The sequence below is a fragment of the Scyliorhinus canicula genome, chromosome 13 (assembly GCF_902713615.1).
Source record: "Scyliorhinus canicula chromosome 13, sScyCan1.1, whole genome shotgun sequence".
NCBI lineage: Eukaryota > Metazoa > Chordata > Chondrichthyes > Carcharhiniformes > Scyliorhinidae > Scyliorhinus > Scyliorhinus canicula.
The window spans coordinates 64,725,221-64,869,399 of NC_052158.1; the positions used below are offsets into that span (position 1 = coordinate 64,725,221).

Sequence of the window (144,179 nt, forward strand, 5' to 3'; positions counted from 1 at the left end):
CAGTGCCCAGGACCGGACCTTCATTAGGTCGGACGTCCAGCGGTTACTGAAAGAGATATCAAGGCTAGCAACAGCCCCTGGAGAGCTCAAGTAGTGGTTGTAAAGACCGGGGAGAAGCACACGATGGTCATCGATTATAGTCGGACCATCAACAGCTCGACATGTACCCTCTCCCCCGCATATCTGATTTGGTCAATCAAATTGCACAATACAAAGTCTTTTCCAAGGTGGACCTCAAATCCGCCTACCACCAGCTCCCCATCCGCCCGGACGACTGCAAGTACACTGCATTCGAAGCAGATGGGCAGCTCTACCACTTCCTGAGGGTTCCCTTCGGTGTCACAAATAGAGTCTTGGTCTTCCAACGGGAGATGGACCGAATGGTTGACCGGTACGGTTTGCAGGCCACATTTCCGCACCATCTGCGGCCACGACCAGCAGGACCATGACACCAACCTCCGAAAATTCGTCCATACCACAGAAATCCTTAATCTCACCTACAAAAAGGACAAATGCGTGTTCAGCAACGACTGTCTAGCCATCCTCGGCTATGTAGTGCATGATGGAGTTATAGGCCCAGATCCTGAACGCATGCGCCCCCTCATGGAGTTTCCCCTCCCCCACTGCTCCAGGGCCCTGAAACGCTGCCTGGGACTTTTTTCATATTACGCCCAGTGGGTCCCCAATTATGCGGACAAGGCCCGCCCATTAATCCAATCCACGGTTTTTCCCCTGTTGGCAGTGGCCCGCCAGGCCTTCAGTCGCATAAAAGCAGGCATTGCAAAGGCCACGATGCACGCAATCGACAAATCCCTTCCATTCCAAGTCGAGAGCGACGCGTCCGATGCAGCTGTGGCGGCCACCCTCAACCAAGCGGGCAGGCCCGTAGCCTTCTTCTCACGCACCCTCCATGCTTCAGAAATCCGTCATTCCTCCGTTGAAAAGGAGGCCCAGGCCATAGTAGAAGCTGTGCGGCACTGGAGGCATTACCTGGCCAGCAGGAGATTCACGCTCCACACTGACCAACGTCGGTTGCTTTCATGTTCGATAATGCACAGCGGGGCAAGATAAAGAACGATAAGATCTTACGGTGGAGGATCAAGTTCTCCATCTACAACAATAAGATCTTGTATCATCCTGGGAAGCTAAACGAGCCTCCTGATGCCCTATCCCGCGGCACATGTGCCAACGCACAAGTGGACCGACTCCGGGCCCTCCATGAGGACCTCTGCCACCTGGGGGTCACTCGATTCTTCCATTTTATCAAGACCCGCAACCTGCCCTCCATCGAGGAGGTCAGGACCACCACTAGGAACTGCCAAATCTGCGCGGAGTGCAAGCCGCACTTCTACAGGCCAGAGAAACTGCACCTGGTAAAGGCTTCCCGTCCCTTTGAATGCCTCAGCATGGACTTCAAAGGGCCCCTCCCATCCACCGACTGCAACACGTACTTCTTGAACGTGATTGACGAGTACTCCCGGTTCCCATTCGCCATCCCCTGCCCCGACATGACCGTAGCCACCATCATAAAAGCCCGCCACAGTATCTTTACACTGTTAGGTTTCCCCGCCTACGTACACAGCAATAGGGGTCCTCCTTCATGAGCGTCGAACTGCATCAATTCCTGCTCAGCAAGGGCATTGCCTCGAGCAGGACGACCAGTTATAACCCCCGGGGAAACGGGCAGGTAGAGAGGGAGAACGGAACGGTCTGGAAGACCGTCCCACTGGCCCTGCAGTCCAGAAATCTCCCAGTGTCCCGCTGGTAGGAGGTCCTCCCCGATGCACTCCGCTCCATCCAATCACTGCTGTGTACCACAACAAACGAAACACCTCATGAACGTCTCCTTGTCTTCCCCAGGAAGTCCTCCTCCGGGACCTCGCTCCCAACCTGGCTGGCAGCTCCTGGACCCATCCTGCTCCACAAACATGTGCGGGCGCATAAGTCGGACCCATTGGTCGAGAGAGTCCACCTCCTTCACGCTAACCCTCGGTAAGCCTACGTGGCATACCCCGATGGCCGACAGGATATGGTCTCCCTACGGGATCTGGTGCCCGCTGGATCCCCACTCCCACCCTCCCTCCCACGGGGCACCCTACGGCCGCCCCCTTCCCAGGTGGATCAGTTCTCCCACTGGTCCCATCTAGGGGTGATGAAGCTACCGAAGAAGCCAAAGCCACGCTCCCGGAGTCACAGATGCCCAAGCCGGCGCCTGCATCACTGCAGAAACTGCGACCTTCACAAAGGACGACCAGGGCCCCCGATCGACTAATTGCTTCATTTTGATATGTACATGTAAATAAATACTATAAATAGTTGTGACATGTAACAAGGCAAAACACTGTACCACCGACGGGTACCACTATAATCCCAACCTCTACCACTGTGTAACGCAAGATCACCACCCCCGCCGGACTCTTTTTTTTTAACAGGAGGTGAATGTGGTAGTCGGTATTAGGGGTATTACGGTACCCAGGTTGAGGCTGTAAGACCATTGGTGGGAGGTACCTGAGACAGTAAGATCATTGGTGAAGCCTGCCTGCTGGTTCCGCCCAGTAAGGCGGAGTATAAGAGTCTGTGTCTCCCCAGCTGCTGCATTCTGTACCTGCGCTGCTGGGGGAAACATCTAGTCCAATAAAGCCTTCAATTGAACACCAATCTCGCTTCGAGAGTTATTGATCGTGCATCACCCCCTACGCCAGGTGGGAGAATCGCCGGGGCACCGCGCAAATTGCACCACGCCATCCAGTCCCCCCCACACCCCCCCCCCAGAAAGCAGCGCCGCGCGAATCGCGCCGGGCCGCTCTGAGAATCGCCACAAACGGCGAGCAACGATTCTCCAGACCGGATGGGCCGAGCGGCCGCACCGACACGGCAGGTTCCCGCCGGCGCCGTCCATCCCTGGTCCATCCGGTCTGGGGGGGGCAGCCTGTGGGGGGGGGGGCCCGTTCACCGGGGGGGCCTCCAATGGGGTCTGGCCCGCGGTCGGGGCCCACCGATCGGTGGGCCGGCCTCTCCCCCTCCCCGGGCCTACGTCCTTCCGCGGTCGGCCCCAGAACACCGGCGCCATGTTGGTGAGGGTCCGGCGCGCGTAAGAAGTTTCCCGCGCATGCGCAGGATGGCACGGCCCAACTGCACATGCGCAGGAATGAGCTGCCCCAACTGTGCATGCGCGGGTTGGTGTGGCGCCCATTTGGCGCCGCGTAGGGACGCTGGAGTGGCGTGAACCATTCCAGCACCGTGTTGGCCCCCTGTGGGGGCCAGAATAGGTCATGCCCGGGACCTGTTCACGCCGTCGTGAAACGCGATGGCGTTCTCGATGGCGCGGGCGCTTAGTCGCGGGAGCGGAGGATACTGCCCCATGTATGTGAAGTTGGGGATGGGACTGGACAATGTCCCACATGGGGGCTGGACACAGCCCACCCTGTCGACAACGCATTTTGCAAAAGAAATCACAAGCCATGGACGGATATGTAACCTGTAACTAAAATGGAAAGGTCTCACCCTCCACATTCTGAGAGGCACTGAAGGCCGTGATAAGGGGATAAATAATAGCATACAGAGTTCTCACAGACAGGAAGGAAAGGGCTGCCAGGTAATGGCTGATAGACTTCATATTGGAAGTGGATCAACGGCAGTCCACAGCCCCGGTGCTGCTGGCAGAGAGGGAAAAACTACAAATGGAATTTGATATTCTCTCCACGGGGAAAGTGGTGAACCAGCTCCGCCAGACACAGGGGCCCTTTGATGTACATTGATACAAGACTAGCCGCCTACCAGCACACCAGCTGAGAAAGTCTGCAGCAACAAAGGGGGATAGCACAGGTAAAGGGTGGGAATGGCATGCTAGTCACATCGCCAAATAAAATCAACGAGGCCTTTTTTTATTTTTTTATATTTAGAGTACCCAATTCATTTTTTCCAATTTTAGGGGCAATGCTAACCACTGTGCCACCGTGCTGCCCAACGAGGCCTTTATGACCGTCTACCAGGAAGTATAGACCTCCGAGCCCCGAGAGGGGGACTTAAAAATGAAACAGTCTTTCGATGGGCTGGACAGACCATCAGTGGGGGAGGAAATGAAACAGGGACTGGAAGCACCGCTGGGACTGGGAGAAGTCATGGAGAGCATCAATTCCTTGCATTCGGGGAAGACTCCGGGACCGATTAGGTTCCCAGTGGGCTTCTATAAGGCGTTTGCGGCACCACTGGTCCCGCACCTGTGGGGGACGTTCAATAAGTCGCTGTTGAGAGGGGCTCTGCCATCCATCCTGGAAGAGGCCTCGATATTGCTGAGCCATAAAAAAGACAAGGACCCAATGGAATGCGGGTCCTACAGGTCCATCTCACTCCCGAACACTGACGCCAAAGTCCTAGCAAAGGCCCTGGCGAGGCGACTGGAGAGTTGTTTGCCAGAAGTAATCTTGGAAGATCATGGTTGGGCAGCACTGTGGCACAGTGGTTAGCACTGCTGCTTCATGGTGCCGAGGTCCCAGGTTCCATCCCGGCTCTGGGTCACTGTCTGTCTGGAGTTTGCACATTCTCCCCGTGTCGGTGTGGGTTTCAACCCGCACAACGTGCAGGGTAGGTGGATTGACCATGCAAAATTGACCCTTAATTGGATAAAAGGAATTGGGTACACTAAATTTAAAAAACAATGGAAGATCAGATGGGGTTCATCAAGGACAGACAGTTGCTGGCGACCATCAGATTCCTGCTGAACATGATTGTGACCCCATCCAGGGAGGAGACACCAAAAATGATCAAATCCCTGGATGCAGAGAAGGCTTTTGACAGAGTTGAATGGAGATACCTCATGGAGGTACTGGAAGGGTTTGAATTTGGGCCAGGGTTCATCTCATGGGTGAAACGTCTGTACCGTGCTCCCATGGCGAGCGTATGGACAAACGCCACCAGCTCTGAATATTTCTGGCTGCAGAGAGGCACAAGGCAGGGATGCCCATTGTCCCCTGCTGTTATTTTCCCTGGCAATCGAGCTACTAGCTATCACCCTCAGGTCGTTGACGAGGAGGAAAGGCATCCAAAGGGGAAACAGAGAGCACAGAGTCTCACTCTATGCGGGTGATCTGCTCCTCTGTGTCTCAAACCCCCGAGCCTGCAATCCACGCTGACTTGATATCTCTGCTCTCTAAAAAAAGACAAGGACCCAATGGAGTGCCATTGGGAAGTATAATGGAACTCCAAAGGGAGTTCCGAGCTTTCTCAGGTCACAAACTGAACCTGAGCAAGAGCAAAATCTTCCCCGCCGGGGAGAATCAGAGCTGGAAGTGCGGCCATTCAAACTGGCTGAAATCAAGTTCTGATACCTGGGGATCCAGATAGCCCACGGTTGGGCACGGCTCCAGAAGTGGAACCTGTCGAATCTATTGGAGGAGGGAAAGAGAGGCCTATGGAGGTAGGACTCGCTCCCACTTTCCCTGGCAGGAAAAGTGCAGGCAATAAAAATGAATGTGCTGATCTTCATCCTTCAGCCTTCTTCACCAAAGTAGATAAATTAATCATGGTGTTTGTGTGGGCGGGAAAAAACCCAGAATCTGTAAAAGCATTTTACAAAGAAGGAGGACGAATAAAGGAATATAGGAATTAGGAGCAGAATAAGCAATTCAGCCCTTTGAACCTGCTCTGCCATTCAGTCTGATCATGGTTGATCTCTTCCTGATCGCAAATCCACCTCCAAACTTATTCCCCATATCTCTTTATCCCATTTTTGTACCAGAAATATATCTATCACCCTTTTGAAACCATTTAATGACTCAGATTCCACCGCACTATAGGACAGCGAGTTCCACAAATTCACCATCTACTGAGAGAAGTAGTTCCTCCTCATCTCAGTTCGAAATCTATCACCTCTCAACCTATATCTATGGCCTCTCATTCTAGATTGCCCCACAAAGGGGAATATTTGGTCTACATTTACTTTATCAATCCCTTTCAGTATTTTATACACCTCGATCAGATCCCTTCTCATCCTTCTAAACTCCAGCGAGTACAAGCCCAATTCAAACTCTCCTCCTATGTCAACCCTTTCACCCCCAAAATCAATCTGGTGAACCTCCTCTGAACTGTCCCCAATGCCACCATATTCTTCCTCAAATAAGGAGACCAAAACTATACACAAAATTCCAGATGTGGTTTCACCAACACCCCGTACAATTGCAACAAAACTTCTCTACTTTTATACTCCAGTCCTTTTGCAATAAACACTTACATTCCATTTTCCTTTTTAATTACATGTTATACCTGCATACTGACTTTCTGCAATTCATGAACAAAGACACCCAGATCCCTCTGCCCAGACACATTTTGAATCTGTTTTCCATTTAGATAACAATTTGCCTTTCTATTTTTTCTGTCAAAATGGATAACCTCACACTTATCTACATTAAACTCCATCTGCCAAATTGTGGCCCAATCCTCTTGCCTAACTATATCCATCTGTAAAATATTTATCTCCTCTTCACTGCCTGCTTTCCCACCTATTTTAGTATCATCTGCAAATTTTGCTATGTTACATTCTGTCCCTGCTTGCAGATCATTTATATAGATTGTAAACAGTTGAGGTCTGAGAACTGACCCCTGCGGCACCCCGCCAGTTACAGTTCCCCAGCCAGAGAAGGGCCTATTTATCCCAACCCTCTGCTTTCTGTCATCAGCCAACCCTCAATCCAATCTAGTACTCAACCCCAATCCCCTGCGATCTCACCTTCTGGATCATTGTTGTATGCGGCACCTTGTCAAATGCCTTCTGGAAGTCTAGATATACTACATCCACAGGTTCCCCGTTATCCACCTTGCTGGTTATGTCCTCAAAGCGCTCAAGCAAGTTTGTCAAGCATGACTTACCCTTCATAAAACCATATTGATGATGGTGGATTGAGCTTTGTTTAGTCATCTCCTCCTTAATGATTTATTCCAGCAGCTTCTCCACCACAGAGGTCAATCTAACCAGTCTATAGTTTCCTATTTTTTACCACTCTCCCAATGCATCCACTATCTCTGCAACCACCTCCCTTAATGCCCAAGGGTGCAGGTCTCAGGTCGCCTGGACTTATCTGCCTTTAATCCCATCAGTTTATTCAAAACAGTCTCCCTAGTGATAGTTATTGCACCAGATTCTTCTGCATTAACTGTAGTTTTTTGAAATGTTTTATTATCTTCTGCTGTGAAGACAGAGGCAAAATATTGGTCATCTCTGTGTTTCCCATTATTCCCTCACCAGTATCTTCCTCTAAAGGGCCAACATTTACTTTAGCTATTCGCTTCCTCTTTATATACTTATGGAAGCTTTTGGTATCAGAGTTTATGTTTTTTGCTAGTTTCCTTTCGTAGTTCATCTTATCTCTTTTGATTTGATTTTTGGTAGCCTTTTACTGAACCTTAAAGTTCTCCCAGTCCTCCAGCTTACCAATAGCTATTGCAATATGGCATTGCCTTTATGATTTCCTTGACTTCCTTGTTTTTTTTTTTTTTTTTTTAAATAATTTTTATTGAAAGAGTTTTTCCATACAGACATTTACCCCTACTAATTTTAAATTCTTACAACACAATCCCTCTAGACAAATGTCCCTCCCTCGCCCGCCCTCTCGCGCGCACCAGTCCTCCCCCCCCCCCCCCCCCCCCCCCCAGGCACCCTTAACAAACAAGGCAGCCTACAGTTTCAGACATGAGCAGCGAGCAGACTTGCCCGCGTTACAGTCGTGCATGTCCCCCCACGACCCTTGCTGCCCCCCCCCCCCCCGGGTTGCTGCTGCCACGACCCCGAACGTCTATCTCTGATCTAAAAAGTCAAGGAAAGGTTGCCACCGCCTGGCGAATCCCTGTACCGACCCTCTCAGGGCAAATTTGATCCTTTCTAGCTGAATATAGCTAGCCATATCGTTAATCCAAGTTTCGACGCTTGGAGGCCTCGCGTCCTTCCATTGAATTAATATCCTTCGTCGAGCCACTAGGGACGCAAAGGCCAGTATTCCGGCCTCCCTAGCCTCCTGTACCCCCGGTTCTACCCCGACCCCAAAGATCGCAAGCCCCCATCCTGGTTTGACCCTGGACCCCACCACCTTCGACACCGTCCTTGCCACCCCCTTCCAGAACCCTTCCAGCACCGGACATGCCCAGAACATATGCACATGGTTCGCTGGGCTTCCCAGACATCTGACACACCTGTCCTCACCCCCAAAGAACCGGCTCATCCTTGTCCCCGTCATGTGAGCTCTATGCAGCACCTTAAATTGAATGAGGCTCAGTCTCGCACACGAGGAGGAAGAGTTGACCTTCTCCAGTGCATCCGCCCACGTCCCGTCTTCTATCTGCTCTCCCAGCTCCCCTTCCCACTTGGCTTTCAGCTCCTCCCCTGATGCTGCTTCCGCCTCCTGCATTATCTTGTAGATGTCTGATATCTTCCCCCCTCCGACCCAGACCCCCGAGAGCACCCTATCACTCGCCCCCTTACTGGGGAGCAGGGGAAACCCCTCCACCTGCCGCCTAGCAAATGCCTTCACTTGTAAATATCTGAACATGTTTCCCGGGGGGAGCTCAAACTTCTCCTCCAGCCCTCCCAGGCTCGCAAACCTCCCCTCTATAAACAGGTCCTTCAGCTGCCGTATGCCCACCCTGTACCAGCTCTGAAATCCCCCGTCGATGTTCCCCGGGATGAATCTATGGTTCCCTCTTATTGGCGCCGCCAACAGACCTCCCATTTCCCCCCTATGTCGCCTCCACTGCCCCCATATCTTGAGGGTGGCCGCCACCACCGGGCTCGTGGTGTACCTCGTGGGGGGGAGCGGCCATGGTGCCGTTACTAGGGCCCCCAGGCTTGTGTTGCCACAGGACGCCCTCTCCATTCGTTTCCAAGCTGCCCCCTCCCCTTCCATCATCCACTTGCGCACCATTGACACATTTGCCGCCCAGTAGTACCCCGAGAGATTGGGCAGTGCCAGCCCTCCACTGTCCCTACTCCGCTCCAAAAAGACCCTCCTGACCCTTGGGGTGCCATGCGCCCACACGTAGCTCATGATGCTACTCGTCACCTTTTTGAAGAAGGCCCTAGGGAGGAAGATGGGCAAGCACTGAAATAAAAACAAGAACCTTGGGAGGACCGTCATTTTGATTGACTGCACCCTCCCCGCCAGCGACAACGGTACCATGTCCCACCTCTTAAATTCCTCCTCCATCTGTTCCACCAGCCTGGAAAAGTTCAACTTGTGGAGGGTCCCCCAGTTCCTTGCCACCTGCACCCCTAAGTACCTAAAGCTCTTTCCTGCTCGCTTGAAGGGGAGTCTCCCAATACCCTCTCCCTGGTCCCCCGGGTGTATCACAAAAACCTCGCTTTTGCCCAAATTTAGTTTGTACCCCGAAAAGTCCCCAAACTCTGCTAATAGTTCCATTATCTCCGGCATTCCCCCTTCTGGGTCTGCCACGTACAGCAGTAGATCATCCGCATACAGCGATACTCGATGTTCCTCCCCTCCCCTAGTCAGTCCTCTCCACCCCCCTGAACCCCTCAGTGCCATCGCCAACGGTTCAATCGCCAGTGCGAAAAGTAGGGGGGATAGGGGACATCCCTGCCTGGTCCCTCGGTGGAGCCCGAAATACTCCGACCTCCTCCCGTTTGTCACTACACTCGCCGTCGGGGCCGAGTAGAGCAACTTCACCCACTTAATAAACCCTTCCCCAAACCCAAACCGTTCCAACGTCTCCCACAGGTACTCCCACTCCACCCTATCGAATGCCTTCTCCGCGTCCAGCGCTACCACTATCTCAGCCTCCCCCTCCACTGCCGGCATCATAATTACATTCAGCAATCTCCGCACGTTCGTGTTGAGCTGCCGCCCCTTCACGAACCCCGTCTGGTCCTCATGGATTACCCCTGGCACACAATCCTCTATTCTAGCTGCCAGGATCTTTGCCAGCAACTTGGCATCCACGTTCAGAAGCGAGATAGGCCTGTAGGACCCGCACTGCACGGGGTCTTTATCCCGCTTCAATATCAGGGAGATCAGAGCCTGCGACATTGTCGGGGGCAGAACCCCCCCCTCTCGCGCCTCATTAAAGGCTCGTACCAGTACCGGTCCCACCAAGTCCACATTTTTCTTATAGAATTCCACCGGGAACCCATCTGGCCCCGGCGCCTTCCCCGCTTGCATCTGACCTATTCCCTTGACTAGCTCCTCTAGCCCTATTGGCGCCCCCAGCCCTTCTACCAGCCCCTCCTGGACCCTTGGGAACCTCAATTTGTTTAGGAAGTCCTCCATTCCCCCTCTCCTCGTCGGCGGCTCAGACCGATACAACTCCTTGTAAAAATCCCTGAAGACCCCGTTCACTTCTTGCCCCTTCTGCACTACCTTCCCGCCCCTCTCCTTCACTCCCCCAATCTCCCTAGCCGCATCTCGTTTGCGAAGCTGGTGTGCCAGCATCCTGCTCGCCTTTTCCCCATACTCATAGACCGCGCCCTGTGCCCTTCTCCACTGCGTCTCTGCCTTCCTGGTGGTCAGCAGGTCGAACTTGACCTGCAGGCTGCGCCGTTCTCCCAGCAGCCCCTCCTCTGGTGCCTCCGCATATCTCCTATCCACTTCCAATAGCTCCCCCACCAGCCTCTCCCTCTCCTGCCTCTCCTTTCTTTCTCTGTGCGCCCTTATGGAGATCAGCTCTCCCCTGATCACTGCCTTCAGGGCCTCCCAGACCATCCCCACCTGCACCTCACCCGTGTCATTCAAGTCCAGATAGCTCTCAATGCTCTTCCGGACCCTTTTACACACCTCGTCGTCCGCTAACAGCCCCACATCCAGCCGCCACAGCGGGCGCTGGTCCCGCGCCTCCCCCATTTCCACATCCACCCAATGCGGTGCATGATCAGAGATCGCAATGGCCGAGTACTCAGCTTCCCGTACCCTCGGGATCAGCCCCCTGCTCAACACGAAGAAATCGATTCTGGAGTACACTCTATGGACGTGGGAGAAAAAGGAATACTCCCTCGCCCTCGGCCTACCAAACCTCCATGGGTCTACTCCTCCCATCTGCTCCATGTACCCCCTCAGCACTTCTGCCGCTGCCGGCCTCCTATTGGTCCTTGAGCTCGATCTGTCTAGCCCGGGGTCCAGCACTGTGTTAAAGTCCCCCCCCATGATCAAGCCCCCTGCCTCCAGTCCCGGAATGAGGCCCAATAGGCGCCTCATAAAACCCGCGTCATCCCAGTTCGGGGCATATACGTTGACCATCACCACTTTCTCCCCCTGCAGCTTACCCTTCACCATCACATACCTACCCTCCTTATCCGCCACCACCTCCTCCGCCACGAACGACACCCTCTTTCCCACCAGAATCGCCACCCCCCGGTTCTTTGCGTCCAATCCAGAGTGGAACACCTGTCCCACCCACCCCCTTCTCAGGCGAACCTGGTCCACTACCTTCAAATGGGTCTCCTGTAACATTGCTACATCAGCCTTCAGTCCCTTCAGGTGTGAGAATACCCTTGATCTCTTGACCGGCCCATTCAACCCCCTCACGTTCCAAGTGATCAGCCGGGTCGCGGGACGACCCGCCCCCTTCCCCTGCCGATTAGCCATGTCCTGTTCCCTGCTCGCCCCGGGTCGACCCTCCCCTTCTAACCCGCTCCCCATGGCGATGTCCCCCTCCCCCCACCTCTCCAGTCCTCCACTTCCCGTTTCTGGTCTTTTCAGCAGCAACCCGGTGTCCCTCCCTAACCCCCCTCCCCCCCCCCCCCCCCCCCCCCAGGCTAGGACCCCTCCTAGCCGCGATGTACCCTCCATCGTACTCCCGTAAGTCAGCTGGTTCACGCTGACCCGGCTGCTCCTGCCACACTCCGACTCCCCCCGGCTCGGGGGGGGGGCCTCCCCCCCCTTGCCACTCCTCCCTGGCCCCGCTCCAGCGCGGGAAAGGTCGCCATTGCTAGCCACGCCCCGCACTCCTCCCCTCCCCCCTCCTCTGCCCCGCGCGCGGGAAAACAGAGGAAAGCCCGCGCTTTCGCCCTGCCACACCCCACCCCGCCATCTTCAGTTCCACCCCCGTCCCCGTCCATGCCTGTAAAAGAACCCCCCCTAGGGGCCCATATCCCCGATCTGCTCTCCCCCCCGTCCCACCTCCCCAACTTAACATTATAAATAACAGATAAATAACAAATAACAATGTACTTAACAGTCGCCCTCTACCAAACAGCATAAATAACCATAAATAACCATGAATAACCACAATAACAATAACTAAGGGAAGTTGGCAAAGGGGGAAAAAACATCAGAAGAAAAACCACAGCAAGAGTTCAAAATCCAAACAAAGAATTCAGCTGAGAGTACCCGAGCGGCTACGACCGCCAAGTATCCCCTGGGTCTAATTCGAGTCCAGTTTCTCTTCCTGTACAAAGGCCCACGCCTCCTCTGGGGACTCAAAATAGTGGTGTTGGTTCCTGTAGGTGACCCACAAGCGCGCTGGCTGCAGCATTCCGAACCTGATCCGTTTTGCATGTAGCACCGCCTTCGTCCGGTTGTACCGGGCCCGCCGCTTTGCCACCTCCGCACTCCAGTCCTGGTAGACCCTCACCGTCGAATTCTCCCACTTGCTGCTCCTTTCCCTCTTGGCCCACTCCAGCACTCTCTCACGGTCGCTGAGTCGCTGGAACCGCACCAGCACCGCCCTCGGGGGCTCATTTGCTCTTGGCCTCCTAGCCATGACCCTGTAGGCCTCTTCCAGCTCCAGGGGCGAAGGGACGGCCCCTGCCCCCATCAGGGAGCTCAGCATTTCTGCTACATATCCCGGGAGGTCTGACCCCTCCAGGCCTTCTGCCAGGCCCAAGATCCTCAGGTTCTTCCGCCTCATTCGGGTATCCAGCTCCTCAAAACGGCTCTGCCATTTCAGGTGGAGTGCCTCGTGCACCTCTACCTTTCCCACGAGGACCGTGGCCTCCTCCTCCCTCACAGTCATCTCCTGTTGCAGCTCCCGAATCGACGCCTCTTGGGTCGCCTGGGCTCCCATCAGCCTGGTGGTCGTCGCATTCATTGACTCCAAGAGCTCCACTTTCAGCTCCGTAAAGAAGCGCAGGAGAGCGGCCTGCTGCTCCTCCGCCCATTTCCTCCATTCCTCGGGTGCGCCACCGGCCGCCATTTTGGTCTTCTTCCCCCGCTTTTTTTTGGGAGCTGCTGTTGCTTTCTTTACCACCCCACTCCGGGTACCGACCATAAAGTTGGTCTGGTTCTCTTCAGGGAGCCTTCCCCCACCGGGATTTGTCCTTACAGCGCCGTTGGGGCCCTCCAATCGGCCCGAAAACACCTTTGTAGCAGGAGCAGCCAAACGTGCGACTTAGCTGGTCATAGCCGCAACCGGAAGCCAAAACGACTTCCTTGTTTAACCATGGAATGTTTTTCTCCCTTTAACAATTCCTTGTCCTCTCAGGAATGTACTTTAATTATAGAACATTACAGCGCAGTACAGGCCCTTCGGCCCACGATGTTGCACCGTCCTGTGAAACCCTTCTAAAGCCCATCTACACTATTCCCCTATCGTCCATATGCCTATCCAATGACCATTTGAATGCGTTTAGTGTTGGCGAGTCCACTACTGTTGCAGGCAGGCCATTCCACGCCCTTACTACTCTCGGAGTAAAGAACCTGTGAAGTATTTAATGTCTCCCTGAACACCCGCCATTGTTCCTCAACTGGCCCACCCTCAATTACCTGTGCCCAGTCTGCTTGGGCCAACTCTTTCCTCAAACCTGTATAATTACCTCTGTATTGGCTGAAACTCTGGTATGGCTCTCTGTCTTCTCTCGCTCAATCTGAATTTGAAATTTTAGCATGCTGTGATCACTCCTTCCAAGAGGATCCTTAACAGCAAGATCATTTATCAACCCTTCTTCGGTACATAATACTAAATCTAAAATAGCCTGCTCTCTGGTTGGCTCCATAGTGTATTGCTCTAAGAACCAATCCCTCTTAACTCTGTGAAATATTCCCCTTGTCTATCCTTGCCAATTTGATTAATCCAGTCAATATGCATATTTAAAATCAGCCATGATTACCGTTGTGCCCTTCTCACAAGCCCTCCTTATTTCTTAGTTCTTATGCCCCAGTTTGGAAGTATTGCTCAGGGGCCTGTAAATTACTCCTACCAAGGAGTTTTTCCCCTTGTTTTTTTATTTCCACCCAGATCGATCCAACATTTTGGCCTTTAATGCCAACATCATTTCTTAATACAGCCTTAGAACATAGAACATAGAACAGTACAGCACAGACAGGCCCTTCGGCCCTCAATGTTGTGCCGAGCCATGATCACCCTACTCAAACCCACGTATCCACCCTATACCCGTAACCCAACAACCCCCCCTTAACCTTACTTTTATTAGGACACTACGGGCAATTTAGCTTGGCCAGTCCACCTAACCCGCACATCTTTGGACTGTGGGAGGAAACCGGAGCACCCGGAGGAAACCCACGCACACAGGGGGAGGACGTGCAGACTCCACACAGACAGTGACCCAGCCGGGAATCGAACCTGGGACCCTGGAGCTGTGAAGCATTTATGCTAACCATTGATGTCATTGTTAACCAATAAAGCAACTCCATCTTCTGTACCATCCTGTCTACCCTTTTGGATAGATCAGCGGTGCCCACAAAGGCTGCGGACTGGCTGTCCGACTTAACGGAAACTTTGAAATTGGAGAAAATAGAATTTGCCATCAGAGGATAGGAAGAAGACTTCCACAATACATGGAGGCAATTCAGCAGCCTCTTTGATGACCTGTTTGTGACCAGCAACCAAGGAAGGGAATAAACCAGGGGTTGGGAAAGAGGCAACACTTAGAATATAGGGGAAACAAAGACAGTGGTTAAACGAGGCCATGAGAAGGGGAAACCCCATTTATGCTGCCATGGCGACTAATGTGTTTCAGCTCTGTTGCCTCGATCACACCCCTAATATGTTTTAATACAATGAGGTAGCGTGTGTCTAGTTTACAGGATGGTTGCTGTAACCGGCCATTTGGATTCTACAGTTAATATGCCTCATGTTGCTGTATATGTTTCCTGTGTTTTCTCATCTTTTCTCTTTGTTGTACAAATGAAAATCAATAAAAACATTTTTTTAAAGAGTTCTGCGGGAACTGTTATGGGTGTTAATAGGATGAAATTGTTTGGGATTTTTTTGTACACTGTATATAATTTGCTGTTATTCTGAGGCTGCATATATTTTATGGGGGGGGGGGGTGGAGGGTTAGTGTGGGTAGGGGGTAATGGTTCAAGTAATAGCAATGGAAATACATTGCCCTTAGTAGGAATTTGAGAATTGCATGGGTGTTGGATTTTGTTATGTTATAGATGTAATGGGGACAGGCTAGCGGCCTTCTTTTTGTTTTGTTCCTTAATATTTACCCTGGAGCGGAGCTACCTCGTTTGCAACAAGGTTTTAGCTAGCAAACGGGAGTGTGGTGGGGGGAGGGGCTGCGGCCTGTTGGACGTGTTTAGACGTGGTTGAATGAGCCTAGCTTGTTTGTTTGGTGAGGGGGGGATGAGGTTGGTGAGGAGGAACAATGGGGGGGGGGGGGTTGGGTAGTTCTCTGACGGTGACTAGGGGTGTTTCTTTGTCTCACCTTTTGGGTGGGGTTGGCAACCATTTTGGGCCTAGGTATTTGGTGTGGATACATAGTGTGTGAATGGCTGACTCCGTGTCAAGAGGTGGGGTGAGAGACCCCTGATCAGGTTGGTCACATGGAACGTGCGGGGGTTGGGGTTGGTCCAGTGACGAGATCGAGAATTTACTCTCACCTGAAGAGTTTAGAGGGCCCATGTGGTGCTTCTGCAGGATACCCACCCGCGGGTGAGGGACCAGGTATTCCAATAGGGGTGGCTGAGCCAGGTTTTTCACTCGGGCTTTGATAGTAGGGCCTGGGGACTGGCAATTTTAATCAACAAGCGAACACGATTTTTAGCGGATAACATAGTGACAGATTTGGGTGGAATGTGATTGTTACTGGGGCATTGATGGGTAAGTTGTGTAGTGTTGGTGAATGTATATGCCCCAAATTGGGACGATGTGGTATTTATAAGGAAGCTGTTGGCTTCCATCCCGGATTGCCGGATTGGGATATACATCAACCGATCCTGGGGGGGGAGATTTAAACTGTGTGCTGGAGCCAAAGATAGTCCATTCTAGGCCAAAATCATTGGGTCGGGATTAGCGAAGGCACTATTAGCATTTATGGCAGAGTTAGTGGAGGGGGGTGGGGCGGACCTGTGGTGGTTAATGTATCCGTTGGGGGGGTAAATGAGTCTCGTTATTTTCCCCAGTTCATAAGGTATACTCCAGCATAGACTTTTTTTGATGGTTAAATTCTCTTCTTCCCGGGGTGAGGAAAGTAGAACATTCAACTATAGTCATTTCAGACCATGCTCCGCATTTGGTGGACTTGGTTTTAGAGGTGGGCTCTGTTCAACGTCCGACATGTAGGCTGGACATGAGGCTACTGGCGGATACGGGTTTCGTGGGCACATTTCTAAGGCTATCGATGAATATGTAGGGTTCAATGGGAATGAGCCTGTCTCTCCTTCCACACTGTGGGAGGCCTTGAAAGTGGTTATCAGAGGGTAGATTATAGCACACAAGGAGCACAGGGATAGGGAGGCAAGAGAAGAGTGGCAGAGGCAGAGGGGTTCGGAGTGTCGGCATTTGTGAAGGTCTGGAATTTCCTGTGGTGGGGGAGGAGAAGCGCGAAGAGTTCCAGGTGCCACTAGGACCCAGGGAAGTCTTGGCAGCTGTCGAGCGGATGGAAACAGGTAAGGCCTCAGGGCTGGATGAGTTTCCAGTGGAGATTTAGAAGAGGTTTGCAGGCAGTACGGTGGCGCGGTGGGTTAGCCCTGCTGCCTCAAGGCACCGAGGTCCCAGGTTCGATCCCGGCCCTGGGTCACTGTCCATGTGGAGTTTGCACATTCTCCCCGTGTCTGCGTGGGTTTCACCCCCACAACCCAAAGATGTGCAGGGTAGGTGGATTGGCCATGCTAAATTGCCCCTTAATTGGAAAAAATGAATTGGGGATTCAAAATTTTTTAAAAAGAGGTTTGCCAGGCAGTTGATCCCATTGATGGTGGACATATTTAAGGATTCTTTGGATCGGGTGCTCTCCCAGTGGCTCGGGTGCTCTCCCAGTGGCTCGGGTGCTCTCCCAGTGGCTCGGGTGCTCTCCCAGTGGCTCGGGTGCTCTCCCAGTGGCTCGGGTGCTCTCCCAGTGGCTCGGGTGCTCTCCCAGTGGCTCGGGTGCTCTCCCAGTGGCTCGGGTGCTCTCCCAGTAGCACTGTTGCAGTTGACCCTCTGGAATGTTGGTCTTGCCGTCCTATTTCATTGTTAAATATAGATGCCAAGGTATTGGCTAAGGTGCTAGTGGTAGGGTTGGAGCCTTGCCTTCCTGAGGTGATAGGTGAAGATCAGACAGAATTTATTAAGGGCCAGCTGCTGTTGCCTAACGTTCGGCGACTGTTAAATGTAGTTCTCTCTCCACCAGCGGGACCTGGTCCTGAGGTGGTGGTGTCTTTGGATGCCGAGAAAGCATTTGACAGGGTGGAATGGAAGTACCTGTTTACAGTTTTAGTGACGTTTGGGCTTGGACCAAAGTTTGATTCATGTATAAGGCCCCATCGGCAAGCCCCATCGGCTGGTGTACATACTAACATTTTGATCTTGGGGTACTTCCAATTGGGTTGGGGAATGTGACAGGGGTGTCCGAATGTCTCCCCTCCTATTTGTACTGGCGACCGAGCCCTTGGCTATGGCTTTGAGGGCTTCAAGAAAATGGAAGGGGATAATTGATAATTAGATGGAGGGTGGAGCATAGGGGGCGAAATTCTCCGCACCCGCGGAAAGTCGGCAAACGGTCGTAAAAATCGGGACCGTTTTACGACGGTCGCGAAGGCTTCATTTCCCGACCGATTCACTTCCTGGAAATGGGCTAGCAGCGCGGCCGCGTCAATTACGTGCGTGATGACGACGGAACGCGACGACGACACGAACCCGCCCATGTGACGCCGCCCGACGCCGTAAAAAGGCGCGGGCGACCACAGAATCTGTCGGGCAGGATGTCGGAGCCTAGGCGAGCTGCACCTCGCTTTATTGATGCAGACGTCGAGGCGCTGCTCGATGCCGTGGAGCAGAGGAGGGGCATCATCCGCCCGCGGAGAGGGCATCGCCAACCTGCCAGCACGGTACGCCAGGCCTGGCGTGACGTGGCTGCTGCCGTCAGTGCTGTGGGGCAGACCCCTCGCTCAGCAGAGCAGTGCCGAAAGAAGCTACATGACCTCACCAGGTCTGCCAGGGTAAGTGCCATGAGGGTGCCCCCTAGTCACAACCATCCCTCCCCCTTAACTGCCCGGGGGGCGGGGGGGGAGAGGGATTGGGGCAGAGTTATTTGAGGGTGGTTCACAAAGTTGTCACAGACCCAGCGCTCTGGCCCCGAGGAGAGATGCAATCATCTGATGACAACTTGCCCCCCCCCCAAACTGTGCCAGTATCAGAACGGACTTCTGAGACCTACCGTTTTGTAATGATCTACCTATGTTTCCTCCCCCAACAGGCCAAGGCCGGTCATAACCACCGTGAGCGGCACAAGACTGGAGGGGGTTCGCCCAACATGCACCCCCTCAGCACCTTTGAACAGAGGGCACTGGACCTTGTTGGGGGGTCTGCCACCCGCGATATCGCGCAATGCGAGGTTGGCGGAACTGCAGCAAGTGAGACAACCCTCCCTGACAAACACCCTCCCCCCCCCCCCCCCATCCTCTGTCCCTTCACACACCCTGCCCACTGGGACACCTCCCCATCCTCTGTCCCTTCACACACCCTGCCCACTGGGACCGTCCAGCGGCCTGCCGAGCAAATCGAAATAACCCGTCTCATTCTCTTCCCTAGGACGTGATGCCGAACGACCAGGGCCGTCTGGCTGCAGACGGAGACACGAATCTGCCGCCACCTCACCCGGGGCCTCACAACAGAGGGTGCCCGATCAGCGGGCAGCCCTATCTGCCCCAACCCAATCTGCGGACCAGGACGCACAGAGGGTTCGAGGTCCACCACCACCACCAGAAATGGCCAGGGACAACCCTCCTGTCGCTGAGCGGCCCCACACCCTGGACGAGGACCTAACCATTGAGAGCGTCGGGCTTGCGGCACTGCTTTCTCCCACCACTTCCATCATCCCAGAGATACACACCCCGGCGGGCCTATTTAGTGATGAGTCTCCTGGGGCACAGTCTGGTTGGCACATCACAGATGAGCAGGTACAGCAGGTGGAGGTCGGAGCAACAGAGGGCCCGGACTCGCGGAGGCCAGACCAGGCCCAGGATGCAGCTGGCTCCCAGACGTTTTCGGAGTTCCTGGAGTTTCTCAACCCACCCGCACAGCCGATGCCTCAGGAAACCCAGGGAAACAATGACGGGATGAGGGCTTCCTTCCAGACTCTGCAGACGCTGTTAGAGGAGTCGATCCGCGTCCAAGAGCAGGGAGTGGTGCCGCTCATGGCAGAGACCCAGTCCGACACCGCACGGGTGGCATCCGCGGTGGAGGCAATGGGTCAGGTTATGCAAGACGTTGGGATTAATGTGCACGCGTCATCCTCGGCCCTGGACAGGGTTGCCCTCTCACAGGCAGCAATGTGCCAGAGCCAAACCGACATTGCCGGCGCCCTGCGGGCCATGGCCGAGTCTCAGCAGGTCATTGGCCAGTCGCAGCAGTCAGTCGCCGAGAGCATCAACCGCCTGACACATGTGCTGGATGGCGTCGTGCACAATCAGGTTGAGATCGCACAGTCCCTGGCGGGAATGTCTAACTCCCTGGACTCCGTCTCTGCAAACCTTCGGATCCTGGTGGATACCGTTGCAGGCCTCCAGGACTGGCAGCGCCAGGTGTCGGTGGTGCGACGGGGAACCTCCCCGCTCGCACCTCTGTCCCAAAGTGAGGCCCGGGGGCCACCGGGCTCCCCGAGGGAGGAGGAGGTTTCGGGGCCCGTCCCATTAACTCCATCACGGGACGTCCCGGAATTCTCGGCCTCCCCCCGTCCCATCCCTGGTGCATCGGGTGGGCAGCAGGCAGAGCAGGGTGGCACAATGTCACCCGAGACGCCCGCAGAGCAGCCTGGCCCATCAAGGCCGGGTCGCCCCAGGAAACGCTTGGCCAAGGAGAAACGAGTCGAGGGGGGCGATTCGCAGCAATCCTCCTCCACTCCTGCTGTATCATCTGGGGATTCACTTAGACGTAGTGGTAGGGCCCGTAAGGCAACTAAGATAGACACTGAGTAAGTTGGCACGGGTGAAGGGCCCAGTTTAGTTGTAGGGGTAGGGCACCTGTAAATAATTGTTAATATTAAACACACTGTTCCACCTTACTTGTAATACCGTGTGATTGTTCCACAGCCACAGGAATCGTGATGGTGACCGAGTGTCGCTGGGGGTGGCGGGTGGTGAAACCTCGGTGCCGGGTGTGCAGTCCCTGCCCCTACCCCCCTCCCACAGCTAGCCCACGCGGGCACGTGATGGAGTGTCAGTGACGAACTCAGCGGCCACCAAGGTGGATGGTTCAGCTATTGCCATGGGTCAGACTCTCTCTAACGATTCTGAGCTCACAGCTCTTCGCAGAGCGGGCTGTCATCATTCCACATGGCACTGATCACACCCGCTGACACAGCCATCAATGTTGTGCCATTCCGTCTGGACCCAGTGATAAGCGTCATGTCGAAGTGGAGCAGTGTACACTGAGGGGGTGGGGGGGTTTGGTGGTGGCAGTTGTGTGGTGACCCTCTGCATGACTAGCGATGCAGGTGGTGGTTTGGTGTTCATCGGGGACGTCACATGCGATGTGTGAACCGTGCTGCCACCATGGCATCGCGTGCCCGCCGTCCTTGCCGGGTCCGTCGTGCCGCCTCCTGGACATCACCAGCACCTGGGTCGTGTCTGCGTGCTGCGCCCGCCACTCCGCCAGCGTCCTCCTCCTCCTCCTCCTCCTCCTCCTCCTCCTCCTCCTCCTCCTCTGTGCTGGCACCACTGCCACTAGCTTCTCCCTCCGCCTCCTGCAACAGGTCATCTCCCCTCTGCATCGCGATGTTGTGCAGCGCACAGCAGACCACTACAATGCGAGCGACCCTGTCGGCCTGGTACTGCAGGGCCCCTCCGGAGCGGTCCAGGCACCTGAATCTCATCTTCAGGAGGCCAAGGCAGCGCTCCACCACACCCCTGGTTGCTGCATGGGCCTCGTTGTATCGTGTTTCCGCATTGGTCTGAGGCCTCCGTATCGGCGTCATCAGCCAAGACCTCAGCGGATAACCCCTGTCACCTAGCAACCAGCCCCTCAGCCGGGGGGGACGTCCCTCAAACATCGCAGGGATGAACGACTGCGCTAGTATGTAGGAGTCATGCACACTCCCTGGGAACCTTGCACAGACGTTCATGAACCTCATGTGGGGGTCGCATACCACCTGGACATTAATGGAGTATGTCCCCCTCCTGTTTGTGAACACGTCCCTGTCCACAGCAGGCGGGCGCATGGGGACGTGAACACAGTCGATTGACCCCTGAACCCTCGGTATCCCGGCCACACTGGCAAATCCACGGGCTCGTGAGTCTTGACTTGCTCGGTCCTCGGGAAAGGTGATGTAGCGATCGGCGATGGCATAGAGGGCGTCGGTCACATCCCGGATGCACCTGTGCACCGATGACTGGGAGATCCCAGAGACGTCCCCGCTCGGAGACTGGAAGGAGCCGGTAGCATAGAAGTTCAGAGCGACCGTCACCTTGATGGCTACCGGGATCGCGTGTCCTCCCCCCGTTCCACGTGGGGCGAGGTGCGACAGGAGTTCGCAGATATGTATCACCGTCTGCCTACTCAGCCGGAGTCTTCTCCTGCAGGTGATGTCCGGCATTGTTAGGAAAGAGACCCGGACACGGTACACCCTCGGCTTTGGTCGTCGCCTCTGACGCCGTGGCTGCACCCTCACTCTCTCCTCTTCCTCTTCCTCCTCCTCCTCCTCCTCCTCCCCCCCCCCATGCTGCTCGACGACTGGCAACTCCTCGGCCCTTCCCTCTGCTGCTGCAGCTGGCCCTGCAGCCACTGCGGGTTGTGGGTGTGGATGCTGCTGCATCTCCAAATCCAGTAGAGCGGCCCCAACCACTGCGCAGAACATAGCCGTTCTGTTCCCATGCATCGTGCTAACCTACAGAAGGGTGGTGGGGGGCGGAGAAACGGGACATGTTAGACGGACGTTAGTCGACACCTCGGCAGCCTCCTGCCACGGGATACCTGTGTGTCCCGGTGGCCTGGTCGCGCTGCTGACACGCGGTCAGCCTAACCCCTGGTCACTTCCTGCATCCAACGGCCAGTAAACTATGTCCTCCTCACGGGTGCGTCAGTGGCCTGTGGCCGGAAGCCACAGGGGAACCAGCGGCCGTGTCCTCATCACCTGCACACCATGGCATGGTGGCAGACATTTTGTTACGGGGTTGGACGGCTCACTCTCTACCTAAACCCCCCCCCCCCTCCGTCGCCCCCCACTGCCTCCCCCGTCTCCCCCACTGCCCCCTCCGTCTCCCCCACTGCCTCCTCCGTCTCCCCCACTGCCCCCTCCATCTCCCCCACTGCATCCTCCGTCTCCCCCACTGCCCCCTCCGTCTCCCCCCCTGCCCCCTCCGTCTCCCCCACTGCCCCCTCCGTCTCCCCCACTGCCCCCTCCGTCTCCCCCACTGCCCCCTCCGTCTCCCCCACTGCCCCCTCCGTCCCCCCCACCGCCCCCGTTCTGGACCCCCTCCCGTTCCCAGGGATGCCTTCCCCGTTGTGGCCAGACTCGAGCGGTGCGCTGAGCGATGCGCTGAGCGGTGCGCAGAGTGGTGCCCTGACCTCCTCCAAGCAGTCGTCAGCCAGGCCGACTGGTTGACGAATTTAAAAAGCAGGTGTGTTTCACGACGTCCAAACAGGGCGCCATGACGTCGGGACTTCGGCCCATCCGGGCCGGTGAATAGCGGGGGGGCTCACAGTGGCGATTCTGGTCGTGTCAGGGGCGGGAAGGAGGCGTTTGTCGGGAAACGCGACTCCGACAATTTGCGGGGTTCGGAGAATAGCGGGAGGGCGTCGGAACAGCGTCGCCGTAAAAATTTCCGACGCCCGCTATTCTCCGACCCGTCGTGAGTCCGGAGAATCTCGCCCAGGGTGTTCCTCTATGCCGACGACTACTGCTTTGTAATGGGTCATATAATGGAGCTTCTGAAGAGCTTTGGCTCTTTTTCAGGATTCAACTTGACAGAAGAGTATTCTCTGCTGGACCCCGTGGGGAGGGGGAACGCTTCCCTTTCGCCTTGCCAGATCAAACTTCAGGTATCTGCATGGCCCGGGACTGGACACAGCTCCATAAATTGAACTGCACCAGTCTGGTGAGTAAGGTCAAGTCGGATCTGCAAAGGTGGGATAACCTTTGTCCTTGGCAGGCAGGGTCCAGTCTATCAAAATGAATATTCTTCCACGGTTCTTCCTCCCTAAATCCTTTTTTGGGAGGCTAGGAAGGCTGATAATATCTTTTATTTGGGCGGCAAGACTCCAAGAATTCGTCGGACAGTTTTAAAGAGGGACAGACAGTCCGGGGGACTCGCGCTGTCCAATTTGCTTTTTTATTTTGGGAAGCCAACATAGAAAAGGTGTTGGGGTGATGTAGTGACCCAGTGACCGCTTGGGTACATAGTGGAGAGGTCATGTAAGGGGACTGGGTTGGGAGAACCGGCCACAGCTTCGCTCACGTTTTCACTAACAAGATATTCTGCGAGTCTGGTGGTCGTGTCCCCTCTAAGGATAGGGAGGCAGTCCAGACAGCGTCTTAAGCTGAGGCTTTGTTGACGTTGGCCCCTATTGTGCTAACCACCTGTTTGAGTCTTCAGAACTGGACGCCATGTTTGAGGTGTTGGGCAAGAAGGGATTAGACAGAATAGAAGACTTGTTTTTGGAGGGGCAATCACCAACTTAGAGGAACTAACGGGGTGGTACGGGCTCTCGAGGTCAACCCTCCCCCCCAGTCCTTGTTTAGGTATCTCCAGGTTCGGAATTTAATGCAGAAGACTTTCCCGACTTTCCCACAGGCACCCCCGACATCTCTAACGGAAAGGATCCTATTACTTGCAGGGTTGGAGGAGGGTAATACGTCAGGAATCTACGGGCAGATCCTATCAGAAGAAATAAGCTCAGTGGGTAGAGTGAAAGAGTAGCGGGAGGGAGAGCTGAGGGCCATAATAGATGATGGGGTGTGGAGTGAGGCCCTTCGTAGGGTGAACTCCACGTCCTCGTGTGGGAGGCTGGGCCTGATCCAGCTTAAGGTAGTGTTTAGGGCACACTGAACCAAGGAGAGGATGAGTAGTTTTTTGCTGGAGGTGGACAATAGGTGTGGCGGTGCGCCGGGGAACCAGCCAACCAGACGTACGCGTTCTGATGCTGTCCCAAAATTGTGAGCTTTTGGGTCTCCTAATTTAGCACCATGACGCGATTCTCAATATTGAACTGGAGCCCTGTCCTTTGGTTGCCATATTTGGGGTGTTGGACTCACTGAGGACAGGGCCATCGCCTCGTTGATTTCCCGGAAGCGAGTCCTGCTGGGGTGGAGGTCTCCAACCCCACCAAGTGCCCGGCATGGTTAGGCGATCTAATGGAATTTTTATACCTAGAAAAGGTTACGTACGCCATGAGGGGAAATCGGTCGGAGGGTTCTCTGAGGGGTTTTTATTACTTACTTCAAGGAAATAATCACCATCTGTTGCTGAGGGAGAGGGGGGATTGGGGCAGGGGTGCGTTTGTGGTATGTGGGTTTGTGTTCTCTTTTGTATTTTGTTTTCTTAATTGATGTTTCAAATTGTCTATGTTTTGTACGATTTTGTACAATTGAAAACTTTGATAAAAATATTTTAAACATTTTTTTTAAGTTCAAAGCAAGCTCCAGACGAGGCAGCTCAAAGTACCTCAGATGAGCTACGTGAGTCAGCGGGACCAGGTGAAGCATCAGGACCAGACAAGGCAGGGAACCCCTGGTGAAGCAGTAGGGCCCAGGCGAGGCAGCGAGGCCCAGAAGAGACAGCGGACGCCAGCCGAGACAGCAGAATCCCAGCGAGATATTGAACCCTGGGCCAGGAGACGGGGCCCAGAACAGGCAGCAAGCCCCAGGCAAAGCAGCGGAGCCCAGAGAAAGCAGCACAATGAGCCCCAGGACAGAAAGCAAGGAGCAGCGAACTCCAGGCAAGGTGAGTGAATGTGAGAGCAAAGTAGGGGGGGGGGGGGGAAGAGAGAATTTGAGAGGGATGGGCATGGTGAGACAGAATGTTATAGGAAATTCATGATCTGAATTGTAGCTTTGTTGAAAGATAAATCCTCGTTTTTCAGAACCTGATAAAAATGCAGGATTGACTGATGCGCTCCTGCTCTGTCAGATTGTTTTAACCTGTCTAAATTTGAGGCCAGTTTTTTTTAGCAATAATGAAGTAACACACTTGGCAGTGTCTTGTTATGCTCTTGGCGTAGCATAAGCGGCTTCCTTGATGGGTACTCTGACAAAGGAAAGTTCAGAAGTGGAGATAACTTCAACACGTTTATTGAACTATTTACAATTCTCCGACTCGGGTTCGCTACTACTGATAATCCTTCTATAGCTACTCAGACTGACAAACCAGTCTGCTACAATCCACGTGGTGGGTGTGATGTTGAATCAACCCTGTGTCTGTACTCACTGAGTGTCTCTACTGGAAAGAGGAAGATCATGTGTGTGTGTCCTTTATATATGGGTTGGTGTAAAGCCCCCCTGTGGTAGTGTCACCTCTGTGTGTATCGTGAATGCCCATTGGTCGTGTCCTATCTTACTGACCTATTGGTTGAGTGTCTGTGTGTCATGTCTCTGGTGCTCCCTCTAGTGTCTAGCTAGTCTACGTGTACTTACATTAACCCCTTGTGTATCTACAGTGATGCATATCACCACAGGCAGGATTTTCCATGGAAAACGCCTGCACGTTCCGCATCAGAGGAAGTGGCCCAACATTGGCCGGCAGTGGGATCTGCTGGTCCCGCCATTGTCTTTTTTTTTTACAATAATTTTTATTGGAATTTTTTACAGAAAATATAAAATATAACAACAAACAATGAAATGCAACAAAATAACCCATAACAACTGTAACACCCCCCAGACCGCCTCAACGCATGTATCATATCCCCCCCCCACCCCCAAACCCCAACAAAAGAACTTAAAAATAAATTAAAATTAAATAAACAAACATAGTCATCGTCCCCCCCCTTTTCCCTCCCTCTTCCCCCCCCCCCTCCCCCCTGGGTTGCTGCTGCTACTGTCCCAGTACCCTATCGTTGAGCCAGAAAGTCGAGGAAAGGTTGCCACCGCCTAAAGAACCCTTGTACCGATCCTCTCAGGGCGAATTTGACCTTCTCTAGCTTAATGAAACCCGCCATGTCATTGATCCAGGTCTCCACGCTTGGGGGCCTCGCATCCTTCCATTGTAGCAAAATCCTTCGCCGGGCTACTAGGGACGCAAAGGCCAGAACACTGGCCTCTTTCGCCACCTGCACTCCCGGCTCCACCCCAACCCCAAAAATCGCGAGTCCCCAGCCTGGCTTGACCCTGGATCCTACCACCCTCGACACCGTCCTCGCCACCCCCTTCCAGAACTTCTCCAGTGCCGGGCATGCCCAGAACATATGGGCATGGTTCGCTGGACTCCCCGAGCACCTGACACACCTGTCTTCACCCCCAAAGAACCTACTCATCCTCGCCCCAGTCATGTGGGCCCGGTGCAGAACCTTGAATTGGATGAGGCTAAGCCGCGCACACGAGGAGGAAGAATTAACCCTCTCCAGGGCATCAGCCCATGTCCCGTCTTCGATCTGTTCCCCCAGTTCCCCCTCCCACTTCATTTTCAGCTCCTCTACTGACGCCTCCTCCACCTCCTGCATAACCTTGTAGATATCAGATATCTTCCCCTCTCCGACCCAGACCCCCGAAAGCACCCTGTCACTCACCCCCCTCGCGGGAAGCGAAGGGAATCCCTCCACCTGCCGTCTAGCAAATGCCTTTACCTGCAGATACCTCAACATGTTTCCCGGGGGGAGCCCAAATTTCTCCTCCAACTCCCCCAGGCTCGCAAACCACCCATCAATAAACAGGTCCCTCAGCTGTCTAATGCCCGCTCTGTGCCAACCCTGAAATCCCCCATCAATGTTCCCCGGGACGAACCTATGGTTCCCCCTTAACGGAGCCTCCATCGAGCCCCCCCACTTCTCCCCTATGTCGCCTCCACTGCCCCCAAATCTTGAGGGTAGCCGCCACCACCGGACTCGTGGTATACCTCGTAGGAGGGAGCGGCCACGGCGCCGTTACCAGGGCCCCCAGGCTTGTATCTCCCGAACGCTGCCAGGACTGATAGGCGCGAGCTTCCATGAAGCGGGACTGACCACATACCCAATGCAAATGGGATGATTCCCCTGAACCAGAATACCAAGATAAAGGCTGCAGGCCGTGGACTTGGATGCTGCGAGCAGGGCATGGATGCCGGACAGGCCAATGAAGGCATCATTTACCGCCAATTTCCTAGGCATTACCTCCCCCTAGAAGCCAAGCATACTATGTTGAAGACCAGGGGGAAGAGTACCAGCAGTTGCACTGCATTACAGCCCGCAGAGGAGCACCCATCCGGATTGCATGAAAGGTGAATGTACACCCCATTGAAATGGAGCTCGATGTCGGAGCAGCAGTCTCAGTGATCAGCCATCGGACATTTGCCATGATCAAGTCCGGTCTCTAGAACCTGGACCTTGGGGACACGGAGGCCCGATTGCTGACGTACACTGGAGACCCTTTGGCCATTGAGGGCATCACCCACGTGACAGTGGCATATGGGGACCAGTCGGCATGTTTGCCCTTGGTGTTCGTCCGCGGAGGAGGCCCCAGCTTCTGGACCACCATTGGTTGCCATAGTTAAAATTGAACTAGCAATGCGTCTGCTGCATTTACCCCCACGGCCCAGAAGGAGCGCTGGAGAAGTTTCTAGGAGTTTCCGTTGAAGTTCTTGGGATGATAAAAGGCGCAAGGGCCAAAATCAATGTGGACGATGACGCGCAACCCTGTTATTTCCGCGCCCGCCCAGTGCCATACATGCTGCGACCCAAGGTCAATGCAGAGCTGGATCGTTTGGGTATTATCCACCCATCTACTTCGCCGATTGGGGTGCGCCAGTGGTCCCGGTGCAAAATTCCGGGGTCCATACGCCTGTGCGGGAACTACAGATGATGGTGAACTGGCTTTCTCACGTTGACCATTACCCAGCCTTACACATTGAGGATTTATATGCCAAACTCAGCAGCGGAATGTAGTTCGTGAAGCTCGACCTGAGCCATGCGCATCTACAGCTGGTCCCAGATTCTGACACTCGGTGGTACGTTACAGTCAACACCCACCGAGGGTTATACGAATACACCCAACTGCTTTTCGAGGTTTCATCAGACTGTGCAACGCGTGATGGAAAACATCCTGTGGGGCTTACCCTGGAGGACCATATACCTGGATGCCGTACTCATCATCAGGGCCTCGGACAAAGAATATTTGGAGAACCTGGCCAAAGTCCTCAGGCATTTTGAACAGGCCACCGTCCGCCTCCACAAGGAGAAGTGCATTTTTAATGCCTCCAAAGTCAACTATTTAGGGTGCGGGCTCGACAGGAGGGGGCTTCACCCAGTGGAAGACAAGGTGCAGCCATCCGACAGGCTTCCATCCCTCAAGGCCCAACCAAACTCCGCTTCTTTTTGGGACTCCTCAGCTGCTAGCGGAAATTCATCCTCAACTTGGCCACACTGCTTAGCCCACTCCACCAATTGTTAAAGAAAGGACACCAGTGGAAATGGAACCTCCCACAGCAGAAGGCATTCCAAGAGGTCAAGCGCAGTTATCATCCAAGAAGCTGCTGACGCACTTCAACGCAGAAAAATCACTTCTCCCGACTTGTGGCGCCCCCTTATGGCGTAGGAGCCATTCTCACACACCGGATGCCCGATGGGTGTGGGTGGCCGATAGCTTTCGCGTTGTGCACACTATCCGATGCTGAGCGGAATTATTCCCAAATTGAGGAGGGCCTTGCTGTTGTATTTGGCGCGAGGAAGTTCCACCAGTATGTCCACAGCTATATATTTACAGTCCATACCGGCCACAAATCTTTACTTGGGCTATTCAAAGTGGATTGAGTGATTTCCCCGATCGCATCTGCCAGGGTCCAGCGATGGGCGTTACTCTTAGCAGCATCGGAATGTATTGATACACTGCCTGGGCACATGGATCCCACATGCCAATGCATTGAGCCGCTTGCCCCTCTCCACAAGACTGCCGGCTCCTGCCTCAGCCGCAAAAGTAGTAGCGGCCCTCCACCTCATGGATTCCTTCCCTTTCACGGTGGCTTACTTAAAAGGGTGGACCCAGATGGACCCACAGCTATCTCGGGTCCGACAGATGGTCCAATACAGGGGCCAACACAGATCTTTGCCTGACGATCTGCGGGCTTATACAATGAAGCTTCTAGAGCTGAGCGTGGAGGTCTGCGTCTTATTGTGGGGGACATGGGTGGTCATCCCAGAACGCAGTCATGCGCTCTTGTTACAAGACCTCCACAGTGGACACCAAGGAGTATCCAAGATGGAGATGCTTGCCCGCAGCTATGTTTGATGGCCCAGGATAGACTCAGACATTGAAAGGTTGGCTCAGCACAGCGGTCCTTGCCAGGAGAACCAGAAGATCCCATCAGCTGTGCCAATTAATCCTTGGGAATGGCCAGGAAAACCTTGGTCCCGCATACACATAGACTTCAACGGCCTATTTCAGGGGGTGACATTCTTTGTTATGGTGGACACCCACTCAAAGTGGCTCAAGATCCACAAGATACAAACTGTGACCACAAAGTCAACCATGGATAGGCTGCAGCACACATTCAGCATCCATGGAATACCCAAAGTGTAAACTCAGTCCTAAATCTACTTCCCCTTATTTTGAGGCTATGCCCTCTAGTTCTGCTTTCACCCGCCAGTGGAAACAACCTGCCCGCATTTATCCTATCTACTCCCTTCATAATTTTATATGTTTCTATAAGATCCCCCCTTATCCTTCTAAATTCCAACAAATACAGTCGCAGTCTACTCAACCTCTCCTCATAATCCAACTCAATACATGTAGATTCAATAGTTAGTTTTTTTCCTTAACTCTGCTGGATTCTTACTTGGTGAGTGAATCTTCACAGAAGGTGCACAATGAGTTCAGTCACACTTCATTCAAAAAGTTCAATGCATGTTCCTTAAAAGCAGATACCATGAAGATTGTGGTTTGTGGAAGGTGTCTAATTTGTAGCTTGGTTTATAACATTTCCTGGGGAATGGGGATAGTTTGGACCTGAATTGTTATCTGATAAGGCTCCTTGTGATAAGGTGCTGTGTGATTGATTGCTGGTTGCTGTTGTTGCTGAGCTCAGTGTCCTGGGAGGGGGCGTGGCCCCATAGGGTGATTGACAGGAAGACGTATCAGAGACTGTGCGGAGTGACGCCCGCATGCTCAGGCCGGAAGCTGGCGCGCGTGACGCGAGGGAGGCCGGGAGGTGAAGTGCTCCCCGCCCGGAGTCAGCCGGCTGCGCGGGGCGGCCGGGGCGGGCTGCAGGACTCTAGGTACCGGCATGCGTCACGGCATGGGGGGAGGGGAAGGAGGAGGAGGAAGCCGGCGCGCCTGCGCGGTAAGAGGGCAGCAGGCGAGCTGGAGACCCAAACAGTGAGGGGCTGATCGGCGTTTGCGGAGGCTCCAGGCGGCCTTTGGTGGCGGTGATGTCCCCCTGGGCCCGCTCCTAGAGGTTGTGCTGTGACCTCCACCCTCGGAGACCATCAGCACTGCCTGACTGCCCCCTCCCATGGAAATGGCTCACATTCGAGACTTCAGTATACAGGTAGGAGCAGGGGCTGCTGCTGCTGCTGGTATTTTATTGGACGTGGCTGGCTCTGGGTTTTTTATTCTCATCTATCTCTATCCTTCCCACCCTCTTCAAAAAAAAATACAGGTGGTCTTCCCTTCCTCCCCACCCCCCTTCCTTTTCAGTCATGTTGATGAGATGGCCATCGTCAGGAGGTCACTGCCACATGTTCACGCTCTGGGTGGCAGGTGGTTGTGTTGCCACCCTCTGATTGGCATGCAAGTTGGTATTGAACGAGCGTGGCATCAACGAGCCCTCTTAAAAATTGAAACTGGTGGGAATTTGTGTCGAAAACGAACGTCTCGGCTGGTCGGAATTGCACCTGGCAGGGGAGGATGGTTGCGGTTGTCGGAGGTCAATCATCCCAGCCCTAGGCCATTACTAGTGTCCTTGGCCCAGCCATCTTCAGTTGTTTCATCAATGACCTTGACTTCATCATAGGGCCAGATGTGGGGATGTTTGACGATTGCAAAGGGTTCAGTACTATTCGCAACTCCTCAAATACTGAAACAATCTGTGTCCATGTGCAGTAAGACCAGGACAACATTCCGGCTTGGGCTGGTAAGTGGCATTTATGCTGCACATGTGACTGGCAATGACAATCTCCAATGAGAGAGAGCCTAAACCACCTTCTCTTGCCATTTTTGAATCCCCACCATCAATGTTCTGGGGATTACCATCACCGACAAATGGACTGGACCAGCTATATAAATATTGTGGCTACAAAAGCAGGTCAGAAACTGGCAATTCTGAGGTGAGTAACTCACCTCCCCAAATCCTGTCCACCATCTACACGACAAAAGTCAGTAGCTTGATGGAATACTCCCAACTTACCTGAATTAGTGCGACTCCAACAACACTCCAGAAGCTCAGCGCCATGCAGGACAAGGTAGCCTGCTAGATTGGCGCCAGCCATCATTTTAAACATTCACTTTCTCCAACATTAGCTCAGTGTGGCAGCAGTCTGTACCATCCACAAGACTTGCTTCGTCGACAGCACCTTCCAAACTCATGAGATCTTGTCACTTAAAGGACAAAGGTAGCAGGCGCATAGGAATGCCACCACCTAGAAGATCCCTTCCAAGCCACACTCCATCCTGACTTGGAACTATATTGCCGTTCCTTCACTGTTGCTCGGTCAAATTGCTGATCTCCCTAACAGCATCTACACCACATGGACGGCAGGGTTCAAGAAGACAGCTCATCACTACCTTCTCAACGACAAGGATTGCTGGTCTTGCCACTTGCCACTTCCCATTAATTAATAAAAATAAAGTGACCTCTCTCGTACCCACACCAAAAATTGCCCCCCCCCCCCCCCCCCAATATCTTGTTACTCAATGGAAGTTTGCAATAGGATATTAGGCATGGGTTGAAAGTGACAATGTTAGAAAGGCAGGTCATTTTTAAGAGTAAACTCCAAGGTCATGCTTCGGAGTAAATTGAGAGCCGGTGATGCTCATTGACTCATGTACTGTTCTATGTTCTATCACCAGAATGACGGGGAGTGGGATAGCTTGATCTTGGTTTCGGACAATGCTCAGCACAACATCGAGGGCCGAAGGGCCTGTTCTGTGCTGTACTGTTCTATGTTCTATGAAGCCTGTTATAAGAGCTGGGTTTTCCCCCGGTTGGGGATGCTTCTGGACAAAAAGGATCCAGGAATGAAGAGTGGAAGCCAGTGTTTATTATGAACTATAGTATCACAGTAAAGCTGTGGATCGTTGTGGATCATCAGAATGTCTTCTGCCTGATTTGGTAAATGGATATTCACCTGTTTAACAGAAAATAGTTTTGATTGAAATGGCCAATATTTGCTAACTGACGTGTTCGCACTAATCCTGTGGTAAGAACTGAGGTGTTTTTAATTAGCACTGCATAAGGCTGACTCGATTAAAAGGTAATAAATTTGTTCCAGCGCTTTAAAATCAAGGGATCTGTGGATATTTTCTTTTGGGCAAATATAAATGTATCAGCAGTTTGTAACAAAATGTTTCTTGTGCACGAGTGTGAATATTGAATCATCTTGCTATAGTTATGGTGGAGGCTTCTTCGACATTGTCTGTGCTGACTGTGATCAGCTCTGCTTCTCTGCTGCTATCTACATTTTTTTCATCATTAAGTCAGGAGCCAAGGCACATGGTTCAAGTCAGCTTATTGCAGGCAGTCAGGGGCAAGATTGAGAAGGCAGGGCCTTCATGAATCATCTCGGGCTATACAGGAATTGAACCCATGCTGTTGGCCCCGCCCTGCATCACGAATCTGAGATAACTGTGTACGGTATATGCAATCAGACTGCCTTTTAACGTATGCTTGAAGTGGCTTTTCCGGGCATTTAAAAGAAGGTAAGCACAGCAGGGATGCTTCTGAGATATTCTGGATGGCAGCATTGAGAGTTGCCGTGGTCACATCTTCCTTTTCAACTATGTACCAGCGGGACTTAGAACATAGAACGATACAGCGCAGTACAGGCCCTTCGGCCCTCAATGTTGCACCGACATGGAAAAAAAAACTAAAGGCCATCTAACCTACACTATGCCCTTATCATCCATATGCTTATCCAATAAACTTTTAAATGCCCTCAATGTTGGCGAGTTCACTACTGTTGCAGGTAGGGCATTCCACGGCCTCACCACTCTTTGCGTAAAAAACCCACCTCTGACCTCTGTCCTATATCTATTACCCCTCAATTTAAGGCTATGTCCCCTCGTGATAGCCACCTCCATCCGCGGGAGAAGGCTCTCGCTGTCCACCCTATCTAACCCTCTGATCATTTTGTATGCCTCTATTAGGTCACCTCTTAACCTTCTTCTCTCTAACGAAAACAACCTCAAGTCCATCAGCCTTTCCTCATAAGATTTTCCCTCCATACCAGGCAACATCCTGGTAAATCTCCTCTGCACCCGTTCCAAAGCTTCCACGTCCTTCCTATAATGAGGCGACCAGAACTGTACGCAATACTCCAAATGCGGCCGTACTAGAGTTTTGTACAGCTGCAACATGACCTCATGGCTCCGGAACTCAATCCCTCTACCAATAAAGGCCAACACACCATAGGCCTTCTTCACAACCCTATCAACCTGGGTGGCAACTTTCAGGGATCTATGTACATGGACACCGAGATCCCTCTGCTCATCCCTCTGCATCCCTTAAGAGGTAACATGACCAACTGGGAAACAGAGAAAAATGAGTACATGTGGACCTGCATGCCTTTCATGCTTTGGATTTGCAGATCCTCTCCAAGTCCATGCGTGCTGCCAGTGCCGCATCTAGCATAGCTGAATACTCCAGCCTGCAATGCTGGCGATGAGATAGATGTCAGCACTGTAGTGCAACACACCAAGGTTAAAGAGAGAAGTCAAGAAATAGTGATTAGGTGTTTTGTATTTAAAATCTAATTTTTTGCATACCTAAATAAACACCTGGGTTTCTTTTTCAGGGTAAGATACATAAAAGAACATTGATTTTTGAATGTTTCCCTTTTGATCATTCTTTGCTTCCTTTTCGTTGTCCATTAAATATCGATGCAGGTGTGGTTCCGGCAATGCTGTTTAGTCACGTTTAATAGTCGCTATATTAGAAAATGCCTTGCCTACCATATAGATCGATGTGGTTGTGCCTATTTCTTTAGCAAACACCTGCCATCATTGAATGCCAAACTTTGCAGTTTCATTCTTTCTCCAGAGCTTGGAATCCTGGTATGAATTTCAGACAACCCTCAGTGCAGCTTCTGAGTTTCCATCCAGCAGTTGTAAGCCAACATTTTAACTTGGTCAGAATCAGTGTTCAGACTTTTTGTCTTGCCTTTTGCTATTACATACACTATCGTAGCTGCTCTTTATTGACCAGGTTTAATACCGCTGGCTTGGAAAATTTAACCTGGTCACTGTGACAGTTCCTCGTTCTACACAATGTTGTTGTTTCCATGATGCTGAAGTCTTGATATCTTAGTCCATCCAAAGATGTGCAGGTTCGGTGGATTGACCATGTTAAATTGCCGCTTTGTGTCCAAAGGTTTGGTGGGTTTACAGGGATAGGGCCGGGGAGTGGGCCTAGGTTAGGGTGCTCTTTCGGGGGGGGGGGGGGGGGGGGGGTCAGTGCAGACTCGATGGGCCGAATGGCCTTCTGCACTGTTGGATTCTATCTGACACCATTTTAGGTGATGGCCAATAAGCAGTAATCGAAGAATTAGAAGCACGCAACAATCAAAGCAGTTTTTGCATATTCTGCCTTTAGCCGTGACATTTTACCAACAAACTCTGGAAAAGACTAACCTGCACATGTTTATGAGCCATTCAAATATTAATGTTGAAATCAGAAATCATGCGTTCATGCGTGTTTCTACTCATTTTCTATTTTCTAACCTAAAATGCATTTAAATATATCTTGCTAGTTAATAGGCCATTTATGGCTAGGGGCTAACATATTGGACAGTGCTGCTTTAAAATCCAAATAGGATTAAAGATGTATTTCTCTTTATTGTTAACTCGTCTAACAGTACCTTCAATTTTAAATCCTGAAAGACGTGCTTGTTTGGTGAATTGGACATTCTGAATTCTCCCTCAGTGTACCCGAACAGGTGCCGGAATGTGGCGACTAGGGGCTTTTCACAGTAACTTCATTGCAGTGTTAATGCAAGCCTACTTGTGACATTAATAAAGATTATCATTATTAAATCAGCTTTTAATTGTAGCATTGCTCCCTTTTAACCCAAGTCGCTCCTCTGAAAAGTTTGTTTCTAATCTCCTGAAATTCTTACTTTTCCTTTATAACAATGTTTCACTGAACAATGTGAGAAGAAATAATATAGTAGAGAAAGGTAAAATGCTGGATAAACTCAGGATATCCAGCATTTTCTGTTTTCTGTTTAGATTTCCAACATCCGCAGGCTTTTGACTTGAATATGTGAGAATGACATTATCTCAATTTTTCAGTTCTGTATTTACTTAACGGTAGCTGGCAACATCCGTCCTCAATCATACGATAATCTTAATATTGCCAACGATGGATCAACAACTGTCATATCATGTCATAATGTCAGGCACCAAGGTTGAAAGGGACTGGAATCTCCCAGTTACCTACCCTTTGATTTATTTTTGAATTTAACCTGTAGGATTATGCCGTGATTAGTTGTAAACTGTGAGTAACATTGTCATCAAGAAGAGCAGTCAGTATCACCACAAATGTCACAAAATATGTAGTTAGATTAAATTCCTGTAAGTAAAAGATTTTGAAATGAGAGTTTTGCACTAGTAGATGTTGCCCTGCTACATTTCAGTGCCAGCCTTTTTTTTTGTTTAAATTCCGCCATTATCTTCTGGTTCCCTGACCTCGAATTGATCTCCCAGACCTGCTCAGGAGCAGTTGGCCTCCACTTGACCTCAAGAAGCCACAGCATTTTGAACTTGTCTTAAAAGGGAAATATTTATCTATGCCTAAGCAGATGGAAAAACTTGCACTTATGGCGATATTCATGTCCACATACAAAACACACATCCTTTGAGTTACCGTCAGCAGCATGAGGTGATATCTCTCAGTATAGATTATAAGTAATAACAGATGCCGGGGAGGAATTTCAAGGCTGTAATCTTAAATGGTAACCGGGCTACTGCTGCAAAGGTCCTGAACTTGCCTCCCTTAGTTGTTAAGTCATCCTGAAATGCCTTTCTGCATGTGATGTCCACCCTTTTCGATGAGCAAAATGACGGAGAACAGTGAATACTAATCAATCTCCCCTGGCATTGCAGGCGGAGTTAAAATCGAGGTGTAGTTTTTAGGTGAAGTGGGGTTAGAGCAGGGGTGGGCAAACTACGGCCCGCGGGCCGCATGCGTCTTTATGCGGCCGCAAAGGTCTTTATGCGGCCCACCAAGATCAAGACATTAAAAAAAAGGTTAATGTGGGGGGCTGTTGGGTTACTGGTATAGGGTGGATACATTGACTTGAGTAGGGTGATCATTGCTCGGTACAACATCGAGGGCCGAAGGGCCTGTTCTGTGCTGTACTGTTCTATGTTCTATATGAGGCGCCCAGAATCATAACCGGGTGAAGCGCCATTTTTGAAAAGTAGAGATAAAGAGGGCAGGATGCCGCCGGGGGAAGCGCTGAGGTATATGCCGCACGCTAATTGGTTACAACCGGGACTATTAATACTATGCGGCCCTTTAAAATGGCGATATTCATGTCCACATACAAAACACACATCCTTTGAGTTACCGTCAGGTATTTCCGTCAGCAGCATGAGGTGATATCTCATCCTCATGCAGCATGAGGTGATATCAGGGCAGCACGGTAGCATTGTGGATAGCACAATCGCTTCACAGCTCCAGGGTCCCAGGTTCAATTCTGGCTTGGGTTACTGTCTGTGCGGAGTCTGCACATCCTCCCCGTGTGTGCGCGGGTTTTCTCCGGGTGCTCCGGTTTCCTCCCACAGTCCAAAGATGTGCAGGTTAGGTGGATTGGCCATGATAAATTACCCTTAGTGTCCAAAATTGCCCTTAGTGTTGGGTGGGGTTACTGGGTTATGGGGATGGGGTGGAGGTGTTGACCTTGGGTAGGGTGCTCTTTCCAAGTGCCAGTGCAGACTCGATGGGCTGAATGGCCTCCTTCTGCACTGCAAATTCTATGAAAATTGTGAATTTCTGAATGTGGCCCTTGCACAGAAAAGTTTGCCCACCCCTGGGTTAGAGGATGGAGGATAAGTGAACCAATGACAAACATATATAGGTCTGTTCTCATTTAAAGTTTTAATTTCTGTCCCATATTTGTATATAATAACCTTGGTTTAAAAAAAAAATAATACTTCCATTTACATGGCAACATTTGAGGAACTGGGAGGGCAGCATTGGTTGCAGTTATAGACGTTTCTCTGCAGCATAGGTGAGGAACTGCGGATGCAAAATCAAGGGTCTCCAAACACCACCACAGGCAGAGTGGTATATGACAGCATGAGAAGTTTACTTCTGTAAACTTCCATAATTTGTGAATAGGATACAGGAATTTATAATGAGTGAATGCTAACACACGATGTGAAAATAAGCAGCACGTTTTTGAAATCGCAACTGTGCAGTTGTCAGATTTTCCATTTGTTAAAAGCAATTCCATCTTGTGGGCGAAGTGTACTGGAAATACTCAGCAGATCAGGCGGTATCTGTGGATAGAGAAACAGTTTCTCCGTCTGCGTATACTGCCTGACCTACTGAATATTTCCAATTCGTGTTATATTTCAGATTTTCAATGTTGTGTCTTCATATAATGGAGCTCCATACTTCTCTTTCTATCCTCCGATAGGGAGGGCAGGCAGGGATACAGAAATATGTTGTTCCTGGATTGATTAGGCCCATCTGCTTTACTAGTTCTACACGTTAACCATCAGATCCTGGTATAAAACTGTTGAAAGGCCTTGGTGCAACATCAGCTCGAGATACTTTTCTCTCCACTGTGGGACTAGGCAAGGATGTCTTATGTTCCCCCCTGCTGTTTGCACTCGCGTTTGAGCCGTTGGCCATCGCATTAAGAAGTTCGGGGTGGACCATGGAGTAAGTGGTCACGCACACGGCAGCTCCTGCCCAAGGTTACAGAAAAGAGCTCTTTTTAATCAATATTGGGTGGAATTTTGATGAAAAGATGTAGGTGAATGTTGGAGGAGTAGTTTCCCCCAGGAATGGTATGTCTCTTGGTTACCAGACCCAGCAAAAACAGTGAGGAATTTGGCTGGTGCTGCAGCAAAGACAAAAGCCTCTTCCAGCATGCAGGCTGGGGAAGGGCAAGCTTAAAGTCTTCAAACTGACTTGAGGGCCTTTACATAGAACAGTACAGCACAGAACAGGCCCTTCGGCCCTCGATGTTGTGCCGAGCAATGATCACCCTACTCAAACCCACGTATCCACCCTATACCCGTAACCCAACAACCCCCCCCTTAACCTTACTTTTTAGGACACTACGGGCAATTTAGCATAGCCAATCCACCTAACCCGCACATCTTTGGACTGTGGGAGGGAACCGGAGCACCCGGAGGAAACCCACGCACACACGGGGAGGACGTGCAGACTCCGCACAGACAGTGACCCAGCCGGGAATCGAACCTGGGACCCTGGAGCTGTGAAGCATTTATGCTAACTACCATGCTACCGTGCTGCCCTTTTATTGAAGCTGAATTCCAGCAGCAGAGGGAACAACTGTGAAAAGATCTCGCAAAGGCCATTGAAGTAGCGGTGACGAGACTTCCAGTGGCGGCCATGGAGGAGTAGGTCGTACATTCGGCAGCTCCTGTCTGGAACGGACTCTTGGACCTTTTTTCAGGTGTTTTCACGGACGTTTGGGGCAGATTGGTGAAGCGAATACTGCCAAAAGGATTATCTCTCTGTTGTATCGATAACTGGACCAGGAGTGGCCGGGTGAAGTGTTTAAGTCCCAGCAGACAGAAGCGTGTGGAGTGGTGGTCGAGGCACGGCAAGGCGGCCGGTATAGACCAGGGTGCATGGGCGCAATGGGTACAGGAGCAGCAGGGAGTTCCTATGGGGCTGCTTTACTGATCTTAAAAACAACATGCTGGCCCAGATGAAAGCATCAATAGACAAATGATCGCAACTCGGGCAACACAAGGGAAAGCGATTAAGGAGATGGAGAAAAAGCTATCCGATCATGAGGACGAGTTGGTGGTATTGGCCCTTAAGGTGGAGGTGCAGGATGACCTCCAGAAGAAGTGGCAGGAGAGGCTGGAGGACCTAGAAAACAGGTCCAGGAGACAGAACCTGAGAATTGTGGGCCTCCCTGAAGGTGTGGCGGGGTTAGATGCGGGAGCATTTGTGTCCCAAGATGCTGGAGACGCTGATAGGGGTGGGGGTATTCCCTTGACAGCTGGACGGGGCGCACAGAGCACTCGCAAGGAAGCCCAAGGCGAATGAACTGCTGAGGGCCATGGTGGTGAGATTTCATCGCTTCTCGGACAAGGAACTTGCGGTGGGCAAAAAAAGAACGGAGCTGCAGGTGGGAGAACAGTGTGATACACATCTACCAGGACCTGGGTGTGGAGCTGGCCAAGAGGCGTGCTGGATTCAACTGGTTGAAGGCGATCCTCTTCAGCAAGGGGGTGAAATTTGGGATGCTACACCCAGAGAGGCTATGGGTCACGTACAAGGAACGGCATCACTATTTTGAGACGCCGGACGAGGCGTGGTCATTCATCATACAAGAAAAGCTGGACTCGAATTAAAGGACAGTTAAGCTTTGGTGGAATGTGGCGGTGGGGCTGGGTAACGCGGTACCATTCCTAATATAAGATTGTATACAATGTTGGGTGCGTGTAAGGGCAGTGGTGATGGCTGGAGGGTGCAGTATTTTCGGCAAAGTTGAGATATGGAGGGGGGGGACCCTGTACTTAGTGCAATTTTTCGGGAAGTTGGTGACTTGGTTCAATAAGTGTCTCCTCACAGGCAATGTTAGTGTCTTCTCTTTATTTTTCGTTTCGTATTACTATTTACTCACTGGGGCTAGAGAGGTAGTTGAATTGGTTTATTCATGTGGGGAGATTGGTCCGGGCAATGAGGCGACAGTCTGATCGGCGCCAGGGTCGGGAGCTGCCGAGGTCAGCTGACTCTCGGGAGCGTAGTGGGGAGTGAGCAAGTGCTTGGCGGGGGGGGGGGAGTTTTGGGTCGTGGGGCTATTGGGAGGGGGTGCTGCTTTGCTGACAGAGGAAGTATCAATTTCGAGGTACCAATTGAGGGTCGGGGACAGTGGCTCCCTCTGGAGGCGCTCGAGGAAGCGAAGGGCGCGGGCTCGTGGCTAGTCGGGGGGGGGGGGGGGGGGGGGGGGGTGTGGAATGTGAGGGGTTTGAATGGGCCGGTCAAAAGAGCGTGCGTGTTTGCGCATCTAAAGGGGTTAAAGGCAGACGTAGCAATGCTTCAGGAGACATCTTTAAAGCTCGCAGATCACACAACATTGAGAAAGGGATGGGTAGGCCAGGTGTTCCACTCAGGGCTGGATTCGAAGACCAGGGGGGTAGCAATTCTGATCAGTAAGGGTGGGGCATTCGAGGCTGGAAGAATTGTGGCAGATAAGGGGGGCAGGTATATAATGGTGAGTGGAAAGTTGGAGGGGGTCCGGGTGGTGTTTGTGAACGTCTACGCTCCGAATTGGGATGATGTGGAATTTATGAGATGCAAATTCCCGGACTTAGAGTCACACAAACTGATCATGGGGGGGGAGACTTTAACACAGTCGTTGACCCCGAGCTGGACCGGTTGAAGTCCAGGACATGGAAGTGACCGGCAATGGCTAAGGAACTGAAGGGTTTTATGGAGCAGATGGGGGTGGTGGGGGGAGCTTTATGCAGATCCCTGGAGGTTCGCACGGCCGAAAGCGAAGGAGTTATCTTTTTCTCTCCCACGTTCATAAGGTTTATTCCCGCATAGACTTCTTTGACTTGAGCAGAGCGTTAATCCCAAAGGGGACAGAATACTCAGCAATCACAGTCTCAGATCATGCCCCGCACTGGGTGGACCTGCGGCTTAGTGGGAGAGAGGGTCGCACCACTCTGGAGACTGGATGTGGGGCTGCTGGCGGACCAAGAGGATTGTGGGAAGATGAGCAGGAACATCCAGGATTACCTGGAAACAAACAATACAGGTGAGGTAGCAGCGGCAACGGTCTGGGAGGCTCTGAAGGCAGTTGTCAGAGGGGAACCCATCTCAATTCGATCCCATAGAGAAAAGAGAGAAAGAGCGGAGAGGGAGAGACTCGTGGAGGAGATACTCCTAGTGGACAGGAGGCTACTGAGGGAGCGGCGGAGTCTGCAGGCGGAGTTTGAACTGCTGACCACAGGGAAAGCGTTAGCACAGCTGAGGAAGGCAAGGGGGGCAGTCTGTGAGTACGGGGAGAAAGCGAGTAGAATGCTGGCACACCAACTGCGAAAGAGGGAGGCGGCCAGGGAAATCGGGAGAGTAAAGAATAAGGCGGGTAACACGGTCTTGGATCCAGGGGGGGTGAATGGAGTCTTTAAGGAGTTCTATACGAGTCAGTATCCCCAACGAAAGCGGAAGGGATGAGGCAATGTTTGGACCAGTTGAGGTTTCCAAGGGTGGAAGAGGACCTGGTGGAGGGGCTGGGGGCCCCGATTGAATTGGAGGAGATTGTCAAGGGTATAGAGGGCATGCAATCGGGTAAAGCCCCGGGGCCGGATGGTTACCAGGTAGAATTCTATAAGGAATTTTCGGAAATATTGAGCCCACTTCTGATGAGGACATTCAATGAAGCTAGAGAGAAAGGAACCCTCCCCCCAACAATGTCAGGCTTTGATCTCACTCATTCTTAAACTAGGGAAGGACCCGGAACATTGTGGGTCATACAGTCCGATTTTGCTTTTAAATGTGGATGCCAAATTGCTAGCTAAGATTCTGGCCACAAGAATTGAGGATTGCATCCCAGGGTTGATAGAGGAAGACCAGACTGGGTTTGTTAAAGGCAGACAACTCAATACCAATGTCTGGAGACTTTTGAATATTATTATGATCCCCTTGGAGAGAGGAGGAGGTGGTAACAGCTATGGACGCAGAGAAAACCTTTGACCGGGTGGAGTGGGAGTACCTGTGGGAAACACCGGGGAGGTTTGGGTTTGGTGAGGGCTTTATTGGCTGGGTGAAATTGCTGTAGCAGACACCTGGAGCAAGTGTATGTACAAACCGGCTGAGGTCTGGGTACTTCGAGCTTCACCGGGGAACAAGGCAGGGGTGTGTCCTCTCCCCGTTACTATTTGCCCTAATTATAGAACCACTAACTATGGCGCTGAGAGCCTCGAAGAACTGGCGGGGACTGGTTCGGGATGGGGTGGAACATCGGATCTCGCTATACGCGGATGATTTGCTCCTGTGCATTTCGGACCCTGTAGAGGGGATGGGGGAGGTTCTGCGGATCCTGGGGGATTTTGGTAGTTTTTCAGGGTACAAACTGAACATGGGAAAGAGCGAGTTGTTTGTGATCCAGGCCAAGGGACAGGAGGAGAGACTGAAAGAGCTGCCGCTCAGGATGGTAGAGAAAAGTTTTCGCTACCTGGGTATACAGGTGACCAGGAAATGGGATGCCCTGCACAGGCTCAACCTGACCCGGTTGGTGGAGCAAATGGAAGGGGACTTTAAAAGGAGGGAAATGCTCCTGCTGTCGCTGGCAGGGAGCGTGCAGACCGTGAAAATGACTGTCCTCCCCAGATTTTTATTTGTCTTTCAGTGCCTCCCCATCTTCATCCCTAAGGCCGTTTTTAAGCGGGTGAGTAGGATCATTATGGGCTTTGTGTGGGCGAATAAGACCCCGCGAGTCAGGAGATCGTTGTTGGAGCGCAGTCGGCGGGGGAGGGGGGTTTGGCAATGCCGAACTTTCGCAACAACTACTGGGTGGCCAGTATAGCTATGATTAGGAAGTGGGGGAGAGGGTGGCGTGGGAGTAGCTGGAGGCGGCGTCATGTAACGGTACTAGTCTGGGAACTTTGATAACGTCTCCTTTGCTGTTCTCGCCAACCTGTTACTCCACAAGTCCGGTGGTGGTGGCGACACTGCGGATCTGGGGACAGTGGAGGAGATACAAGAATGTGGAGGGAGCGTCGGTCTGGACCCCGATATGCAACAACCACAGGTTTGTCCCGGGTAGGATGGATGGTGGGTTCAAGAGCTGGCAGAGGGCAGGCATCAGAAGGATGGGAGATCTGTTCATAGTTGGAAGCTTTCCCAGTTTGAAGGCGCTAGAGGACAAATTTTATCTGCCGCCAGGAAATGCCTTTAAATATCTGCAAGTACGAGCTTTCCTGAAAAAACAGGTATTGGCCTTTCCGACGCTGCCGCCACTGAGGATACAGGACAGGGTGGTCTCCGGCACCTGGGTGGGGGAGGGGAAGGTGTCAGATATCTACCAGGAACTACAGGAGGGGGAGCAAACCCTGTTGGAGGAGCTCAAGGGGGAGGAGGAGCTAGGTGAGGAGTTGAAAGCGGGTCTGTGGGCAGACGTCCTGGGCAGGGTTAATTCCTCCTCATCATGTGCCAGGCTCAGTCTTATTCAATTTAAGGTGGTTCGCCGGGCACACATGACGGCAGCGAGATTGAGCGGGTTTTTTGGGGTAGAAGAGGTATAAGGTGCAAGGGCAGCCCTGCAAACCATGTCCGTATGTTTTGGGCATGCCCGGAGCTTGGAGAGTTCTGGCAAGGGTTCGTGAGGGCAATGTCCAAGATGCTTAACACCCGGGTGGTGCCGAGTCCAGAGATAGCGATCTTTGGAGTGTCAGAAGACCCGGGAGCTCAGGGGGCGAAAGAGGCCGACGTCTTGGCCTTTGCCTCCCTAGTAGCCCGGAGATGGATTTTATTAATGTGGAGGACTCGAAGCCCCTGAGTGTAGAGACTTGGGTTAACGACATGGCTGGGTTTCTCAGCCTCGAGAAAATAAAGTTTGCCTTAAGAGGATCTACGCTAGGGTTCTCTCGGAGGTGGCAGCTGTTTGTCGACTTTCTCGTGGTAAATTAAAATGTCAGCAGCAATCCGTAGGTGGGGGGTGTGAGTGCTTCATTGGGATGGTGTGGAAAGACTGGGTTGCGTGGGGTAATGTCTATTTAATTGTTATTGTGTATTCTCTTTTTACACTATGTTAATGTTCACTCTAGTTTGTTTTGTTATTATTGTTACTATTTTATTATGAAAAATTCTGCAAAACCTTAATAAAAATACTTTAAAAAAGAAGTTCAGGGGTATGGAAAGGAATAGTGCGGGGGGTTGGGGGGTGGGGGGGGGGGGGGGGGGGGCGGTGGATAGAGCATAGGGTGTTCTTGTATGCCGATGATTTGTTGTTGTACGTGTTGGAACCGAGTGTGTTGATAGGGGGAATATTGGAGCTGCTTCGAGTGTTTGTGTCTTTCTCTGGGTACAAACTAAATCTAGACAAGAGTGAGTATTTTGTGGTGTCTCGGCAGGGGTGGAGGTGCTGCCATCCCATAGGGCAGGGACTCACTTTAGAGTTGCTCGGGAGTGGGGGGTCTCCGTAGGTACAACATTTCTAGTTTGGTGGGGAGAGTGAAAGCTGATCTGGCAAGGTGGGATGGTCTCCCTCTGGCGGGTCGGGTACAGGCGGTTAAAATGAACGTGTTGCTGCGATTTCTGTTTATTTTTCAATGCCTGCCGATTTTCCTGCCAAAGGCTTTTTTCAGAGAGATTGGGGGAAGGATTACTTCGTTCATATGGGGAGGGAAGGTGGCCAGAGTTAGAAAGGTGCTGCTACAGAGGGGAAGGCAGGCAGGGGGTTTGGGTCTTCCGAACCTGATGTAGTACTACTGGGCAGCATATGTGGAGAAGCTGGGTCCGAGGGGTTGATTCCCAGTGGGTCAGAATGGAGGAGAGTTGGTGCAGGGGGTCGGGATTGAAAGCACTAGCAACAGTGCTGCTCCCGATAGCTCCAGGGAAATACTCGGGGAGTCCGGTAATATTAGCTTCATTGAGAATTTGGAGGCAGTTTCGCCAACACTTCGGGTTGGGGGCAGGGTCAAGGGAAATGCCGATTCGGGGGAACCACAGATTTGAGCCAGGGAGGTGGGATGGAAATTTTTGGAAATGGGAGGAGAAGGGGGTTAAGACTCTAAAAGATTTGTTTCTTTGGGGTAGGTTTGCAGGGCTGAAGGAGCTGGAAGCGAAGTATAGGCTGGAGCAGGGGGAAATGTTTAGATACATACAGGTTCAAGATTTTGCCAGAAAGGAGATACAGAGTTTTCCAGTGGAGCCGGCCTCCACATTGCTGGAGGAGGTGCTGACGACAGGGGGACTGGATAAGGGGGTATTGTCAGCGGTGTACGGAGCAATTTTGGAAGAGGAGAAGGCACCACTGGAAGGGATCAAAGCAATGTGGGAGGAAGAGTTGGGAGAGGATATGGAGGAGGGGTTCTGGTGTGAGGTGCTCCGGAGAATGAATGCCTCCACCTCGTGCGCGAGGTTAGGGCTGATACAGCTGGAGGTGGTACACAGAGTACCTCACGAGGGCGAAGATGAGCCGATTCTTTTGAAGTAGTAGAAGATGTGTGTGATCGTTGCGGGGGGGCGGGGTACCCGCTAATCACTTTGATATGTTTTGGTCCTGTCTGAAGCCAGAGGATTACTGGAAGGAGGTTTTTAGGGTAATTTCTAAAGTGGTGCATGTGAAACTGGACCCAGGCCCCCGGGTGGCCATATTCAGGGTGTCGGACCAGCCAGGGTTGGAAACGGGTGTGGAGGCAGATGTTGTAGCCTTCGCCTCGTTGATCACCCAAAGGTGGATCCTGCTGGGATGGAGATCAGCCTCTCCACCCTGTGCCCTGGCGTGGCGAGGGGACCTGTTGGAATACTTGACTCTCGAGAAGATTAAGTTTGAACTGAGGGGAAGGATGGAGGGGTTCTACAATTCATGGACAATATTCATCATGTACTTTCAAGAACTAGATAACATTGAACATTAGTTGGGGGGTGAGTGAGAGGGTTGGGGCGAGGGGGCCGGTGTGTGTTGATGGTGACTATGTGTGATTCCCGATTCCTTTTTGTCATTTGTTTATGTGAACATGCGAGCTAATTTTTGGGGTTTGGTGGGAGGATGGGATCGTTGTTATTGATATGGGGATTGACATATTTGTGACTGATTGTTTGTTGGTGGGTGTAAATTTGGAAGAAAATGTGAAAAAGGGGGAGAATAAAAAATATTTTTTTTTAAAAGAAAGGTCTTGGTGTAATAGCTTTCCTCTTGATATTTTGTGGAACATGGTCAAATTTATATATTACGGTCAAAATGCTACGTGTGTCGATACTGGATTAACCCGTTTGGGGGGGGGGGGTGGGAGAGGGGGGGAGAAAAACGTGTATTTATATATTTCTTTCCATGACCATCAGATGTCCCAAACTGCTTCCACGCCAATGAAGTACTTTTGAAGCCTAGTGTGTTGAATGTAGAAATTACTGATATATGTATTTAGTGCAGTAAAGATTAAAAGCCTGGGATAGTATGTGATGGCTGCAGTCACCTTTTCAAAAAATCCTGGTTTGGAAGACAGCTAGGCATTTTAGAGTCAGAGGTGCAATTAAAGCACCATAAAAGCTTGGGCTAATGAACTTTTATTTATATTCAGAGAGATAATTTGAGACATTGTGTTCAGCGTCGTGAGATGATGCAGTTAATGGGAGGAACCAGGGTCTGAAGCAGTCGGGTGTTGAGGTTCAGAGTTAGCTTTTGGCTGGAAGCTGAGCTGAGAAGTTTCCTGAAGAGTATAGTCAGTGATTCTGCATTATTTTGACAGACTGTCAGGTCTCTTTCTTTCAAGCAGTCTCAGAAGAGCTCTCCGTCTCAAAGTGGAGTGTCCAAGACATCTCTTTGCAGCAACTCTTTACAGCAACACTTTCTGGTTAGTCGGCTAACTGTATTTAAAAGCCGATTGTGACTTGAGATAGTTTTGTTGTTTGAATGAGAATAAAGATAGCAGTTGTTTGAGTGGTAATAAAGATGGCAGTTAAGGGTTATTGTGTCACTGTATTCATTAACATTGTTTAAGGGGGTAAGCTATTTTTTACAATTTTATGACAATTTTTATTTTTATTTCCAATTAAGGGGCATGTCCAATCCACCTACCCTGCTCATCTTTGGGTTGTGGGGGTGAGACCCACGCAGACATGGGGAGAATGGAAACACGTGAACCTGGGGCCCGGGATCGAATCCTGGCCCTTGGCACCGTGAGGCAGCAATGCTAACCATTGCGCTGCCATGCCACCCCACAATTTTATATAAATGACTAGGATGAAGGGACTGAAGGTATGTTTGCTAAATTTACTGACTACACAAGTAGTAGGAAAGTAAATTCGGAAGAGGATGTAAGGCTAGAAATGGACATAAGTAGGTTAAGCGAGTGGGCAAAGATTTGGCAAATGGAATATAATGTGGGAAAATGTGTAATTGACCATTTTGGCAGGAAAGAGGCCTATTATTTAAAAAGTGAGAGATTAAGGAGGGATCTGGATGTCTTAGTGCATGAATCACAAAAGGCAGGTACAGCAAGTAATTAGGAAAGCTAATAAAAGTTGTTGTTTACCGCAAGGAGAATTGATTACAGAGGGAGGGAAGTTATGCTTCAGATGTACAGGGTGCTGGTAAGACCACATCTGGAATATTATTTATAGTATTGGTCTCCTTAAGTAAAGATGAAAATGTGTTAGAAGCAGTTCAAACAAGGTTTACTGGCTAATACCAGGACTATGTGGGTTGTTTTATGAGGAATGATTTGGAGAGTTAGGATTGTATCCACTAAGGGTGGGGCGTGGGGGTGTTGTTTATTTGTTATAAGATTTCCTGTTTGTTCTCTTTTTGGTTTTGGTTGTGTTTGATGTGTGTGTGTATATATATTTCCACTAAGAGTTTAGAAGAGTAAGAGGTGACTTGATTGAAGTACAGTGTTGACAGGGTCGATGTGGAGAGCATGTTTCTCTTGTGGGAGAATCTAGAACGAGGGAACACGCACTAACAGATTCAAAAACAACTTCTTCCCCGCTGTTACCAGATTCCTAAACGACTTTATAATCGACTGATCTGACTGATCACTTCACACACCTTCTCTACCGAGTAGTACTACACTCCTGTGTGCTTCACCCAGTGCCTGTGTCTATGTATTGTATATTTTATGTTTGCCCTATTATGTATTTTCTTTCATGTATGGAATGATCTGTCTGTCTGAGCTTCACGCAGAACAATACTTTTCACTGTACACCGTACACATGACAATAAACAAATCCAATCAGGGTCACTTTAAAAATGAGTCCCTCAACTAAAGCAGATGAGGAATCGTTGTTCTGAGGTATGAGAACCTCTGGAACTTTATTCCTCAAAAGGCATTGGAAGGCATAGTCTTTGAATATTTTAAGGCAGAACTAGATAGATTTCTCATTAACAAGTGGGATGAAAGTTTGTTATTGTGGGTAGACAGGAATGTGGGGCTGAGGTGCCCTATCTGAGGCTCTAGGGGCTGAGTGGCCTACTCCTAATTCATATGTTCACATGTATTTTCATGCAATTAGCATGCCCCAAAGCCATTAGTGACCTTGTCCTGTCAAGAAACAAAGCTTGGGCTAATGGAATTTTGTTTTGATTAAGGGTATTCCCTCTGGAGTTAATTAGATTTCAGCTTGGTAAGGTGATGGCGTTGCTGGGAGGACCGAAGGCATCAGGCATTTTGAGAAACCAGTTCAGTCTGAGCTGAATGAAGATGTGACCAGAGATGAAGCAGTTTTTTGCTCTCTGCAATTAATTTAAAAGAAAATAACAGTCTTTAAAGCAGTGCAGACTTTTCTGAGATCAAGGGTGGGCTAAAGCAAGCTACGAAACATCTTCTGAAGACAGCCAGAGTTTCTGCATGGGTCTGACAGGGGTCAGAACTTGTCTTTAAAGCAGTTCAAGAGATCGTTCTTTCTCAAAGACCATCTCTGTAAAGCAAGTATTCCTGAGTGCCAGTGGTATTTAATAGTGGATTGAGAGCTGAGATGGTTTTTCTTGTTTGATTGGGAACAAAGATAGCAATTTAGGCTATTGAATTCACTGTGTGAGTAGTATTGTCTGAGGGGTAATTGTAAGCTAACTCCTGGTGTGATGTTAACGATTTTAATACTGTGTAGGTAATAAAGTTTGTTTTCAAATACATATCCCTATTTTGTGTGAAATCACTGCTGGAGTGAAGAATTCTTCACTCTCAGTCATACCAAATTAAAATATAGTATTGGGGTTCCTGTCCAGTATCTTAGCCACTGTTGGGGTCATCTGGGATTGTACTAGTTTCCCTCTCTCTTGCTCTCTCTCCAATAACTGCCTTATTCTAAAATCGGTTGGTGCCTGGCACATCTTTTTTAAAAATAAATTTTGAGCACCCAATTATTTTTTTTCCCCCCAATTAAGGGGCAATTTAGCAGGGCCAATCCGACTACCCTAGGTTGTGGGGGTGAGACCAGGGAGAATGTGCAAACTCCACACTGGCGTGACCTGGGGCCGGGATCGAACTCCAGTCCTCACTGCTGTGAGGCAGCAGTGTGAACCACTGCACCAGGTGCCGCCCCTCCTGGCACATCTTTACTATATATTTGAAATGATCTTCAATCTACAGAGAAAGTAGACAGCTTTGCCATCTCCGGCCTGGAAGGAAGAAGTATTGAAACGTGAGTTTGAACTTGGCAATTCAGCATGGCCAATTCACCTACCGAAATGAAATGAAAATGAAAATTGCTTATTGTCACGAGTAGGCTTCAATGAAGTTACTGTGAAAAGTCCCTAGTCGCCACATTCCGGCGCCTGTCCGGGGAGGCTGGTACGGGAATCGAACCATGCTGCTGGCCTGCTTGGTCTGCTTTAAAAGCCAGCGATTTAGCCTTGTGAGCTAAACCAGCACATCCTTTTAGGTTGTGGGGGTGAGATCCATGCAGACACTGGGAGAATGGGCAAACTCCACACGGTCAGTGACTCGGGGCTGGGATCAGATTTACAAACCTGGGGCGGGATTCTCCCCTACCCAGCGGGGTACTCCGCACCTTTGGGGGGCTAGGCCCGCGCCTGAGTGGTTGGCACCACGCCGACTGCCGCCAAAACCGGCACCAGCGGCTTTTCAGGCCCGGCGCCGGGGCTGGCCGAAAAGCGTTCGCCGGTTCGTGCATGCGCCGGTGGTGACGTCAGGGGCAGCTGCCGCTGACGTCACCACCGGCGCATGCGCGCTGGGGGATTCTCTTCTGCCTCCGCCATGGCGGAGGCCGTGGCGGCGGCGGAAGTGAAAGAGTGCCCCCACGGCACTGGCCCGCCCACTGATCGGTGGGCACCGATCGCAGGCCTGGCCACCGTGGGGGCACCCCCCCCGGAGTCCGATTTCCCCAGGGGCCCGCTCGCGCCGCCGATCCCGCCGCCAAGAGAGGTGGTTCAAACCTCGGCGGCGGGAGAGGCCTCAGCGGCGGGACTTCGGACCATCGTGGGCCGGAGAATCGCCGCAGGGGCCTCGCCGATCGGTGCGGACGTCACGCCGATCGGAGGGGCGTGATTCCCGTCCCCGCCAATTCCCGGGTGGCGGTGAATCTCTGCCACGGCGGGGACGGGATTTTCGGCGGCCCCAGGCGATTCTCCAACCCTGCTGGGGGTCAGAGAATTTCGCCCCTGATGTCTGCAGTTTATTGGGCTCAGCCGAGATCCTAGAGTATTTTAAAGTAACATCTAATTTCGCTTGTGTTGAGACTCCAGGTCAATTGGGGCTGGAATTGATAGCGCCAGCCTCGGAGGTCATGACATCACATTGAAGGATTCTTGATATTCTGACAAATTTCTAACCAATAGTTATTGCCACCCCTCCCAACGGTCTTTGAGTGGCTCTTAGTGCATTCTGAATATTTTCGCTTGGATCTTGTAAACGATGAGAGCAGGTCACTTGGCTTTAATGACAGGATCAGAGTGTTGGTAGCCTCGAACTATTCAACAATTTTCCGCTGTTGTTTCCCATTTTGTTGAGGGTGCAGTTTTATAGATGGTGTCATTTTACCGGAGGATGCCGTATTCTTAATGAATGAAATGAAAATGAAAATCGCTTATTGTCACGAGTAGGCTTCAATGAAGTTACTGTGAAAAGCCCCTAGTCTCCACATTCCGCCGCCTGTTCGGGGGGGGCTGGTACGGGAATTGAACCGTGCTGCTGGCCTGCTTGGTCTGCTGTAAAAGCCAGTGATTTAGCCCAGGGTGCTAAACCAGCCCCTAATTGAGTTGAGAAACTTTTATTTTGTCTGTTTAGGCAGTATGACTGAAGTTGATATGGGGCCGGCAATTTTGCTTTAAATAAATAAGCTCATTCTAAACCTGGGGCACACCAGGGAATGATCTGTACCACAGTGCTGTGTTACAAGTGTCGGTATTGAGAATGCTGTTGAGAAGCTGAAACTTCTCAAATAGTGATAGGCATTCAAAGATACACAGATGTCTGTATGTCAAGATTGGACAAAAGTAGAAGAAAATGAGAACAAGCTGAAAGGAGACTGGTTCAGTGGAACAGGAGCAGACTGAACCACATGTTAGATATAATCACTCACCAGGCAGCTAAATTCATTTGGCAGTCTGTTGAGTTTCCTCTAATGTTCTATGTGGGGTATATTTTTCTAATGCAGCCAGATGTAGTTCATCAACTTAATGGGGAAATTACTCCTGAACTGAAAGTAATGAAATGAAATGAAAATCGCTTATTGTCACAAGTAGGCTTCAAATGAAGTTACTGTGAAAAGCCCCTAGTCGCCACATTCAGGCGCCTGTTTGGGGAGACTGGTACGGGAATTGAAGCCGCGCTGCTGGCCTTAGTCTGCTTCACAAATCGGCTATTTAGCCCACTGTGCTAAACCATCCCCTCTGGTTTAGGGGCATCAAATTGCCAGGGTCTCCTGATGTCTGTCAGGGTCTCCTGCAGTGGGTACTCAAAACTTGCCAGATTTGATAAAAGGCAAAGAGTACCTTTTGGCTTTAAACTCCACTTCACCTGCATTTTGCTAAACCTAATATAACTACCTTAATTGCAGCTGCCAGAATAGTCTTTATAACGTCAAAGTAAACAGCTGTGAAGGTTGATAGTCATGAAATGCAATTGAATGTTGGATTTTTTTTGAAAATATTTTTATTGGTATTTCAAATAACAATACAGAATAAACAAGAAAAGAAGAGAAAAAAATCTGGGTTTCATAAGTAAAGTATTGGACGCTAACATAGGTTTGAACGGCTAGCCTCGGGGCCCTTCCTTGTCACCGGGACTCTAACACTGGATAGTATTTACATTTGTACAACAATGTTCGATTTCCAGAAGAGTTTGGGTCCCCGGGATTAACGGTAGGAGTTGTTTCTAGTTTCCCCCTTCTGTATCCTGGGTGTGTTTGGGGTTTCCCCCCTCGTTTGTAGGCGGGGCGGGTTGCAAATAGGTATGTGAGTACATTTGTGAATTTGTTCTACGTGGTGTGGCACTTTTGTTCGGCGCTTGATACCCCGAAGACCGCCACAGACGGGCACGGCTCCATCTCGACCCCTACCAGCTTGGACATAGCTTTGAAGAAGGCCGTTCAGAATTCCCTTAGTTTGGATCATGATCAGAACATGTGGGTGTGGTTGGTCGGACCCATTCTCGCTCTCGCTCTCGCTCTCGCTCTCGCTCTCGCTCTCGCTCTCGCTCTCGCTCTCTTACCCCCCCCCCCCCCCCCCCCCCCCCCCCCCCCCCCCCCCCCCCCCCAAACCCTTTGCACTTGTCCTCCACCTCCAGGAAGAACCCTCTCAGGTGTGTCTTGGTAAGCTGAACTCTGTGCACCACTATGAGCTGCATCAGGCTTAGCAGGAGGAGGTGGTATTGAATCTGTGCAATGGCTCAATCCAGAGTCCTTCCTCTATCTCCGTGCCCAGTTCTCTTTCCCCCCCCCCCCCCAAATTTGTCTGGTCTCGTTCAGTGTGTCCTAATCTTTTCCATGAGCCTCCCATATATGTCACCGCACTTGTCATCCTCTAGCCAGACCAGCCCTACCATTGTGTCCAGGAGTGTGTTTGTGGGTCTTTGGGAGAACTCTTTTTTTTTTGTCTCCTTCCGGAGGATGTTACGTAGCTGCAGATGTTTGAGCTTGTTCCCATTCGGGAATTGGGCCTTGTTTGAGAGTTCCCCCAGGGTCGCAAGTCTGGCGTCCATGTACATGTCCTGTACCATCAGCATTCCTCTGTTCCATCCCCACGTCCCAAAGATAGAGCCCATCCCTGCCGGTGCAAATTGTGGTTATTGCAGATAGGGGGCCCCCCGTGGAAATCTCGTTCATTTTAAAATGGTGTCTAAATTAGTTCCACATTCTAAGAGTGGCTACTACCTCTGGGCTCCTGGAGTGTGTGCGTGGGGTGCCAGGAGTGATGCGGTGGCCAGCGCTCGGGAGAGAGGTCCCCTTGCAGGAGGCCTCCTCCATTCGGATCCAATCCGGCTCCCTTAGCTCCCCTCCCCCTTCCCCCACCCTCTCATCATTGGCCGTCCAGTGGTAGAACAGAATATTTGGTAGAGCCAGGCCCCCCACATGCCACTCATGTTGTAAAATGGACTTCTGTATTGCAGTTACTCCCCCCTCCCCAACAAAGGCCACGATTTTTGTCAACCTTGGTGAAGAAGGATTGGGGATGAAGATTGGGAATGATCTCAATACGAAGAGGAACCTGGGTAGCACGTTCATTTTGATTGTCTGTACCCTCCCAGCTAGCGAAAGAAGGAGTGAGTCCAATCTTTGCAGGTCCCTCTTCACTACCCCACCTGGCTGGCTAGATTCCAATTGTGGAGCCTCCTCCGGCTGTGGGCCACTTGGATCCCTCGGTACCTGAGCTTGGTCTGGGTTACCTTAAACCAGGGGTGGGCAAACTAAGGCCCGTGGGCCGCATGCGGCCCGCCAAAGGTTTTTATGCGGCCCACCAAGTCATTAAAAAAAAAATTTAAACAAAAATTTTTTTAAAAAAATTTTTTAAATTATTATTTAAGGTTAATGGGGGGGTGGCTGTTGGGTTACTTACTGGTATAGGGTGGATACGTTGACTTGAGTAGGGTGATCATTGCTCGGCACAACGTCGAGGGCCGAAGGGCCTGTTCTGTGCTGTACTGTTCTATGTTCTATATGAGGCGCCCAGAATCATAACCGGGTGAAGTAATTATTTTACTTAATATACTATGCGGCCCTTTAAAATTGTGAATTTCTGAATGTGGCCCTTGCACGGAAAAGTTTGCCCACCCCTGCCTTAAACAGTAGTTCCTCCAGCTCCACTCCTCCCTCTCAGTGGTTTACCGGGATGATTTTGCTCAGGTTGAGTTTGTAACCTCAGAAGGTGCCAAACTCCTTGAGGAGTCCGGTTATCTATCCTGTGCTGGCTAGGGGGTTTGGCACATAGCAAGTCATTGAACATCTACCGCAGATGCAGGGCCAGTGCTTCTGAGAATGTTTTGTAAAAGTCTGTCGGGGACCCATCCGGTCCCGGTGCTTTCCCTGATTGCATGAAGTTGATTGATTTATGATTTTGCCCAGCCCTAGCGGTGCTTCCCCTTTCCTTCCTGTCCCTAAGGGCTCTAGAACCTATAACTTCCTCCCTGATCACCATCCTGGTTGCAGGATAGATAATAGTTGATGGTTTGGGTATCTTAGTGTTGAATTCCTTCTGCGAGGAGAGCTGCACCCAGCTTCCATGGGGGGCATTGTGACTGTCCCTTCTCCAATCACGTGTAGTGTGGCGCATGGCCGGAGATTACAACGGAGTATTCCATTTTGGGGAGGTTAGCCATTTTCACCTTGTGGGCCTGGCCCTGTCCGATCGGGCCTGCCCTCGTTCTCGGGCCATTCAAAATGAACTACTTCCCCTTTCTCGCTGTCTCCATGTGTAACCCATTGCAACCAGCGCTCTTTCTCCGCCCCCCAACCCCCACACCCCTTCTTTTGGCCTTTGTTTCCCCTGAGCTTCCACGTTTCTCCTTCCTGCTGCAAGGTGCGCCTCGACCTCCTCCTTCACCATGCTCCCGTACACCCGTTTACTTGCTAGTGTGGTGTAGTGGCTCCCCCCTCAAATCTGTTTCCCCTGTTTAACCTCCGTCTGCCTTCCCCCCCGCCCTCTCTGCCCGCATTCTTTCCTATCTTTCTTTCCATTAGCTTTCATACTCTGCCTTCTCACCCATGTGCGCTATTAATGTCTGTCTAGGTTATTGACCTGGACGAATTTTTGACTGTCTCCGGGGTGTCAAGTCATACTCCTTTGCCTGGTACATGACCCATAACCTGGCAGGGTAGAGCATTCCAAATCACACCTCACTCATGTAGACGGCGGTTTTGGTGCTGATGATTTTGGCGCGGTGAATTACCAGGTCTGCCCCAATGTCTTGGTTAAAGCGGATGGGATGCTCCTCTCACTTGCACCCTCTCGCACTTTTCGCCCATCTCGGGATCTGGTTCCTCATCTTGGAACTTGTGGAGCTTCAAAATCATCGCCCGTGGAGGTTCCCCTACTCTGGGCCACTGTCGAAGCGACCCATGCGCATGGTCCACTTCCGGGGTCTTGGCGAAGCCCTCTTTGCCAAACAGTTTCCCGAACATCTCCGAGACGTACTGGCAGCGATGAGACCTATTTTCTTGATCATCGATTTTCTCCCTTAGGCACTTCTGAGCCTTGATCAGACTCGCCACTTGGGTCTCCAATTCCACCATCTGATTTCCTTGCTCTGTGGCGCCCTTCACCAGGTCTCTCATCTTCGATTCCTGGGCCTCCAGCCGCCGCTCCATTTTGGCCATTGCCTCCCTCATGAGGGCTGACGACAGCTGCCAGGCAGTCTTTTTCCAGCTCCTCGCTGTGCCTCTAAAGCTTGTCCATCAGAGCCTGGGTCTGCTCTGAGAACTCCATGGGGTCGGCCCTTCCCATTTCCATGACACCTTGTGTGGCTGCCAGCTCAGAGGTCGAGGTTTCCCATCCCTAGTCCTTGTCCTCTGCCTCGGTGGGCAGCTGGCTCTTTCCCATTTTCCTCTTTTTGGGTTCCTCTTCAACGTGGTCTGCTGAGTATAGATTGGTTGGGGGGGGGGGGGGTGGATTATGTTGGTGCCTGTTTGATGGGGTTAAATAGTTTTTGCAGTTTTCATACAGGAACTACCTTGCGTGCATCTACACACTCCATGGTCTTCACCGGAAGTCCAGAAAATCTTTTTAAAAAATGAGAAATATCGGGGTAATTTTTATTTGAGCATGCTTGGTGGGCCTGTTCCTGTGCTGTAATGTCCTTTGTTCTTTGTCACACGGTAACCATGATCTATAGTGTATTCTGTGCAAGTGTGATTCGAAGTTCACCTACTCTTAATAAAGTTTGGGATGCATGACTGTTCGTTAGGTTGGGTAATTGCCTTCCAATGCAGTGCTAGTTTTAGGGTGCTCAGAATAACAGAAGTTACTGAATGCTTGCTGAGGTTGGACAGTAGATTTGCTCTGTTGTCAATCCCTGTCAGACTTGTGTGATTCTTCCTTTTTACAAGTCTGTGTATTACTAGACAGCAAAAGCTGTTGGCTCGGGGTTAGTTTCAAATCTGTAATACGTTGATGGGTTCAGAGGACAGAGGTGAACCGTGGGCATCTTACAGTAGATGCACCCACGAGCGAGGATTTTGTAATTTTGTTACAGCTCAGAATTTTTCCCTGGCCCATTGTTTGCACCAGTCCACACAGGATAGAGGCAATCTTGTATATCATTCTGTTTCTTCCAGGCACAGGTCCATAGAAGAATCAGTGATCCCTGCTACGTGCTCCTGCAGTTGCTGTTTCCAAAACCCCATTGTGCATCATTGGTACCTGACTGCGTGTCTGAAAATAAGGGAGACAGAATATGTAGCTGTTTTATAGTCTTCCTATCCAGCGATCTCATTAGTGTGTGTGCACGCGTGGGTGTGTGCATTGACTGAACTAATTCCAGATCGGGGGAGGATCATGTGGCAAATCGTAGAATGATGTAGTTCGGAGAGAGCTATTCAGTCCATCCTGCCTCTGCTGCCTCTTTTGTATAGCTACCCAATTAACCTCACTGCACTGCTCTTTCCCACAGTTTCTCCTTCCTCACATCAAAATTATTCATGATTTTGAACACCTCTATAAAATCTCCCCTTAACCTTCTCTGCTCTGAGGAGAACAACCTAGCCCTTCTCCACATGACTTAGTCCCTTATCCCTGGTACCATACTAATACATCACTTCTGCATTCCCAATGCCTCAACATCCATCCTAAAGTGCTGCGGTCAGCATTAAACACAAAATTCCAACTGAGGCCTAACCAAAGGTTCCTTTTGCATACGATGGCTCAATTAATAAAGTCAGGGATTCCATATATTTTCTTTTAACAGCCACCGATGTTTTTCCTGCGATGTTCAAAGATTTGAGACCCCCAGGTCTTGGTTCATATTGCCGCTCTTCATTCTTCCTTCCTTCATTCATATCTGCTTTTAATTTCATCAGCACAATTCTCCATTCTGCCTGCCCATCCTGATTATTGTTACTGTCTGTTGGCTTATTTACGATATTGCCAAGTTCTTTTACCATCTGCAAACTTTGAAACTATGTCCTGTTCGAGGTGATTTGCTATAGGTATCTAAAATCCTGAGGGGGTCGCTGGACAGAGTAGATAGGGGCAAACTGTTCCCATTGTTGGTGAAGGTTTAGATGCAGAGGGAACAAATTTAAGGTCATTATCAAAAGAAGAAGTGGTGACGAGGGAAATCTTTTCATGCAGTAAGTGGTTAGGGTCTAGAATGTCCATGTCCAAATGCACCAAGACTTGGACAATACCTCGAATGTAATAATCTCGGGATAGAGGATTGGTTAATAGACAGGAAGCAAAGAAGGGATAAATGGGCACTTTCAAGTTGGCAGACGGTGAACATTATTCAGATCAGTGCTGGGGCCTCAGGTATTTACAATCAATATGAATGATTTAGACAAAGAGACTGGCGGCACAAGTTAGTGGGCATGTAAGCTGTGAGGAGGACACAAAAATGCTCCAAAAATATGTTGACTGGTTCAGTAAGTGGGCTCAGAGTGGCAGATGGATAATAAAGTGACGAAGTATGAGATGATTCACTCTGATCATAGAATAGAAAAGCAGAATATTTTAAGAAGGGTTCAGTGCCCTCTGGCTGGGTACTTGGTTCATTCCCCCTCAGAGCTTCTCCTGGGTCAGATTGGGAATGGATGGTTGGAGCACAATAACACACAACATGCAGCACAATTTACCTTGAGAAACTTCTGCACACAGCCAATTGCAGATTAAAATTTGCTGTGTACTGGGTATCTTTTCCCTCACCAAGTTCAGAATGGGCTAATGTAATGGTTATGCTACTACATCGATTAACCCAATTACCTCAAAAGATATATTGTTCCTCAATATTTCCAATCATTGTTGGTAGTAACAGCAAAGTGGAATGATGTATATCAAAAGTAGAAAGAACGCCTCTTACCTATCCAGTGTCATACTTGATCTTTTATTATCCTTATGTTAACTGCTAAAAATTTAAGTTACCAACCTTTTCACAATCTTCTGAAGAACCGTGTTCAGATCAACTACAGTCCCTCTGTCTACCAGGTTATTGTTCTCTTCAAGAAACTCGGCAAGTTAGTCAGACATGATGACCTTTTCCTCAATGACCTTTAACAAGTGGGATTTTCAACCCTTTTCTTCATGTGCTGGATCTGTCAAAATCGTTTCAAATACTTTTCCTCCAGTTGACTGGTCTACACTCATTGAAACAAAGAAAACAGGAATAGGCCATTCCACCCTTCGAGCTTGCTCCGCCATTCAATATGACCATGGCTGATCATCCAACTTAGTAACCTGTTCCTGCTTCTCCACTATCCCCCTCCCCACTTTGATCCCTTCTGCTCCAAGAGCTATATCTAACTGCTTCTTAAAAAGTCTCAACTGCTACATGCACTCTAAACCTTTCACTATGAAGGCCAACATACCATTTGCCTTCTTTACCACCTGTTGCACCTATATACTTGCCTTCAGTGACTGGTGTACGAGGACACCCAGCGCTTGTTGCACATTCCATAGTAATTGAGATAATCTACTTTCCTGTTTTTGCTACCAAAGTGGATAACCTCACAATTTATCCACATTATGCTGCATCTGTCATGCATTTTTAAAATTAGTTCATGGGACATGGAACGTCGCAGGCTGTGCCGGCATTTATTGCCCTTCCCTAATTGCCCTTGAGGGGAAGTCAAGAGTCAAACACATTGCTGTGGGTCTGGAGTCACATGTAGGTCAGACCAGGTAATGACGACAGATTTCCTTCCCTAAAGGACATTAGTGAACCAGATGGGTTTTTATGACAATCGACAATGGTTTCATGGTCATCATTATAATTTTCATTCCAGATTTTTATTGAATTCAAATTTCACCATCTGCAGTGACGGGATTTGAACCTGGATCCCCAGAGCATGACTCTGGGTCTCTGATTTACTAGTCCAGTGATAATACCACTACACCATGGCCTCCCCGTTCTGTTCCCATTCGTGGTCACCCTACAGCAGGTCACCCTGTTACTAAGTCTCTCCAATACCGACTCTATTGGCAGCATGGTAGCACAGTAGTGAGCACCCGGGTTCGATTCTCGCTTGGGTCACTGTCCGTGCGGAGTCTGCGTGTTCTCCCCGTGTCTGTGTGTGTTTCCTCCAGGTGCTCCGGTTTACTCCCATAAGTCCCGAAAGACGTGCTTGTTATGTGAATTGAACATTCTGAATTCTCCCTCAGTGTACCCGAGCAGGCGCCGGAGTGTGGTGACTAGGGGATTTTCACAGTAATTTTATTGCAGTGTTAATGTAAGCCTACTTGTGACAATAATAAAGATTATTATTATTATATCAAACCCATTTGCATCTATATGTGTGATTAGTGCATCCACATCATTATGAGTTCTCTGCACATTAAAGCACAAAGCCTTAGGGCTTGTCTTTTCAACATTACTTGCCCCGTTCCCACTAGTTTTCACTGTGGCCCTGTTTGATTCTAAGCCTTGATTTCTCAGCCTATCACCTTTCTTATTCCCCTTTCTATTTTTTGTTCTTGACCTTGATTCCCCTCCTCTGACTCCTTGCCCCCATCCCGCTGCCATTTTAGTTTAACCCTCCCCAACCACTTTTTAAATTTTAAATTAAAAAAAATATTCATTTACGGTCTGTGGGCTTCGTCACTGTTTAGGCCAGCATTCTTTGCCCATCCATGGATTTTTAAAAATAAATTTAGAGTACCCAATTCATTTTTTCCAATTAAGGGGCAATTTAGCATGGCCAATCCACCTGAGGACCTGGGTTCGATCTCGGCCCCGGGTCACTGTCCGTGTGGAGTTCGTACACTCTCCCCATATTTTTTTTTCCATTTAGAATACCCAATTTTTATTCCCAATTAAGGGCAATTTAGCGTGGCCAATCCACCTACATCTTTGGGTTGTGGGGTGAGACCCAATCAGTTTTGGGGAGAATGTCGGCACTGAGGATTTGAATCCCGGTCCTGGGTCACTGGGGAGTTTGCACATTCTCTTCGTGTCTGCGTGAGTTTCACCCCCACAACCCAAATATGTGCAGATTAGGTGGATTGGCCACGCTAAATTGCCCCTTAATTGGGGAATTAAAATAATTGGGTACTCTAAATGTGAAAAAAAATATGTGGAGAGTGTACGAACCCCACACGGACAATGACCCGGGGCCGAGATCGAACCCAGGTCTTCAGCGCCGTAATGCCCATCCCTGGTTGCTCTTCAAAAGGTGATGGTGAGTTCTCTTCTTGAACAGCTGCAGGTCTTGAAGTGTAGATACACCACTACTGTTAGGGAGGGAGTTCCATGATGTTGCTCCAGCGACAGTGAAGGAACAGCGATATATTTCCAAGTCACAGGTAAGTGACTTGAAGGTGGAACCCCCAGGTAATGGGGTTCCCAGGTATCTGCTGCTCTTGTCCTTCTAGATGGTAGTGGTCGTGGGTTTGGAAGGTGCTGTCTAAGGAATCTTGGTGAGTTACTGCAGTGCATCTTGTACTTGGTATACACGGCTGCTACTGTTCGCCGGTTGTGACAGGTTTGAATGTTCCTAGCAAATATTACCCATGGCAGCAGTCCACTTTGTCATATTTAATTTTTTTTTTTAAATCCTCCTGATCTTGGTGAACTTGCAAAAGTAACCATTAAAGCATCATGAATTTCAGTCTCCATCTTTATTGAGAAGTGCATATTTTGTTCTCTAGCTCCTATCTATCTCTGAAGATCATCAGATGAGTGGTTAGAATTTGCAATGCATTACTTTCCCAGTGGGGGCTGGGAATAGATTCATTTGAAACTTTCCAGAGGCCTTGAATAAATTCTTGAAGACAGGATCGCAGGGGGGTGGGGGAGTGGGACTAAATGTATTTCTTTTTGAAAGAACCGATGCAGACACATTGGTCTTTTACGTTGTATTATTCTATGATTCTGTATGTATGCTGTCCCAAGACCCAAGTTGCTATGATAACTAAGAAGCACAAAATGATGGAAAATCTGGGGGTCAGGTAACATCTTAGAGAGAGGGACAGAGTTAATTTTTAATTTTTCAGGTCTGTGCCTTTTAAAAAAATTTACAATACCCAATAGGGCGACACGGTAGTACAGTGGCTAGCACTGTTGCTTCACAGATCCAGGGTCCCAGGTTAATTACCGCTTAGGTCACTGTCTGTGCGGAGACTGCACGTTCTCCCCGTGTCCTCCGGTTTCCTCCGGGTAATCCGGTTTCCTGCCACGAATCCTGAAATACGTGCTTGTTTGGTGAATTGGACATTCTGAATTCTCCCTCTGTGTACCCAAACTAGCGTCGGAGTGTGACAACTAGGGGATTTTCACAGTAATTTCATTGCAGTGTTAATGTAAGCCTACTTGTGACAATAATAAAATTATTAGATTTTATTTTTCTAATTAAGGGGCAATTTAGCGTGGCCAATCCGCCTAACCTGCACATAGAACATACAGTGCAGAAGGAGGCCATTTGGCCCACTTAAGCCCTCATTTCTACTCTATCCGCGTAACCCAATAACCCCTCCTAACCTTTTTGGACATGGCCAGTCCACCTAATCTGCACATCTTTGGGTTGTGGGGATGAAACCCACACAAACACGGAGAGCGTATGAAAACTCCACATGGACAGTGGCCCAGATCAAACCAGTGTCCTCAGCACAGTGCTAACCACTGTGCCACCATGCCACCTTAGTCTATTCCTTTCATCAGAATTCAAAGAAAGTTTTGCATACTTAAGTCTCGAGCAACGCAAAATAGATATAAATGAGTACTTGCCTTATAGGAACATGCCAATTATCTACAGCAAAAATCCTGCGTTTGTGTTGGCATGACTGGAGGTCCAGGGTCCCCCAGGTCTGTATTGAGATACTCCTGGAGTTTTAAAACGTTACAAAATACGTGGCTACCAACATGAGCACTGCCAGCTTCCCTCTGCTAGTCCAGCTAAGACTACCTGACTTCTGATGGCACTGCTGGCAAGCATGTATGGAGCAGAGTGGGAAGAATTTCAACTCCAGTGACTGGTCTACGCTTCCAGGTGACATTGAATCTTCTTCCCCACCCCCCCCAACTTCATGCATGACAGATCCTGGTAAGCAGTGTACCCCCTCCCTGTAATAATTTCTCCTTTACAGCACCAATTCTTATGGCTCTCTCCTAGATCCTGAGCTTGGGCCGAAATGTGTCCTGTCATGAACCTGCTTGGGCAGCAGTAGATAGTATTCAAAGGGGCCTCAATTGGTATGCATCTCCCGGTATCAGGTTTAGATAATCAAGTGAATAGCTTATGGAGGACAAACAGATTCTAGACAATTGGGAAGGTCCCCGAGAAAAATGGATGTTAATGTATAGTCAAGGAAATTGATAGGGGCAGAAAGCCGAATGCACAGAAGGCATAATCAAAGAACAACAAAGATATAATTGCTCAGACCCTGAAATGCCAGGGGAGGCAGCTACCATCGAGCAGCCTCAGAAAGCAAACAGGCCAGTTTCCAGTCACCAAGCCTGGAGGCCAAGTTTACAACCAACAGCTTCTAAGTCCTAGAGCCATGGCAGTGCAGAAAACCTTTGTAACAGAAGTTTTAAAATATCTTCGCTGGACAAGGAAAAAGACCGTTCCAAGATTTGAGTACCATCCCTGTATTGTGTGGTAACTACAGCTGGTTATTCAATTTGGATGTTGTTTGGGGAACAGGGGCAGTGTACCTGAAAACTGGACTATTTATTCTCACTAGTGTTTCCCTGATCTCCTCACACCAAAACAAAATTATACACCCACATAAACTGGTGTTCCAAGTTGGGATTACCCTCGCAGATAACATCAGCATGCTTTGTGACAGTTCTGTCAGCCTTTGAAGGAGAGCTATTTGCACAGGTTTTATGCACAGCAAGCTTACCTAGATTTATGGGTTCAAACCCTGTCATGGATTTGAGTAAATAATATAGCAACAAGTACATTGCATTGTAGATGGTCTGAACCTTCAGGTCCCATCTATCTATTCACGTAATTAATATGCATATAAAGATCCCATGAACACTTGGAAACAAGTACATCCATTTTCCTCGCCAAAATCCCTCCACTTAACATCCTCACAAGTTGATTAATGAGTAATTTGGCTTGCTTTATTGAAAATGACTACTGTCTTTGCTCACATCTCAAACAGTTGAATATATATTGTCATGCTATGAGATGATCCAACAGGGGTTATAAAGACCGATTGAGGCATATTCAATTTTGCTCTTGAGGCCACAATAATTTTGAAGTTGCTCCCTGTCCGCCAACATGCTCATTGTAAGTCAGCTCACAATTTTGCTTCTGAATGAGAGGGAGTTAACGCAGAGCAGGATTTGTGCAGCAGAGATTTAGACAAATGTGTATTAATGGAGAATGGGAGACCAGCTATTTGGGTAGTCCAGTCTGGAGGTGATACGAGCATTTTGGGTTTCGACTACTGGGATTGGTACCCTAACTGGAATATTCATCAAGGGCACCAGAAAAAATCCTTCAACTTCAACTTCAACTTCAACTTCAAGTCAATAACTTGTCTGGCATTTCCCACCCAGTTTATGCCTCGAAGTTTGGGGACTCATCAAACTGGGTTTTTTTCCTCATATCTACCAGTTTGAAGTGTATTACGATTTTTTAAAAAACCAACCTCCCATCAGTATTGGCACAAGCTACAGTATAAATTAATTTACCTTTTCTCAATCAGACAGCATAGTCATGAACTAACAATTGTTTGCTCCCCTTAGAACCAGAGTCAGCAGAACATGAACATTGTGTGTGCAAGTAATTAGTTGATAAAGTTACATCACAAAATAAGTCAACAGGTTATAACAAATAACTCATTTATGAATTTACAGGAGAAATTAGTGTCCTGAGTTTGATATAAATTGGCAATCTTAATTTGGGATTAGACCTCCTTGATAGTTGATAAGATAGCAAAGTCAGATAACCTGTTCAACAGATTCACTAACATTCCCAGAATTTTCACAACCGTATCCTTATGAACTGACATTGATGCCGCTAACATGGCTCACTTTCCTTTCGTAAGACCGTTTTCTGCCTTTTGAGGTATCAGAGTGATGAAACTCCCAATCTGTAGGGATGCTACTGAGTCCACTGAGCCAAGGCTGTCTTAAATTTCACCTTTCTTGACTGCCAAACCGTGTGCATCTAAGTTTCACGCAGACTTCTATGCCATTCACACTCTGACGAACATTCTGATATTACAGGGACATCTTTCTCTACATTACTAGACAAGCTACTGTACCCTAGGCCTTCTGCTACAAGAAACACAAGGGAAGACTAAAAATTTGAAACTTGACTAAGTATTAAAAGCAGCTTCTTGTGTGCACAGGAATTCAGGAATTGTGCCTGTGAAATTGAATTCCCTAACAGCACTGTGGGTGTACCTATACCTCGGGGACTGCAGCGGTTCAAGAAAGGAGCTCACCACCACCTTCACAAGGACAACTCGGGATGGGCAATACATGCTGGTCCAGCCAGCAATGCCTGCATCCATAAATTCGTTTTTCAAAAAATCGTTCCATTATATAAAACAAAGAAAAACTAGGTAACTCCTTACCTGTATTTAATTAACATCAAATGTTACTAGAATCTTATCATCAGAGACAAAGTGGTTAAGCACCTTCAAATCTTATTGATTTAATTAGAGATGGCAGGCATGGACATGTAACAGGTACGTCATGTCTGACAAATCTAGTGAATCGTTTGAGGAGGTCACTAACATGGTGGCAGGGAATGTCTCTGGATGTCCGTATGGACTTCCAGAAGGCATTTGATTAAGTTCTGTAACTTCTCTCTTTCTGGTGATTTCTGGGATTAGAGGGCTGTCCTGTGAGAAAAGAATGAATGGAATGGGCCGTTGTTCTTTGGAGCTTAGAAGAGTGATGGGTGATCTCATTAAAACATATCAAATTCTGGGAGGGATTGACAGGATAAAAACTGACCGACAATTTCCCCTAAAATCATCGAGAGCTCAGAACTAGGAGTCGACCATTTAAGACTGAGAAGAGGGGAAATTTCTTCACTCAGAAGCTTGTGAATCTTTGGATTTCTCAGCCTCGAGAGGCTGTGAATGTTCAACAGATGGGTATATTCAAGGCTCAGATTTTGTGGGCACTTAAAAATCAAGGGATGGGGTGAGGAAGAAGGGAAAATGGCGTTGATGTGTAAGTGTGTCACCATCTTATGGAATGGCAAAGTGGCCTACGTCTGTTCTGATTTCTGATGTTCAACACAGCCTATTAGCAAAGCTTCGAGTACATTGAATTGGAAGTAACTTTGTGATATGAATTAATAATTGATTGGAAAGTCTAAGGTTTTTTTTGTATGATCTGGCTGGATATGAAAGATGGTTGAGCCAGGGATCTATACTGGAGCCTCTACTTTTCAACGCATTTAGTGGACCTGGAATTCCCACCCTCAAAATGGTCATGGATGCTGGGTCAGTGGAAATTTTCAAGACTGAGATTTATAGATTTTTGTTCAATAAAGGAATTAGGGCAAAGGAGAGAAAATGGAGGTGTGGTACAGATTAGCCATTATCTGCTGGGGAACAGATTTAGGGGATAAGGGGCTGAATGGCCTTCTCCCATTCCCAATTTTTCAATGTGCCTGAAACAAAGTTGCATTACATAGCTAAGGAAGGGAGGCCATTTGTCCTCCATTTCTCATTTAACAGAAGGTTTCACTGCAGATTTATACTTTGTCTTCTATATTGCTAGAATTTGTGTGGAACCTGGAACAAGATGATTTGGAATTTCTGGATACTGCTGTTTGAAGGCCAAAGAAATAAGTCGGAGCAGGAGTAGGCCGTTCAGCCCCTCGTGTCTGTTCTACCACTCAGTAAGATAATGGCTGATCTGATTGTGGCCTTAACTGCACTTTCCTACTCAGCCTTGAATATGTTCAATGACCCAGCATCCACTGCTGTCTGGGAAGAGAATTCCAAACACTAACATTCCTCTGAGAGAAGAAATTCCTTCTATTCCCTGTCTTAAATGGGAGACCTCTTATTTTGAATTTGTGCCCCCTAGTTCTAGATTTCACCCACTTGGGAAAAGATCCTCTCCGCATTTACCCTGACAAGTCCCCTCAGAATCGTATGTATTTCAATAAGATCACCTCCCATTCTTCTAAATTCCAATGAGTATCGGCCCAGCCTGCTCAACCTTTTCTCATAAGACCTAGGAGTCACCCGAGCCAATCTCCCTTGAAGTGTTTCCGATGCAAGTATATCTCTCCTTAAATAATCCTAATTTTTGATTTCTTACAGAATGCCCGCATGGACCCTGAAGAGCTCTTTACAAAGCAGGAGCGGATTGGAAAAGGCTCATTCGGTGAAGTTTACAAAGGAATAGAGAACAGAAGTAAGGAAGTTGTGGCAATTAAAATCATTGATCTAGAGGAGGCAGAAGATGAGATTGAAGACATCCAGCAGGAAATTACAGTGCTCAGTCAGTGTGATAGCCCATATGTCACAAAGTACTATGGCTCTTATTTAAAGGTAAGAAAGGAGCTTGGAGCAATGGTTAATAAGACAGCGGTATCACCCCACTCACATCTGCAAATCTATGCTCGCGGAAGGCACAACTCCGAACTTTGTGCTTTTTTATTTTAGAAGCTATTTAACTCCTCCAATGCACTCTTCCTGACTGACTGACAAAATACCTTGCAGAGAATTCAAACAGTAGGTGTATTGCCACAGGAAGGATGGGGTGACGTGAAGCAATGAGCTTGCCCAGGTTCTGGGAAGTCAGACCAGCCAGAGCCTAGCAAGAATATGAAGTTGGTATAGTGAATAGAAAAACTCTTAATAGGGACTAGCCGATGATACTGAAAAGCTGGGCTTTTAAAAATATGTATTTTTACATGCAAGCCTGAAAAATTGGTGTGAACTTCCACAGCATTCCCTTCAGTGCTCCTTATTTCTGCCCTCTGGGAATAAATCTGCGTTGGAAATAAATCTGTGCAAATCATTTTTGGCTTGATGTAGGACCTGGAAAGGGCCAACCACCCAGCTGTGGAGGTTTCATTTTTTTTTTAAATGGATAGTGCTGGAGGGTTGCCAATACTGTATATGCCTCTGATCATTTGTACAATGATGTTGTTGTTTATATATTTTTAGACCGTATTATAAATTTTAAGGGCAGCAGGGTAGCATGGTGGTTAGCATAAATGCTTCACAGCTCCAGGGTCCCAGGTTCGATTCCCGGCTGGGTCACTGTCTGTGTGGAGTCTGCACGTCCTCCCCCTGTGTGCGTGGGTTTCCTCCGGGTGCTCCGGTTTCCTCCCACAGTCCAAAGATGTGCGGGTTAGGTGGATTGGCCATGATAAATTGCCCGTAGTGTCCTAATAAAAGTAAGGTTAAGGGGGGGGGGTTGTTGGTTTACGGGTATAGGGTGGATACGTGGGTTTGAGTAGGGTGATCATGGCTCGGCACAACATTGAGGGCCGAAGGCCTGTTCTGTGCTGTACTGTTCTATAAATGGTCAGGTTAGTTCCATTGCTTTTACCTTTGCGCAGCTGATCGCATGCGGTTAGTTGTTGGATAAGCTGAAAAGTGGTGTGCTGGACATTTTGGGGAGTTGAGGGTTAATAATCAGCCTTCCTTGTTTCTTAGAGCACCAGACTTTCCAATGTAGAAAGGATGGCTTTGAAGTAGCATGAGAAGAAAGCATGGCTTATCTTCTGCTCCAACTGTCTGTATTATCCACCAGAAATGCTGTGCAAGGAAATGGTTGGAAGGCCTTGTAATCTACATAAGCTGAAGGATCTGCTAACTATCGTATAGAAAGACTATGCTTAATAAAGTCGCCTCTTCAAAGGGTTCAGGAGAGTTAAGACAGGAAAACGTATTTGAGAAAAGTAACTTTGAAGTAAACAATTACAACTATTTATCGGAAACAGTTTTCAAAGGAATTGGGATTGATGCATCGAGGTCTTATCTGTGACATGTACCTTTGTTACCAAAACAAGATGAATAATAGGGCATGGTTTTCTGCAGTTCCTCAGAGTTTGAAAAATAGACTCAATACTGTAAGCCACTCTTTGTACAGTATAGATTGGTCATTGATGTTGGATATCAGTTAAGTCTATTCCGTGTACCCCTCCCTCAAGTGCCTTGTGCTGAATCAAAGCATGTCATTATGGAGCGGTGGAGGCAACAGGTTGACTAACGGTTGAATGTTAAAATGACTTGGTGGTAATGCTGATGCTCTGTGTAAGAGTGGAGGAATGGTGTAAATATCCAGTCAAGAAATCTGAAATAAAGTCAGAATTCTGCTGTGAGGTAGTGAACAGTGGTTAATGGGGTCCATTCTCCAAATATGTGCTGCCTATGGAGTCTCCTCCAGTGACCCTGCATATTAAGAAAGAGTGGGTAAGTGACCAGGCGTAACTGATAATTAAGCACTGGAGCAGATGATCTTGGTTAAGGGAACATCGGCCAGAAGGGTGGCAGACGCTTCCATCTGCAAACTTCCCAGACACACTGAATTAGCTGTTTTCTCATTGATTCTTGGAAAATAAATATTGTGTTACTGAGATGACTATATTTTGCCACTGTGAGTCACCGCACTTTCAAAAAACGCCATTAGAAATTGGAGCAAGAGTTTAAACCATGTGGCCTTTCAACCCTTTTTTTCACCATCCAATATAATCATGGCTGATCTTGGGCCTCAACATCCACTTTCCTGTCTACTCTCTACACCCCTCAGTTCCCTAAGAGATCAAAAATGTATTTATTCCAGCCCTGAGGTTCACCCTGTCAAGCCCCTTCAGAATCTTGTATGTTTTAATGAAATCCTCCCCTCCTCTTCTAAACTCCAGAGATTATCGAATTAACTAGCCTTTCATCATAGGTCAACCTTCTTCTCCCAGAAACCAATCTAGTGTACTTGAGCTGAATGACCTCCAGTGAAAGTATACCCATGCTTGAATACGGAGACTAAAACTGCACATAATATTCGAGGTATGGTCTCACCAAAGCTCTGGACAATTGTAAGAATCCCCTTGAAATAAAGGCAAATATGCGATTTGCCTTCCTAATTGATTGCTGTACCTGGATGCTAACTTTCTGAGTTCCTTGTACTAGGGCACCTAAGTCTTTCTGAACCTCAACATTTTAAAGTTTCCTTCACTCCAAGCTCACTTCTTTGAGCAGAAGTTACCCCCCCCCCCCAAATTCAGCAGATCCTTTCACCTGCTTTCAATACACTTCATTCACCGGACCCCTTCCTCTGGCCTCTTACCCACTCTCTTGATCTTTTTCATTGAGAACTGTTGGCAAGACATTGACCATCATAATTTCTCTGCATCCTTCACCCACTGTAAACTGTCTTCCTCTGAACGTGCTGCACTCCATTCTCTCGGGCCCAACCCTGACTTCATCAAACCTGCTGACAAGGGTGATGCTGTAGTTGTCGAGCGTACTGACCTCTATCGGGTAGCACGGTGGTTAGCACAGTTGCTTCACAGCTCCAGGGTCCCAGGTTCGATTCCCGGCTTGGGTCACTGTGCGGAGCCTGCACGTTCGCCCCGTGTGTGCGTGGGTTTCCTCCAGGTGCTCCGGCTTCTTCCCACAGTTCAAAGATGTGCGGGTTAGGTGGATTGGCCATGATAAATTGCCCTTGGCAAGAGTTAGGTTAGGTGGGAGTTACTGAGTTATGGGGATAGGGTGGAGGCGTGGGATTCAGTAGGGTGCTCTTTACTCCCCGTGCCTGCGTGGGTTTCGCCCCCACAACGCAAAAATGTGCAGAGTAGGTGGATTGGCCACGCTAAATTGCCCCTTAATTAGAAAAAATAATTGGCTAATCTAAATTTATTTTTTTTAAAAAGTAGGGTGCTCTTTCCAAGAGCCGGTGCAGACTCGATGGGACGAATGGCCTCCTTCTGCACTATAAATTCTATGATTCTAGCTTGCAGAGGCTGAGTGGCAACTCTCAGGCACTTCTTTCTACCTCCCCCAAACCAGTACCCCCCCCTCCCCACCCCCAAACCAAACATTAAGCCATTCGATTCGGCCTGTTCCTGCCCCAATGTTCCTGTCTTGACTCTATATTTTCTCCTTTTTTTCCTATATTTTTCGCTTGGTCCAGTCTCTTCCCACTTACATTCATGAGTCTTCTGACGCCTACATCATTTTAAACTATTTCCAGTTCCCTGGCCCTCTAGACTATGGATGGGAACAATACTTTTCACTGTACCTTGGTACACGTGACAATAAACAAATCCAAATCCCAATGCCCAATCCCTCTACACCTCCATCCCAAACCACAGCAGTCTGAGGGCTCTCCGCTTCTCCCCTGGCTGGAGGCTCGAATAGTCTCCATCCACCTCCATTGCCTGGGCCAGGTTGAATTGTTCTCTCATTGAACTGTTTTTCCTATCTATCCTATCTCACCTCCAAATAAAATGGGTAACTCTTGGGCCCTAGTTATGCGTGTCTGTTTGTGGGGTATGTGGGACATTCCATGTTCCAGGCCCACTCCACAACTCTCTTTCCCAGTACATCGATCAGTGCCACTTCCTGCTCTCATCTGAAACTGGAAACATTAATCAATTTTGCTTCCAATTTCCACCCTTCTCTCATCTTCACATGGCCCACCTTCGATACTTCCCTTCCTTGACTTCTCCGTCTCTAATCTGGAGAGAGATTGTCTACTAAAATTTGTTACAAGCCCACTGACTCCCACAGCTACCTCAGCTACACCTTCACATATCTTGCTTCCTATAAGGACTGCATTCTATTCTGCCAGTTTCTATGTCACATCTGTTTGATGATACTACCTTCCATAACAGCACTTCTGACATGCCTTCCTTTTTTCCTCCACTGAGGATTCTTCCCCACTCTGGTTGACAGTGTCCTCAACCATATCTGACCCATTTTCCCCACTTCTGCCCTCGCTCGCCCCTTTTGACCTCTCTCAGAACCACAATAGGGTTGCCCATGACCTCACTTTCCACCTCCGCAACCTCTGCATTCAAAGGATTATCCTCTGTCATGTACACCAACTCCAGCATGATGCCACCATCAAACAAATTCCCCTTCCCTCCCCTGTCAGCATTCCAAAGGGACCATTACCTCTACGACCCCCAGGTCCACCCCTCTGTTATCTCCAACACTTCATTCCCTTCCCATGGCACCCCCCGCCCTCTCCCCATGCAATTGCAGGAGGTATAACACCTGGCCCTTTACCTCCTCTCTCTTTGTCCAAGGCCCAAACATCTTCCAGGTGAAGCGATTTAGTTTCTTGCAATCGCTGCCCTTAATGCGGTCTCCTCGACACTGGGGACACCAAACGCAGACTGGGTGACTGCTTTGCAGGACGCCTCCATTCAGCCCACAAGCATGTCTCTGATCATTCCGTCATTTCCCATTTCCAAGTCACCATCTTGCTGTCATGCTCACATTTCTTTCCTCTGCCTGCTACAATGTTTCAGTGAAGCCCCCTTGACTGCAGGGGTCTTACGAACATCTAAGCCGTATCTCATTGACTATCCTTTGAGTCAATGTTTTAAAATTCTAACATTTTCCTCCGATTTAAAAAAAAAAAAAATTCCAAAAGTTCATCGTTTAATCTAGCCTGTATTGTTTAAACTGTAACTTGTGTTTTAATCAAAATCTTTCTTAATATACCTAGCTGAGTTCGAAATTTATGCATCTTGGCTTTGGGGGAATAAAAACCAAGGCCAAATTCAGGCCAAAAGGCTGAGATCTTGAAGCACAAGCATTAATTGTGGTGCTCAAACGCACCATAACTTTCATCCATATAAATTATGAAAAATGTCAGTTTTATTTAGTGCTTTCATTATAGCAGATGCCTTGCATTTCACCTACATTTTCCAGGCTGTCACCAGAAAATAGCAAAGTTTCAACAGTGTTTGGAACATTAAATTGGCTCAGCCTATCCTTGTTAAGGAACGTGTGCATGACTGAATAAAAATGAATACATTTGAATTGTAATATTTTAGCATGTCATGCGAAAGAAATTTAGACCGATTTAGAATAAATTGTAGGTGTAACGCGGGAATGTGCATTTTGCCAAAAAAATATGATGGGCAGGTTGTGTTCTCCAAGACACTGCAAAAAAAATTCAAGTACGGTGGAAGATTCTGAATAAAAGATCTGAATCCAGAATCACTATTTTGACCAAATCTATTTTTGCCAAGTAAAAGATGCAATGCAATTTAATCTTCTCTATTCAATATTTTAGAGTTTGCTATTTGCTGAAAAGTATAAGTTTAATAAAAAAAAAAAATTTTGAGTACCCAATTTTTTTTCCAATTAAGGGGAAATTTAACGTGGCCAATCCACCTACCCTGCACATCTTAAGGTGGTGGGGGTGAAACCCACACAAACACGGGGAGAATGTGCAAACTCCACACGGACAGTGATCCAGAGCCGTGATGGAACCTGGGACCTCAGCGCTGTGAGGCAGCAGTGCTAACCACTGCACCACCGTGCTGCCCCCTGAAATGTATAAGTTAATTGGTCCGTTGTGTGGTGTCCAGAACCCCTGATTGGTCGCCCTCGGACAATTTTTTTAAACTGAAAAGTAATTTATATTCAAAAATTATATAAAATGTATTTTACATCTGTTATGAGGATAGCTAGAACTTGTAAGCAAAATTTTCATGTTTAAAGCTGCATTACTTTAAACGAATATCTGCTATCTGAACAAAATGGAGGGTTTCTAAGGGGGGATTAACCCTTGAAGGTGGGATAATGCATAAGAGGCCAGAGTCTTGTTCGAGTGAGGGATTGGCAAGGGGGTTTGAAGGAAGTAACAGATAGGAAGGAATGCCGCCATTAAGGAATTTGAACACAAATGTGAGAACTTTAAATTTGATGGTGGGGGGGGGGGGGGGGTTTAGTGGTCAGAAGACATTATAGGTCAGCAAAGAGAGTGGTGGCGAAGCAAGACCTGATGTTTAAAACCCATCTTTTTGACCAAAATTCTTTAACTTGCCATTCACTTTTTTCAAAGTAACAGCGTGGAATTTTTCTTTCTATTAAAGATGCTATTTAAATATAAATTATTGTCATGTCCTTTTCATTTCATTTAAATAAAATTGGCTGAATAGAGTATTTATTTTAATCACTCCAAGGTATGTCATGCACCCGGGAGGCAGAGCTACTTGTTTGTTACTTGAAAGGTGCTGAAACGAATGCAGAATAGTTTTGTGCCTCTGAATGTTTCCACCTTCATACCTAGTGACCCCAAATCCTCTTTGTTCCTCTGTGTTTCCAGCCCCCGTCTTTATCCCTGTGATATTCTTCTTGAGTCCAATTCTACTCCAGACACCACACCGTGCCCAAGCGTTTCCTGTTAGCCATGTCCCCAGCAACTGAGTTCTCTCTCTTGAATAAAAACAAAATATTGTGAATGCTGGAGATCTGACATAAAAACACAACAATGCTGGAAAAACTTAACTGGTCTGGCAGCAGAGTTAATGTTTCGAGTCCAATACGACTGGTTTGGAACTGAAGAGAGCCAGAAATGTGACGGATTTTATGCTGTTGAAAAGGGGGAGGGTCAGATGGGATGAAAGGGAAGGTCCGGAATAAATTAGAGGATGAGGGAGATTAAATTACAACGGTGCTGCGGAACAAAAGGCAAAGAGAATGGGAATGGTAGTAGGAACAAAGCATTGTGCAGCAATAGGTGTTACTAGCAGAATAAAGGTCAGTGCTGTCTGAAAGCAAAACGTGAGAACATCTCTTGAATCCTCCTGACCTCTACCCCCTCCCTCCTTTTGATTATTTCATTCCGCACCCTGACTATTTGCAGGCATTTGTCTCCTCTCCACACCTCCTGCCCAGCACCAGACCCCTACATCTAACCTCTGATCTTGTTGTGTACCTTAAGTAGCACAAATGAAATTTTAACTGAAATGGCGAAGCAATGTGTGAGAAATAGAAAGAAACACTGGAAATGTGCACGAGTGAGACAAGAGATGCTGCAATGAGTGAGACTGAAGCAATATGCAAATGAAATGGACAGACACCTTGTTGAAAATGTGCATAAGCCATAGAAGATGAAAGACTTTATCAAAGAGCATTCATTGAAACATAGAAGCAGGAGGAGGCCATTATGCCAATCATTATGATCATGGTTGATCATCAAGTTCAATACCCTGATCTTGCCCCCCCCCCCCCCCCTCCCATTTTGCTTGATTCCTTTAGCCTCAAGAGCTATATCTAATTCCTTCTAGAAATTACACAACGTTTTGACCTCAACTACTTTGTGCTAGCGAATTCCATAGACTCACCACTCTCTGGGTGAAGAAATTCTCCTTGCCTCAGTGCTAAAAGGTTTATCCTCAAACTATGACTCCCTAATTCTAGACTCTCCCACCATCGGGAACTTTCTTTCTGAATCTACCCTGTCTAATCCTGTTAGAATTTTATACGTTTCTATGAGATCCCCTCTCCCTCTTCTAAACTCCAGTGAATATAATCCTAACTGATTTAGTCTCTCCTCATATGACAGTCTTGTCATCCCAGGAATCAGAGTTGCACTCCCTCCACATCCTTTCTCATATAAGGACACCAAAACTGCACATCTACTCCAGTGTGGCCTCACCATACAATTGCATTAATATATCCCTATTCCTATATTCAAATTCTCTCGTTATGAAGGCCAACATACCATTTGTCGTCTTTACTGCTTGCTGCACCTGCACACTTACTTTCAGCGACTGATGCATGAGGACATCAACGTCTCACTGAGTATCCACCTCTCTCAATTTACACCCATTCAAATAATAATCTGCCTTCCTATTTTTGCTACCAAAGCGGATAACCTCCCATTTATCCACATGATACTGCATCTGCCATGCATATGACCATTCACTCAGCCTAACCCAAATCCCGCTGAAGCATCTCTACATCCTCCTCACAGCATCCTCTTCACAGCTCACCCTTGCACCCAACTTTGGGTGACGTGAGTTGTGGTATGACGTGAGTCGTAGTGAAAGGGAAGAATTGGGACCCCCAGTAGGAGGTGGGTCTAGTGGCAGTCTAGTGGCGAAAGAAAATTTCACAAGGCAGCATCAGTTTGTGATATAACAATTTTGTTCTGTTGGGAAAACAATGGAGAAAAAAGGAACAATGCCACACACAATCAGTTTTGGGCGTGGCATGGTGTCAAGCTTTTGTCTCCTTGTGGTTGTAAAGCTTATATAAGCTGTCTCCTCTGACGCATCGTGAGCAATGTCATGGGAAATTTAAAAACATGTTTTACTCATTACAAAGAAATATTGAAACAAAGACATCTTCACAAATCACTCAGTCTCAGTCCTGGTTCCAAGGAAAAGTCTTGCACCCTGTCAGAAACATTATTAGCATCTGTCTTTGAATCATCATGTTAAAATTACATTTCCCACACTAACCTTTGTATCCCTCTTCTACATCACTCTCATCACAAAGTCAGGAACACTCTTGGACACTTTGAAAGTCTTCAGTTTAGAGTTGAGGTCTAGAAGTTAGATTTCAGGACAATGACACAATGCCTTGGTGTCACCAAAGTGTGTATTGGTGTCGGGTTTTACAATCTTCATGAAATTATACTTGACTTGGACTTGAATTCTTCTAATATTCCTGTTCCCTAAAGCTGGATTTGCTATTCTTCCCAACCTGGACTGTTTATTAACTCCATGATGGCTACAGAGCTCAACAAGGTTTTGAGGACCAGTTGCCTGTTACTGCCATTTGCATTTTGGGAAGAGTTCCGAGTGAGATACATAAATGGAATTATGTTGTTTGTTTAACCTCCAGGGCACAAAATTGTGGATAATCATGGAGTATCTGGGTGGAGGCTCTGCGTTAGACTTGGTGAGTAGTGTTTCTGATAGTTTTACTTTGTTTGAATGTGTCCCAACTCAAGAGTCCAATGACACAAAGTTAGGGCACTTGAACTATAAACTGCAGATTTGAGCTTCAGTCTCCGCCTCAGTGTGAAGCAGTGCTACTGGAATACTGTAATTTCACTGAAGGGATAAGCTGGCGGCAGGGTAGCATAGTTGCTTCACAGTGCCGGGTTCGATTCCCGCTTGGGTCACTTGTCTGTGCAGAGTCTGCACATTCTTCCTGTGCCTGCATGAGTTTCCTCCGGGTGCTCCAGTTTCCTCCCACAAGTCCCGAAAGACATGCTTGTTAGGTGAATTGGATATTCTGAATTCTCCCTCTGTGTAGCCTCACAGGTGCCAGAATATGGCGACCAGGGGATTTTCACAGTAACTCCATTGCAGTGTTAATGTAAGCCTACTTGTGACAAAAGATTATTATTGTTATTGGTGTTTGAACCCCACTACCAAGTTGGTCTGCTAACTGCAACACAGTGCACTTGGCTGTCAGCCAGATGATCTTCATTTGAACCCCAGACCCCTGTACTACTGGGCCTTCACTATGCAAGTCCTGGATCCCTGATCTATAAGCTGTTCACCTTAATGCGCTCTTGTGCCTGGTTTAGAAATAGGTAAGCATGCCTCACAGCTGTTTGTCAATGGATTTATGTAGTTGTTTGGTGATCTTTGTATTTGCTTAGTATGACACTCTGGCTACTGTCACCATAACTGCATTTGCAATGGCATGTTTCTTGCCCCTCCCCCTCCTTAAATTATGTTCACTATTTAGAAGGTTGCTATCTTGGGTGTTTAAAGGGCTTGCGGGCTTGACCGAACACCCCAGGAATGTCCTTGGTTCAATACCGGGTATTTGCTGAGTTGGTTGATCCTTCTCAATGTGCTTGGATGCTGAATGGAATGATGGCCCTCTTGGATGAGGTACCCGAGGATCCCTGGTCAAAGTGGAAAAGCCTGCTGAACAGCTTTAAAAAGTTGTTTATGTCACTCTCTGTCCTCCACTCCCACTGATAGAGACAATTGGATCAGCTCTGGGGAGAGGGAATTGTAATCTCCGATTAAAGTTTCTTCCTGTCTTTTTTTTTTTGGCCAATTTTCTGCTCCAAGTTTCTGGTCCTTGCTGGTAAAATCATTGACTACTTGCCAAGGTATGGTCATGTTCATGACTCATGTTCAATGTTTACTAATGGCATTTGACCAGTGGTGGCGCATCACCACTCAGCCTGGTCCTGACATCCCCTGGAGCCGCACCTACACATGTACCTGCATTATCGGGCAGTCGTCATGATTTATCAGGGAACCTTCTGCAGACTGGTAATGGAACCAAAAATATTTTGGGTTAATATAGCTGAGTTCTCACTGGATATGCTCCCTGGGCCACCTTTTTTTTGTTAATGAACAGTTGTGGTATTTGCAGCTGAAACCAGGACCTCTGGAGGAGACTTACATTGCAACGATCCTACGAGAAATCCTTAAAGGTTTAGACTATCTACACTCCGAACGGAAAATTCATCGAGACATTAAGGGTAAGAGTACCACAAGAGATGGGATTGTGCGGGACGGTGTTCTTCGGTTTTCGATAGTTAGAACTTTGTGTTTTAAATTCCAAATTACTATTTGGATGAGGGAGAGGAAAGAGAAGAGAGACCACCATCAGAATCTTCCCAAAAGCAGAAAGTTTGCACCATCAGGAATTATTTTTTGATCAAAGGATTGTGAAAGGGAGACTTGGATTTATGTAGTGTTTTATGACGTCTTGGGGAAATGGCGCGGTCTTGGTTAAATATTGCACCTCTGAGAATGTAACACTGCCTCAGTAATGCATAGGCCTGTGAGCCTAAGTTATACATCATATCGAGGCTTGACCTAACCAGCTAACTGAGAAGAGAGTAAAGGCCAACTGAGCAAATCGGAGGTGGATTCTGAATGCAGCAAGACATTGGGAAAAGAGGAAGGGGCGAGCAAGACAGACCAAATAGTTAGGAATGGCACAATGAAGCGCATGAAGGCACCCGGTTGCTGGAGGGGGTGGGGGGGAGGAGGAGAGGGCAGGAGAGGGAAGGAGGAGTGGTGGGAAGGAGAGGGCAGGAGAGGGAAGGAGGAGTGGTGCAGGAGGCCAACCTTGATGCCTCTCAGCAACATAACCTGTGGGAAGCACGGTAGCATTGTGGATAGCGCAATCGCTTCACAGCTCCAGGGTCCCAGGTTCGATTCCGGCTTGGGTCACTGTCTGTGCGGAGTCTGCACATCCTCCCTGTGTATGCGTGGGTTTCCTCCGGGTGCTCCGGTTTCCTTCCACAGTCCAAAGATGTGCAGGTTAGGTAGATTGGCCATGCTAAATTGCCCTTAGTGTTGGGTGGAGTTACTGGGTTATGGGGATAGGGTGGAGGTGTTAACCTTGGGTAGGGTGCTATTTCCAGGAGCCGGTGCAGACTCGATGGGCCGAATGGCCTCCTTCTGCACTGTAAATTCTATGTAATGTAATGTAAACCTGGCCCCAGAGTTTTTGACAGCGAGACAGTGCTCTGTTTTTTATTTATGCATGCCTCACTCGCGGTTGGAATTTGACCACACTTCATTAATGTTCTCATTAATATTGTGACACCATGCAGAGCAAAGACCCATAACCTCCTGCCCCTTGCTTTGTTTAAGCCCCTTGACCTGTTATTTGTAACCTCAAAAGGATGCCTATTATTTGAAAAATGATAACTTTACAGAGTCACAGTTTATCCTTTCACATCAGTCAGATTCTTCAACACAATGAGCATAAAAATCTTTTGGAAGTTCTTTTGTGAGGCATACTGATTGTATTTTACACTCTTCTTACATGCCCAAATTTTAACTGAGACAGGAAGGGAAAAAGAAATGGGGCGGAATTCTCCGACTCCCCGCAGGGTCGGAGAATCGCCCGGGGCCAGCGTAAATCCCGCCCCCGCAGTGGCCGGAATTCTCCGCCACCCGTGAATCAGCGGGGGTGAGAATCGCGCCATGCCAGTCGTCGTGACCCCGCCCCCGCGGCGATTCTCCGGCCCGCGATGTGCCGAAGTCCCGCCGCTGACAGGCCTCTCCCACCGATGTGGTTTAAACCACCTCTGTGCCGGCGGGAGCAGGCGGCGCGAGCGGGCCCCGGGATCCTGGGGGGGGGGGGGGGGCACGGGGCGATCGGACCCCGGGGGGTGCCCCCACGGTAGCCTGGCCCGCGATCGGGGCCCACCGATTGGCCGGCGGGCCTGTGCCATGGGGGCACTCTTTTTTTTCTTCCGCCGCCGCCACGGCCTCCACCATGGCGGAGGTGGAAGAGACCCCCTCCACCGTGCATGCGCCGGGGTGACAGCGGCCGCTGACGCTCCGGCGCATGCGCGGACTCACGCTTACCGGTGAAGGCCTTTCGGCCAGCCGTTTGCACCGGCTGGCGGGGCGCCAAAAGGCCATTGCCGCTGGTCGGCGGAGCAGGAGCCACTCCGGCGCGGGCCTAGCCCCTAAAGGTGCGGACAATTCCGCACCTTTGGGGAGGCCCAACGCCGGAGTGGTTCTTGCCACTCCGGTACGGCGGGACCCCCCGCCCCGCCGGGTAGGGGAGAATCCCGGCCATGGTCACTGAATGTTTGTTTTTGGGTGTTCATTTTCTGCATTATTTTTGCTTTCCTTGTTTTCCTTTATTGGCCTCCTGACTACAGGTGTGGACGAACGTGCTCATAGATAATATTCATTCACTCTAAAAGTCTGTTTGTGATTCCTTCCCTTTCCCACCCACATTTCAGCTATTTATGCCCAGTTTAGGATTCTTTCTTGGTTCATATTTCGTCCCCCAGCCTACTGCTGCACTCTGTCACCATCACACATTATCTGAAGCAGGGATACGGTGGCTGTAATAGAAAGCAGTTAGTCTTGATGTTCTGTTTGTCATGTCTCCACAGCTGCTAATGTATTACTATCTGAGCAAGGCGATGTGAAGCTTGCAGACTTTGGGGTTGCCGGCCAATTAACAGATACACAGATAAAGCGAAACACGTTTGTGGGAACGCCCTTCTGGATGGCACCAGAGGTCATCAAGCAGTCTGCGTACGACTTCAAAGTGAGTGAGCAACCGCACACAAGTTCAGTCTTTGCAGATTTGTTGTGTTCTGTCTCTTCCTTCTCGGTCCGGTCCCTTTGCTGCTCACACGCAACAAAACACACCCCTGTATCATATGTAGACTGAAGAATGCAGATTGAACTCCGAGCATGAGTAATATCTGCCACTTTGAATAACAGGACATACCAGGAACAACACATTAACGGTATCTGCTCCAACTCCATAACCTCCTCCCCAAATCCACTTGCTTCCGGGAATGCTCTATATGGGGGATGGGCATGAACTCACTGGTTGAGTTAGGAATGGTTGTGGGGAGAAAGGGACGGATGCAAGATTCATCCATTTTGAGACTTGAACCCAGAACCTAGTCTGGAGGAGGTTCTGCCTGACATCTTGGAGTGGTTTTACTTTGATTGGCACTACCATGTGGAAACGCAGAAAGAGAGAAACCTGCAAATATTTGTTTACTTGGGGAAGTTTGGGGCTTGCCAAAGCAAATATAGCCTGTCAGATCAGTTCCTATGCCATTTTAATTCCAAACCCATCAATTACATTCCTCACCAAGCATCCATTCTTTAACTTCTACTGACTACTGTCAGCCCCGCCCCACCCTCAGGCTGCAGTCCATTTCTCACATTCATCTGTCTGATGTAATTAAATCTAAATCATTCACATTTCTTCCTCCTGTGTTTGTCTGCTCCTGTTAGCATCCTGAACATTTCAGTTCCCAGTTCTGACAGCCTGTCCTTGTATTCCAGGTGCCTAATCATAAGTATCATTTTTGTCACCCGTCACTATACAATCTGTAGCTCACTGACTGACTGGAATTGTACAATGTCATCTTAATCTCCCCAAATTCAGCTTCCTCAGTAATACTGGACGGAATTCTCCGACCCCCCCCCCCCCCCCCCCCCGGCCGGCGGAGAACTGTCGCTGGCGTGGTCGGCGCTGCGCCGGTGGGGGTATGCGCCGACTCTCCGGCCCAGATGGGCCGAGCGGCCGTCAACAAAAAAGCTGAGTCCCGCCGGCACCATTCTAACATGCTCTGGGCCGGCAGGACGTCGGCTTTGAACGGTCCGGGTGTGGCCTGTGGGGGGGGAGGGGGGTCCGACTCCGGAGAGAGCCTCCGTAGTGGCCTGGCCCGCGATCGGGGCCCACAGATCGGCGGGCCGGCCTCTCTGCCCCCCGGCCTCCTTTGCTCCGTGCCGGCTCCTGTAGCCCTGCGCCATTTGGCGTCGGGGCCACCACGGGGAAGAACGCCACTGCGCATGCGCTAGTTGACACCGGCCCAACTGCGCATGCGCTAGTTGACACCGGCCCAACTGCGCATGCGCTAGTTGGTGCCAGACCCCGCGGCGCTGGGATCGGTAGCCTGGCAGCAGAGGCCGCTCCAGCGTCATCCTAGCCCCCTGTGGGCTGCAGAATTGGGTCCAGGAACGGGCGCTGACACCGGAGTAAAACATTTCCGTTTTTACTCTGTCTTCGGCACTTAGCCGCCCATTGGGAGAATCCCGCCCACTGTTTCTTCTGCTACTTCCAGAATTTATATGGACTTATTAATTTCAGAAAATGTGCAAAAGCACTTCACAGATGTGCATGTCCTGTCTCTCTGCCTATACATTCTAAGCTCATCTTTGGTTGTTCCATACTATGCTTAAGGTTTCAGCACACCCAGACACATCTCTTCCATTGTTCTCTCAACTGTCGCAACTTAACTTAGATTTTTCTATTTAAACCCCATCCTAGTCTCATCATTGCATTTATCGATACTAAATAATAATTGATTCTGGTATGACCTACTTTAAATCTATCCAAACACCAGCTCTGTTTTATCCGCTCATTTCCAGTATGTAAATCCTGATTTTTCTAGTTCTGCCATTACCCCTTGAAAACAATAAAGCAGCCGACTGAAGCAGAAATGATCGAGCTGCATTGAAATCTGATCTCCTGAAAAATGGGAACAATCTGATGGAGCTCTGATCAATGGGTCATCTATGGGCCATGGGTTTTAATCCAGCACAGCTAGACCAAAATTCTCGTGTTCTGAAGCAAAATTACTTCAGTTTTGTCTTCTGTAACCTGTATTGTCAACTCTTAAGAATGTAATCTCTGCAAATGCATGGATTTGTTTCTCTCATTCCACCCCTCCTCTCACTGATCATACATGAGTCTAGGGTTTTATTTTTCTCTTTTACCTTTGACTATACGTACCCTCCCCCCTATATCTGGTATTCTCCCTCCCTCCCCCACATACCCTCCCCTGTATCTGGTTTACTCCCTCACGTATCCTCTCCCTGTATTTGGTTTTCACCCTCCCTCCCTCACGTACCCTCCCCTGTATCTGGTTTTCCCCCTTCCTCACTTACCCTCCCCCTGTATCTGGTTTACCCCTCCCTCACGCACCCTCCCCCAGTATCTGGTTTTCCCCCTCCCTCCCTCACGTACCCTCCCCCGTACCTGGTTTTCTCCCGCCCTCGCGTACCCTCCCCCTGTATCTGACTTCCTCCCTCCCTCCCTCACGTACCCTCCCCCTTGATCTGGTTTTCCCCCTCCCTCACGTACCCTCCCACTGTATCTGGTTTTCCCCCTCCCTCACATACCCTCCCCCTGTATCTGGTTCTCTCCCACCCTCATGTACCCTCTCCCTGTATCTGGTTTTCCCCCTCCCTCACGTACCCTCCCACTGTATCTGGTTTTCCCCCTCCCTCACGTACCCTCCCCCTGTATCTGGTTTTCCCCCTCCCTCCCTCACGTACCCTCCCCCTGTATCTGGTTCTCTCCCTCCCTCATGTACCCTCTCCCTGTATCTGGTTTTCCCCCTCCCTCCCTCATGTACCCTCCCCCTTGATCTGGTTTTCCCCCTCCCTCACGTACCCTCCCACTGTATCTGGTTTTCCCCCTCCCTCACATACCCTCCCCCTGTATCTGGTTCTCTCCCTCCCTCATGTACCCTCTCCCTGTATCTGGTTTTCCCCCTCCCTCCCTCACGTACCCTCCCCCTGTATCTGGTTTTCTCCCTCCCTCCCTCGCGTACCCTCCCACTGTATCTGGTTTTCTCCCTCCCGAAAGTACCTACCCTCCCCTTTGTATCTGGTTTTCTCCCTCCCTCACGGAGCTCCCCCTGTATCTGGTTTTCCCCCCTCCCTCCCTCCCTCCCTCACGTACCCTCCCCCTGTATCTGGTTTTCCCCCTCCCTCCCTCCCTCCCTCCCTCCCTCCCTCCCTCCCTCCCTCCCTCCCTCCCTCCCTCCCTCACTCACTCACGTACCCTCCCCCTGTATCTGGTTTTCTCCCTCCCTCACGTACCCTCCCCCTGTATCTGGTTCTCTCCCTCCCTCCCTCCCTCCTTCATGTACCCTCTCCCTGTATCTGGTGTTCCCCCTCCCTCCCTCACGTGCCCTCCCCCTGTATCTGGTTTTCTCCCTCCCTCCCTCACGTACCCTCCCCCTGTATCTGGTTTTCTCCCTCCCCCACGTACCCTCCCCCTGTATCTGGTTCTCTCCCTCCCTCCCTTATGTACCCTCTCCCTGTATCTGGTTTTCCCCCTCCCTCCCTCACGTGCCCTCCCCCTGCATCTGGTTTTCTCCCTCCCTCCCTCACGTACCCTCTCCCTGTATCTGGTTTTCTCCCTCCCTCACGTACCCTCCCCCATATCTGGTTCTCTCCCTCCCTCCCTCATGTACCCTCTCCCTGTATCTGGTTTTCCCCCCTCCCTCCCTCATGTACCCTCCCCCTGTATCTGGTTTTCTCCCTCCCTCCCTCCCTCCCTCCCTCCCTCACGTACCCTCCCCCTGTATCTGGTTTTCTCCCTCCCTCACGTACCCTCCCCCTGTATCTGGTTCTCTCCCTCCCTCCTTCATGTACCCTCTCCCTGTATCTGGTTTTCCCCCTCCCTCCCTCCCTCACGTGCCCTCCCCCTGTATCTGGTTTTCTCCCTCCCTCACGTACCCTCCCCCTGTATCTGGTTCTCTCCCTTCCTCCCTCCCTCCTTCATGTACCCTCTCCCTGTATCTGGTTTTCCCCCTCCCTCCCTCACGTACCCTCCCCCTGTATCTGGTTTTCCCCCTCCCTCCCTCATGTACCCTCCCCCTGTATCTGGTTTTCTCCCTCCTTCACGTACCTCCCCCTGTATCTGGTTTTCTCATAATCGTCAGTTCCTCTGGCCAGAGGTTGGATTCATTTGATGGCAACAAGTAGAAAGGAGCAGCAGCAAAATAATGTCCTTAACGGTCAGCAGTGCCCCTCTGCCCAGAGCTCGATCTGAAAGTGGCCGTGTCTGCTGAGAATTGGTGTGTCCTCTGAGTTTGGCAGCTGACCGATCTAATATGGAAATTTAGTGACTGCAACGGCAAGCCAGAATGGCATGGCCATTGGTTGATTTTGAAATCCCACGTCATTGGGTGATCTTCCATTTGTGCTCCCACAGGACTTCCACAACCTCTCACTAGTTTAAAAGCTCAGACCAGCCTTGAGAACATCAACAGTCATATTTTTTAATTTGACAATAAACATGAGGGTGGGATGAGACACCTTCCTGCTGTTACAGCACTGTCACCTTAGTAAGTGGAAACATCCACCAAGAATAAACTAGTGGAGGTAACCAAAGTAATTCTGCCAACTTCACATTTGCGTTGTCTCTTTGAGTTGACTTATAATGGAGGAAATTTCAGGAGTTCTATTGAAAACCTAGCGTTTATATTTAGGATAGAGTTTCTCACTCTCTGACTTGTTTATTTTCAGGCAGATATCTGGTCCCTTGGAATAACTGCTATTGAATTAGCGAAGGGAGAACCCCCTAATTCAGAGCTTCACCCAATGCGAGTTCTTTTCCTGATTCCGAAGAACAATCCCCCAACTCTGGAAGGAAACCACAGCAAGCCCTTCAAAGAGTTTGTAGAAGCCTGCCTAAACAAGGACCCCAAATTCGTAAGTGGAAGGACATTATTTTGTACCAAGGCCTATGCACGGTCCAGAGTTTCAATGAAGCTGTTGCTGTCTCTTCTTGTGAAGAAAGGTAGAAATAACTTGTGTTCAGATGGCACCTTTTAAGTCTTCAAGATGTCTGAAAGCAAGCTCTGATATACAGCAGTGGGGGTAAATGGCCAGGTAATGTTTTAATGACACTCATTGAGAGCTAAATGTTGGCTAGGACACGGGGAGAATTTGTCAGCTGATCTTTGGACGGTGATGTGAGATTCTTGACCTCCAGCTGAGGAAGAAAGAAGGTTCTGCTTAAAGAAGCTTCAAAGAAGACTCCTATTGGACTCGAACCGTTAACTCTGTTTCTCTCTCTCCACAGACACTGTCAGATCTGCTGAGTTTTTCCAGCACTTTCTGTTTCTATTTCAGTTCAACATGCTATCTTAAAGATGGCAGATCCAACAGTGCAACACTCTCCCAACAGTATAACAAATTGTCAGCCGAAATGAGTGAGGGCTAAACCCATAACCTGCTGACTCCGCAACAAGGGTGCCTCCACTCAGCCGAGGCTGACTCGAGGTGTTAGCCCAAGGAGGCCTTCGATAAATAAATGGCTGTACAGCCACGTTATTGTTACCTTAAAGTTCAGGGAATATGGAAAGGCATTCTATGATCTGCAGCAATTTACATAAAGAAGGGAATACTGGTGAAGGTTTCTTAAAGGAACAAACTATCTTTTTTAAAGAGGATGTAGATTGTATTAGAAAATTCAGGGACGAACAATTGCAAATATTCACCATGATTGGAAGGTTATTTTTCTGTTCATTTCTCTACTGACACTTGACTTGGTTCCACCAAATCAAGTGTCCAGGGCGTTGTAGATCCATTGACTCCATCTACACCTGCTGTTGCCTTGGGAAAGGGGGCAGCATAATCAAAGACCCCTCCCACCCAGCTTACTCACACTTCCAATTTCTTGCATCGGGCAGGAAATACAAAAAATCTGAGAACACCCACGAACAGACTCAAAAACAGCTTCTTCTCCACTGTTACCAGACTCCTAAGCGACCCCCTTATGGACTGACCTCATTAATACTACACCCCTGTATGCTTCACCCGATGCTGGTGTCTATGTATTTACATTGTGTACCTTGTGTTGCCCTATTATGTATTTTATTTTTATTTTATTTTTATGTACTAAATGATCTCTTTGAGCTGCTCTCAGAAAAATACTTTTCAGTGTACCTCGGTACACGTGACAATAAACAAATCCATCTACCCAATACCGCAGTCCTCAAGTTCTTTCCCAAGAGAGTATCACAGTGAGAGTATCCCAGTACTTATCTCGCCAGTTCCCATGCATGTGTACCTTCCTGAAGGTGATACTAGATAGGAATAAGGAGCCAAGTTCTGTTTCTATTATCATTAACCTCCCTATCAAACTACCCAGTCCTCTCCCACTTCCAATCGCAGGTACGCTGCAATGTACCAGCTAATTGTCTGCATGGCTTGATATTGTATTCATTCCGTTTGTTCTGATTCTGAATAGCTATCTGTTGTTGGATTATGATAGTCTGTTACACTATTGGATCTCCTAATTTGATTTTTTGGAAATGGCTCAGGTTGTGGTTAAGCAAGTGTTCCATGAAATTAGGTACAAGAAAACAAGCAAAAAGAAAGATGCCGTATAAAAATGGAAGGTTGGGATAGCTATAAAAATGAGGGTGCATAAAGAGATGAACAAAACATTGCAAAAGAGTTAAAAACCAACCGGAAAACTGCAAATATATATTGAAAAACCAATGTGGTAGAGGAAAATGTGGGCTGTGGTGTCTAACCGGTCATTTGAAATTGGAAATTCACTAGACAGATAAATGTGTTCACTGATTCCCAGCAGAGTCAAAATTGTACCCATACCCTTCTATTCCACATGTACTACAACTAGTGCTCGTCCCACCAACTCCCCTCCCGCCCCCGCCCATTCCAGGGTATCACTCCCTTGTCAATCATTAATCAATCTCTCTCTCTCTCTCTACTCTCTACATTTTATGCATTAGATTTGGGTTCCCTCTTGTGTACATGTTGCCAAGGCCTACTGGAGCCATTCCATGAGGCCATTTAATGTTGTGGGGGGAGAGTGTAATGAAGTTATATTGCACAATGTCCAGATGTTTGTGGAACAAAGTATCAATTTTTCCCAATATGAAGAATTTTATCGATCAGTTAAACAGTGTGCTGGGTGAAGACCTGGCGGATATGTCTGAGTTTTTTCTTCCTGGAATGTAATTGGAGAGAGAGTTTTACATCAAATGATTGGTGCATTACTGTTATAGGGTGTTATTATTATGCATCTTGTTATTTAAATCCAGTGCTGTGACGTCATTAGGGTTGTTATTACCTGTGTATATTTGTATTTAACTTGGGTATGATTCTTTTCCATTAACGTTATTTCAATATTTAACTAGCTGCTCCCATTTCTGAGTCCATAATCTATTTTAAACTTAGTTGTTTTTATGTACCAAAGAATATTAACTATGTGATTAAAGCATTATGACTACCTTTTTGCAGTCAAATTACCACGATCACAAAAGTAGAAAGTAACCAATTAGAAAACAAACCCTCAGTTTTATCCATTAAGGAAGAGGAGAATTAGCAGGCATGAATATTGTGATTTGAGCTTAACATATTTGCACAATGTTTTTTATTAAGCTGCGGCCAAGTCTTGCATCTTATCTCGCGTTTGTCAAACTCTAGATGCCATTCTTGAAAAGGGCCAAAAATATATGATCAATGTGAAAGAAAGATGGTTATTTCCTGCTGGTTTTCTTTCCAAATCTTGATAAACTAGCCTTTCCTGAAAGTTTGGAGCATTTAACCTCAGGCTAATTACACAAGCAATACCTTTTAAAGGGACATGCCGCACCAAACACCGCTCTAATTTATCAGTGAAAAACTCGGGTGCTCCTCAGTGATCCTGCAAGGGGGTCAAATAGTGTTCTCAGGGTAGAGGTCATGGGGGATTGCTTGAAACAAAGCTTATTCTCTGTGGACCTTCTCTTCCCTTTTAGAATATATTTCAATGTGGAACTAAGCCACAGATCTTGGCATGGAACCTGGAACAGACTTGTCCTATCTATCCAAATATATTGTAATCACGATGAGCAAAAATTAAAAGAATGTACATTCTGAAGAATGGAAACAGGATGTGTGTCTTGAAAGTGAGAAACCATTGGGTGGAGAGAGAATATTGAAAATGAAGTTTAATTGACAAGATTGAAATTATTTTGTGAGACTGAAACTTGAGTCGTATAGTGTTTCAGCACAGCAAGGGGCCCTTCAGCGAGGACATCAGGTGGCATAACGTAGGGGGAAGACATGCCCAAGGTGGTTTCCGCTGAGTACTGCACTTTTTGCCCTTTTCTCTCCGTATCACGGGGTATTTCTTTTGAAAACCCACATAATTAGTATTAAGGGTATTTTTGAAAAGCCACATAATTAATGGGATAAAGATCCTACATGATTAATGCCCAGAAAAGTCAGGGGAAAGAAGGTGGACAGCAGAAGTTTATTGACAGAGTCAGAGGCCTCCGACTTCGTCAGCAGATGAAATAGCGGAACCTCTGTGGTTCCGGCCACTCCACTAACATCCGAGGCGCCGTTGAGTACTTTGGCAAAGGCATTGGCAGATTGTGTCTGAGGACAACCGGAAATCAATGGCCCCCATCCGAGTTGCTCTGGAGAAGACCAGTGAAACCGTGAAAGCCCATGGAGCCACGATAAAATGTGGAAGTGGCCCTTTCGAGACATAGTGATCAGATTGCCTCACAGGAAGCAGAGATGTCTCTGGTGGCCAAAGCGAATAAGCCGTTGAAGGCCAAGGTGAATGATCTAGTCAAGTAGAGAAGTAGTCCAGGAGGAAAAACATTCGAATTGCGGGGCTGCCAGAGGGGTTGGAAGGCTAAACATCCACGGACTACTTCACAGAGATGTTCGATAAGATGGTGGGTGTGGGTGGATTCACTTTCCCCCTCCTGAGTTGGACCGAGCCCATCGTATGCTCCGGCACGCATCGGCAGAGGCCTTGTCCTGCGGATCCACCGCAGTTTGGGCATAGGTTTGGAGTTGAATTCTATGTGGGGTACTGTTTGTTATGAAAATATACAGCTCCCTTTCGGAGCGCAGTGGTTTGTGGGGTGTTGGTATTTTGTTGATTGATTTTTCTTAACTCTAGTTGGGAGCCTCCCTACTAACCTAAGAGTTAGCTAATGGGAGCGGTTTTGAAGGGTTAGCTGCAGCTCATTATAGTAGTATTTTAGATAATGAGCTTGGAGCTCTTGTTTTGTGTACGTTTGAATTGGATTTTAGTTGTTTGTGTTTGCCTTGCCTCTATTTGTATGTGTATTTGGGTGAGTTAGTATTCGGGGGCGATGGAGGGGGTGGGGAGGGGGGAGCGGTTATGGAGCTAGTTTGCTGGCTGCAGATTTTTCTTTGTTCAGTTTTGTGATTTGATTTGGTGCCCAGCTTGGGCCAGTCTGGTTGCTTTACCTTTTTATATATCTTTTGAGTAACCTTTTTAGTGGAAAAGGCTCATGGCGGGTTGGGTTGAGCACGGTGGAAGACCCCCAGTTTGTTTGGTTACCTGGAACATCAGGGGGTTGAATGGCCCAGTGAAAAGGTCGGGAGTATTTGCTCACCTAAAGAATTTAAACTCCAATCTGGTGTTTTTGCAAGAGACTCCATTTTGTGTCGGGGACCAGGCAAGCCTATGGAAGGGGTGGGTAGGACAAGTCTTTCATTCGGGTTTCGATGGTAGGATCAGGGATACGGCAGTATTAATTAATAAAGGGGTTCAGTTTTTTGCGCCAAACCCAGCGGCAGGCACGTTATTGTCTGTGACTTTCTGGTGGTTATTATTAATATCTATGCCCCAAACTGGCACAATACACATTTTATTAGTAATCAGCTCCTCTCCCGTTTAGATTCACATCAGTTTATTTTGGGTGGGGACCTAAATTCTCTTCTGAATCCCAGTCCGGTTGTTGTCTTTAATGGAGCAGATTTTGGGGGGGTGATTATCTCCCATAAAGTTCACATAGTGAAGACAGCGAGGCTGGAGTGGCAGAGGCTGGTGGACTCCATTCTTGAGGTAGAGCACCAGGTCTCACTCGCTCTTCCCCGGAGTTGTTGGCAAGTAGGAAAACGCAACAAACACAATTCAAGCTATTGTCAACAGACAGAGCAGGACGCCAGCTGTATTCCTTTTTAAAAATAAATTTAGAGTACCCAATTAATTGTTTTCCAAATAAGGGGAATTTAGCTTGGCCAATCCACTTACCCTGCACATCTGTGGGGTCGAAACCCACGCAGACACGGGGGAGCATGTGCAAACTCCACGTGGACAGTGACCCAGAGCCGGGATCGAACCTGGGACCTCGGCGCCATGAGGCAGCAGGGCTAACCCACTGCGCCACAGTGCTGCCCTAACTGTGATGCTTAAGGGGCATGTTTTATGAATACGGGGAGAAAGTCAGTCGCCATTTGGCTCACCAGCTTAAGTGCCAGATGGCTTCCTGAGAAATTGTACAGATACGCAACTCGAGTGGCAGCCTGGTTTCTGCCCCTCCTCAGGTTAATGCAGCTTTTGAATCGTTCTATCCGGATCTTCGTAGATCGGAACTCCAATGGAGGGATCGGTCATGACTGACCTTTTGGATAGCTTATCCATCCCAGCGGTGGAGGTGGAGAGCAGCAATGAGTTGGAATCCCCTTTGGGCCCAGAGGAGCACTGGATTGATGCAGACTGCAAGGCCCCTAACCTGGATGGCTTTCCTATTGAATTTTGTAAGAGGTTCGCGGAGCAATTGGTGCCCTTAATTCTGGACATTGATTCCGTATCCCGGGGTCCGTTGTCCTCTACCCTCACAGACCTCTAATTCCTTTGATTCTCAAGAAAAAGACCCAACAGAGTATGAGTTGTATCAACCTATCTAACTCTTGAATGCAAATGTTAAGTTACTTGCCTAGTGCCTCACGGCATCAAGGACCCAAATTCGATCCCGGGTCACTGTCCGTGTGGAGTTTGCACATTCTCCCCGTGTCTGCGTGGGTCTCACCCCTCAACCCAAAGATGTATAGGGTAGGTGGATTGGCCACGCTAAATTATCCCTTAATTGAAATTTTTTATTTAGAACATAAGAAAATAAGAATTAGGAGCAGGAGTAGGCCATCTGGCCCCCTCGAGCCTGCTCCGACATTCAATGAGATCATGGCTGATCTTTTGTGGACTCAGCTCCACTTTCCGGCCCGAACACCATAACCCTTAATCCCTTTATTCTTCAAAAACTATCTATCTTTATCTTAAAAACATTTAATGAAGGATCCTCAACTGCTTCACTGGGCAAGGAATTCCAGATTCACAACCCTTTGGGTGAAGAAGTTCCTCCTCAGCTCAGACCTAAATCTACTTCCCCTTATTTTGAGGCTATGCCCCCTAGTTCTGCTTTCACCCGCCAGTGGAAACGACCTGTGTGCATCTATCCTATCTATTCCCTTCATAATTTTATTTGTTTCTATAAGATCCCCCCCCACATCCTTCTAAATTCCAACGAGTACAGTCCCAGCCTACTCAACCTCTCCTCGTAATCCAACCCCTTCAGCTCTAGGATTAACCTGGTGAATCTCCTCTGCACACCCTCCAGCGCCAGTACGTCCTTTCTCGGGTAAGGAGACCAAAACTGAACGCAATACTCCAGGTGTGGCCTCACTAACACCGTATACAATTGCAGCATAACCTCCCTAGTCTTAAACTCCATCCCTCTAGCAATGAAGGACAAAATTCCATTCGCCTTCTTAATCACCTGTTGCACCTGTAAACCAACTTTTTGCGACTCATGCCTAGGTCTCTGCACAGCAGCATGTTTTAATATTTTATCATTTAAATAATAATCCCTTTTGCTGTTATTCCTACCAAAATGTATAACCTCATATTTTTCAACATTGTACTCCAACTGCCAGACCATAGCCTTAACCTATCCAAATCCCTCTGCAGACTTCCAGTATCCTCTGCACTTTTTGCTTTACCACTCATCTTGGCGTCGTCTGCAAACTTGGACACATTGCACTTGGTCCCCCAACTCCAAATCATCTATGTAAATTGTGAACAATTGTGGGCCCAACACTGATCCCTGAGGGAGACCACTATCTACTGATTGCCAACCAGAGAAACACCCATTAATCCCCACTCTTTTCTTTCTATTAATTAACCGATCCTCTATCCATGCTACTACTTTATCCTTAATGCCATGCATCTTTACCTTATGCAGAAACCTTTTGTGTGGCACTGATATACCACATCCATTGGCTCCCCGTTATCTGTCGCACTGGTAATGTCCTCAAAAAATTCCACTAAATTAGTTAGGCACGACCTGCCCTTTATGAACCCATGCTGTGTTTGCCCAATGGGTCAATTTCCATCCAGATGCCTCGCTATTTCTTCCTTAAAGTTAAGCTAACTGGCCTATAATTACCCGCTTTCTGCCTACCTCCTTTTTTAAACAGTGGTGTCATGTTTGCTAATTTCCAATCCGCCAGGACCATCCCAGAGTCTAGTGAATTTTGGTAAATTATCACTAGTGCATTTGTAATTTCCCTAGCCATCTCTTTTAGAACTCTGGGATGCATTCCATCAGGGCCAGGAGACTTGTCTACCTTTAGCCCCATTAGCTTGCCCATCCTTAGTAATAACAATCATCTCGAGGTCCTCACCTGTCATAGCCTCATTTCCATCAGTCACTGGCATGTTATTTGTGTCTTCCACTGTGAAGACCGACCTAAAAAATCTGTTTAGTTCCTCAGCCATTTCCTCATCTCCCATTATTAAATCTTCCTCCTCATCCTCTAAAGGACCAATATTTACCTGAGCCACTCTTTTTTTTGTTTTATAAATTTGTAGAAACATTTACTATCTGTTTTTATATTCTGAGCAAGTTTACTCTCGTAGTCTATTTTACTCTTTATAGCTTTTTTCGTAACTTTCTGTTACCCCCTAAAGATTTTCCAGTCCTCTAGTCTCCCACTAATCTTTGCCACTTTGTATGCTTTTTCCTTCAATGTGATACTCTCCCTTATTTCCTTAGATATCCACGGTCGATTTTTCCTCTTTCTACCGTCCTTCCTTTTTGTTGGTATAAACCTTTGCTGAGCACTGTGAAAAATCGCTTAGAAGATTCTCCACTGTTCCTCAACTGTTTCACCATAAATTCTTTGCTCCCAGTCTACCTTAGCTAGCTCTTCTCTCATCCCATTGTAATCTCCTTTGTTTAAGCACAAAACACTAGTGTTTGACTTTACCTTCTCACCCTCCATCTGTATTTTAAATTCCACCATATTGTGATCGCTCCTTCCGAGCAGATCCCTAACTATGAGATCATTAATCTATGAAACTATCGCGGATACATTCTATAAACCCCTCCACAAGGCTGCCTTGACTGACCTGGTTAAACCAATTGACTAGATTAAAATCCCCCATGATAACTGCTGTACCATTTCTTCATGCATCCGTTATTTCTTTGTTTATTGCCTTAATGTTACTATTTGGTAGCCTATAGACTACTCCTATCAGTGACTTTTTCGCCTTACCATTCCTGATTTCCACCCAAATGGATTCAACCTTATCCTCCATAGCACCGATGTCATCCCTTACTATTGCCCGAATGTCATCCTTAAATAACAGAGCTACACCACCTCCCTTACCATCCACTCTGTACTTCCGAATAGCTTCATACGCTTGGATATTTAACTCCCAGTTGTGACCATCCTTTAACCATGTAAAACGTTACTTGTCAAGGTGGGACTGGAACCCTGCCTTCCAGAGGTAATCTCAGAGGATCAGACAGGCTTTGTTGAGGGTTGACAATTGTTGGCCAATATATGTCGTTTGCTAAATGATGTTGTCCTTTCTCCCTCCTCAGTGCCCAAACCGGGGGTAATTGTTTCCCTGGATGCCGAAAAAGGAGTGGAGTGGGAGTATCTGTTGAGATTCCTGAGAGGTTTGGATTAGGCCACCAGTTTATTTCCTGAAGTTGACTACTGTATAGCAAATACTGCTGGTATTTGTTTGAATGCCCTGAGCTCTAGTTACTTTCTATTGAATGGTGGCACGATACAGGGCTGTCCACTCTCCGGTCTTGTTTACTTTGGCAATAGACCGCTCACTTTAGTGCTGAGGTCCTCTATTAACTGAAATGGGATGAAGTGGAGAGGGATGAGGGATCAGGTATCCCTTTATGCAGATTACCTACTTCTCTATGTTATGGACCCAGTACCTCCATAGATGAGATAATGAAGCTACTTAGTTGTTTGGTTACACGTTGAACTTGGACAAGAGTGAACGTTTCCCGGTCAACCCCCTCGGGGAGGAGAGCCCAACTGGAGAAGTTACCTTTTCCCCTTGTCAAGGCTAACGTTTGTTATCTGGGGGTCTGGATGGCACACAGTTGGGCCTTGTGACATAAATTAAATGACACTAACCTGGTTGACCACGTCAAGTCTGGGCATTCAAGGTGAGGTAAGCTCCCCATGCGCTTGGCAGGTAGGGTTCAGATTATTAAAATGAACGTGCTCCCAAGATGTTTATTATTTTTTCAACGTCGCCACGTTTTTATCCCCAAGTCCTTTTTGGTCAAAGTCCACAAATTAATGTCCTCCTTTATCTGGACGGATAAGACTCCAAGGATCTGTGGGGCGTTGCTTCAAAGGAACAAACAGTCAGGGGGCTTGGCTCTACCCAATTTATTGTTTTATTTTTGGGCAGCCAATATTCAGATATTGTTGTGGTTCAGCGATCCTGGTCCCATATGGGGACAAATGGAAGCGAACTCCTGCATGTTTCTTAACCTTGCGCAATAGTTACTGCATCATTGCCTTTCTCTCCAGTGAGATTTTCCCTGAATCCAGAGGTGGTCTCCACCCTGAGAATCTGGAAGTAGTTCGGGCAGCATTTCAATCTCTGTTCCATGTCTTCAGTGGCCTCCATCTGCAACGACCTTTTTCTGCCAGTCGGTTTGGACTTGATGTTAGAGGGGAAGTGCCTGGTGAGGTTTGGTGACCTCTTTGTGACAGGGAGGTTTGCTAGTTTTAAAGAGTTAGTGGAGAAATTCCAACTGCCTGGCTCGATCCTTTTCGGGTATTTTCACATTGTTTTTTCGCGCAAGGCTTTTTCCTCCTTTGCCTTGTCGCCGCTCTCTTCCCTGTTGAAGAGGATTTTGACCTTGGCCGGGTCTGATGGGTGGACTATTTAGAGCATATATGGCCATAAATTCTCAGCGAAGTTAGCTCCGTTGAGTGAGGGGAGGACAAAATAGGAGGGTGAATTGAGTTCCATTCTGGATGTTGAGGTATGGAGTGAGGCCCTTCAAAGGTCAATCACATGTCTTCATGTGCTCGGCTCAGCTGATTCAATTCAAGGTGGTGCACAGGGCGCATCTGACTAAAGCGAGATGAATGGATTCTTCTTTGGGGTGGAGGACGTATGAGCGTTGCTCTTGGGATCCGGCTAACCATACTCATATATTCTGGTCCTGTCCCAAATTGGTAAGCTTCTGGGCCTCTTTCTTTAACACCATGTTGGAGACATTCAATGTTGATTTGGATCCTTGTCTGCCGGTGGCCATATTTGGGGTATCAGACCCATCGGTGTTTCAGTTGGGGGTGAAGGCGGATGTCCTCGCCTTCGCCTTGTTGATAGCCTTGAGACGAGTTCTGCTTAGGTGGAAGTCTTCTACTCCACCTAATGTCTCGTCTTGGTTGGATGACCTCATGTCTTTACATTTAGAGAATGTTAAGTACGCCATTTGAGAGGTGGTGGAAGGGTTCTGCTAAGAAGCAGACATTAAATTCCTTTTTTAAGGAGCTGGTCCCCATCAGCTGTTAGGGGGGTTAGTTTAGTTCTTTTAACTTAAAGTTGATTAGTGTATTTGCTTGTTTGTCTCTTTCTTCTAGTGTGTATTTTTGGTTGATTGTTTTGTTTAATATAAAAAACATTTTTATAAACATTCCTTTTTGACAGATGCCCTTTGGCCCTCGTGTCTGTGCTGGCCTTCAAGCATCTGTCTAATCTAGTTCCATTTTCCAGCATTTGGTCCATAGCCATGTATGCTATGGCATTTCAAGTGCTCATCTAAATGCTTCTTAAATGTTGTGAGGGTTCCCACCTCTATCACCCTTTCAGACGGTGTATTCCAGATTCTCTCTCTCTCTCTCTCTCTCTCTCTCTCTCTCTCTCTCTCTCTCTCTCTCTCTCTCTCTCTCTCTCTCTCTCTCTCTCTCTCTCTCTCTCTCTCTCTCTCTCTCTTTCCCCCCCCCCCCCCCAATCCTCTGGGTGAAGGTATTTCCTAAGATCCCCTCTAAATCCCTTGCTCCTTAACTTAAATCTATGCCCCCTGGTTATTGACCCCTCTACGACGGGGAATTGTTTCTTCCTATCTAACCAATCTGTATCCATTATAATTTTGTACACCTCAATGACGTCTCCCCTCCGTCTTCTCTACTGTAATGAAAACAATCCCAGCCTATGCAGCCTCTCTTCATCGCTGATATGCTCCAGCCCAAGCAACATTCTTGTGAATCTCCCCCCCCCCCCCCCTTTCTGTTGCAATCACATCTTTCCTATAGTGTGGTGACCAGAACTGTGCACAGTACTCCAGCTGTGGCCTAAAGAGCATTTTATACAACTCCATCATAACCTCCTTGTTCTTATATTCTATGCCTTGGCTAATAAAGGCAAATATCCCTTCTTAACCAGCTTCTGTTTCTTCACATTATAGAGACCAACGGCAAAAGAGCTTCTGAAGCACAAATATATCCAGCGCTACACGAAGAAAACTTCCTACCTAACGGACCTAATCGATCGCTACAAGCGCTGGAAATCTGAGGGTCATGGCGAGGAGTCTAGCTCTGAAGACTCGGACCTGTAAGCATATGGACTTCCTGGGGTGAAGGGGTGGGGGCAGCATGACCCTAACTGACCAAATTGGAGCGTGTGGGACAGTATTCAGTCTGACCTGAAATGTTATAGCTGTTCAGGAATGCCGTTATCATTTCAAGGTGCATTTGCTTTGCTTTACTTCCACTTTCTGGTCACTTTCATTCTCCGGACATATCTCCGTATTTCCGTAATCTGTTCCTTTTGTTTCAGAGTGTTGGTTTAGAATTTTTAAAAAATCTTTGCAAGTCTCAGTGCAAACTGTGTTGCAGCCTGCAACAAGCTAAACTTTACCCACATAAACATGCAACAGCACTTGTATTACAAAATCTGCAAAATGGGTGTGTAAATGGCAATGAATTTCAATACAGGTAAATGTCAGGTGATATAGTTTGGCAGGAGAAATAAAGACTGACCCATATTTTTAGAGGAATTGAATTGAAAAGCATAGCAATTATGTTAAAAGTAATGGGAGATGGTAGAGTAATAATAATGTTGCGGGTAAGTATTCCAGAGTCCAAGGCTAATACTCCAGGGCCACAAATTCAAATCCCACCAAAGCAGCTGGTGGAATTTAGATTAAAAACAGTTATTATAAAGCAGGCATCAGTTTCATGGTCACCATTACTATTGCCAATTGTTATTAAAAATCCATCTGGTTCACTAACATATTTTAGGGAAGGAAATCTGCCAGCCTTACCTGGTCTGGCCTACCGGTGACTCTAGATTCAGAGCAACGTGGTTCACTCTCAGCAAGGGCAAGCCACTCGTATCACGGGTGATTAGAAATGGGCAATAAGTGCTTGCCCATCTTTATCCCTAGGGCCTTTTTTAAAAGGGTGACCAGAGCATCATGGGATTTGTTTGGGCGCATGGCACCCCGAGGGTGAAGAGGGTCTTCTTGGAGCGGAGTAGAGATGGGGGGGGGGGGGGGGGGGGCTGGCGTTGCCCAACCTCTCTGGGTACTACTGGGCGGCCAACGTGTCGATGGTGCGTAAGTGGGTGATGGAGGGGGAGGGGGCAGCATGGAAACGGATGGAGAGAGCGTCCTGTGGAGATACAAGCCTGGGGGCCCTGGTAACGGCACCATGGCCGCTCCCTCCCACGAGGTATACCACGAGTCCGGTGGTGGCGGCTACCCTCAAGATTTGGGGGCAGTGGAGGCGACATAAGGGAGAAGTGGGGGGCTCGATGGAGGCTCCGTTAAGGGGGAACCATAGGTTCGTCCCGGGATCATGGATGGGGGATTTCAGGGATGGCACAGAGTGGGCATCAGACAGCTGAGGGACCTGTTTATCGACGGAAGGTTTGCGAGCCTGGGGGAGTTGGAGGAGAAATTTGGGCTCCCGCCAGGAAACATGTTTAGATATCTGCAGGTAAAGGCATTTGCTAGACGGCAGGTGGAGGGATTCCCTGCGCTCCCCACAAGGGGGGTGAGTGACAGGGTGCTCTCGGGGGTCTGGGTCGGGGAGGGGAAGATATCCGATATCTACAAGCTTATGCAGGAGGTGGAAGAGGCGTCAGTAGAGGAGCTGAAAACGAAGTGGGAGGGGGAACTGGGGGAACAGATCGAAGACGGGACATGGGCTGATGCCCTGGAGAGGGTAAATTCTTCCTCCTCGTGTGCGCGGCTTAGCCTCATTCAATTCAAGGTGCTGCATAGGGCCCACATGACTGGGACGAGGATGAGTAGGTTCTTTGGGGGTGAAGATAGGTGTGTCAGGTGCTCGGGAGTCCAGCGAACCATGCCCATATGTTCTGGGCATGCCCGGCATTGGAGGAGTTCTGGAAGGGGGTGGCGAGGACGGTGTCAAGGGTGGTGGGATCCAGGGTCAAGCCAGGATGGGGACTCGCGATCTTTGGGGTTGGGGTAGAGCCGGGAGTGCAGGAGGCGAAAGAGGCCGGTGTGCTGGCCTTTGCGTCCCTAGTAGCCCGGCGAAGGATTTTGCTACAATGGAAGGACGCGAGGCCCCCAAGCATGGAGACCTGGATCAATGACATGGCGGGCTTCATTAAGCTTGAGAAGGTCAAATTCGCCCTGAGAGGATCGGTGCAAGGGTTCTTTAAACGGTGGCAACCTTTCCTCGACTTTCTGGCTCAACGATAGGGTACTGGGACAGTAGCAGCAGCAACCCGGGGGGGGGGGGGGGGGGGGGGGGGGGCGTTGATTATGTTTGTTTATTTTTTTAAAAAAAGGAATGGGCAATAAATGCTATGTTCCCAGGGGAACACTGAGATGGTGGGGGCACTGAACCAATATTTTGCCTCTATCTTCAAGGCAGAGGATAAGAAACAATTTCCCAAAACTGCAATTAATGAAGAAGAACTTGGTGCAATAACCATCACTAGGGAGAAGATATTGAATAAACTAATGGGATTAAAGGCAGATAAGTCTCCGGCATCTGTTGCCTAGACCCAAGGGCCCAAGAGTATTAAAGGAGGTGGCAGTAGAGAAAGTGGATTTATTGGTTGGCTATGATATTTCAAAATTCCCTGTATTCTGGAAAGGTCGCAGTAGATTGGAAACACGCTAATGTGACGCCCCTATTCAAAAAGTGAGAGGCAAAACGTAGGACACTATAGACCAGTTAGCTTGACCTTGGTGGTGGGGAAGTTGCTGGAATCAATCATTAAGGTGGAGATGACTGAACATTTTGAAAGACAAAGTTCAATCTACCATTGTCAGCATGGTTTTATGAAGCGTTAGTCATGCTTGACAAACTTGTTTGAGTTCTTTGAGGATGTCACCAGCAAGGTGGATAATGGGGAATATGTGGATGTGGCATATCTAGATTTCCACAAAACCGTTGACAATATCCCACATAAAAGAGTGATCCAGAGGTGAGATGGCAGGAGATTGGGGGTAGAATACTAGATTGGATTGAGGATTGGCTGACTGATAGAAAGCAGAGGGTGGGAAAAATCAATCCTTCTCTGGCTAGCGATCTGTAACTAGTGGGATACCGCAGGGTTCAGTCCTCGGACATCAACTGTTTACAATCTATATCAATGATCTGCAAGCAGGGACAGAGAGTAACAGCAAAATTTGTGGTGATACTAAAATAGATGGGAAAGGAGGCAGTGAAGAGAAGATATAATTTACAGACAGATATAGATAGGCTAGGAGAATAGGCCAAAGAAAATTGAGACTATATTAGGGAGGAAAAATATGCCCTTTGTGAGACTAGAGTTAGCTGTGCTGCTGCAGTCACCAAGAAGATGCCATAATTACTGTTCTGTAGGGCAGCACGGTGGCGCAGTGGGTTAGCCCTGCTGCCTCACGGCGCCGAGGTCCCAGGTTCGATCCCGGCTCTGGGTCACTGTCCGTGTGGAGTTTGCACATTCTCCCCGTGTTTGCGTGGGTTTCGCCCCCACAACCCAAAGATGTGCAGGGTAGGTGGATTGGCCACGCTAAATTGCCCCTTAATTGGAAAAATGAATTGGGTACTCTAAATTTATTTTAAAAAATAAAAATAATTACTGTTCTGTTCATTCTAGTCACTGATGTTCATTCCAGCGCTAGTGTTACTGTAGTGAGCACGTTCTTTTTGTTTCAAACTATTTTCTTCACACCTACTCTTCCCTCGACCACAAGGTGTTGCCTTCCTTGTTCAAGGACAGTTCCAGTATCCAGGGATCTATTCTTTCCACATAAACATGAACAAAGAACTTGGACAGGTTTGTCCAACAGTGAAGGGCATTACAGCCAAATCACGTTCCATCCTTGCCTGTCATCGCCAATCGCACTGCCAAAAGCTGGACAGCAATAGGGCATGCAACTGTTTTGGATACTTCTTCCCTAACTGCAGGGTTCTGTGGCCAATTGTACACTGCTTGATCTAACATCAGCTGACTCACCATTGACCCATGATTGCACCTGCGAGATTGCTGGTTTTTATGTTTCGGGCCCGTGACTTGACCTTTTGGACTTTAAAAGCCCTCATGGCCGCTATCATGTCCCTAAATGCCTTTGGTGTGAAGCGGGACCTTAGCCAAGAGTCATACTGGGGGAGTTGATTCAGAGACAAAGCAGCTTTCTTCAAGGGGAGGAAGGGTGTGTGAGTGACTAGAAATAACGAAGCTAATCTATAAACTGAAGAGCCCTGTATGGGTAGATCTGAGCACGTTCACAGTTACCGACTATCTGTTTGCAGGGAGGCTGATGGAGATGAGCGGGATCAGTGCCCAGTTTGGACTTTCCCCACTGTACGTCCCAGCACTTTGAGCAAGCTACAAAACGGAATGCCTGTTCTGAGTTCTCCCAAGGTAAGTCTGTGCACCGATCTACTTCCATCACCCTCTCGCACTGACGTTGTTGTGTTTAGCAGCCCAGCACTTTCCTGCAGTGATGTATTATTTTGTTACAAGGACCGCAGGATAGAATGTAATAGGTGTACTGCCTCCTAGCAACCCTGTACTCCCATTGCTATCATGGGATGAAAGGTAATGAAGTACATTTTCATTTTCTCACACTGGGCAAAACATAGAGGGGAGAATCAGATAGTGGAGCAAAATCCTTCCTGCCTGACACTCCACCGTGCTTTGCATTCAAGTGCCAGAGACACAAATCTATCCTGATATTTGCTGCAATGTGGAAATAATATAGCTGACAGTCCCATTCCACTCAGTTTTTCATGACTATATTTTACAGCACATTACTGTAAAGATTTTCATAAGCTCCATCGTCACACCAATGTTCTTTAATACCCACTAGACATGGGCACCTTACTTATAAACTAACACGACGGGGAGGGGGGCAGGGCGTTAATACCCACTAGACATGGGCACCTTACTTACAAACTAACATGGCTCGGCGTGTGTGGGGGGGGGGTACATGTAGAAAAACGGCCCACGGTCAAATGTCACACGAGCATAATTAGATTAAAATGGGCATCAAAGGTTTGGGGAGTCGTGGCTAAAGGCTTGACCACAGATATGTGTTTGAAAAGTGGTCTTAAATGAGGAGAGAAAGATGGAAGGGCTGAGAGAGGGAATTTCAGAGCTTGTGGCCTAGGCCTCTGGAAGTACAGCCACAAAGAAAAGGGAAACAAGAGGTAGGAGTGTGAAGAATGGGGAGTTCTGGATTGGAGGGGGGCATTACAAGATAAGAGGAGGTTGCGGAAATATGGAAGGGAAAGGCAATGAAGGGATTAAGAATGAGTTTGTTCATTTTAAATTGGAGGCATTGGGGGGGGGGGGGGGGGGGGAAGGAGGCAACACAGATCAGTGATGATTCAGGCAATGGTGAGTGCGGCTTAATGAAGGATAGGATATCAGCATTCTGGCGGCAGAGTTTTGTGTGCACTGGTTTACAGAGTGCGCAGGAGAGATCCGGGCAGGAGAGCATTGGAATCATCGAGACTAGAGCTGACAAAGGCATGGAGGAGAGTTTTAGGAGCAGATGGGCTGAGGCTGTGGTAAGGACAGATGGGAAATAGGTCTCAGAGTTGGTTTTGGTGAAGAAATAGGGTCAGGGTCTCCGTTGGATGCATAAAATATGTCATGGTTGATAATGGTCTAGTTCAACCTGAAGCAAAGGTTAAGGGAAGGAATAGAATCAGTAGTGAGCGTATGGCGTTTGTGTTGGGGACTGAAGGTAATGGATTCTGTCTTATCGATGTTTAACTAGAGAAAAATGCAGCTCACTCAAGATTGGATGCTGGAAGAGGAGTCTGTTAACACCGTCGAGAGGCCGAGAAGTGATCTTATGGATCAAGACCGAGCTCTTATGTTGTCAGCGTGCATGTGGAAAGTGGCTTTATTTCATTGGATGGTGTTGCCTGTAAATGGATGAGGAAGGATAGACCTTTGGGGACCTCAGGAAAATAAGCTGTTTCCGGAGTTGCTCGAACTGCAGTTAGTTAGGTACGAGTAGGTCCAGATGAACACTGTCCCACTGAGCTGGACAACAATGGAAAAGGAACAGCAATGGTGATGGTGAGGTTGACTGTGTCAAAGACTGAAGAGAGGAGGAGGTGGGAAAATGAACCATGCTCACAGAGGTGTCAGTCGTGACTTTGACCAGGGCAGTTTCAATGCTGTGTTAGGAGTGCAATCCAGATTGTTGAGATTCGAGCAGTAGCAGGAAGGATGGGCACGCATTTGGAAGGCAACAAATTCAAGGACTTGGTGTCACATCAAAAAGCCAGTTTCAAGGATGCTGGGGTGCCGATGATTGGTGGGACAATATTTTATTTTAAGCAAATAGCTAATTTCTTATTATGATTGAGAGAATTGTGATTGCCTCTTAACTACTCCAATTACAGACTGTCATTTGTACAAGGAATGCAACCCTGACCGAGCGAGTTAACAAGTTTAATTTGTTCCAGGGCGGTGCAGTGGTTAGCACTGCTGCCTCACGGCGCTGAGGACCTGGGTTCGATCCTGGGCCTGGGTCACTGTTCATGTGGAGTTTGCACATTTTCCCCATGTCTGCGTGGGCCTCACTCACCCCCACAACTCAACGGTGTGCAGGGTGGGTGGATTGGCTACGCCAAATTGTCCCTTGATTGGCAGGGGGGGGGGGAACTAGCTCTAGGAATAAACAGACAGGAGTGAATGTAATAGAGTAGTTGAGGTCAGAGGTGACAAATATTGCCTGAGTTTCTTTATTATTCTTTTGTATTTTGTTTTAATGAAGCCCTTGGAGCCCATGAAACGACAGCCAAAATCAAAGTGTTTGACGACGCTGGTCAACCCCATGTTCAGAGAGGTAATGCAGCCACTGTATATGACCAAATGTGCTTATGTGTGTGCCTGCTTATACATGTCGGCTGAAATGCTTCTAAAGACAGCTAATATCGGGCCAGTTTAGCTCAGTGGGCTAGACAGCTGGTTTGTAACGCAGAACAAGACCAGCAGCGCGGGATCAATTCCCGTACCAGCTTACCCGAACAGGCGCCGGAATGTGGCGACTAGGGGTTTTTCACAGTAACTTCATACTTGTGACAATAAAAGATTATTATTATTATATGCATGGAGAACGAGGAATTATTTCCTCCTTGATTAATATCAGCGGAATATCGAGGGTGTAAGTTGATTGAATGCCTATGTTTGCTGATATCACTAAGTCCACTCTTCCCCCTCCCAGGTTTTGGTCTGGTGTGAGAACCTTCAGCACTTATCAAAAAAAGTAGCTTGCTCCCTTTGAGAGTCCTGAATGGACTGAGATCAAAGAGCAGATTTCATCAATAACCTTCACCGCCTGCAGAGACAGAACTTGCTTTCATCCTGCAGGTATGGGCTGTAGTCATGCCTCAGCTGCTGAAGTGAAAGAACGCTGTTGTAATCCACTCCTTCCCCTTGATCGTTTCTGTCTGGACTGGATTTATATCCAGCTCCCAAAAGGGAAATAAATCCATGTTTAATGCTGCATTCCCATTTATTGGATTTTCTGTAAGCTCAAAGAATGCTCTCTGTAACCTGCAAGTAAATACGCCGCCTGGAAAATACTGAGGCACCCATACCAGGAGGCCAACTCCTGTGATTAGTCTGTGCTTCGATGGTTGATTTCTTCATGAATCACAAATGGAGACTGGCCGTTGGTGGAAGTACCTGCAACCCCTGACCTCGAGGGCAAAGCGATGCTGCAGAAAGGCAACATCCTGGACATCAGGCCACTTTTTCTTCAGATGCAGTGGCATCCCTACATTTCTAGCATTTTGTGTCCTTATTCTTCCACGGGTGTTGTGGACAGGGATATATTTCCAAATCAGAATAGTGTGCGACTTGGAGGGGAACCTGCAGGTGATGGTATCTGCTGCCTTTGTCCTTGTAAGTGGTAGAGATCACGCGTTTGCAAGGTGCTGTTGAAAAAAACCTTGGTGAGTTTCTGCAATGAATCGTGTATATGACGCACACTGCTGCCAGTTGTTGGTGATGGAGGGAGTGAATGTTGAAGGTGATGGATAGGGTGCCACTCAAGCCCGCTGTTTTGTTCTGGATTGTGTTGAGCTTCTTGAGTCTTGTTGGAGATGTGCTCATCTCGGCAAGTAAAGACTATTCCATTGCACTCGTGACTTTTGCCTTGCGTGTGGTTGGCAGGCTGGGGAGACAGGAGTGAGTTACTCTCCACAGAATTCCCACCTTCCTGTTGAGCTGCCATTAACATTGTTATTTTGGACTTCTGGTTGCGGTGATGCAGTGCTAAGCCGCATGTTCGGTGGCTCCCGCTATTTTTGGACTTTCGGGCTCTTTTAAGGGCCCGCAATGGCGCTGTTTTGACTTTTCCCCGGGTGGGAACGCAGCCTCTGTGCTTGGCGGCCGGTGGATGGGCTTGTCTAGAAGTGGAGCAACCAGAAAATCAACTTAGCAGCAGAAGAAGGTGCGAGGCAGAAAGGACAAGATGGTGGCGGGCGGGGAACCGGCAGCGTGGCAGCAGTGGGCGAGGGAGCAGCAGGCGTTGCTGCTGCGCTCCTTCCAGGAACTAAAGGCTGAGATCCTGGAGCCGTTGAGGGCATCGCTGGACAGGTTCGGGGGCGACTCAGACGGCTCAGGCTGTGGAGATTTTGGAGCTACAGCAGAAGGCTTCGGAGAACGAGGACGAGCCCCTGGGCCTGGCGGTGAAGGTGGAGTCGCACGAGGCACTTCACAAGAAATGGTTGGCGAGGATGGAGGAGATGGAGAATCGCTCCCGCCGGAAGAATCTGCTGATTTTGGGCCTCCCGGAGGGGCTGGAAGGTTCGGATTTGGGGGCCTACGTGGTCCTGTTGCTGAACTCACTGATAGGCGCGGGGTCGTTCCGTGGACCCCTGGAGCTGGAGGGTGCCCATCGGGTGATGCTGCGGAAGCCCAGGCCGAACGAGCCGCCCAGGGCGATGTTGGTCCGCTTTCAACGCTTGGTCGACCGTGAGTGTGTGCTTCGTTAGGCAAAGTGGGAGAGGAGTAGTAAGTGGGAGATTATGGAGATCTGGATCTACCAGGACTGGAGTGCAGAGGTGGCGAGGAGAAGGGCTGGGTTTAACCGGGCGAAGGCAGTGCTCCACAAGAAGGGGGTCAAGTTTGGCCTTTTGCAGCCGGCATACCTGTGGGTCACCTATAAAGACCGCCAACTTTACTTTGACTCCCCGGAGGAGGCCTGGACCTTTGTCCAGGCAGAGAAGCTGTGTCTTGAACTGGGGGCTGGGGAACATTGTACACAGCCCGGAGGCTTTGTCCTCCTGGGTATCCTTTCGCTTTTTTCTTTTTGGTTCTATTGGACGATGTATTTTTTGCTGTTCTGTTTTTTCTTGTCTGCTTTTCAGGACTGTTATCTGTTTACTTGGGTGCTTTATTATATCATGTTGCGATTTTTATTATTTCACAGGTTGCGGGTTTGGGTGGGGTTCGCGGCCCTGTTGGGTCATGTGCCTGTCTTCCTGCGTTTTGGGTCGGGGGGGGCAGGGCTTGGAATGGGGGCGCGGGCTTTTTTCCCGCGCTGGAGAAGCAGGGGGCGGGGGCGGCATTGGGGGAATGGGTGTGTGTCACTGGGGAGGGTAATTGGGGTCGCAGGAGCAGCCGGGGTCAGCAGGAGTCGGCTGACTTACGGAAGTACAATGACTGGAGTTACGCAGCTAGGGGGGCCCTAGCTTGGGTGGGGTGGGGAGGTTTGAGGGGGGGGATACCAGGTTGCTGCTGGAATGGCCAAGAAGGAGCTGGAGCGTGTAGAGGGGGTCGGGATGGGGGTCTGTCGCTGTGGGGAACGGGCTGAGCGGGGGGCGCGGGCACGTGGCGGAAGGGGTGGGTGGGCCAAGTGTTTCATTCGGGGCTGGATCCAAAAAACCGGGGGGCTGAGGGAGCAGCGCAGCCTTCGGGCTGAGTTCGACCAGAAATGCGGAGGCTCGATGGAGAAAGGCTCAGGGTGCGGTGTACGAGTATGGGGAGAAGGCGAGCAGGATGCTGGCACACCAGCTCCGTAAGTGGGATGCGGCCAGGGAGATTGGTGGTGTTAAGGATCAGGGAGGAAATGTGGTGTGGAGGGGGGTAAACATTAATGGGGTGTTCAGGGACCTTTATGAGGAAACTATATCGATCCGAACCTCCGGCGGAGGAGGGGGCGATGGGGCGCTTTTTAGACCGGCTGAGATTTTCGAGGGTGGAGGAGGGACGGGTGGAGGGTCTGGGGGTGCCAGTTGAGCTCGAGGAGCTGGTTAAAGGGATAGGGAACATGCAGATGGGGAAGGCGCCGGGGCCGGATGGGCTCCCGGTTGAATTTTACAAGACTTATGCGGACCTGCTGGGCCCCCTGTTGGTTAGGACCTTTAACGAGGCAAGGGGGGGGGGGGGGGGGGGGGGGGGGGGGGCTTTGCCCCCGACGATATCTCGTGCGCTGATCTCCTTGATTCTTAAGCGAGACAAGGATCCCCTGCAGTGTGGGTCATAGAGGCCGATCTCACTCTTGAATGTGGACGCCAAGTTGTTGGCAAAGATCTTAGCCACGAGGATTGAGGACTGTGTGCCGCAGGTTATTCACGAGGATCAAACGGGGTTTGTGAAGGGGAGGCAGCTGAACACTAATATACGGAGGCTCTTGAACGTTATAATGATGCCGGCGGTGGAAGGGGAGGCGGAGATAGTGGTGGCGCTAGATGCAGAGAAGGCCTTTGATTGGGTCGAGTGGGGGTACTTGTTGGTGGTGCTGGAAATGTTCGGGTTTGGGGAGGGGTTTGTTAGTTGGGCGAGGCTGTTGTCTGAGGCCCCGATGGCGAGTGTGGCCATGAATAAGAGGAGGTCGGAGTATTTTCGATTGTATCGAGGGACGAGGCAGGGGTGTCCCCTGTCCCCCTTACTTTTTGCGCTGGCAATTGAACCCCTGGCTATGGCGCTGAGGGAGTCGGGGGATTGAAGGGGGCTGGTCCGGGGTGGGGAGGAGCACCGAGTGTCGTTCTACGCGGTTTGTTATATGTGGCGGACCCGGTGGAGGGAATGCCAGTGGTGATGGGGATTCTTTGGGAATTTGGGGATTTCTCAGGGTATAAGCTTAACTTTGGGAAAAGCGAGTGTTTGTGGTACACCCGGGGGACCAGGAGGGGGAGATTGGGAGGCTTCCGCTGAAAAGGGCAGAGAGGAGCTTCAGGTACTTGGGCGTTCAGGTGGCCAGGAGCTGGGGGGCCTTGCATAAGCTTAACCTCACAAGGCTGGTGGAGCAAATGGAGGAGGAGTTTAAGAGGTGGGACATGCTGCCGCTGTCTCTGGCGGGTAGGGTGCAGTCAGTGAAGATGACTGTGCTCCCGAGGTTTCTGTTCCTGTTCCAGTGCCTTCCCATCCTTATCCCGAAGGCCTTTTTCAGGCGGGTTAACAGGAGCATTGCAGGATTTGTGTGGGCGCACGGGACCCCGAGGGTGAGAAGGGTGTTTCTGGAGAGGGGCAGGGATAGTGGGGGGGCTGGCGCTGCCCAACCTCTGGGTATTATTGGGCTGCCAACGCAGCGATGGTGCGTAAGCGGGTAATGGATGGGGAGGGGGCAGAATGGAAGAGGATGGAGATGGCATCCTGTGTGGGCACGAGCCTGGAAGCGCTGGTAACGGCGCCGTTGGCCGCTCCCTCCAACGAGGTATACCACGAGCCCGGTGGTGGCGGCTACCCTCAAGATTTGGGGGCAATGGAGGCGGCACAGGGGGGAGGTGGGGGCCTCGATGGGGTCCCCAATAGGGGGGAACCACCGGTTTGTTCCGGGGAGAATTGATGGCGGTTTCCTGAGTTGGCACAGGGCAGGTGTCAGGAGGCTGGGGGACCTGTTCATAGATGGGAAGTTTGCGAGCCTGGGTGAGCTGGAGGGGAAGTTTGGGCTCCCCCCAGGGAACACCCTTAGGTACATGCAAGTAAGGGCGTTTGTCAGGCGGCAGGTGGCGGGGTTCCCTCTGCTGTCGCCGCGTGGGGTCCAGGACAGGGTGCTCTCGGGGGTATGGGTTGGAGAGGGGAGGATCTCGGAAGTGTACCAGGTGATGCAGGAGGTAGACAAGGCCTCGGTGGAGGAGCTGAAAGGTAAATGGGAGGAGGAGCTGGGTGAGGAGATTGAGGAGGGGACATGGGCGGATGCCCTGGAAAGGGTGACTCCTCTTCCTGTGTGAGGCGTAGCTTCATACAGTTTAAGGTGCTGCATAGGGCTCATATGACCGGGACAAGGATGAGCCGTTTTTTTTGGGAGCGAGGACAGGTGTGTTAGGTGCTCTGGGGGCCCAGCAAACCATGTCCATATGTTCTGGGCATGCCCAGCGCTGGGGGAATTTTGGAAGGGTGTAGCAAGGATGGTATCAAGGGTAGTAGGATCCAGGGTCAATCCAGGCTGGGGACTCGCAATATTTGGGGTTGCAGTGGAGCCGGGAGTGCAGGAGGCGAAAGAGGCCGGTGTTCTGGCCTTTGCGTCCCTAGTAGCCCGGCGGAGGCTTCTTCTTCAGTGGAAGGATGCAAGGCCCCCAAGCGTGGAGGCCTGGGTCAACGATATGGCGGGGTTTATTAAATTAGAGAGGGTGAAATTTGCCCTAAGGGGGTAAGTGCAGGGGTTTTTCAGGCGATGGCAACCATTCCTAGATCTCCTGGCAGAACGGTAAAATCAGAAGGTCAGCAGCAGCAGCAACCTGGGGGGGGGTCTCTTTGTTTTTGTTTTGGGTTGAATCTTTGCCGACGACGGGCGTTTATTTATTGTTTCTCTTTTGTATATATGGGAGAGGGGGTTTGTTCTTTTTGTTCTTAGATTTTTCTGTTACTGTTTTCTTTTTTGTGAAAATTTTAATAAAAATTATTTTTTTTTAAAAAACATTGTTGTTTGATGCCAGTTCGTTGACCTCAATAACGACCTCTGGTCAAACTAAATTTGTCAAGCCAGCTTTTTGGCGAGCTGGTTTTCGGACCAATGTGCTCTGCCACAGAGTGATGTGAGGAAAGTTATTCCCCTCCCTAGTTGTTTTTGTACTGGGCCCTGTTCCTTGGTGACACAGATGAGTGGATTTCTATGCCTTTATAACATATGGCTCTGAATTGTTAACTGATGATCTTTTGTTTTCTGGCAATGGCTTGACGGTTCACCTGAATTATATCATGTTTTATTTTGCTGAAGCTACAAGAAAAGCACAAAGTCAGCGGTGGGAATCTGGGTGCCATTGAAGAGCTGGAGAATGCTTTTAACCTGGCTGAAGAGTCCTGTCCAGGCATTTCAGATAAACTGGTAGCACACATGGTGGAGCGTGTACGAAGGTGAGTGAAACACGGAAAGCAAGCCGTGTTTACACATACATTTGCAAGATGAAGGGAATGAGCATTAGATTTCCATGCAGTATTCGCGATTCTTCATTTTTTTATGAGCCAGTGTGTTTTAATATGTTGGGATTGTACAGAGCTGGATGAAGTAATCCTGGTCCCACTCGATGGCTGCCTACATTGGCTCACTAAAAGAGGTCTTATGCCTAAATAGAAACATGGAAAATAAGAGCAGGAGGAGGCTGTTTGGCCCTTTGAGCCTGCTCTGTCATCCATTTTGATCATGGCTGGCCCTCCAACTCCGTAACCTGTTCCCGCTTTTTCCCCCTTTTCCTTTGATCCCTTTACCTCCAAGAGCTAGATCTAACTCCCTCTTGAAAACATGCAATGTTTTGGCCTCAACTGCTACCTGTGGTAGCGAATTCCACAGGCTCCCACTCTCTGGGTGAAGAAATTTCACTTAATCTCAGTCCTAAAAGGTTTACCCTGTCTCCTTAGAGTGTAACCACTGGTTCTGGACAGCCCCACCATCAGGATCGTCCTTCCTACATCTACCCTGTCTAGTCCTGTTAGAATTTTATAGGTTTCTGTGGGTTCCCCCCCACCTCATTCTTCTGAACTCCAGTGAATATAGCTCTAACAGACTCGATCGCTCCTCGTATGTCAGTCCTGCCATCCCAGGAATCAGTCCAGCAAATCTTCTCTGCGCACCCACTATAGCGAGAACATCCTTCCACAGATAAGGTGACCAAAACTGTATGTAATATTCCAGGTGTGGCCTCACCAAGGCCGCATATAATTGCAGCAAGACATCCCTGTTCCTGTGTTTGAATTCTCTTGCTATGAAGGTCAATGTACCATTTGCCTTCTTTACTGCCTGCTGCACCTGCATGCTTTCCCTCAACGACTGGTGTACAAGGACATCCAAGTCTGGTTGCACATTCCCCTCTCTTAAATTATAGCCACTCCGATAATCTGCCTTCCTGTTTTTAGTACCAAAGTGGATATCTTCGCATTTATCCACATTATACTCCATTTGCCATGCATCTGCCCACTCACTCAACTTGTCCAAATTACACGGAAGCATCTCTACATCCTCCTCACAGCTCTCACCCCGCCTCCCTCCGCAAACCATCCAGCTTTGCGTCATCTACAAATTTAGAGATACTACATTTATGAAAAATGAAAATCGCTTATTGTCACGAGTAGGCTTCAATGAAGTTATTGTGAAAAGCCCCTAGTCGCCGCATTCCGGCTCCTGTCCGGGGAGGCTGGTACGGGAATCAAACCGTGCTGCTGGCCTGCTTGGTCTGCTTTAAAAGCCAGCGATTTAGCCCAGTGAGCTAAACCAGCCTCTTATCTAACCAGTTCCCTATCTAAATCATTGATATATATTGTGAATAGCTGGATCCTAGCACCGAACCCTACGGTACACCACTAAGCACTGCCTAACAATCCGAAAAAGATCTGTTTATTCCTACTCTTTGTTCTCTGCCTGCCAACCAGTTTTCTATCCATCTCAATACACTGCCCCCAATCCCAGGACTGGTTGGTCCTGGACATGAGGGTCGGAATATCAACTTTGAAAAACTGCTCCTGCTCCCATGCGAGAAACTTCTTCCGTTCCCAGGATTTAGGACCCTCGCTGTCCACCATCCACTGCTCCTGGGGAATCAACTCCTTCCGATTGTTGTCGTACACAACAAACTGCACATCGTCCACATAACCGACAATCACGAACTCCAATAATCCAGGGATTGGAGACATACCCGTGAAGAAATACCGGAGAGAATGAGAGCCTGCAGACACCTGTCCACACAGAAGGAGCAGAACTATCAGTCCAATCATTGTTCCTTTCCTCAGGCTGGAGGAAATATTTCAAGTGAAATTTTTCTCTAAGAATAGGGAAATTTTCAACTTGGAAGTTCCATCTTGTCTTGTTCACAGTGAGCCTCAATCGGATTGGCCTCTACCTCCCTTCTTAAATAATGGGTTTCCAGTAACTACCTTCAAACCTGCAGGAGCTGTTCCAGGGTCTATAGAATCTTGGAAGATGACCACCAATGCATCCACTATTTCTAGAGCCACTTTCTTAAGAACTCTGGGATGTAGATTATCAGTCCCTGGGGATTTATCAGCCTTCAATCACATCAATTTTCCCAAATACCATTTCTCTACTAATACTGATCTCCATCAGTTCCTCCCTCTCACTGAACTGTGTGCTCCCCAGAATTTCTGATATGTTATTTGTGCCCTCTTTCGTGTAGACAGAACCAAAGTATGTATTTAGTTGGTCAACCATTTCTTTGTTCCCCTTCAATTCAGTTCACCTGCCTTTAGCTACTCTGAAGCTGGGTGAACATTTTACTTTTTGAGGTGCTTTACATTTCACTAAAACGGTTCTGCTGTCAGGTTAAGAATGCCAGTTTTAGCCACATAAATATGGGCGGAGTCATAGATGTCCACAGCACAGAAAAGGCCATTCAGCCCAACGCGTCTGTGTCGGTCAAAAAACAACCACTAAGTATTCATTTTTCAGCACTTGGCCCATAGCCTTGTATGCCCTGTCATTGCATGTGCACATCTCCTCTCCTGTTCAATGTTATGAGGGTTTCTGCCTCCACCACTCTTTCAGGTAGAGAGTTCCAGACTCCCATCACACTCTGGGTGAAAATGTTTTTCCTCTCATCCCTTCTCAACCTCCTGCCCCTTCCCTTAAGTCTATGCTTCCTGGTCATTGACCCCTTCATCAAGGGAAAACTTTCTTCCTGTATACTATGACCTTCATAATTTTATACATCTGAACCGTGTTCCCTCCTTCAATCTCCTCTGCTCCAAGGAAAACAACCCCAGTCTATCAAATCTCGGTTCATAACTAAAACTCTCCATTCTGGTAAATCTCCTCTGCACCCTTTCCAATGCTGTCACATCCCCCCCCCCCCCCTATAATGTGGATTCCAGAACTGCACCCAGTACTCTACGTGCGACCGAATCAAAGTTTTATACAGTTCCAGCAAAATCTCCCTGCTCTTAAACTCTGTGCGTCGGTTAATTATGGCAAGCATACCATCGGCCTTAACTACTATATCCACCTGCTCTGCTATCTTAAGGGATCAGTGTACATGCACACTAAGATCCTTCTCATCCTCGGTGCTAACCAGAGTCCTGCCGTTTATCATGCATTCATGTGGATTGATGATGTCCTGGCTCATCTATGCAGGATCAGAGGACCAGACAGCTGCCAGAAGAGGCTTGCAATGTCAGCTTGGTCAACTCAATGGCACAATAACTTTGAACCAAAGCTAATATGGACTTGAGCAAATAAACAACTAGTGCAATGCAAGGAGTGTTGCATTGCCAGAGCTGTTATCTATCTGATGTGACATTAAACTAGGTCACTGTGTTCCTGCTCAAGCGGATGTCAAAGATCTCACAGCACCATTCAGAGAGAAGAGGAGTCTTTATGGTCTGTCTAGTGCCACGAAACAGATTAATTAATGAATTAATAACAGACCGTTCAACTCACTTGTGATCTTGCGTACTGGCTGTCACGTCTGTCTCAAAAACAGTAACTGCTCTTGAAAAGCAGTTCATTGTTTTGTGGGGTGTTTTGGATTAGGTGGGTGTGATAGGTGCTAGATAGATTCTGAATGGTTACTGCTCAGAAGGGGGGCTTTCGGCCCTTCATGCCTGCTGTTTGCAAGAACAACTCAGCCACTCACACGCCAATCATTTCCCTCTAGCCCTGCAGACCTCTCTCTTATGTTGCTTATCCAATTCATTTTGAAAGCCCTGATTGAATCTGCCTCCACCATACTCTGAGGTAGCGCATTGCAGGACCTAACCACCCAGTTTCACTTTGCTTTATTGTCAATACAGAAATTAATTTCGGGCACATTGTTCATTTAAAAATTGTATAGAAACAATAAAAGAAAGAAAATTACCCGATCGGAAATCTAACTTTGTAATAAAATCTATCACAATACATTAATACAACCAGTCAGTGTGTCCCATCTGGCGTTCATATCCTCACCAATATACAAACTCCTGTTAAAAGTTTCATAGCAAGGCACAAATAAGTTGAGGAATCAATTTGACCTGGATCTGAGGGATTATAGCCTTTTCCCTGAACACAAACCAGCAGTAATACTGAAACAAGGAGTGATTCTCATTGTTCATGATGCTCTTTACTTTCATCAAAATTCTTAGAGCAGATTTCATCAAGAAAGATTCACTTATCTGGGGAGTTGAAGGCCAGGTTATGGGAGGAGGCCCTGAGGAATGTTAATGCATCCTTGCCGTGTGCCAGGCTCAGCCTGATACAGCCTGATACATGACTGTGGCCCGGATGAGCAGGTTCTTTGAGGAGGTGGAGGATAGGTGTGGGCGCTGTGGGTGAATATAAATGCAAGTTTTTTTGTTCTTTGTTGATGTGGATTAAAGAAGGCCCCAGAAGTTGAAAGAAGGTTGTGCTGAACTCGCTCTGACTTCTCAGTTTATATATTGTCTCCATGGTCAGTGTGCAGCCTCCCAACCATTCCCTCTGCGATGGACAAGGTATCCCTAAAATAAAGGCGCCCCTTCCCTTGATTGTTGAAGGGCATTAAAACAGGGGGCATTACCGTTGGGGAAAATTGGGGTTCAGCAGAAAGTGGGTAGTTGGAGTAACAACCGCATGATGCGTCCTGTGTCCATTTTAAGGAAAGCATTTCAACCACACACTTTGTAATTCTACTGGGAAAACCAGTTCTAATCTCCATTTTCTCTGTTCAATCTGTTGCTCTAATATTGGGTATTATAAGGATCTGACCTTAAGCATTGATCTCTATGAATTATTGTTGATATTGGTACCATGTGAAATTGATCAAGTTTAATTTTTTTTTTAACTTTTCAGTTGTGTAATAGAAATGGTTAAGTAAAGTATCATATTTAATTGAACAGTTCCACCCAGTGGTAGGATTTTGTAAATCCCTGTTAAATTATCTTTGAATACTTAATGGTCAGACAGCACTCAGTCTCTTACACAGCTCTGTTTTACCTGTTTTTAGATTCTTTATTAATCATGTATTGCAGCTTGTGTCTGTTGCACTGAACTCTGATGCACATTCCAGGTTGCCATGCTCATTGAGCGTTTAGATAGGCACGTGAAGTGCCATAGCATACAAAGTTACGGACCAAGTGCTGGAAAATGGGATTAGAATAGATTGGTGCTTGGTGGCTGGCACAGACATGAAGGGCCGAAGGGCCTCTTGATATGCCGTAAAACTCTGGACAACACTTGCTTTTTCTCTCTCCCTGACTCTTGCACCTTTCCTCTTTGGCTCTGTCTCTTGCTGTACATAATCACTCAGTCATGTGGGGGTGCTGAGGGTATAGACCGTGTAAGGAGAGGAGCGCATGAGTGGGATCAGTAGAGTAGGCACCATGGAGATGGAGGTGACACGAGAGAATGTGTTGGAAATAAGAAAAGGGGGCAAAGCGAGTACACCAAACTTGCAAGTTGGACAGAACGAATCTCACATATTTAAAGGAGTAAATTATTTCATTGTTTCCGTGTTAGGTAGCGACACACAAAATCTAAAATCCTAAACATGGCACACAGCATCATTGGGAGATTTATCTCAAATGCATACATTTTTGGTTCCAATTGACAGCATTGTCGTCTTTGTGGTGAAATAACCTTGGGGCGTGCGCACTTGGCATGAAGAATGTAGTGTTGGAGAAGATCATTTTGGTCTATTTGACAAGTTCCAAAGATCAAACAATACCAAACTTTAACCGAAATAAATGAGAGAGGTTGCATTTCGCTGTGATAAACAGGAGCATCACCTCGTGCTTTAGAAAATAAAGTGAATGGGATAGAAGAGCAAATAATCAAACACAGCATCTCAGGTCAGCAAAGCAATAAAAAAATGTTACCAAAGCACTAGGACTTATTTCTATGATATAGAATTCAAAAGTAATGAAGTTATGTTAAACTTGTATTGGACCCTAGCCATACTCCATTGAGAGCAGATCTGAACTCCATCCTATTAAAAATGGCACTGGAGCAGCGCAGTGGTTAACACTGCTGCCTACGGCATTGAGGACCCGGTTACTGTCCGTGTGAAGTTTGCACATTCTCCCCGTGTCTGCATGGGTTTCACTCCCACAACCCAGAGATGTGCAGGTTAGGTGGATTGGCCATCCTAAATTGTCCCGTAATTTGGGGGGAGAAAATAGAGTACTCCAAATTTTTTTTTAAAGAAACTGGAGGAAATGCCAGAAGAAGATTAAGAAAGAAGGTACCAGAACCGAGAGATTACTGCTATTGGGAAAGGTTGAAAAGTTGAGGCTCTTCTTCAGCATAAGGGTTATATTAACAGGACAAGTAATTCAGATGCCTGATCTAATGATCCAGAAACATGAGTTTAAATCCCCATACCCAATCTGGTATTTATGTGACTCCCGACCCACAGCCATGTGATTGACTCAGAACTACCCTCTGAAATGGGCCCAGCAAGCCAATCAGTTACATCAAACTGCTAAGCCACCTAGCATCGACCTAGGCACCCTACAAAGTCCTCTTCTAACATCTGAAAACTGGTACAAAAATTAGGAGAACTGTCCCCAGACTAATTAAACAACAACCCAACATAGTCTACTCGCAGAATTGGAGATAGTGAGGATTGGGCTCAACGGTGATGTTGTTTCTTCATGGTTTAAAAGCCCGCTGACTCTATTTGCGGATTTGAACGGTAAAAATTCAGTCCCTCCACTTGGGGATGGAGGGTGCCGAGTGGATGGAGATTGTCGCCTCCACAAGAAGGTGAAAATGTGTCGAGTGAATTGAAACTGCTCTTTCTGACTTGTTGCTCTTGCCCTCCATCCCCCACCCCCTCAGGTATTCGTTAAGCAGATCCAGCAAGAATTCAGCGCGGTGAAGATCTCGGCACCTCCAGGGGTTTCCCAAGTGCCCCGTGACCCAGCACCCAACAACACCCCTCCTGCTGCAGTTAGGAAAGCCCATGGCTGCCGATGCCTGTGCTCCATGGCCATGGCGACTGGACTCGATCGCACTGTTGGATCAGAACTAAAAATCCTTTTACTTTTAACAATGCTGCCATGAGGGGTGGCACCAAATAAGAGGGGTTGATATCTTTTTTTGTTTTAATTAGAAGTTATAATATTTTTACATTTTCTTTATATACAGAGGTTAATTGGTGCATATCAAGCTGTATTAGTAGAAATGTACCATGTGAAAAAGAGACAGTACCTCTTTTGCTTGCCTGTCTGGGCTTTGTTTCAGAATTCAAAGGTCAATTTTTTTAATGGTTTTAAAAATAAATCCACTGTGTATAAGGGTGCAAGAACATGGATTATACACATTCAGGATAGAGGGTCCTATACAGTGGATAACCTTCCCTGAGGTACTCCTTTTAAGATGTGACTACATTGTGCTGCTAGTTAAAATGAAGCGATTTGGTGAAGAAAGTAGCTGGAGGAGTTAATGGTGGTGATTATCCCAGACTTAAGATCAGTCAGGTCACCCCCTCATTTGAGGAATTCGTCACTCTTCAGGGCAGCCTGGCAACACAGCCAATATGTGTCTCACCTCCTTGAACTAGAAGCCTGTGTCTTTTAATCACTAAATCCTCGCTGGCTCCATCGAGGGAGGTTTCTCATAAAGGGTGCCAGTCGGCTAGATGGAGCCCTCCACTGACGCGAGGCTTACCTGACCACTGAGTGGTATCGAATTGCAGGAGGAGATTCAGGTCATCAGTTTGAAAAGACTAGCTCAGACTGACTGGTTGGAGGGATTATGAGATGCAAAAAGGAGTGGCAATGCTTTTATAAAAAAAACACTTGGGTGAAGCTCCACCAGTTGCAATATAGTAATCACACAGTCTAAACCAACACTATAGCTGCCCTCCAATTAGAGGAACAAGGACCCCACAAAGGCTCCAGTTTACTGAGACCTGCAGAAGCGATTCTGTCTCTTTACAGAACAGTTCCACAATGCTGAAAGGTGGGCTTGCCGGAGAGGGTGCAGCTTATACTCATGTCCAATGGAGCAAAGTCACGCCCATCGGGGTTTACGCCAAGGCTGGCTCTCCTTGTTTTCCTCTATCCTCTTGGGTGTCGGAGACCAAGGTAAATAACTCCAGACCTGGAATCTCAATTCCTGGGAGAGATCTGGCCTGGAGTATTACTCAGAGCAAAAGGCCAATGGACCAGATTGTCACTCAGATTGGGTTGTACAGAAATTAAAAATTGGATGTCTGAAATCCACACCTGGTCAATTCAGGAGCTGCCTCTGTACCAGAACTCATTTTGAGCCCTTTGTTTCCAGTCATTTAGCAGCGGCAGTGAATGGCCTGTAGACAGTTCAAAGAGCATATGTACCTCTGACTGTTTATGGACAAATTTAAGAGGAAGGTTCCTAAAATATTTTATTTCTTCCCCCACCCCCTCGGATCTGTACTATCGATAATCTAGAGAACAGGAATTTGTAGGTGTGTTGCAGAAGTATTACTACAATTCACTTTACAGCAAGGGAGTTGCTGTCGCCAATGGATCTCCATGTTCCAGGAGATCTTGGGAAGCGTCTTCAGTCTGTCAACTGAACCACTGTTGGCCAGTTTCTTTAATGGCATTGACATGGACTTTCCTACTGAATAAATAGGGCGATCGTTAGCAGGATGTGTTGACGAAGCTTTGAGATCTGGTGATGCCGTCTTTATCCATCTAATCTAAAAGGAAGTTTATTTTCCTCACTTTCATGTACCTGACAGCAATTACCATAATTTCCTGTATCGCCACATCCCCCCCTTTAATTTGTGATTTTTATATCTAAGCACACAATGTTTCATTGTGCAAGTAGAAAACCGTTCAGTTTAGATTCTGTTATATAACTTGGGATCAGTATTAATTCTGAATGGATCCTCTGTACGGCCTTAAATGGCAAGTTAGGTGGGTTGTTTTGCTTTTACACCTTGCATTATGAAGAGAAACAGAATGACTAATGATGCCACCATGAAAAGGGCAGCCATATTGTTCTGCTAGAACAATAATAGCCTGATATAAATGCCATGATGTAGCACCTAGGAGGAGACGGTGAAAGGGCCCAAATGGAACAAGTGAGGGTCGCAGGCTAGTTGGAGGGTTGGGGAAATAGACACGAGAGTTCAACAACCCTTAATATAATTTTAGCAAGAAGGACTTTGAGCAGTATTATCCAAGAGTGGACAGAGTTAGTATTAAGGCCTGGGAGTAAGCAGAATACTGCAGCTGTAATGTGAAGGGAAATGTGCACACCAGTTGTTTTAAAGGTACTGTTGGTAAGATCCAGACAAAGAACTGACCAGCATCAAGGGTAGCATTGCAGGAGTAGCATTCCCATGGGGATCTCCCACCAAGACTTTGGCAAATCCCTAACAAGGTGCTGTGAAGGACCATTTGTCTTGTTTCCCCAGGTTGTGCCCGAATGTTACAGCTGGGAGATCTTGAGAAACACACCCTGGTGTGTTTTTAGAATTTGGTTTGCTATTGAACACCCACAGAATGATTCCAAAAGTCATTTTGGCTTCACTTTTCATAAAGGGCGCTCCCTATTTTCTGAGATTCTGAGTCTGACGACTTGCTGGCTCTGAGGTTCCCAATTCCTCGTTGAGACCTGCAAGCAAGCCATCAATAAGTTGACACTCTGTGCCCTCTCACTGTGCCCCTGATTGGACCTGCCACTCGAATGGACGGAGGAGCGAACATAAAGAACTCTAGTTTTGAAAACTCCATAGCCATGTCAGTGAAAGTGGGAATTGTGTTCCTGTACGTCTAGTGTTTGTATACTGCGTGTATTAACAGTGTACAAGTGCATATCTGGTCCTTGCAACCCATTTATTACTTATTTTAAAGTCCAGTTTAGGTTTGGTTGTAGTTATTTATGGTGAAGGAGGGTATCCGTGCTCTTGGAGCTGCGGATCGCATTTTATATACAGTGTAATGGACAAGAATAAAATATAAGAATGGGTCTCTTGTTTGGCTTTATTTAAAGCAGCATCTTCCAAGATGTCTGCCAGGCATGTTCAACAAAGAAAATTGGGCTTGGATTTGTGCAATGATTGATCAGTTCATTTGATTTTGATGAGGAGGAATGATAGTCAAAGATACCCTGAAGAGCTCAGCACTCTTTTTTGAATAGTGCTGTGGGATTTTCAACACCAGCTGAACTGCAGCCACTTCACAGGCAGAACCTCAATCCAAAGGGCAGATCTTGAACAATACAGGATTTTCTCACCTGCCAGGATTGTTCAACTGTTGCACCTTTTTTTTAATTGCCCAGGAGTCTGGGAAGCTGATAGTACCCTGGTGCTTCCTTCAGGTGATGTCTCAGCCAATCAGCACCCATTTTCTCCTGGAGTATAAATTGTCTCTGAAGTTGGGTATTCTTGCATTTGTTCTGATGAGTGCGAGACAAAAAGCATTGACAACATGCCTCTCCTTTCAACAATATCAGGATGTCCTCTGCACTGCACTCTTGTGTCAGCCTTGATTTTGTCCTACAGCCAAGCTGGAGCCTTTCGACTCGGCTGAGAATGCTCACAGCTGAGCCAAGTTATCCTGGCTGCTGAAGTGTTCTTCATTTAGAAGCAAGAGGAGCTTATTCAGCCGCTCGTTCTCTGAGATCTCTCCACTCACTGGTATTTGAAGCATGTTCCTCACAGCATGCTCGGTGCTCCTGGAATGCAGAGCAACGAGCAGCTATTGCTGTTGGAACACGGAACCCGCTTGTGCGTGATGCGGTCCAGCCACATTGGGTGAATGGCTAAACCAATTGTCTACCACGATTATTCAAGTCTGCACCCCTTGGATTTAAGAGGGTGAGAGAGAGAAAATAAGGGTTAACTGGGGACACAAGGAGAGGGTGAGTTTGATCAAGGCAAATGGATACAAGAACAATGTAGAATTATTGGAGGAACTGTGGAAAAGGACATATGCCTGATCTTTGTTTAAATTGTTTTTATTGGTTTGCATTTTCTAGTTACCTTGCAGGAGACATTAAACAGTAACATAGAGATCTTTACAAAATGAGTATATGTCCAAGATGAAACAGTGATACTCATAACAAGCCCAGGAGGGGCAACAAGACTGCAAATGTGTAGGTATTATTACCTTAGTTATGGGGTCCCCTGACTTCGGCCACTCCCTCCATGCCGTTCATGTGCTGTGTGTGTGTGTTGCCTCCTGGTGTTAGAACACATCAGGAAATTTTATGTGCCACCTGGGTGTACTGCTCGCGAGGTCATAATCTTTATTGTCACAAGTAGGCTTAGATTAACACTGCAATGAAGTTACACCTGTGTACTTCGCTGCCGTTTGTCCCCTCCAGCTTCCCTGCCTTGCGTCCTAGCTGTTGTTACCCCTCCTATTCAGACTATGGGTGGCACCAGTTCTGGTGTGTCGTCATCCCTCGTCTCTTTCTGCTCCGGCCGCCCCTTCCCCGCATTGGTTGCTGGTTACAAACAAATCTTGGAACAGGCTGGTGAATAGCTTCCAAGTATTGTGGAAGCCTTCCTCTGATCCTCGAATGGGGAAATGTATTCTTTCCAGTTCTCCGAGAACTCCTAGGTCGGACAGCCAGTCCACAGCCTTGGGTGGTGCAGCCGATCTCCACCCGAGCAGGAGTCTCCGGCGGGTGATCAGGGAGGCAAAGGCTGGGGCGCCTTTCCATGTGACTAGCTGGTTTGGCTGTTCCAAAACCCCAACTTCCTTGCTATAAAGTGTATTGCAGTAATACTTCTGCAAGCCCTGAACCTAGTGGACATGGCTGCACCCTCACTCACACAACCCTGGGCATGGCCTCAAAAAGTCCAGTCAGTCTGGGGCAAGACCAGGGCATGTGGGTGTGGTTGGCCAGGCCTCCCTGGCACTGTTCACATTTGTCCTCCACCTCCGGAAAGAACCCACTCATGCATGTTCTTGTCATGTGTGCCCTGTGCACGCTGGGTAAGGGAGAAGCGAGAGAGTAACTCCCGAGGGGGGAGCTACCACACTAGCAGGAAAGATAGTGCCGTGGCATGCAACCAATCAGGGCTGCATCGTGTCCCCAACAGGGGGGAAGGTGCCAGGCAGGGGGGTGGGGGTGGGGTGGGGGGGGGGGGGGGGGGGACGGGGGACCATTTAACAGCCGGAAGAGCAAACGGGGATAGGAACAGGGGAAAGAGGGACAAAGGAGGGGTATACTGGAGAGAGGGAAAGTGAGAGACGGGGGGGGAGGAAATCACACGGGGAGGGAGAAACCGGGGGGCCACACGGGGAGGGGGGGGGGGTCGACACGGGGAGGGACTCAACGGCCCACTGAAAAGATCCAGAGTCCTCACCCACCTAAGAAATATGAGGGCCGACATAATCTTCCTCCAAGAGACACACCTGAGAGAGCAGGACCGACTGGGTAAGAAAGGGCTGGATGGGACAAACCTACCATTCCTGCTATGGGACAAGGGCCAGGGGGGTGGCAATACCGATCAGCAAGAGGACGATGTTTGGGGCGACAAAGACGGCTACTGAACCAGGGGGACAGTATGTCATGGTCAGCGGGGCCCTGGATGGGGTACCAGTAGTACTAGTTAATGTGTACGCACCCAACTGGGATGACCCAAGCTTTATCAAGGAGACCGTGGCAGAAATCCCTGACATAGCGACGCATCGACTAATCATGGGGGGGGGGACTTCAACTGTGTACAGGATCCAAAGGCAGACAGATCAAACCCCAAAACGGGGAAAACCTCAAGAATGGTAAGGGAACTCAGTCACTTTATGGAACAGATGGGAGTGGTGGACCCCTGGAGGTTAGCCCACCCAGGGGAGAAGGAGTTCTTTTTCTCCCCAGTACACAACGTATATACCAGAATTGACTTCTTTGTGGTAGGGAAAATGGTGCTTCCGGGGATAGACAAAGTGGAATACTCCACAATTGAGATATCAGACCATGCTCCACATTACATGGACATGAGGCTGGAGACGGGCAGGGCCCAATGCCCCACATGGAGGTTGGACATTGCCCTACTAGCTGACAAGGCCTTCAAAGAAAAGGTATCATGGGCCATAGCAGAGTACACGGAGAACAACCAGAACGGGGAGATGTCACCCTCCAGCGCTAAAGGGAAGTGCTAAAGGCTGTACTAAGAGGGGAATAATCACTTTCAAAGTGCGAAGAGATAGGGAGGAAAGGGCGGCTAGGCAGCAGCTGGTCGACTCCATACTGGAGGTAGACTGTAAATACTCCGAGGCCCCGACCGTAGAGCTCCTGGCGGAGAGGAAAGAGCTACAAATTAACTTTGATCTGCTCTCCACCAGGAAAGCAGTGCACCAATTCCGCCAGGCACGTGGAACCCTATGCAAACACGAAGACAAAGCCAGCTGTCTGTTGGCACACCAGCTGAGAAAGCAGGCAGCCACCAGAGAAATTGCGCAAATCAGGGATACCAGAGGCACATTAGAAACAGAACCAGAAAAGATCAACAAAACCTTCAAGGCCTTCTACCAAGGGCTGTACACCTCAGAGCCCCCAATGGGGGAGTCTGGGATGAAACGGTTCCTTGATGGATTGGACATACCAGTCGTGGGGGAGGGCAGAAAATGGGCCCTGGAAGCACCACTAGCACTGGGAGAGATCATGGACAGCATTAGCTCCATGCAGGGTAGGTGCCGGACCAGATGGGTTCCCGGTGGACTTCTACAAAAACATTTGCGACAGCACTGGCCCCGCATCTGCGGGAGACGTTCACAGACTCGCTAGCTGGGGGCACACTGCCACCCATGCTAGCACAGGCCTCAATCTCGCTGATACCTAAGAAAGACAAAGACCCAGCGGAATGTGGGTCATACAGACCCATCTCACTGCTGAAAGCAGATGCCAAAATGATGGCCAAAATCCGAGCCAAAAGGCTAGAAGTCTGTGTACCAGAGATGGTCGCAGAGGACCAGACGATCTTTGTCAAATATAGACAGCTTACCTCGAACATCAGGCGCCTGCTGAACATGATAATGACCCCCTCCGGGGAGAGAACACCAGAAGTGATCATCTCCCTAGACGTAGAAAAGGCCTTCGACAGAGGTTAATGGAAATACCTCATAGAGGTACTGGAGCGGTTTAGGCTTGGAACACCTCGTGGTTAAAGCTCCTATGCAACGCTTCCATGGCGAGCATACGGACCAACAACACCAACTGCCGATGGATGCCCACTGTCCCCGCTGCTGTTCACTCTAGCGATCAAACCACTAGCAATCGCACTCAGAGCAGCAAAAAGCTGGAGGGGGATCCGAAGGGGAGGCAGAGAACACAGAGCCTCACTCTGTGCAGATGACCTGCTCCTCTACGTTTCGGACCCACAAAGCAGCATGGACGGAATCATCGCGCTCCTGAAAGAGTTTGGCGCCTTCTCGGGCTACAAACTCAACATGAATAAAAATGAGATCTTCCCCGTACACCCGCAAGTGGGGCAGCACCAACGGGACGCCCGTTTAAACAAACCCAACACAAATTCCGCTACCTGGAGATCCAAATAGCCCATGACTGGAAAGGGATCCACAAATGGAACCTCGCCAGTCTGACAGAGGAAGTAAAAAAGGACCTGCAAAGATGGAACACACTCCCACTCTCCCTCGTGGGGAGAGTCCAGACAATCAAAATGAACGTACTGCCCAGGTTCCTCTTCCTGTTTAGATCCATTCCGATCTACATCACCAAGACCTTTTTCAAAGCGCTGGACAAACTAATCATGGTGTTGGTACGGTGGGGAGAAGAATGTTAGGATCCCAAAGAAGGTCCCACAAAAAACAAAATCCAAGGGGGGGGGGGGGGGGGGGGGGGCTAGTCCTCCCAAACCTACAATTCTACCACTGGGCAGTGATGGCCGAGCGAATAAGGGGATGGATCAAGGAGCCAGAAGCCGAGTGGGTGCGTGCGGAAGAGGCTTCCTGCAAGGTGACTTTCCTCCGGGCCCTCGCCACAGCAGCACTCTCATCCCCATCCAAAAAACACTCCAGCAGCCCGGTGGTGATAGCCACCCTCCAATCCTGGAACCAGCTACGGCAGCAATTTGGCCTGACCAAAATGTCGGACAAAGCTCCCATCTGCAACAACCATAGGTTCATACCAGTGCTGACTGATGCCACCTTCAAAAAGTGGGGAAAGGATGGAGGGACACTGACAGTCAGGGACCTATACACAGATGGCAGGATTGTAACACTGGACAAACTGACAGAGAAATTCCAGCTAGCCAGGGGGAATGAGCTCAACTCAAAACCTTCCTCTGAAAGGAGACAAGGACGTACCCACTACCCCACGACAGACATTACTGGAAGAGTTACTGGACACAAGCATACTAGATAAAGGGAACTGTAGTGACATGTATGACCGACTGGTAGAAAGGGCCAACACCATACTGGATGCAACAAGAAAGAAATGGGAGGAGGACCTGGGGATTGAGATAGGGTGGGGACTCTGGAGTGAAGCACTGCATAGGGTCAACCCTACCTCCACGAGCACAAGGCTCAGCCTGACGCAGCTAAAAGTGGTACATAGAGCCCACTTAACAAGAACCCGTATAAGTAGGTTCTTCCCAGAGGTGGCAGATAGATGTGAACGGTGCCAAGGAGGCCCGGCCAACCACGCCCAAATGTTTTGGTCTTACCCCGGACTTGCGGGGTACTGGACAGCCTTCTTCAAGACAATGTCCAAAGTGGTGGGGGTGAGGGTGGAGCCATGCCCGATAGTGGCGGTCTTCGGGGTTTTAGACCAGCCAGATCTATTCCTGGGGAGGAGGGTGGACGCCCTTGCCTTTGCCTCCCTGATTGCCCGCCGTAGAATCCTGTTCGGTTGGCGGTCAGCAGCACCACCCAGAGCTGCAGACTGGCTGTCCAACCTCTCGGAATCTCTCCAAATGGAGAAAATCAAAATCGCCATCCGAGGGTCAGATGATAGCTTCCACAGAACGTGGGAGCCATTCAACCAATTGTTCTGGGACCTGTTTGTGGCCAACGAACATGCAGAAGAATAGCCAGGTAGCCAAGAATCAGGGGAAAGTAGCCAAAGCATGAGAGGGAGGGGGGGCGGGGGAGGGGGGGGGGGGGGGGGGGGAACAGCTAAAGCTAAGAGGAAAGAAAGGTGAAGCACGGGGAGGGGGGGGGGAAAGAGGGAAGGGACAGGGAACAAGAGAGGCGAACCAGAGAGGTGGGGGGGGGAGGGGAGGCAAGGAAATGACAGCCGGAAGGAGGGCACTGGATACGATAACAAACTTGGCATCTCCAGGAACAGAGAACAAGGAGAATACAGGCGAAAGACGGGACGAATGGCTGAAGTGGAATTGAGCACGAGGCGGCAATGGCAGCGAGATCCGTCCGGGAGAAGCAAGCGACAACACCAACACCAGACCCATTCGAGTATTGCCCACTGTAATTGTTTCTCCGGCACCCAAATATAGATCTACCTCCCCAGTCTCCCCCCCCCCCCCCCCCCCCCCCCCCCCCCCCCCCACCGCCACAAACAGTCGCCTACTTATGTGTTGTAAATAATTTTGCCAGTTGTACAGAGTTGCTGCTGTTGAGCTGGAGCACAATAGTTATTCTATTTTATTTTTTATTATTACTTTTTTTTTGGTATGTTTGGGTGTGCCCTTCTCTTATATAATATACATATATAGATTTCTTATTCTGTGTACATTATGGTAAATATACTTTGTTCAAAACCCCAATAAAAACATTAATAAAAAAAGTGTGCCCTGTGCACTACTTTCAGCTGTGTTCGGCTCAGCCCTGTGAGGACGTGGAGTTCACCTTGTGCAGGGCTTCACTCCAGAGTCCTCCACCTATCTCCAGGCCTAGCTGAATGTCAGCGTCAACTCGTCCTGTTTCTACTGTTTGAAGGCAGTGTCTAGTGTCACCGGATGCAATTTACGGTTCTGGCAGATGGCGGACATTGCTCGAAGTCCAAAGTGATGCCTGAGCTGGTTCCACGTTCTCAGTGTGACGACCACCACTGGGCTCCTTGAGCATTTGGCTGGAGAGAATGGAAGCGGGCTGTGACCAGTACTCGGAGGGATGTTCCTGTGCAGGAGCTCTACTCCATCTTTACCCATTCTGCTCCCAGCTCTTTGATCCATCCCGTACTCTCTCTGAGATGTCTGCCCATTGGTAGAATTGTAGGCTTGGAAGGGTCAGACCTCCGTGTTTCTTCTTCTTGTAGTATGCTCTTGCAGCTCCTTGGACTCCTTCCTCCTCCCCTCCCGTCCCTCCCAAAACACACAAACGCCACGATCGTTTTGTCTACTTAATGAAGAAGGCCTTGGGGATGAAGATCGGGAGGGATCCGAATAGGAAGTGAAATATGGGCAGTATGTTCATCTTGGTCATCTGCACTCGCCCCGCCAGGGAGAATGAGAGTGAGTCCCACCTCTGTAGGTCCCTCTTTACCTCTTCCATCAGCCTCGACAGGTTCCATTTGTGGATCCGTGTCTAGTCGTGGGTTTTTCGGATCCCCAAGTGTCAGAATTTGGTTTGGGCCAGCTTGATCCGCCACTTCCCCAGCTATGGTTCACTGGGAATATCTCGATCTTGCTCAGGTTAAGTTTGTAACCCACGAAGGTTCCAAATTCAATGCTCTCTGCCTCCCCTCTGGATGCCTCTCCAGCACTTCGCTGATCTGAGAGCGATAGCCAGTGGCTCAATTGCCAGGTCAAATAACAGTGGGGACAAAGGGCGTCCCTGACTCGTGCCTCCGTGCAGCAAGAAGTGTCCAGAGCTGATGGTGTTTGAATGTACACTCGCCATGGGAGCGCTGTACAATAGCTTCACCCGTGATGTGAACCCTGGCCCAATCCCAAACCGCTTCAGTACCTGAGGTACCTCCATTCGATTCTGTCGAAGGCCTTCTTTGCATCCAGGGAGATAATCACTTCTGGTGTCTCCTTCCCAGGTGGGGTCATGATCACATTCAGCAGGTGTCTGATGTTCGCCATTAGTTGTCTGCCCTTGATATGCGCAACTCGACAGTAGCCTCACCAGGGCCTTCGGCAGGACCTTGGCTTTGGCGTCGGTGTTTAGGAGTGAGATGGGTCTATATAATCCCCACTTCATCGGGTCTTCTTTAGAGAGCAGAGATATCGAGGCCTATGCCAGGACAATCCAAAGATGTGCAGGTTAGGTGGATTGGGCATGATAAATTGCCCTTAGTGTCCAAAATTGACCTTTGTGTTGGGTGGGGGTGTTGACCTTGGATAGGGCGCTCTTTCCAAGAACCGGTGCAGACTCGATGGGCCGAATGGCCTCCTTCTGCTCTGTAAATTCTATGATAATCTATGATACACTTTGGGGTTCTCTAAACCCTGGCCCATAACATATGCTAGCTCTAATTTTACAATCAACATTATCCTCTCCTGGGCTCTCCCATGAGAGGAAAGATTTCGCTCCATCAAATTTATAATTGCTTTTGTCTGTCTAGTCTGATTGGTGGCTGGTAGCCACAGCCTGCAGCCACAGTCAGGTACCAGTGGCTGGTGGCAGTGGGGGGGATAGAATAGAGAAGAACAGGGAAAGGTCACGGGAGCACAACAACAACATTGGGGAAGCCGAGGATGTGGACGGAGTACGAGATACGATTGGGATTGTTTGGCATGAGAAGGGTGAATTGGGAATTTAAAAAAATATTATTGTCAGAAAAGATAATTTCACCATAAGACGTGGGGTGAGGGCTCGGGTGCCCAACACATCCGAAACATGGCCATTGATCCCCACGAACAGAAGTTGGCCTTTATCATAGAATTTACAGTGCAGAAGGAGGCCATTCGGCCCATCAAGTCTGCACCAGCTCTTGGAAAGAGCACCCTACCCAAAGTCAACACATCCACCCTATCCCCATAACCCAGTAACCCCACCCAACACCAAGGGCAATTTTGAACACTAAGGGCAATTTATCATAGCCAATCCACCTAACCTGCACATCTTTGGACTGTGGGAGGAAACCGGAGCACCTGGAGGAAACCCACGCACACACGGGGAGGATGTGCAGACTCCACACAGACAGTGACCCAAGCCGGAATCGAACCTTGGACCCAGGAGCTGTGAAGCAATTGTGCTATCCACAATACTACCGTGCTGCCTCTTTAATGCCTGCCTATCCACTTCTGGGCAGCCACAGGGGATGGAAGCCTCAACTCTATCCTATTCCGGCCACAGAGATAGCATGAGTGAATACTAGCAACCAGTAGGCAGTATCGTGTTGTCAGGAAATAGCCAATGATTTGCACTACAGGTCCGAGTCGGAGTCTCGATTTCTTCAACGTCGTCGTTGCGAAGGGGGGGGGGGGGTCTCGTACGCGGCTTTCTTCTGTCTCTGGTCAGTTATCTCTGCATGGAGTCTGCTGCGGGTGGTAAAGGGGTTCGATGCATATACCCAATATCCTGCCAGAATGTTCTCCAACCCATGAGGGCAGAGTGGGAGTAGCACCACCCAATGGAGTTACTAATGGTCACTTAGCAGGACATTGAACCATTGTATGCAACCTCGTCTATGCAAAACAAATAGATCAATGAATAGAGCTTATTTGATGGATGTTTGATAGGGCGCCTGGCATGTCCTGTTTAGTGCATTCAAACCTGGCCAAGTTCAAATGCCCATCAGCCTGCCTAGAGCTGACTGGTTTGATTTAAAACGTCCAAAAAGTGTCCAATTGAGGTCTAAAATCCAGGCAGTTATCCATATTACCACAGTGGATTTTAATGGTACTACATCCAAGGCTGGTGATCAGAATTGGAGCCTCTACCATCACAATGAGCTCTGGACTACAGCATGAATATAAAAGTATGGTGCCAAAACAATTCTGCCTGCGGATCTGGTTGGCAGCAACGGCAACAGCATGGGGTCCGATTTCCCCCTGTGGCTGGGCTGGATTCAGGATCTACCTCCTTATCCTCCCCATGGTGGAGATGACGGGTTCTGTGGCGTGGATCTGCCTTCAGGCAGAGAGCAGGAGGCGCAGTTTAAAATATGTGGCGGCTTGGGCTTTGTAAAGCAGGGAAGTTATGGTGAACCTGCACAATAGGGGCTGGTTTAGCACACTGGGCTAAATCGCTGGCTTTTAAAGCAGGCCAGGAGCACGGTTCAATTCCCGTACCAACCTCCCCGAACAGGTGCTGGAATGTGGCGACTAGGGGCTTTTCACAGTAACTTCATTGAAGCCTACTCGTGACAATAACTTCATTTTCAAGTTAGGCCACAGCTGGAATATTGAACCAATTGTGGTCACCAGCATCGAGAAAGAGAGACTTCAAGCACGAGGACATTTACTGGTAGGGAGGAGGGAATTAGTTACATGCTTGGGTTGGAGCAAATTGGGTTGTTCTCCAGTGGAAAATTTGCTAAGAGTAAGAAGATTATGACAGCTGTAGATAAGGTAGACAAAAGGAAAGCTGTTCACATTGGATGGTCATGCAAGGACACCAATTGAAGCTATTGGGCAAGGGATACAGGGAAGGGCGGCACAGTACCAGTGGTTAGCACTGTTGCTTCACAGCACCAAGGTCCCAGGTTTGATTCTGGCTTGGGTCACTGTCTTTATGCCGAGTCTGCACGTTCTCCCCGTGTGCGTGGGTTTCCTCCGCATGCTCCGGTTTCCTCCCACAAGTCCAGAAACATGTGCCGTTAGGTAATTTGGACATTCTGAATTCTTCCTGTGTACCTGAACAGGTGCCGGAATGTGGCGACTAGGGGCTTTTCACAGTAACACTTGAAGCTATTGAGGAAAGGGATACAGGGAGGGGGTGGCATGGTAGCAGTGGTTAGCACTGTTGCTTCATTGCACCAGCATCCGAGGTTCGATTCCCACTTGCGTCACTGTATGCACGTTCTCCCAGTGTCTGCATGGGTTTCCTCCGGGTGCTCCGGTTTCCTCCCACAAGCTCCAAAACACGTGCTGGGACATTCTGAATTCTTCCTCTGTGTACCCGAACAGTTGCCGGATGTGGTGACTAGGGGCTTTTCACAGTAACTTCATTGCAGTGTTGATGTAAGCCTACTTGTGACAATAAAGATTATAAAAGTGGCAATGACCTCGAACTCACTGCTCAAGAGGATGATGGAAGTAGAGGATATTAATTATTTCAAAAACAAGTGTAGGCGCTCAGGGCAGGAGCGGATATCCGTGCAAAAGAGTCAGCAATTGAGTGAATAGCAGCCTTCCGTGCTGTAATGACTGAGAAGTTGGAGACTATGATTTCAGATTTTGTTCAATAAAAGCTTAAATCAGTAACGATGATCTTGAAGCTTTCAAATACGTTTTTTATTAAAAAGTGAAAATGTTATTCTTATCTGGTCTGGCTTCCAAGTGACTCCCTACTGCCCCGGAAATTACTTGGCCAGGTTATGTTAATCTGCTACCAGCTGTTCAAAACAAAATGCCCACTGGCATCTTTAGTATCAAATACCAGCCTTGGCAGTGACCCCAATTTGAAAAGGTTTTCAATAATAAAAAGAAAGAGTTTATGGGCAGCACAGTGGTTAGCACTGGGACTACAGCACTGAGGACTTGGGTTTGAATCCCGGCCCTGGGTCACTGTCCCCGTGTCTGTGTGGGTTTTATCTCCACAGCCCAGATGTGCAGGGTAGGTGGATTAGCCATGCTAAATTGCCCCAATTGGGAAAATAAAAATTGGGTATTCAAGAAAAATGAGCAGTGCAGACTGGCATTCATAAACCATGACACAAACACACTCCAAAACTTAACCCAGGGAAAACAGTGCAAGTCCCAAATCAGTGCCTCTAATGGAAACAAAACTCATTAGAAGCCGTCAGCAGAGGGCAGCACGGTGGCAGAGTGGTTAGCACTGCTGCCTCATTGCACAGAGGACCCAGGTTTGATCCGGGTCACTGTCCGTGTGGGGTTTGCACATTCTCTCTCTCTTTCCTCCCCCCCCCCCCCATGTCTGGGAGGGTCTGACCCCCACAACCCAAAGATGTGCAGGGTAGGTGGACTGGTGACGCTAAATTACCCCTTAATTGGATAAATAAGAAATAATTCAGTACTCTCAGCATTCACTCAGTGGGTATAAAAAAAGGTGTCAGTAAAATGTAAGCATTCATTCTTGGATGTGGGTGTCTCTGTCTAGACCAGCATGTTATCACCCATCCCCAATTGCCTTCGAGAAGGTGGGGGAGGGGTGTGAGCTGCCATCATCATCGGTACACCTACAGTTGTTCCTGAAGAGGAGTTTTATTATAAAAATACTAGCAAGAGTTCTGCTTAATTTAAAAAGCCAACATTTAAACATTCCCTAGCTAGACCATGTCAGCATCAATTAATTCAAGTCAAGCAAGATTCACCATCCCTTAGACAAACAAAAGTGAAAATCACAGGTTTTGCTATAAAGTCATTTTATTTTGCTTTGAGCGACTAAGATCATTCCTTCAGAATTTGCTCAATTTAATTATTACATAAACCAATTTTAATCATCTACCATTTTCACAAAATAGAAGCTAACCGATCCTCGTGCCCCTAACTCACGTAATGGGACAGCAGACAGAACTGGCCGTGGTGCTCTGCTCCACCCGAGACTGGGGGGGTAAATGCGGAATATTGTGGAGTAACTCACGCATCGTAAACAGGCTAAATGCTATTTTCTCATAAGGCGATTTGGATCCACATTCGTAAAGACAAGCGAACGCCACCGCTGGGAGCTGAGCCTCACTGAATTTGGTGGAGGCCAACTCAATGAATGCCAGGTCAGAGTAAGCACTGGGTCCTTCGTGGATAATCCAGGGCTCCGTCCAACTGCCGGGGTCCTGCGGGTATGTACTCAAATAAACTCCCAGGTGGAGCCGTGATGCTGGGCTTGTTGGGTGAGAGTAGAGAACCCAAGTTGGCGTCTGGAAGCGGAGAGTCAAGCATTTTTGCTGGGGTTGTGTTGGCTGATGGTTTTCAGAGTCAAAGCCAGGCCTGACTGATAGCTCCTCACACCACGGGACAATGGGGGCTGGGAAACCAATGACACTCCCATGGCATCCGCGGGGTGGTTCCACCAGCTTTGGGACAAACTGCCCTTCCTGGAAGACAGCACCACCATCTGCACTGAGTGCCTGAGCCCTGAAGTTCATTGGTGTCCTGGCATTACAGTAAAGGACACTGTGGCCATCTTCCTCATCCACGGAAACCACCTGGCACTCCACCGTCTGCAGATTGTCTACAAAGTCCCCAAACTTCCAGACCTTGCCATGGTCATCACTGTAAAACGTGAAGGAGTGAGGGCTGCACCTACAGATTGTTCCAAAACACTCTTTAGAGTCAATATGATAGGCGTACGCTGGGATAACAAGTCTCCCAGACTTGAGCTGGATCCCATGTCCTGGGCCCAAGGCGAAGGTTGCCCATTCTTCAATGGAGCAGCCAATGGTGCTGCCAGTCAGATCAGTGACGGCACTCCAGCTCCGGCCCTGGTCAGTGCTTCTCACACAGCACAGGCGAGCCACGTTGTCGCCCGTGATGAGTTGATACGACTCTGTGGTGCGCCCCAGGATGGCAACGAAGAGAAGGAAGAGTGTGTTGGTAGAAGTGTCATACACAGGGCATGGGTTCATGGACCGGTGACCCTCTAGATGGGCAGAGTGGAGAGTTTCCATATCCTCCCACTGAAACAGAGGAAGAAAAGACAATTAAAGTGAGAAATGGGTTCAAGCTGGCGATCAACAGCACGATTTTCAGATCTCTGTAACCAGCTAGAATGTCACAGGCTTACCCAGTGTAACTGGTGGGAGAACAGCAGCCCCAGAGAAATGCCAAAAGTATCTATTTTTCTGGAGGTTTATCAATTTTCCACCAATTACAGTAGATGATCGAGACCACAGCTTCCAATTATTTCACTCCCACTTTTATTAACTAAAACTCTGGAGGTGACGTGAACAAAGCTAATTATGTTAAAACTCATACTTTATATCGGTCATCCATCAAAATTCTACATGCCTTCAAAAAGCCAAACTGGGTTTTGATTTTACCTCAACACTGTGACCTTGCCCTCTGTTCGTTCATTGCGACAATTGCAAAGATCCTCACATGAAGTGCTGAGCTGTCATCCCTGAACATCTAACCCAGTGTTGTCCCACCACCCCCTCACATCAGTCAAACCCACTTTTCACACCCCCGTCACCCAACAAGTCATTGACCCAAAAGGAAGCCGCCTACCTTCAATTGGACAAAAAGTTAAATGGTGGTCAAGTCTCAAATTAATTTTGTAATAACTCATTTTAATCATATTTCCCTGCAGTGAACTTGCTCATTAGAAAGTCCAACTCTTACAGAAATCCGTCCGGAGGCTCCCCACACAGGTTGTCTAGGCCTCCAGTATTAACCAGTTAGGTTTGCCATTCCATAACTTAGCATACCAAAAGGAACTCTGTTGGAAGTTAAAGGTTTATAATTGTCACCTCACTAGTCCAAGTGCTCCCTCCCACAATCACTCACCAAAATGTATAACGTGGGAACAAGTACAGGCAAGTTGCAGGGTATACCCCTGATGGACACACACCCATCTCTAATCCTAAACAACCCATTTATATCTGTGTGTTGCAAATCATTTGATGTGCAGAAGTTGCATGCAAATATTCATGGTCGCAGTGGCTAGCACTGTTGCTTCACAGCACCAGGGGCCTGGGTTCAATTCCCGGCTTGGGAGTCTACATGTCCTCCCCGTGTCTGCATGGGTTTCCTCCTACCCGTCCTGGGGCTGGGTTAGCACAGTGGGCTAAACAGCTGGCTTGTAATGCAGAACAAGACCAGCAGCGCGGGTTCAATTCCCCTACCGGCTTCCCCGAACAGGCGCCGGAATGTGGCGACTAGGTGCTTTTCACAGTAACTTCATTGAAGCCTACTTGTGAGAATAAGCAATTATTAGGGGCTGGTTTAGCACAGGGCTTAATAACTGGCTTTTAAAGCAGACCGAGGCAGGCCAGCAGCACGGGCTCAATTCCCGTACCAGCCTCTCTGAACAGGCGCTGGACTGTGGCGACTAGGGGCTTTTCATTTGAAGCCTACTTGTGACAATAAACAAATTTCATTTCATTTTCAAGACGTGCTGTTAGTTGAATTGGACATTCTGAATTGTCCCTCAGTGTACCTGACCAGGTGCTGCCAGAGTGTGGCGGCTAGGGGACTTCAGTAAGGTAGCATTGTGGATAGCACAATCGCTTCACAGCTCCAGGGTCCAAGGTTCGATTCCGGCTTGGGTCACTGTCTGTGCGGAGTCTGCACATCCTCCCCGTGTGTGCGCGTGGGTTTCCTCCGGGTGCTCCGGTTTCCTCCCACAGTCCAAGATGTGCAGGTTAGGTGGATTGGCCATGATAAATTGCCCTTAGTGTCCAAAATTACCCTTAGTGTTGGGTGGGGTTACTGGGTTATGGGGATTCGGTGGAGGTGTTGACCTTGGGTAGGGTGCTCTTTCAAGAGCCGGTGCAGACTCGATGGGCTGAATGGCCTCCTTCTGCACTGTAAATTCTATGTAAATTGCAGTGTTAATGTAAGCCTACTTTTGACAATAATAAAGATTATTATTACATTCAAAATATTTTTTGGTCCTCATCTTACCTGGCCCCAGTAATTTTGATCTTGTTACCGTGAATATTACAAATAGCTTCAACATCCAAGGCTCAGGTGAGGGAGCAAGGCAAAACAATGCAGGATTGTTGTGAAATTTACAGCAGGGTGTGGAGTTAATGTACAGTATGAAGGGATAAATTGAATGACTTGTAGGCACAAATACACCTTGGGTTGTATGATAAGGCAGCCGTGATTGCAACATATCTATCTGGGTTACATAGCCCAAATTGGTAGAGGATGGAATGGTGATGAAGGATTAAATCACTTTAAAAGATGAGGATATAACGTGAGGTAAACAAACAGTAGAAATGGAGACAATTGGTGAAATTCTCCACCCCAATCAGGTGGATAATTGGGCATCCAAAAGAGAGGTCTGTGCCCAGCACAGATTCGGGTGCAATGTTCCAGTCCCTCGCAGGTGGCGATAATAAGGTTTGCACCCCACACCGATATTTGCATGCATTTAAATATGATTAGTGGGTTGGACACAATATGTTCCACCCTCCGGTGATGCTCTTCCTCTCAGGCAGAATTACTACAAATATTGACAAACGTGGACTTTTGTTGTTGTTTTTTTTTAAAAATTCGTTCATGGGACTCGGGCAGCCACCCCCAATTGCCCACAAGGGGGCAGTCAAGAGTCAACCACATTGCTGTGGGTCTGAAGTCATATGTAGGCTAGACCAGGTAAGGACAGCAGATCTCCTTCCCTAAAAAGGACATTAGTGAACCAGATGGGCTTTTACGACAAATCGACAATGGTTTATGGTTTCATGGCCATCATTAGACTTTTAATCCCAGGTTTTTGTGGAATTGAAATTTCACCATCTGCAGTGGCAGGATTTGAACCCGAGTCCCCAGAGCATGACTGGGTCTCTGGTTTACTAATGTAGTGACAATACCACTACGCCACTGACCTCGGCGCCATGGCTGAGGAAGGGGGAGCTGGATGCAAAACAAAAGCACTGAAAATGATTGAAAACTATTGTACGGGCTGGGGCAGTAGTGAGTAGTGACTTGGTGCCAAATCCGTGGACTTAGGGTGTCCCCTAGAGATCAGGGTGGTCTGGCTCAGACCATCATTGTTGCAGACTGTCTTTTTAACCCACCCCTTACATAGAAGCTCCTGGCTGCTCACACTGCTGAGTGGCACCTGTGTTCTTTATACGCTCAGAAGACCTCCTGGTCTTCTGGGAGCTGACCCAGGCCATCTCTCTGGACTCCTTCATACCCCAGCTGTATCATCAAGGGCCAAGCTCAAGCAGGAGACCACCAGGTGTTGGAGCTCCAAGCGCTGTCCCATTGCAGAGGAAGCAGAGGATCAGCAGAGCTCACCCCAGCAGAGGACACCAGCCCTGCAGAACCCTCCCTCATTCTCTGGTTCTCTGCCCCTCTGATGACAGACGGCTCACCAATGACCCCCATCCCTCCAGATCACCAGCTGTCTCCTCCTGGTGAGACTGGCAGTACCAACTGCCTCTGCCACCACCTCAGGCAGTATTCAGGAGAGCAGGCTGGAGTACGCAGGCCACCCTGGGGTAGAAAGAGGGTGTCCCACCACTCCTGGCATAGAGCTGTGGATCCACCTTGGACTCCTGGCCTCAGGGGGCAGGTCTTCTCCGCGCCATTTGGTGGTTGCAGTGTGTATGGCAAGTGGAGCGCTTACAGCTCCAGCTGCCAAGCGCCTTGGCACTAATTCTGGCCCCAGTGGTGAGAACTCCCGCTGGGCCAGGAATTGCTTGGAATTCACACAGTAGTGCGTTGGCCCATTAGCATGTCCACAATTGCTCCTCGAATAGCACCCTCATGGGAACACAAACTGCATGAAATTCAATCAATGATTGGTCTCCCAAATAGAGAATGTTGCCCAATCGTCAAAGTGTTTGTGTTACAGACCAGCTAATCATAGTTTGTGAAGTAGGGGATTACATAAATGCAAGGATTAGACTGGGGCAGCACGGTAGCATTGTGGATAGCACAATCGCTTCGCAGCTCCAGGGTCCCAGGTTCGATTCCGGCTTGGGTCACTGTCTGTGCGGAGTCTGCACATCCTCCCAGTGTGTGCGTGGGTTTCCTCCCACAGTCACAAAGATGTGCAGGTTAGGTGGATTGGCCATGATAAATTGCCCTTAATGTCCAAAATTGGCCTTAGTGTTTGGTGGGGTTACTGGGTTATGGGGATAGGGTAGAGGTGTTGACCTTGGGCAGGGTGCTCTTTCCAAGAGCCCGTGCAGACTCGATGGGCCGAATGGCCTCCTTCTGCACTGTAAGTTCTATGATCTAGACAAGCACGTACATTTGGGGGGATTTTTGGAACAAGGAGGAACGAGCATGCCAGAATTTGTCCAAGAACCAATACATTGGTCTGGCGTTAACAGGCTAATCTGTGAGAACATAGAGTGCAGAAGGAGGCCATTTGGCCCATCACGTCTGCACCAACCCTCAAGCCCCCACTTCCACCCTATCCCCATAAACCCAACAACCCCTCCTAACATCTTTGGGCTGTGGGAGGAAACCGGAGCACCCGGAGGAAACCCACACAGACACAGGGAAAACGTGCAGACTCTGCACAGACAGTGACCCAGCGGGGAATCGAACCTGGGACCCTGGCGCTGTGAAGCCACAGTGCTAACCACTGAAATAAAAGCAGTCACAATAATAAGGATTTCAACAAATATTTTAAAGGGAGAAATGCAAAGTAACTGATATTCTAGCTTTACAGTGCAATGAGACAGAGACCCCACAACAAACTGGGCAAATGTATTAATGGGTAAAATGAGAGAAGCTACTCGATAAATATTTGATTGGATACAGAACCAGATAATATCCTTTTATGGGGCAAAAACAACAAATGGATGACTAAACCAGCAGGAATCTCAAAAGTAAAAAGAAATAGTGCAGATCCAGACAAATGTAAAAGATACAAAAAAGCAGCAAAGGGCAGTAAAACTGATAGGAATAGCTACAAGTAGAAAATCTTTGCAACCTGAAATATGGAAGACTAGTGGCATCTGCGATGGGACCTCAACTATTCGACATGTTTATGAATGACTTGATGGGATAGAAAACCACATTTTAAAAATTTCCAATTACAATGATAAGCAGCATTCCTGAACAATTTCATGAACAAATGCAACATCAAAAGTTAGAAATGGTGGATGTCTAAAGAGATTTAAGGTCCCGGGACATAGATCATTAAAGTGTCATAAACTGGTTTGGAAAATAATAAATCAAATAGGCAAATGGAATGTTATAGCTTATAGGAACAGAGGGTACAAGTTGTGCTTCAGCTGTACCAAAGTCTTGGTTAGATCACATCTGGTGTCACCGTGAACAGGATTTACTGACCTGGGGAGGGCAGTACAGCATAGATTTTCCAGAATTATACCTGGACTGCAATGGGTAAATTACAAGGTTGGCTGGAGGCAGGGGTCTATGATTGGGGGCATTGTCTAACAATTCATCATTTCTGTAAAGAAATAAAGAACCATAAAAAGGATTGTAGAAATTTAGAATTCTCTTCACCAGCACCTGGTACTACATCATGTCAATTTTATATCTGGAGATTGATGGGTTATTATGAAGGATAAAGCGATACGGGGTGGTGGCTAATGGTTAACAGACTGGAGGGGAAAGTGGCCTATTCCTGTTCGCTGGATGGGAAGTGGTAGGTGCACAAGGTCAGAGCTGGAAGTTAAGTGCAAAGGTCATGGTCAGTTTTTGACATGCAGTGGGGGGGGGGGGGGGGGGGGGGGGGGCAATAAAAAAAACTCTTCAGCAGGTCACTGGTTAAATTATCCCAGGTGGGTGCAAAGTTGGCACCACCACCTCAGTGCCAGGTACAGTCTGCATAGGTGGAGTTTGCACTTTCTCCCAGTGTCTGCATGGGATTGTTTCAGGTGCTCTGGTGTCCTCCCAGTCTGAAGATGTGCAGGTTAGGTGGATTGGCCACAATAATGGGGGGTGGACGCTAGGTATGGCACTCTTTCAGAGGATTAGTGCACATTCTGGCAGGGTCAAATGGCCTCCTTCTGCACTGTAGGTTTTCTGTCAGGTTAATCCCAGTCTGTGGAGTGGGGTTAGGGATTTACATTGAGGCTTCAGCATCTCTGGAGGCTTGAATTCTGATCCAGAACAGGATTGTGATCAAAGAGCCTGCCCACTTCCCCCTCTCTCTCTCTCACACACACACACACACACACGGTGTAGAAGGGTTGCGCTCTGGGGGTGAATGAGACAGAGGGAAAGAGAGAGAAGACGACAACTAGTTCACTGAGGCTCTCACCTCCACATGGGTCCTGGAGACCTTCCCTCGGCGAAGCACCAGCACATTCGCGTCAGTATCAGCCGGGCTCACTCTCTCTTCAGCAAAGGCGAGGATGGTCCCCGAGGCGGGCAAGTAGAGTAAAGCTGGGATCCGGTAAGTAAGGCCCTTCTTGTCCTGTTCAAACAGTATGGTCTTAGCAGGGAGATAGCGGGAGGTCATCTCACCGACTCAGCACCTTTGGCGGGCTTTTAAAATAAATAAATAAAACTCCAGCCAGGGTCGGACAACTGTGAGAAGGTTCACCTTGTACCAAGTGTGAAAGCTGTGAGGACAGCACTGACACTCTGCTGAGCAATGAGCTGGAATATTCTACCTGGCAGCAATAAAGTGCTCACTCACTGGGTTTGACTGAACCAGCAGTGTGCCTGCACCCAGTAGAACAACCCCCTCATTGTCAGCCCAAATTCGCTGAGTGCTTTTATTTCAATTAAGAAGCCAATTGTCCGGCCACATTCACCAATCCTTTCACTCATTGGCCAACTGCAAATTGAGGAAGGTGGAGTCAGATGGAAAAGGGGGAGCTGAACAGTTCACACACCCATATATTCCAGGGAATATTCCAGAAAAAGGTGCCTCAGGAACAGTTCCTGAGAGGAAACGGTAAATACATTTACCAGACCCCATTTCACCCCTGCTCTTTGGTTTATAGAATTCTACAGTGCAGAAGGAGGCCATTCTGCCCATCGAGTCTGCCCAGAACCTCTGAAAAAGCACCATACCCAGGCCCACTCTATCCCCGTAACCCCACCTCACCTGCACATCCCTGGCCACTAAGGGGCAATTTAGCACCGCCAATGCGCAAATGTTCTTCAGTTGTCCGACCCTGGCTGAAGTTTTATTTATTTATTTTAAAAGCCCGCCAAAGGTGCTGAGTCGGTGAGATGACCTCCCGCTATCTCCCTGCTAAGACCATACTGGTTGATCGACTAATAGAGCATCAATTTCTTACATTTATAAAGTATTTTTGATATAGCCAAATTTTCTAAGGTGCTTCACAGCAGCAGTTATTGAACAAACCGATACCAAGTCACATAGGGAAGTATTTGAAGTATTTTTCAAATGAATTTACAGGATGTAGGTGTTGCTGACTGGGCCCATCCTTAATTGCCCTTGAGAGAGGTGGTGGTGAACCGTCTTCTTGAACCACTGTAGTCACATGGTGTAGTGATGTGGTCACAACTAATCCAGAGACCCAGCTGAACACTTGCCCATCAATGATGCAGCAATGACGATGTGGACAAGAGGTGAGAATTGGTGTCACTGTGACGTTGTCCTGCAACTTGTAGAATAAAAGTTTTTTTTTTAAAGAGGTGAGAATTGAAAAGGTGCAGATATTGCAGAGGTCTGGTGCGAGGAGGTTACAGGGATAGGGAGGAGTTTAGAAACAAGGATGGGAGTTTTAAATTTGAGGTGTCAGCAAGCACAACAGTGAGTGTGAATGGGACTTGGTGGGAGCTAGGGTATGAGCAGCAGAGATTTGGACGAGATTAAGTTTACAGATGATGCAAGGTCAGCCAGGAGATATTCGAATAGTTTTGAAATAACACGGATATAGTTGAGAGTTTCAGTAGCAGTTGAGCTGATATAGGGACAGAAACAAGCAGTGGAGGTAGGCAGTATTGGCGATGGAATGGCTATTGGGGCCGCGGGTGGCAAGAATAGAATAATTGATATGTTACCAACTAGGCTATGAACCGAGTGCTAGAAAATGGAATTTGAATAGATGGGTGTGTGATGACCAGAACAGACATGATGGGCCGAAGGACCTCTTTTTGTGCTGTAAAACTCTATGACTCAGGTTGGCTACCTATATCTAATGCTATGCTATTGTGTTTGCCAGCGAGAATTTGTGATCACCAAAGGTATTCACATTTTAAACCCTCTAATCCACATATAGCCGTGAGATGATTATTTCAAGCTGGACGAGTTAAACACAAGTCAAACCATTAAATGGACACACAAAGAATTATAGAATTCTGGAACATTCTGACAGACCAAAAGACAAAAGGGCACGGGAGTTGGAATAGTTGGTTAGTCCTTTAGCAGAGACAGCACAGACACGATTTGTTGAATGGTCTCTCTGCTATGCAGTAAGATTCTATGACCCTGAGTCCCAGAGATGGAAATACAGAGCAACGAGCCACTGCAATATACAGACCCTGTAAGTAAGTACCAACAAGGGGCAGCTTGACTTTGACTTAGCACTTGCCTCGGAGTCAGAAGGATTTGGATTTTGGATTTGGATTTGGATTTGTTTATTGTCACGTGTATGAGGTACAGTGAAAAGTATTTTTCTGCAAGCAGCTCAACAGATCATTCAGTACATGGAAGAAAAGGGAATTAAACAAAATTCAAGAAAATACAAGAAAATACATAATAGGGCAACACAAGATATACAATGTAACTACATAAGCATTGGCATCGGTTGAAGCATACAGGGTGTGGTGTTAATGAGGTCAGTCAATAAGAGGGTCATTTAGGAGTCTGGTAACAGCGGGGAAGAAGCTGTTTTTGAGTCTGTTCGTGCGTGTTCTCAGACTTCTGTATCTCCTGCCCGATGGAAGAAGTTGGAAAAGTGAGTAAGCCGGGTGGGAGGGATCCTTGATTATGCTGCCCGCTTTCCCCCGGCAGCGGGAGGTGTAGATGGAGTCAATGAATGGGAGGCAGGTTCGTGTGATGGACTGGACGGTATTCACGACTCTCTGAAGTTCCTTGCGATCCTGGGCCGAGCAGTTGCCATACCAGGCTGTGATGCAGCCCGATAGGATGCTTTCTATAGTGCATCTGTAAAAGTTGGTAAGGGTTAATGTGGACATGCCGAATTTCCTTAGTTTCCTGAGGAAGTATAGGCACTGTTGAACTTTCTTGGTGATAGTGTCGACGTGAGTGGACCAGGACAGATTTTTGGTGATGTGCACCCCAAGGAATTTGAAACTGCTCACCATCTCCACCTTGGCCCCGTTGATGCTGACAGGGGTGTGTACAGTGCTTTGCTTCGTGGGGCATGAGAACGTTACACATGCTGACCCTTCAGTGCGGTGCTGAGAGAAGGCTGCATTGTCTTGCAGATGGAGCACAAACTTCTAAGAAACTTCTGCACATTTGCA

General features: G+C 48.6%; 2 protein-coding genes across 2 annotated transcripts; one reads left to right on the forward strand and one right to left on the reverse strand.

Moving 5' to 3' along the window:
- The first annotated feature begins 30,753 nt into the window (after positions 1–30,753).
- Positions 30,754–121,138, forward strand: stk25b (serine/threonine kinase 25b). The gene is made up of 11 exons (XM_038815656.1): positions 30,754–30,986; positions 67,390–67,620; positions 76,897–76,953; positions 78,400–78,508; positions 80,900–81,057; positions 85,797–85,982; positions 97,799–97,944; positions 102,111–102,222; positions 104,597–104,668; positions 110,990–111,126; positions 118,013–121,138. Exons 1-11 carry the CDS (start codon positions 30,951–30,953, stop codon positions 118,050–118,052), a joined length of 1,284 nt encoding a protein of 427 aa, XP_038671584.1. The 5' UTR covers positions 30,754–30,950; the 3' UTR covers positions 118,053–121,138.
- Positions 121,139–133,517: 12,379 nt separating this feature from the next.
- neu4 (sialidase 4) lies at positions 133,518–141,458 on the reverse strand. The gene is made up of 2 exons (XM_038817511.1): positions 141,031–141,458; positions 133,518–134,785 (listed from the first exon to the last, which is right to left on the reverse strand). The coding sequence occupies exons 1-2, from the start codon at positions 141,229–141,231 to the stop codon at positions 133,661–133,663; spliced, it is 1,326 nt and encodes a 441-aa protein (XP_038673439.1). The 5' UTR covers positions 141,232–141,458; the 3' UTR covers positions 133,518–133,660.
- Between the last annotated feature and the right edge of the window lie 2,721 nt (positions 141,459–144,179).

What these genes read in the sequence shown, in the direction of transcription:
- stk25b (XM_038815656.1), top strand. Translation starts at nt 30,951, where the DNA reads ATGGAAATGGCTCACATTCGAGACTTCAGTATACAG. An exon ending in AGCTCTGAAGACTCGGACCT is followed by an intron (nt 97,945 to 102,110) that starts GTAAGCATATGG and finishes ATCTGTTTGCAG; the next exon opens with GGAGGCTGATGGAGATGAGC. An exon ending in TCAACCCCATGTTCAGAGAG is followed by an intron (nt 104,669 to 110,989) that starts GTAATGCAGCCA and finishes ATTTTGCTGAAG; the next exon opens with CTACAAGAAAAGCACAAAGT.
- neu4 (XM_038817511.1), bottom strand. Translation starts at nt 141,231, where the DNA reads ATGACCTCCCGCTATCTCCCTGCTAAGACCATACTGTTTGAACAGGAC. An exon ending in TCTCCAGGACCCATGTGGAG is followed by an intron (nt 134,786 to 141,030) that starts GTGAGAGCCTCA and finishes CCTCTGTTTCAG; the next exon opens with TGGGAGGATATGGAAACTCT.